At 32.3% G+C, this 123332-nt stretch overlaps 6 protein-coding genes across 10 annotated transcripts; 5 read left to right on the top strand and 1 right to left on the bottom strand.

Annotated features, from left to right (window-relative positions):
* The first annotated feature begins 16392 nt into the window (after positions 1-16392).
* LOC134725133 (serine-rich adhesin for platelets-like) lies at positions 16393-32385 on the top strand. The gene is made up of 5 exons (XM_063588686.1): positions 16393-20837; positions 27218-27304; positions 28227-28439; positions 29820-29912; positions 32127-32385. The coding sequence occupies exon 1, from the start codon at positions 17446-17448 to the stop codon at positions 20458-20460; it is 3015 nt and encodes a 1004-aa protein (XP_063444756.1). The 5' UTR covers positions 16393-17445; the 3' UTR covers positions 20461-20837; positions 27218-27304; positions 28227-28439; positions 29820-29912; positions 32127-32385.
* A 2836-nt stretch (positions 32386-35221) lies between these two features.
* On the bottom strand, positions 35222-60037 carry LOC134725132 (uncharacterized). Its single transcript, XM_063588685.1, has 9 exons — positions 59972-60037; positions 54917-57540; positions 47164-47376; positions 46681-46790; positions 46056-46158; positions 44910-44954; positions 42217-42267; positions 40071-40124; positions 35222-39359 (listed from the first exon to the last, which is right to left on the bottom strand). The coding sequence occupies exons 2-9, from the start codon at positions 57414-57416 to the stop codon at positions 35941-35943; spliced, it is 6495 nt and encodes a 2164-aa protein (XP_063444755.1). The 5' UTR covers positions 57417-57540; positions 59972-60037; the 3' UTR covers positions 35222-35940.
* Positions 49730-53756, top strand: LOC134725130 (angiopoietin-related protein 6-like). The gene is made up of 5 exons (XM_063588684.1): positions 49730-49831; positions 50779-50913; positions 51748-51833; positions 52326-52494; positions 52776-53756. Exons 2-5 carry the CDS (start codon positions 50799-50801, stop codon positions 53153-53155), a joined length of 750 nt encoding a protein of 249 aa, XP_063444754.1. The 5' UTR covers positions 49730-49831; positions 50779-50798; the 3' UTR covers positions 53156-53756.
* On the top strand, positions 58923-59537 carry LOC134726431 (uncharacterized). Its single transcript, XM_063590834.1, has one exon. The coding sequence runs from the start codon at positions 58923-58925 to the stop codon at positions 59535-59537; it is 615 nt and encodes a 204-aa protein (XP_063446904.1).
* Positions 60038-60077: 40 nt separating the features above from the next.
* Positions 60078-112405, top strand: LOC134725134 (uncharacterized). 5 transcript variants are annotated; one of them, XM_063588687.1, is made up of 20 exons: positions 60078-60175; positions 65320-65973; positions 66833-67038; positions 71668-71730; positions 73051-73163; positions 76555-76621; positions 77378-77490; positions 81429-81495; positions 82796-82973; positions 83718-84976; positions 85687-85762; positions 86530-86681; positions 88180-88233; positions 88793-88825; positions 90116-90163; positions 90720-90767; positions 92278-92310; positions 102619-102666; positions 104891-104938; positions 105843-112405. In XM_063588687.1, the coding sequence occupies exons 2-20, from the start codon at positions 65342-65344 to the stop codon at positions 111047-111049; spliced, it is 8445 nt and encodes a 2814-aa protein (XP_063444757.1). In that variant the 5' UTR covers positions 60078-60175; positions 65320-65341; the 3' UTR covers positions 111050-112405. The 5 variants fall into 5 exon arrangements, with proteins under 5 accessions (XP_063444757.1, XP_063444759.1, XP_063444762.1 ...); XM_063588689.1 differs by lacking the exon at positions 60078-60175 and having other exon boundaries at positions 65065-65973; positions 105843-106457; positions 106488-112405; XM_063588692.1 differs by lacking the exons at positions 60078-60175; positions 73051-73163; positions 76555-76621 and having other exon boundaries at positions 65065-65973.
* A 3876-nt stretch (positions 112406-116281) lies between these two features.
* LOC134725129 (kelch-like protein 24) lies at positions 116282-121582 on the top strand. The gene is made up of 2 exons (XM_063588683.1): positions 116282-116395; positions 119232-121582. The coding sequence occupies exon 2, from the start codon at positions 119232-119234 to the stop codon at positions 121260-121262; it is 2031 nt and encodes a 676-aa protein (XP_063444753.1). The 5' UTR covers positions 116282-116395; the 3' UTR covers positions 121263-121582.
* Positions 121583-123332: the final 1750 nt, after the last annotated feature.

The raw sequence follows: 123332 nt of genomic DNA, 5'->3' as shown, positions 1-123332 counted from the left end.
CTATGATTTTCTCTTATCGATGTAAGGCGTCAAAGAAAAAAATATAATAGCCTTTCAAGATGTCAGAATTATTTGGACTATTCCAATGAATTGCTTTTATAGTTCTTGATGAAACCTGTGTTTGTCATTCTAACAGTGTTCTCGTTATGGCAGGCAAACATGCCTTGATGGCACAATTGTATGAAACTGTGGTAGCTGAGTCTTGTTATCATCATAGTTAACCCTCAGCTATCGCAAAGATCTGTCTCTTGTGTGGGTACATTTGTCATTTCATATTTTCTTTTTTCTTTTGAGTGCACACAAAAAACAAAAACAAAATAGCCAAATGATGAAAAGAAAATATGAAATGACAAATGTACCCACACAAGAGACAGATTATTCGGTCTATTGCAAAGACCACAGGCACTTGTCTCAGAAAAAAATTTCCTATATACCTTATTATAACAAGGTGTTATAATAAGGTATATAGGAATTTTTTTTCTGAGACAAGTGCCTGTGGCAAAGACATAAAAAAAGATGAAAACTGGATACATAAGAGGTCATAAGACTTGACATGCAGTTTTTCATGAAATGTCAATTTAAAGGAGACATAATTGTGTCATCTAATAATGTTTATCTTACTAAAATGCTCATAAACTAGAGTGGTTTTTGTGTGTCTATATTATATTTTATTGGTCATTTCTTTGTTTTTAAAGGGAGGTAACCGTAAATTGGTATTTTGCAAAATAAAACAAAAATTTCACGTGTTATTTTTTAAGTGCAAATGCTAATGATGTTATATTATTCTGTCCGTTTCATAACAAGCTCTTTCTGTACAACAAATGCATGTTTATGGATGAAAATAAACGAGCACCTGTTCTTTAAGTTTTCAGCCGTCTTACCGTTGTCGATCATCGCCGGCCATGTTTACATAAATATCAATGCGCACCACACAATATGTGATGAATTAATTTTTTAAATACTGATTTTATTTCTTATTTCATTAAAATATGTTGAAAAGTGAAAAGAAAAGCTTTTTTTATCAAACAAACTTAATCTAAGTTAACAATTAATTCTTGCTACAACAAATGATTTTAAAAGGTCTAGCCAGAATGTGTCCCAACCGAACTGTTGAAAGTGAGACTAATTACCAAAACTACTTTGATGTTGAAGCGCACAACAACTTTATAGATGGCACCGTCAGCGGAAGGTTGCCTTTATATAGACATCATATTTTTTAATCATTCAGTTCTTATGTTTTTTTCTGAAAAAAATAATTCTTTCCTTGTTCCAATAGTTCAACTAATATTGAGTGTTCATGCTTCCGCTCAGATCTACTTCACCATTTAAAAAAAAGAGGGGGGTCTCAACCCAGGACAAAGGGGGTTCCAACTATATGTCCACATTCAAATGCATTGATCGGCCAAAAAAAGGGGGGTTCCAACCCCTGGACACCCCCTGGATCCGCCAACTTGACTGTCACCAACTCGCCCACTCTTGTTAACCAACTAGCCCACTTATCAAAATAAATTCTTCTAGCTAAATTTTAGTCTGTTAACTCATCCCGTTCACGAAAAAAAGTTCAACTGGGTTGTAGAGGCGGATTTAGGGGGGCAGGGGCCTGTCCCCCCCCCTTTTTGGGAAAAAAATTTGGTTGCTTATATAGGGGATCACTGAAGCGCAACTGGAGCGGGCCCCCTCTTAGGTCAGTCAGTGTGCACCCACTTATGAAAATTTCTGGATCCGCCACTGGGTTGGCCGTCTTGCCAACTCAAGTTGCCCCACTTCAAAATATGAAAAAGAGTAATTTGATAAGCCCATTGAATTTAAATTTAGGAGCTACGTATATAGTACGTACCATTAAAATTTTTAGGGAGGGGGGGGGCTATGATGAAATTTGAAAAAGGACAGGAGAGGAGTTTTTAGTAAAAAAGGACATGGTTACTTTGTCGAGGCTTTGACTAACGGATGGTAAAACCATTACTAACAATTACTGATAGACAAAGAGAATGTCAATAAGTGTATATATATAGTCACGTTTATGATAGTAAAATTAGTCAAAGAAGGTTTTGTTAAATAAGTTATTGGTAAGTATGGTTAATGGTTCGAAAGCAATCAAATTTAAGTATTGTAAAACACTGCAACTAGTCATGATCCAAACTCTTCCTTGTTTTAAGGTTTGATTGGGTAATTCCTTCGTTGCTCTCTGTGTCTTTTAGAAGAACATGGCTTTCACCATATGCATGTAGTTCTTGGCAAGTATGTGTTCAATTTATCATGATTATCCGTTTAGTAACTCTTTACATTCACGATCATACATTGTTTGCATGTTAAAATGCTGATATTTCTGTTTTAAATCAAAGTTCATACTATGTTGTGGTGTAATTAACCAAATGCAAGCATTACAGCGGATTCCATTGAGTGTGTAGCCAAAGGTAATATCTTTGGTTAGCTTGCTTGTTAGCTGAACTGTGAAGTCATTGTTAGGTTAGGTAAACTACCCTACTTTAAGAATAGACTAGCTCGACAGTAAAACCAATTGATCTGTCTGTTGGACTGTGCTACTTCTAAAGGAGGGTAGTATACCTGACCATCTATTGACTTCACGGTTCAGCTAACAAGCAAGCTAGCCAAAGATACTACCATTTGCTACACACTCAATGGAATCCATTGTAACACGTTTAAACCCGCTGCATTTGTTTGCATAATTATGTAAATAGTATTCAAATTATTTTTATAGATAAATCTTTTGATTTCTTTTTTTTTTAATGTATTATATTTGTAAATAGAATATTATTAATGTAGTCTAGATATAAAAGACACCCGCAAGAGTTATGTAAGGTCATTGGGATTTCCGGGTAAATGAGGCCCCTCATGGGGGGGGGGGGGGGTCCTAGTAATCACATAATCACCATTTTTTTGCCAATATAATCACATAATCATTAAATATTTGCTTATCTTTAGTAATCAAATAATCATAAACTAAAAATACAGTCCTAGGTAATCAAATAATCATGAAATATTTGGCTTAATAATCAAATAATCATTAAAAAAACGGCCAAGTAATCACATAATCAAAAACCCCATGAGGGCCCTCGTAAATAGCAATAAAAGTTGGACCTATAGGATCAGATATTAAAGTTCATTAAACAAATACTTAGACATATTTTACAGCATTGACAGTCTCGACAACCAGGACTGATATGTACAAAACCAGAAGTCCATTATAAGTCTAGTAATGGACTTCAGATGAAACCATTATTTCAACGTTATTAGTTATGAACCATACGGATAAACACGAACATTTGTATAGTGAATGAGGAACACGTACCATCATTACTTTTCCATGGAAATTCACTACAACTAAAAAAGATAATTTTTTGTGACTAATACAGTGAATGGCCAAGATGAAGGAAGAGTGGTGATACTCATCTTCGCTAGCCAAGGGTTCCGATCCACTCCCGCTCTCTTCTGAAGAGAGCGGGAGTGGATCGTAACCCTTGGCTAGCGAAGATGTGTGATACTAGGATGTGATGTATGACAAGCCAAAGTGGACAAAAAGAGCTATTTTCTAATATTAAAAAATCATTTTCTAATATAAGAAAATCATTTTCTAATATTAGAAAATCATTTTCTAATATTAGAAAATCATTTTCTAATATTAGAAAATCATTTTCTAATATTAGAAAATCATTTTTTAATATTAGAAAATCATTTTCTAATATTAAAAAATAAGGTACTTTTTAATATAAGAAAATGATTTTTTAATATTAAAAAATCATTTCTTAATATTAGAAAATCCTTTTTTAATATTAGAAAATCCTTTTTTAATATTAGAAAATCATTTTTTAATATTAGAAAACCATTTTTTAATATTAGAAAATCATTTTCTAATATTAAAAAGTACCTTATTTTTTAATATTAGAAAATGATTTTCTAATATTAAAAAATGATTTTCTAATATTAAAAAATGATTTTCTAATATTAAAAAAAGATTTTCTAATATTAGAAAATGATTTTCTAATATTAGAAAATGATTTTCTAATATTTGAAAATGATTTTTTAATATTAGAAAATGATTTATTAATATTAGAAAATGAATTTCTAATATAAGAAATTACTTTTGATTTTCTAATATTAGAAAATGAATTTCTAATATTAAAAAATGATTTTCTAATATTAGAAAATGATTTTCTAATATTAGAAAATGATTTTCTAATATTAAAAAATGAATTTCTAATATTAAAAAAACATTTATTAATATAAGAAAATGAATTTATAATATAAGGCCATGTGGTGCATCAACCAAGTAAACGTTTCAAAAAATTATTCGTAACATTTTCTAGAAAAAAAGAGGACCATTTAACAGCCGATCAATATGTAAACGAAGATCAACCCATAAAAATAAAAAATGTAAATGCAACTGAATGTGGTCAGTTTGAAACTGTCATCACTCCTGCATGTACACCTGAAACTGAAGTTTGTAGGCACAGTAGTTTATGTCCTGAGACAGTTTTTACTGAGTGCGAGAAAACTACTTTAAAAATCAAGGATCCCATGGATATTGAATGTGACAAATCAAATAATAAACATGATAAAGCTATGGTTGAATCAGAAGTTTGTCTTCCTGGAAGTAAAAATTCTAATATTAGAAAAGGATTTTCTAATATTAGAAAAGGATTTTCTAATATTAAAAAAGGATTTTCTAATATTAAGAAATGATTTTTTAATATTAAAAAAGCATTTTCTAATATTAAGAAATCATTTTCTTATATTAGAAAATCATTTTCTAATATTAATAAATAGACTTTTTCTTTTCTAATATTAAGAAATCATTTTCTTATATTAGAAAATCATTTTCTAATATTAATAAATAGACTTTTTCTTTTTTAATATTAGAAAATGATTTTTTAATATTAGAAAATGATTTTTTAATATTAGAAAATGATTTTCTAATATTAGAAAATGATATTCTAATATTAGAAAATAGCTCTTTTTGTCCACTTTGGCTTGCCATAGTGATGACATTATTACAGCTGATTGCATATAGCGTGAGGTAAATGTAATACCGGTTTATTTGGTTAGATTGCTTGCTAGCTGAACTGTGAAGTCTTTATTAGGTAAGGTAAACTACCTTCACGATGAAGGAAGCGTGATGATACTAGGACGTGATGACATTGTTACAGCCGATTGCATTGAGCGTGAAGTTAGTAAACATGGTATATCTTCGGTGTTGATGAATGGATGACCAGAATATAAATTGCAACCGCTTGCTTGCTAGCTGAACCGTGTTCAAGTCATTATTAGGTAAGATAAACTACCCTTCTTTAAAAGTAGACCAGTCCGACAGTTAACCAATCTATCTGTTTGATGTACTAGGCTACTTCAAATGAAGGGTAGTATATAATTATATACCTTACATAATTATGACTTTATGGTTCAGGTAGCAAGTAAGCTTTACTTACTTTATGCAATCGGCTGCAATTAATATTCTGGTCATACATTCATCAACACTGAAGATACACCATGTTTACTAAGTTTCAAGTTGATTTGACTTCAATACTGTTCAACTGTAAGATTAATCGTTGACTATTTATTCAGTCATTTGAATAACATCTTCATGCCTTATATATCATGTACTGTAGTACGCCGCTAGATTAAAACTGACGTGTAACACACGGCCAGCGAAAGCTCTATTATTGAAGAGCCCAGGTGATCGTGTGGTGTAGCGGGACGGCTGCAGTGCAGGCGATTTGGTGTCACCATATCACAGTAGCATGGGTTCGAATCCCGACGAGGGAAGAACCAAAAATTTGCGAAAGCAAATTTACAGATCTAACATTGTTGGGTTGATGTTTAGACGAGTTGTATATACATTATGTACACAGCCATGTATCATCATCATTGATGGCGATCCGATGGATACATCTGTTGTAGAGTTGTCACTGACTCAGACGTACTTATAAATATAATTATTTTCTGTGACTGTATATTACATTAATTTGTAGAATCCATTACTATAGATAATTTAGCTGATCTGTAACAATAACATCTTCCTTCCTTATATATCATGTACTGTAGTACGCCGCTAGATTAAAACTGACGAGGAAAGGTAACACACGGCCAGCGTAAGCTCTATTTTTTGTAGAGCCCAGGTGGTCGTGTGGTCTAGCGGGACGGCTGCAGTGCAGGCGATTTGGTGTCACCATATCACAGTAGCATGGGTTCGAATCCCGGCGAGGGAAGAACCAAAAGTTTGCGAAAGCAAATTTACAGATCTAACATTGTTGGGTTGATGTTTAGACGAGTTGTATACATTATGTACACAGCCATGTATCATCATCATTGATGGCGATCCGATGGATACATCTGTTGTAGAGTTGTCACTGACTCAGACGTACTTATAAATATAATTATTTTCTGTGACTGTATATTACATTAATTTGTAGAATCCATTACTATAGATAATTTAGCTGATCTGTAACAATAACATCTTCATGCCTTATATATCATGTACTGTAGTACGCCACTAGATTAAAACTGACGAGGAAAGGTAACACACGGCCAGCGTAAGCTCTATTTTTTTGTAGAGCCCAGGTGGTCGTGTGGTCTAGCGGGACGGCTGCAGTGCAGGCGATTTGGTGTCACCATATCACAGTAGCATGGGTTCGAATCCCGGCGAGGGAAGAACCAAAAATTTGCGAAAGCAAATTTACATATCTAACATTGTTGGGTTGATGTTTAGACGAGTTGCATGTACATTATGTACACAGCCATGTATCACCATCATTGATGGCGATCCGATGGATACATCTGTTGTAGAGTTGTCACTGACTCAGACGTACTTATAAATATAATTATTTTCTGTGACTGTATATTACATTAATTTGTAGAATCCATTACTATAGATAATTTAGCTGATCTGTAACAATAACATCTTCATGCCTTATATATCATGTACTGTAGTACGCCACTAGATTAAAACTGACGAGGAAAGGTAACACACGGCCAGCGTAAGCTCTATTTTTTTGTAGAGCCCAGGTGGTCGTGTGGTCTAGCGGGACGGCTGCAGTGCAGGCGATTTGGTGTCACCATATCACAGTAGCATGGGTTCGAATCCCGGCGAGGGAAGAACCAAAAATTTGCGAAAGCAAATTTACATATCTAACATTGTTGGGTTGATGTTTAGACGAGTTGCATGTACATTATGTACACAGCCATGTATCACCATCATTGATGGCGATCCGATGGATACATCTGTTGTAGAGTTGTCACTGACTCAGACGTACTTATAAATATAATTATTTTCTGTGACTGTATATTACATTAATTTGTAGAATCCTTTACTATAGATAATTTAGCTGATCTGTAACAATAACATCTTCATGCCTTATATATCATGTACTGTAGTACGCCGCTAGATTAAAACTGACGAGGAAAGGTAACACACGGCCAGCGTAAGCTCTATTTTTTGTAGAGCCCAGGTGGTCGTGTGGTCTAGCGGGACGGCTGCAGTGCAGGCGATTTGGTGTACCATATTACAGTAGCATGTGTTCGAATCCCGGCGAGGGAAGAACCAAAAATTTGCGAAAGCAAATTTACAGATCTAACATTGTTGGGTTGATGTTTAGACGAGTTGTATATATCTATATCTATAATACTAAAATTACGAGGTCCAATTTGTCAGCCGTCATCGGGTTAAAACGACAAATCAAAGAATTCAAATTTATATATAGTTAATATAGGACAATGGTGTTGATTAAAAATTACACCACTACAGACCCTTTTGTTTTCCACATAATTAAAACTGTCAATAATTAACAAGTTCCGGGTCGAATCCGATACCGATTCCGATAGTATACTCACCTGTTTCCTATTACCTTACCTGTACGTTCCGCATCTGATAGGCGCACCACCAAACGGTGAATTTAGGATTTTGCTATATATACACGGGTCATAATCACAGGGTTGACACTACTAAATTCAATCATTGTCACATTGTTCCCTATTGTAGTATTTTAATCAGTATGACTTTCTAAGATGACAATACGAATACAAAAAATCTGCACTTAAAATAAGGCGTATAGGTACAGTTTTCAATTTGTTAGCCGGCATTACGTAAACAACAAATCAATGAATTCAACTTTATTTATGACTAATAAAGAACATTGTTGTTGATTTAAAAATACTCCATTCCAGGCCCTTTTGTTTTCGAAATAATTAATATTACCAATAATTGGTAGGTCACGTTCCAGGTCGACGGGTTCAAACAGAAAGATTTTGAAAGCAGAAAAAACTGTTCATCTTATAATCGGACAATACCAATACTAAAATAAGGCATACGCATAGTTATATACTGTAATTCAGTCACGGACCCGCTATATCACGGGTGTGTTCTAGTATATATATATATATCCGAATCCCGGCGAAGGAAGAACCAAAACTTTGCGAATGCAAATGATGAGAAAGCAAAACAGATTAAACATTGTTAGGTTGATGTTTAGACGAGTTATATATATCAACCCAACAATGTTAGATCTGTAAATTTGACACGACCACCTTGGCTTCACAAAAAAATAAAGCTTTTGGTGGTCGGGTGTTACCTTTCCTCGTCAGATTAATCTAGCATCGTGATACAGTACATGATATATAAGACATGGAGCTGTTATTGTTACAGATTAGCTCAATAGTAAAGGATCCTACAAAATTAATGCAAGATACAATCACAGAAATTAATTATATTTATAAGTATGTACGTCTGAGTCACGGTGGCAACTCTACAACAAATTTATCTATCGGATCACCAGCAATGATGGTGATACATGGCTATGTACATTATGTCAATACAACTTGTCTAAACATCAACCCATCTGTTCTTCCCTCGCCGTGATTCGAACCCATGCTACTGAGATATCGTGACACCAAACTGCCTGCACTGTATCTGGTGCTCTAGACATAAACTCGGTTTTGAAATAAATCACTTATTTAATTACTTTAATGTAAAATTGTGGCCACTTCTCAGATTTACGACAAAAGTAGCCATTGAACAAATTATCATTAAATACATGTAAGTGATAAATTTGTCCTGGTAAAATATGTCTGAGCAGACAAATATATATATTTATCATATATTTAGTACAAAATACAGCTATTTTGTATATCTAATAAAGGTTCTTTTTTCCAGTCTGTATCACCTACCCTGTATCGCATACCCCGTATCGCATGGCTAAACCTGTATCGCATACCCCGTATCGCATGGTAAAACCCGTATCGCATACCTTTTTTTTTTTTTTTTTTTTTTTTAAACTTAAGTCAGTTTTTTTTAGGTTTTTTCTTGCTTTAGAATTTTTTTTCTATAAAAAAAAAAAAAAAAAATATAAAAAAAATTTAAAAAAAAAAAAGATTTTTTTTTCTCTAAAAATAGGTCAATTTTTTGAATGACGTCATTGTTTGGTATGTAACGTCACGAACATGAAGTTTTTACAACAATTTTTTTGGCACACTAAATGCAACTATAAAAAATACAAAACACTCAATAATACAATAATAAACAAAATATTTTCAAAACAACAGATTGTAAGGTAACCTAGGTGCTTCGTATAAATAATTGAGCAGTTATTTTAAAGCTTTGAAACAAGACAAAAGCAGAACTGAAGGTAACCCAGTGCTATGGATCAGAAAACAGTTCATATAATATAAAACTCTTCTGTTGAAATATATGATAAAGCGTATAATACATGGCAAAATCCGTATCACATGCCGTATCACCCTCGACCAATATCATCCCTCGGGCCTAAAGGCCCTCGGGCTGATATTGATGTCTCGGGATGATACGACATATGATACGGATTTTGCCATGTATTATTCTCTATATATTACTAGTATAAAAAGTCCATGGTTACAGAATTTACTTGTATATTTAGTCCGATGTTAGTAATATCAGAGACATATATGTCTCTGGTAATATATGTCCCCAAACTAATTTTCCTAGGTAATCGTGTCCTATAAAATCCCCTATAATAAATTCAATTACATTTAAACCATGGACATTTAAATGTTATGTTTTAGTCATGTTTAATTACGTAAAATTGTGGCCACTTCTCAGTAGCTATGAACAAATTATCATTAAATTTCCTTTTTTTCAATCCTTATTGGTGTGCTCCTCAATAACAGGAGGTAGTTACAGAAATTGAGAAAAGAAGAAGAAAAAAACGAAGACGGATAGCAGGTGCTTGTTTATCTCCCCCTCATACATGTGTGCCAGTAAAAAAATATTGCGTAACTCCTTCTACTGGACAGCTGTGGACTTCTACAAAACGTCTAAGAAAAAAAAACACATTTTAAGTATGTTTTATAAGCCAAAGTACTAATCACCAGTATTTTCAGTGAGCAGGTGAACATTTACACTAAAGACCTGAAACTGTGAAAGTGGACCTGAAAATATAGACTAAAATTATTCAAATTGCAATAACTTTTTTTTATTATTGGATGGAATTTTATAAATTGTAAATATCCCTATTTCATTAAAATTAAAATGTTTTAAATAAAAAACAAGTTTTTGATGCCAAAAATTAGACCTGAACGGAAAATCTATGGTCGGACTAATTCTAACTTCAATAACTTTTTTATACGACCGCAAAATTTGAAAAAATTTTCATCGAATATTGCTATCACGTTGGCGTCATCGTCTGCCTCATCGTCGTCGTCTGCCTCGTCGGCGTCCGAATACTTTTAGTTTTCGCACTCTAACTTAAGTAAAAGTGAATAGAAATCTATGAAATTTTAACACAAGGGTTATGACCACAAAAGGAAGGTTGATATTGATTTCGGGAGTTTTGGTCCCCAACATTTTAGGAATTAAGGGCCAAAAAGGGCCCAAATAAGCATTTTCTTGGTTTTCGCACTATAACTTTAGTTTAAGTACAAAATGTAAATAAAAATCTATGAAATTTTGACACAAGGTTAATGACCACAAAAGAAAGGTTGGGATTGATTTTGGGAGTTTTGGTTTCAACAGTTTAGGAATTAGGGGCCCAAAGGGTCCAAAATTAAACTTTGTTTGATTTCATCAAAATTAAATAATTGGGGTTCTTTGATATGCCGAATCTAACTGTGTATGTAGATTCTTAACTTTTGGTCCCGTTTTCAAATTGGTCTACATTAAGGTCCAAAGGGTCCAAAATTAAACTTAGTTTGATTTTGACAAAAAATGAATTGGTTGGGTTTTTTGATAAGCTGAATCTAATTTTTCTCATTTGAAATTTCATAAATAAAAAGAAAATTTCTTCAAACATTTTTTTGAGAGGATTAATATTCAACAGCATAGTGAATTGCTCTAAGAGAAAACAAAAAAAATAAGTTCATTAGAATACATTCATTCTGTGTCAGAAACCTATGCTGTGTCAACTATTTAATCACAATCCAAATTTAAAGCTGAATCCAGCTTGAATGTTGTGTCCATACTTGCCCCAACCGTTCAGGGTTCAACCTCTGCGGTCGTATAAAGATACGCCCTGCGGAGCATCTGGTTTAACATATAGTCGTCAGTGGATATCTTTCAACTTTTGATTTTGTGAAACAAAAAGTTCAATATAATGATGATATAAAAAATTATATCAAAAATGTTGTTGGGGTGTCAAAAACCTGAACGGAAAATTAAAAATCTGAAAGCCAAAAAATCTGCTAATATTTTTTTTAATAGAAAATAAATAACACATTGATAAACATAGAAGAAAAATATGGTTGTTAACTTTTCATATTCGATGTCATTTGGTCTCTTGTGGAGATCTGTCTCATTGGGATTACACCACATCTTCTTTCTAATTTTTATTGACGGATACCGAAGATGATAATCAAAACTGGCATGCCAAAACCAAGTTGCCTGTGTGACAGTCAGTGTGTTAACCTATTGAGTCAAAGAATCAATTATCTAGTTCAGTTGATTAAGACTGGCTTTATATGTTCTAGATATAGGAAGATGTGGTGTGAGTGCCAATGAGACAACTCTCCATCCAAATGAAAATTTAAAAAGTAAACCATTATAGGTTAAAGTACGGCCTTCAACACGGAGCCTTGGCTCACACCGAACAAATTAAGCTATAAAGGGCCCCAAAATTACTAGTGTAAAACCATTCAAACAGGAAAACCAACGATCTAATCTATATAAACAAAACGAGAAACGAGAAACACGTATATATTACATAAACAAACGACAACTACTGTACATCAAATTCCTGACTTAGGACAGGTGCAAACATTTGCAGCAGGATTAAACGTTTTAATGGATCCAAACCTACCTGTACTAAGGAGGGGTAGCAACCCTGCTATAAATAATTACCTGGGTGTGGAGAAGATCTGAAACCTTGACTTTCCAAACTTAGTTTATTTTGGTACCTTCTGGGTGAATGAAAAAAAAAGCACTTAAACAGTTAAGTTTTTATTTTTCTAAAACATTAAACATATTTGAAACTTATTTATCTAGGGCATGCTATGCCTTTAAACATTTCTAGATGCGCAGGTTTGTCTGCACTCAAAGTAAATTTTGAGGTGAAAATACGGCCATTTTAGCCAAAGGTCCACATGAACCACCACCACCAACAACAACACTTTATTTTAAGAGGGTAATAGTTAGCTATATAACTAATCTTCCCTGCTCAGGCCCTCTTTATGAAAAATCAAACAAAATGCAAACATATACATGATATAAACTGCATACATTAATATAAAAAGTCAAGTATGGTAAATAATACTACTACTAAATATATAATGTTCAATACAATTTGATAAAATGTGATGAAAAAATAAACATGATGATAATCTGTTTTTAATATTATTCATACAGCTAGGTTGATTTCAATAAACATGATAAATGATCTGTTATTTTGTATTTGAAAGAATTAATATTTGTAATATTTCTTAACAGTATTGGCAAATTATTCCACAAGAATGGTCCAGAATACATAAAAGATTTTTTGAACAATTCTGATACAAACACAAAACATTAAACAAAGCTTCATACACCATGTCATAGAAACACACATGAACAAAGCCATGCAACAACCAACATTTCATATATTTAAAAAAAAAAAAAAAATGCTTTTAAAAATGTAAAAAGAACTGTTTGACAAAAAATCTATGCCTGACAACAATTTCAGACATACAGCATGGCAGCATCTGCATAAATTGAAAAGTTTAAAAACATTAGATTCTAAGTTTTTCTAACATTTATGCTTAAAAATTTATCACTCACTCACTCATATGCAAATACAATTTGTTCTTATTTTTGTAATACTAATATAGAGTCACATTATTTTTCATTAATAAAAACCTCAAAATAATTTCTGAGGTTTAAAGTATTTGAAAATTAACTTATATTTTCTTAAAAAAATCCCATCTTTTTTTTATGGGGCCAGCTGAAACTTGAAGCAGGATTTTCTCACTATGGTGTTGACATATTGGTGGCCTTGAGCTGCTTTTTGGTCAGGTTGTTCTCTACTTGACAGATTCACTCTTTCCATTCTCAATTCTAAGTCAAACTGTGTGTGCAGATGCATTATGGGAAAGCTTTTTATACGACTGCAAAATTTGAATTTTTTTTCGTCGTATATTGCTATCACGTTGGCGTCGTCGTCGTCGTCCGAATACTTTTAGTTTTCGCACTCTAACTTTGGTAAAAGTGAATAAAAATCTATGAAATTTTTACACTTAAGGTTTATGACCACAAAAGGAAGGTTGGGATTGATTTTGGGAGTTTTGATCCCAACATTTTAGGAATTAGGGGCCAAAAAAGGGCCAAAATAAGCATTATTCTTGGTTTTTACACAATAACTTTAGTTTAAGTAAATAGAAATCTATGAAATTTAAACACAAGGTTTATGATCACAAAAGGAAGGTTGGGATTGATTTAAGGAGTTTTGGTTCTAACAGTTTAGGAATTAGGGGCCAAAAAAGGGCCAAAATAAGCATTATTCTTGGTTTTTGCACAATAACTTTAGTTTAAGTAAATAGAAATCTATGAAATTTAAACACAAGGTTTATGACCACAAAAGGAAGGTTGGTATTGATTTAGGGAGTTGAGATCCCAACAGTTTAGGAATTTGGGGCCAAAAAGGGGCCCAAATAAACTTTTTTCTTGGTTTTCACATTATAACTTTAGTAGAAGTGAATAGAAATCTATGAAATTTAAACACAAGGTTTATGACCATAAAAAGAATGTTGGTATTGATTTTGGGAGTTTTTGTCCCATCAGTTTGGGAATAAGGGACCCAAAGGCTCCAAAATTAAACTTTGTTTGATTTCATCAAAAATTGAATAATTGGGGTTCTTTGATATGCCGAATCTAACTGTGTATGTATATTCTTAATTTTTGGTCCCGTTTTCAAATTGGTTTACATTAAGGTCCAAAGGGTCCAATCGTAAACTTTGTTTTATTTTGACAAAAATTGAATCCTTTGGGTTTGTTGATATGCTGAATCTAAAAATGTATTTAGATTTTTAATTATTGGTCCAGTTTTCAAGTTGGTCCCAAATGGGGGTCCAAAATTAAAATTTGTTTGATTTCATCAAAAATTGAATAAATGGGGTTCTTTGATATTCCAAATCTAACTGTGTATGTAGATTCTTAATTTTTGGTCCAGTTTTCAAATTGGTCTACATAAAGGTCCAAAGGGTCCAAAATTAAACTAAGTTTGATTTTAACAAAAATTAAATTCTTGGGCTTCTTTGATATGCTGAATCTAAACATGTACTTTGATTTTTGATTATGGGCCCAGTTTTCAAGTTGGTCCAAATCAGGATTCAAAATTATCATATTAAGTATTGTGCAATAGCAAGAAATTTTCAATTGCACAGTATTGCACAATAGCAAGAAATATCTAATTGCACAATATTGTGAAATAGCAATTATTTTTTTCAATTGGAGTTATCTTTCTTTGTATAGAATAGTAGTTGAATCAACTATAATCATAGTTTTATACAATATACAATGTATTTTCATTTTTACTACCAACTGATAAATTAAAACAATCTTAACCATTCAGTGATAACAAGCACCTTTTATTACATTTTAATATTGTATGATGTATTTAAATGAGCAGTTATTGTTGCAAACTTCATTAGAAATTTGAATTGAAATCAGTACATTATAACTTTAGTATAAGTGAATAGAAATCTATGAAATTTAAACACAAGGTTTATGACCATAAAAGGAAGGTTGGTATTGATTTTGGGAGTTTTGGTCCCAACAGTTTGGGAATTTGGGGCCCAAAGGGTCCAAAATTAAACTTTGTTTGATTTCATCAAAAACTGAATAATTGGGGTTCTTTGATATGCCAAATCTAACTGTGTATGTAGATTCTTAATTTTTGGTCCTGTTTTCAAATTGGTTTACATTAAGGTCCAAAGGGTCCAAACTTAAACTTTATTTGATTTTGACAAAAAATGAATCCTTGGGGTTCTTTGATCTGCTGAATCTAAAAATGTACTTAGATTTTTAAATATTGGCCCAGTTTTTAAGTTGGTCCAAATCGGGGTCCAAAATTAAACTTTGTTTGATTTCATCAAAAATTGAATAAATGGGGTTCTTTGATATGCCAAATCTAACTGTGTATGTAGATTCTTAATTTTTGGTCCAGTTTTCAAATTGGTTTACATTAAGGTCCAAAGGGTCCAAATCATAATGTGTCAACTATTTAATCACAATCCACATTTAAAGCTGTATCAAACTTAAAAGTTGTGTCCATACTTGTCCCATCTGTTCAGGGTTCTACATCTGTGGTCGTATAATGCTGCGCCCTGCGAAGCAACTGGTTGTTCTTGTGATTAGCCTCATTGTGGTTTTAACCCTTATAAAGTCGATTGACCTTTGCCATTGATACATGCATGACTGGGAGCCAAAAATCTCAAATGGTCATTGTCTCAATGATGGATTTAACAGCAGCAATTTAACAGAAGAACTAAAAAAATGCATGCAATGGGGGATGGAGGGGGGAGGTTTTAGTGCAGACAGCTCTAAATTGAAAGGAATGAATGTTAATATAGTTTTTGTCAAAGTGGAAAGAAGTACATGTGCGAAGAGAGTCATGTTAAGTAAGCTGAGAAGCTTTAGGGGGACACAGATTTTTTTGTTTTTTGGAGCAGGATCTGCTTATCCTTCTGGAGCACCTGAGATCACCCTCAGTTTTTGGTGGGGTTCATGTTGCTTAGTCTTTAGTTTTCTATGTTGTGTCTTGTGTACTAATATTTGTCTGTTTGTCTTTTTCATTATTAGCCATGGTGTTGTCAGTTTATTTTCAATCTTTGAGTTTGACTGTCTCTCTGGTATCTTTTGCCCCTCTTTTTGTAGGGATATATATATATTAAAAGGGATCAACAATCTCAAAGTATTTTCTTTTCTCTAAAGTGGTTCTTTCAAAAAAGTTCCAAGACATTTTGATATTAAACAAAGGGGATTTGGTACAATTCCCAATGAGACAACCATCTTCTAGAGTTCAAATGATATAGATGAAAGACATAAAAGGTCACCATTCAGCCTTCAACAAGGAGAAAAAAAAACATAAACAGTTAGCTAAAAAAGGTCTGACTACTGCAAAATATATATTAAACTACCATATTAAAAAGAAGATGTGATATGATTGCCAATGAGACAACTATCCACAAAAGACCAAAATGAAACAAGACATTAACAACTATAGCTAGGTCACTGTAAGGCCTTCAACAATGAGCAAAGCCCATACTGCATAATCAGCTATAAAAGGCCCCGATGAGACAATGTAAAACAATTCAAACAAGAAAACTATCAGCCTTATTTATTCAAAAAAATTAACAGAAATCAAATATGTAACACATAAACAAACGACAACCACCAAATTACAGGCTCCTGACTTGGGACAGGCACATACATAAATAATGTGGCAGGGTTAAATATAACATGTCTTTACTTGTGTAAACCCTTTTTTAGTTATATATGTTTTATGTTTTGCAGGTTAAGTCCAAAGTTCAAAGAAAATTACAGTCTTGATGTTGCAAAGAGACTGGCTCATAAAATCTGGAGTATTAACGTCAAAAGTGTCACTTTCACCTGCTTCTAAAAGTTGTGAAACGAGGAAATTCACAAATATAAATCACAGTATTTAAAGAAAGTGCTGAATTTTGAATCAGTATCTAACAGAGGGAATCAGAATTTCTTAATTTAGAAAAAGTTATCAAAGTTTCCGAAACAGATGCTGTTATCCGTAGCTGCTCATTAATTAAGAATGAAGCAGCAACCAAACATACAAACACAGCATTAGGATCTGCAATAGTTTCATCTCAAATTGCTCAGAAAACTGCATCAACATCATTTCAAACCTTAGCATCAAGATGTTTTAACGAGTTTCCAGTGGAAAAGGTCAAAGTTCAACTTCTTCAACATATCAGTACTCAGCAGCAAACAAATCACTACTTCCTTTTATTACTAAAGATCAGAACATGACAGCGAATGTGACACTATCTTCATCCAATATAGCTCAGAATAACAGAGCTGCAGTAACACTAGATAAAGGACCTCAAGGCCAGGATAATAATGTCTTGTGTTTCCCTACTGTTACAACACCTACCACAACCAATGATGCAGCCAATAAACAGACACATCTACAGGAGTCACAGAATTTTCTGATTCAGAAAACAAATTTTGGAACAGTTTCATCACGTCTAACTCATGAAAAAGCACAAAAAAGTGTACAGTCAGCACAAAATAAAACTCAGCATACAGTTGAAATATTAAAGAAGTCCAAGACTAGTGCATCAGATTTTACTCCATATTCTTTAACCCGGACTCCACCTCCTCATCCTTTTACCTGGACTCCAACTCCAGAAAAAAAAAGAAAACGAAAATTTACAGTACCAGTATTACCTACAATGGGGCCATCTACCAAACTTCTAAATTTAGCTCCAAGTGTACGCAAAAGGCATTCACCTTTAATTCAGGCATCAGTTGCAAGTATCTGTAGTATCTGTACAGTGTATCCTCACACAATATCACAAAACTCAGCTTCAAAAGTATCTACAGCTAGTTTATCCACTGAAACACAGAGTTTAACTCATTCTGATGCTCAAAATTCAACTCAATCTGATGCTCAAAACTCAACTCAATCTGATGCTCAAAATTCAACTCAATCTGATGCCCAAAACCCAACTGAACTTGATGCTCAAAACTCAACTCAATATATTCTATTTCCATCTAAAGATCAGAATACAGCTCGAAAAATATGTACAGTAAAATCTCCTAGTAAAACAGAGAAGATTGAAAGAATATATACAGTGCTATCTCATGCTAGAGTGCAGAAATTGTGTTCAAAAGCAAAATATCAAATTACTGCTATCAAAACCAAGAAAGTTCCTAAAATATCTACAGTGGAATCTTGTGCCAAAGTCCAGAAATCAGATCCAATTATATGTACAGTGTATCCTCCTTCCAAATACACTAATGCAGCCTTCAGAGTCTCTAGAAATTGTTATTCTACAAAACCTATTATGTCTTGGAACACAGTACCAATTATTACACCAGTATCAGAAAAATTAGTTCAGGATACATCATCAACTAGCTCTGAGAGCTCAGTATCAACAAGATCTGAGAGCTCAGTACCTACAAGGAGTTCTGAAAGCATAACATCAACAAGATCTGAGAGCACATCATCAATAAAGTCTGAAACAGTTGCATCAACAAGATTTGAGAGCACATCATCAATAAAGTCTGAAAGCACAGCATCAACAAGATCTGAGAGCACAGAATCAACAAGGATAGAAAGCACAGCATCTACATCTTCTCCATTTCCATTGGCATTATTCCCTAATTTAGCTGCAGCACAGAACAGAAGAGATGGACACATTTCAAATAGGAGAACTAAATCTTTTAACACAGCATCAAACTTTGCCAGAATATCTACAGTGCAATATCGTGCCAGAGTGCAGGGTCCAAAAGGGAATCATCCAACTATTTCCAAGAAAATCAAGAAGTCACATAAAATATCTACAGTAAAACCATGTGCCAAAGTCAAGAAATCAGATCCAGTTATATATACAGTGTATCCTCATACTAATTACACAAGTTCAGGCCTCAAAGCCTCTAAAAATAGTTATATTACAAAACCTACTATGTCTTGGGACAAAGTACCAATTGTTACACCAGTATCAGTAGAATTAGTTCAGGATACATCATCAACTAGCTCTGAGAGCTCAGCATCAAAAACGTCTGAGAGCCCAGCATCAACAAGGTTTGAGAACTCAGCATCAACAAAGTGTACGAGCATAACATCAACAAGATCTGAGAGCACACCATCAATAAAATCTGAAAGCACAGCATCAACAAGAACAGATAGCTCAGAATCAATAAGGATAGAAAGCACAGAATCAACAAGGTCAGAAAGCACAGAATCAACAAGGTCTGACAGCACATTATCAACAAGGTCAGAGAGCAAAGCATCAACAAGTTCTGAGAGCACAACACCAACAAGGTCTGAGATCACAGAATCAACATGGATAAAAAGCACAGTAGCAACACGGAAAGAAAGCACAGCATCTTCATCTTCTCCATTTCCATTGGCAATATTCCCTAATGTAGCTACAGCACAGAACAAAAGAGATGGACCAATTTCAAATTTGAGAAATAAATCTTTGAACACTGCATCAAACTTTGCGCCATATCCTATCATTACTTCTCATAATTCAACTTCCAGTATTCCTACTGTTATTTCAACCCCAGGTCAGACAAAATGTAAAAATCCATCTTCAAAACAGAAAATCACTGGAAATATTACTGCAGCTGAAGAAAACCTATCAGATGATATTGGTGCACACTGTTTTGCAAGTGATGATAGTAAAATTAAAAGACTAAAACGAAAGATTATAGAGCATGATTGGAAGTTGAGTGAAATACTCCATACAAGGAATAAAAGAAGGAAAGAGGCATTAGAAAAATGTTTTAAAAAGTCTGGAGAAGAATTAAGTGACAATTCTATTCATTGTACTTCTAGTCTAGTAGATGCTGAAAATGTCTCTGTGTCTGCACAAAATCAGATGCAAACAGTGGTTTCTACTCAAAAACAATTAGAAACAGTGGTGTCTACTCAAAAACAATTAAAAACAGTGATGTCTACTCAAAAACAATTAAAAAAAGTGGTTTCAGCTCATCTTATTTCTGTTGGAGATTATTGTGTGAAAGCTTTAACAAACATTATAGAAAAAGAACATTCTGAATCTCACAATACTGAAGTTAAAGTTGAACTACTGGAGAAAGAATATCTCCAGGCTGAAACATGTCGGCCAGAGGTTGTAATTGAGAATGTTGAGGGCACTGATTATTGCCAGTTATATAATGATAATAATGGGAAGTCCATATCACATACTGAACCTTGTTCATTTAATGGGGAACATTTGTTAGTACAAAGCAAGATTAAAGAAGAATGTGTTTTCAGTGAAATTGGAAAATATTCAAAGGAAAAATAAAGACTCTGCAGAACCGTTAAATAACTGTTCAGGATTTAATTCGACTGGAACAGAATCTTGCCCATCAGATGATAATATTTGCCAATCGGATAATGATATTTGCCAATCAGTTCCAGATATCTGCCATTCAGACGTCATTACAAACACTGACAGTACGTTACCTGTGAAAAAATATTCATTTGGCAAAGGTTACCAAGAAAAAGGAAAAAGTAGTACTGTTGTTCTAAAAGAATCTTCAAAACAAAGCAGCAGTATGGTAAAGAAACCACAGTTAAATGATGTGAAAGTAGTGAACAATAAGCTGATTTTATATGGTAATAAAACAAGCACTCAGCTGTCAGATAACAAACAGAAGCAATCTATGCAGGATATTCATGGTAAGAAAAACAATATTTGCTATTTTACGAATTTTTCCTTTGAACTTATTACTGACTGATAATTTCTTTTCTTAGCTCAGTAGAGTGATATGTAAAATTATCACTTGAATCAGAATCTAAATGCGCAGGTGTCCTCATAGCTAAAGAAGTGATAAACAGGTCATCATTGGTTATCTCAAATCCATTGCTTTGTTCACTTTTGACATACTGGTTCAAGCAAGAAAATCATCTCGTTGAGATAACCAAAAATAATAAAAAAAACAAAAAAACCAAGTTTTTTTAAAAAATGACCTTGACTCTACCCATTTGGTCCTTGCATGGTTGGTAAGAAATAAAAATACTGTTTCTTCAGAAGTTTTTGTGTGCATTTATTATTTGAACTTGTAAATGAATATTTGACAAATGGGATATAAGTTACAGTACTGATGTTAATATTGATTACAAATAATGCTATCAAGACTTGTTCTATATCCTAGATCTTTTGTGTTTGAACAAAAAGCTAATTAACAAAGATAGAGAGAAATGGTTAACAGAAAAATTATCAGCAATATATATGATCAACGAAAAGTCAAAAAAGAAAGATTGTTGTCATGACTTATAATCAAGTCTCCAATGTTGTGTGACGTGATTACTTCCCTTTGAGCATTAGGTAGACAATTAGTCAGCTGTAGAGGTTGAGCTAAGGAATTAAGTTGGTTAACACACTTCCTTGTAAGGCATAGGTCCCAGGTTCAAGTCCTGATGGAGACAAAGATGATTTTGTAAGATGAATCATGCTCTCCCGAGTGACAGACTAATATTAAGAACTTCTAGTTTTAATTAATTTTTATTCTGTATAAAGAAATATGTTATGATATCCTGTCTCTTTAATGAGTTTTCCCCTCTCTTTATTAACAATAAGACTAACATTTTTTTATTGACAGTTTTTGCTTCCAGTTTTAAATTGTGATCATGCACAATTTTAAAAAGATTGAAATATATAATTCCACAATTAATTTGGACTTGAAAGAAGCTCCTATTGGTTGTCACTGTTTGTGTATTAAAAGTTTAAAGTACTGTTGAAAATGTTCTGTAATTTCACACAAAATTATGATTAGTATAAAAAAGAAGATGTGGTATGATTGCCAATGAGACAACTATCCACAAAAGACCAAAATGACACAAACATTAACTATTATAGGTCACTGTACAGCCTTCAACAATGAGCAAAGCCGACACTGCATATAGTCAGCTATAAAAGGCCCCGATAAGACAATGTAAAACAATTCAAGCGAGAAAACTAACAGCCTTATTTATGTAAAAAAAAGAACGAAAAAACAAATATGTAACACATAACCAAACGACAACCACCACTTTTAAATAATGTAACAATAAAAAACCATAATTTTTTCATAATAATAGTCAGATAGAGTTACTCCCCCTATCAGTCAGGGGTGCTACTTAAACAAGTGATTTCATTATCACCTATTTCAGTGATTTGATAAATTCAGTTATCACCTATTTAGGTGATTTTGGTGTTTCCTTTGATCTCAAATGCTAATTTCATTGATTTTCAATATTTTCACAAACTTTTCTATATTTTTCCTACATTAGATCAATTATCCCTTTTTCTATGGATATTTATATATATATAAACTTCACCAGTGCGCTTGAGCAGTAAGTTGCTTGAGCAATAAGTTAGTGCGCGAAAGCTTTTATTGCAGAGCCTATGATAGTTTTCCATAGATTCACCTGCAAGTTACCTGTCGATTTAAACTTTTGTGAGTTCTATTGTCCCATCTAACAAATACAACAGGTATTGTTCTCTGTGTAGTTTATTCACTGGGACCTTTAAATTTCATGCAAGAGAAATATATCACTCATTGATTAATTTACCTGACCAAAAAAATATCTTCTTTTTTTATTGAAATACTTCTATAAACTCACATAAACTGTATGCAATATTGTATTTATTCAATATATCATTAATATATTTTCAATCTGTTCAATATAAAATCTGGTTTAATAATAAAAAGTTTATTTCAGACACATATTTCAGTATTTTCCAATGAATTTGCATGTTTTTGTTGTTGTTCATTTATAGACTTATGTTTATGAAGACCTTAATTTAAAAATAATAATATTCAAAATTTTAAAACACACAAAGATATTGAATGTTTGATCAGAAATCAACTTTTAATTTTTGAATCAGTATTAATGTTGAACACATTAAAAACGAGTTATTGGTATTGAATAAATACAACACCACATGCAGTTTTGTGGGTCCTTACTTAGTATGTGTATAAATATTTTTTCATCATTGACAGTTCAAATTTTTGGTCAGGTAAATTAATCAATGAGTGATATATTTCTCTTGGAAGAAATTATAAGGTCCCATCAAATAAACTACACAGAGAACCAATACCTGTTGTATTTGTTAGATGGGACAATAGAACTTACAAAAGTTTAAATCGCCAGGTAACTTGCAGGTGAATCTATGGAAAACTATCATAGGCTTCGCAATAAAAGTACCCTTGGGAATTGTTCTGTAATCAAATATTCATTAACTGCTCTGACTATCAGACAAAGGTCAACACTATTAGGTAACCTGATTGTTTTTCATTAGAGTTAGAATGATATACTTCAATGTTATGTCCTGATCTACAAATTATTCCAGCAAATGCATATTTTAAATAAATTGTAAAAACTGACAGGCTAATCAAGCAAAAGAAAATTTCTAGATGTACATAGATGTTTTTTCAATGAAATTCTTGTCTTTTTACCAATAAAAAAATCAAGCTTGTAAGAAAAATATCAAGAAAAAGTTATAAACACTTATTTAAGTGATCTTCTCAAATTACTTGTTACAGTGATTTTAAAAATTCTGTGTCTATTTATAGAATTTTAAAAAAATATTTCACAGCCAAAATCACTTAAAGAAGTGATTCTGAAATCACTTGTTTAAGTAGCACCCCTGACTGCCTATGTTTGCCTATTTTGAAATTCTAGTGCTGAAAATGATATGTATTCATAAAAATATTTTTTAAGTACAAAATTAAGACACAATATAAAATGGAATGTAATCTAATAAAAAAATAAACCATATATGAGGGGGGGGGGGGGGCAAGGGGGGTCCCAATAACAGCAAAACAGCAAATTGATTTGGCTTATAACAAATAACAAGGAATTAAAATGGACAAAAACAGATAACAGTAAATGAAATATTAAAAAAGTCGGATACTTGACAAATCCAGTATTTTTTTATTAAGGGTATATATATTCCTTTGTTATGAATTCCATTTTCTATGAACATGTTTTTTTAAATTATGTATCAAGAATGTGTTTAATACTCAATATATTTGTATACGCTTGTTTACAGGACGTATTATGGAATACTGTTGTCTTTCTGTCGTCAACATGTCGAAAAGTAGCTCCAACACTCTTCAACCAATTTGCATAAAACTTTGGGAAATTGTTTATATCTATTGACGTGTGCTCCCCTTAGTTTTTTTTTTTTTTTTTTTTTTTTTTTATAAATTTCCTATTTTAAGTTTCTGAGTAATGGGTTTTTTTCAATAATTTTTTTTCTTCAGTTTTCTGATAATATCTCAAAAATCCTTTCACAAATTTGCAAGAATTTTGGTGAATTGTTTATATCTATTTACATGAGCTCCCTTTCAATTTTTATAAATTTTAGATTTTACATTTCAGAGTTTAATTAAATGAGGTGTGTGATTTTTTCTTAAAAGACTATGAGGCAAAGTGGTATATATATAGGGCAGAAAAATCAAAAAGACCCACTATAAGCATGGTATTTATTAAGTACCTCATACCAATTTAAACACTCCAACAGTAATTTATTCCACTATCTTCAAAGGCTCAATTTAAACTATTTTTTTTATCAGACTTTTGATTGCACCAAGTGTTCTAGTAATGAGAATACATAGTTTAGTAGGGGAACAATGGCCTGAAGAAGAAATAAATCTTTGTTTGTAATGAGCTATGTGCAGCTTCGAAACCCAGTACATGGTTGGAACTTTCATTGTACAATGTGTTTGGTTCTGCTTTGAAAAGAATCACAGAGCTGAGTCAATGTATCATATTATATAAAAGGTTAACTGGTTGTAAGCTAAGGAGCTAGTCCTTTATTGAGATTCTTGTCAGATATTCCTGCATGGCCATATATTTTCCTTTTTGTCATATTAAGAATTTTTCTGATTTAATATGTTGGTACGGGAAACAAGGAACATTATCCTCATACAAAAGAATGAGATAATTTTAAATACATGTTCCCAAAAAAAATGGATTTTATTACAAAGGATAATCATAAGATATACTGGAATTGTCCTGGACCTCACTTCTGTGATGGGTATATGCTGGGGGATATGTTCCTGGTATATGTTAATGCAATCAATCTCTGAATACAGGACCAACATATTAGTAGTGGTAGACCCCAATGTCCAATGATCTTCAATTTCTACCGAAAATTTGCAGTCAAAAAAATGCTAACATTCCAATTTCCAATAACAGTTAACAGCAAATACATAATCACAAATAACAGATAACAAAAAAAAACCAAAAAGCCCAATAACAGCTAACAAAGAATAAGACAATAACAGCTAACAGCAAATATATTTTCAGAATAATAGATAACAAAGAATTAAACTTTATAACAGCATAACAGTTAAACCCCTTGCCCCCCCCCCCCTCATATATACATGCAGAAATAAAACATTGTTATTATGAGGTAATATTTTCAACATATCTAATGAAATTAATCAAGTATTAGATAAATAAAAGTTATCTATGCTTAATTTTTTTATGTAAATATGACTTATTAGAAATAAACAGTGGAATTGCATCTTTTCCACTATAATATATATTAATGACTGGTCTCTCTATTAAAGTGCTATTAAATTCATAGAAGATGTTGAATGAAAACTCTTGCTATGGCCATCTATTATCTACACATTGAAGATTTCCTTCCTATTTTTTATGTAGTTCATGCATGACACTATAGTCTAAACCACAGTATAAAAAACAAAACAAGAGTTCAAAATAATACAGTTAGGATTCTACTTTGTTAAATATCTCCCCATTTTTATGCCAGTTCATTTTTACAATCGTAGAAATGGAAGCCATTGTAGGGATGACACTCTGCCAAGTTAGCTCTTGAAAATCAATAAATTTATCCACAAAGCACCATTACGATCTTTATATGTCAGTTGTATTTTAAAAGACAAATATACAAAAAATTGTATCAACCAGCATAAGTTAATGCTCTTGTCTGCATTAAAACTATTGTCTGATCGGTTGTCAGGTGGAATTTACTAAAGTTTATTAACATTTGAAAAAAATTGTAATTAGATATTTTGTGGAAGGGCAGACTAAAATTTTCAGTGGTTGAAGACTATAAACCCTAATTATCACACACCAAAAATTATGCTTTTTCGAAGATATGCTTTTTTACCATCCGACCTAAAAGACTGCCATCAACTACTTTTAGTAAAAAAATTAGCTATTCAAACACACCTACTCTGTTTTTGTAATTCATTAGAAAGGTATTTCACTTGACCCCATATATTTCATCTCTTAGTACAGGGAATTTTTATTAAGTCAACTTGAAGCTTTAATATATAAAAATGATAGAATCTGAAGCGAGATGGTGTATTAAATACTCTTGCTTAATATGTTTTCAAGACGGAATTTTCAACTCAAACACGCCCTTACATAAAAAGGTTCACTTGATTTTCCTTTTTTGATACAATTCAATTATTACCCCTTTTTTGGAAACTTTTCTTGAGTAATATAATAGAAGGGCAGACACAAAAATTACTGAACTAATAGATTGATATGTTCTCTGTCCGTGGTTATTTTTTTTAGAAAAATCGGAGATTATGCATTTTCAACATCCAACTTGATAAATAACCTTGTTGTCGACTTGATATCTAATTGTTCTGCTTAATTTGTAATAGATAAATTGAAAAGTTATGCAAATGATGTTTTTAAAATAAAATACTTCATATTTGAGCAGAAAATTTTCATTTATTTATTTGTTTCTATTAACTTTTACATTTTTTTGTTACTACAGTTATAGGAGACATGTATTTAAATGTCTCTGCTTCAGTAAACATTACAGTAAACATTTATGGCCTCCTCTAACAAAGAGCTTCAATTCCTTTATTTCGACCTGAATAGAAAGTAAAAAAAGGAAATCTTTTGGAATCTGTCCATAAGGCCGTAGATTTTAGTAATTATCAACAAAAGAAATTGTGATTTCTTCATCAATAGGACAGAAAGAGCAACGAAATGAAAAAACAGAGGAAATTTAATATTTGTGCTTTAATGACTTATTTATGTAAACAGAAAAGTCATAAGTGTATTTGTGTCTATTTTTTTAGTTATTCAAGAAAAAGAAGAAACTCCAATGGACATAGATGAAAATGTAAAACAGATGCCAGAGTGTGTAGATATAAACTTGTCACCAGGTTAGAAGATCCAGCTTTTATAAATGGAACATTATTTGTCACTTGAAAATTCATGAACAGCAACTCAAATGAAAAAAAGCAATTGTTTATTTGTTTTATAACAATACATAAATGGTTATAAACCTATTTTTAAGCACTGGAATTTTTTCAAAAATGGGCTTAAGAGTATCAAAGCATTTGATAAAAATCAAGATGAAAAGGTAACAGGCTGCAGGTTATGCTTAGTTTCAGTTTAAGAAGTTACATATCCATAGACAGCAGGGCTGGATCCAGCCATTTTAAAAAGGGGGGTTCCCAACCCAGGCCTAAAGGGGGTGGGTGGGGGTGTTCCAACTATATGTCCCCATTCAAATGCATTGATCAGCCAAAAAAAAGGGGGGGGGGGTTTCAACCCCGGGACACCCCCCTGGATCTGCCAATGAACAGCAAAACTACAAAATAAAAACTGAGGAAACCTACTGATGAACAAATAAAATATTTGTGCTCTCATGACTTATTTTCCTTTACAAGTTTCATATGTTTTTGTGTCTATTTTTAGTGGTTCAAATAAAAGAAGAAACTTCAATAGACACAGATAAACATGTACAACAGATGCCAGAGCCTTTGAAAATATTAACTTGTCATCAGGTGTGATTATTCACCTTTAAAAATCGTAACATTATTTGACACATGCAAATTCTAGTTTTAATAGATTTGTTTCACATGAACAGCGTCACATATGATAGACAGTGATTTCAATTTTGTGTTTGGCCGCTGAAGGTGGTACCTAACACCTTGACTAAAATTACTTCGGTTTGTTTAAATTTTATAAAATTTTGACAAATATTTACTTGGACCCTTTCACAAAAATGTCAAAACTAGAACCACACACTTTATTGGAAATGCTCAAAATAAATTGACTATCCCTTTCATCTTTTTTCAGACAAGTGTTTAACAGAGGAATGGATCTTTTAAAGCGTTATACAAGGTTGAATTCTCAAAGATGTTCATGCTACCACTGAAATTATTCAGGATAATGATAAACAATCTACTATAGGAGAATTCCAGGAATTTGAAAAAGGAAAAACATACATATGCAGACTTGGTTTCAGAACTGGGAAAAGTTAGTTGAAGAAACAAAACTTTGTTTATTGAGGTAAACTTTTATCAAATATGTCAATATAATTATACTAGACGTATATTTCATTATAATATGTTATTCTGATTGGCTAACTGCACATCACATGTTATTCTTTAATCATTACACAATGAAATATATTATTCATGAGAACACAAGGTCAGACAATAAAGTGCACATGTAAATTAAAGAAAAACCGTGTTAAAAATCATGTTTCCATGATCCTAGCTAGAAAATGTAACTACAATGTATAAGTATTGAATGCTTCTTTTTGCAATTCATAGGGTTGTAAAAGCATTTACCGTGCACCAATTTTAAGAATGAAGTGCTTCCACACTTCATACAAAATGTACTTCGGTCAACACTTTTACATCCGAACAAAATTACAAAAAGAAGCAATTAATCCTTAAATAGAAAAGAATATGTCACCATCGGATATGACTGCCATTCAGACAACACTCCACAAGAGACTTAATGAATCAATATTAACAGCTATAGGTCGCTGTACAGCATTTAACAATGAGCAAAGCCCATAAAGCATAGTCCGACAACTATCAACTAAGCATGGCAATAAACTTGAAATTGCTAAAATGTTGAGTATGAAAAATTCTTCAAAGGAGAGGAGAAATGCTTGGATGCTAGTTATATTGGAGTGAGGTGAAAGAAAAAAACCAAACAACATTAACATATTGGAGAGGAAAGGAAGATACCTATTTGGAGTTACTGTAAATTCAGAAATTAATGTGTGCATGTATTATTTATATTTGAAATAGATTTTTTGATTTAGTTGTGATTCTCTGCATCTGATAAAATTACATTTATAAAAGAAAAATACTGAAGAAGAAAAAATTGCTTCTGTCAAGAAAGTCTTCTTTAATATTCTTATACAGTTGATTCATTATTATTTGTTGGATATCAATGTTCATGGGTTTCATGGGTACAAATATACTTCAAATTTAAATTTTAAAAAATTAACAAATGTTCCACAGGCTTGTATGCTTTGGATTGGCAAACAATGAAAACAAATATCAACGAAAAATACAAGATTTTTCTAAATTCATAAAAAAGTGATACATTGTTTTTTTTGTACCTACAAAAATAAATGATTCCAAAGTATGCAAGCATTGTAAGATTCTAACCTGGAAATAGCTTCTTATTATAAGGGTGTACAGGACCTTTTTCGGGATGTCAGGATCAGGTGTTTTTAAGCTCAGGATTTCAGGATTTACCTTTTCTGGATCTTGGATGGTTTTTTTTCAATGTCAGGATTTAACATTTTTAAAATTCGGTACCTCAGGATTTCATGGTTTTAAGCTCTGGATTTCGGGATCAGGACCCCTCCAACTCCCCTCTTATAAGCCAATAAGTATTTATTTACGTTATATCTTAGATGTCTAGATGCTGGAACAGATGATGATTTTGATGATGAAGAATAAGAATCTTTGACCATGTTAACAGACATGGAAGATTGGAGACAAGCAAGTAAATTAGGTTAGTTAAACATGCTCTTACATTTCAACATGGAGTACATCAAACAATTGTAAAATTGTGTGTTTTTAAACATGTTAACATTAAAAGGTGAATAATCACACTCTACATTTGCTAGACCCATTGGTAGCTTTTGGCTGTTTTTCTGTTCTTTGATTTGGATGACTTTTCTTTGACATATTCCCCATTTTAACCTCAATTTTATTTAAAGTTATAGATCCCAGTTCATCGTAGTTGTTAAACTGTGCATTCAGGTAAAATAATGCTGATGAGTTTATCACACAATCTTTAAACTGCATGTTTTTACTCTTTAAGGTGGTACCCAACATCTCCACTAAAATTAATTTGGCTCGTTGAATTTTCATAAAATTTTGATAAAGTATTTACTTTGACCCTTTGACAAAAAGGTAAAAATTTCAAAGGATTTGAACCATTCTTTTTATCAGAAAATGATGATGTTGAGTTCATCAAACAATTGTTCCACTATATATGCTTAACACTAGTAAATTTGGGGCCCTTTATAGCTTGTTGTTCGGTGTGAGCCAAGGCTCCGTGTTGAAGGCCGTACTTTAACCTATAATGGTTTAATTTTTAAATTGTTATTTGGATGGAGAGTTGTCTCATTGGTACTCACACCACATCTTCCTATATCTATTAAGTACAAGTCAAATACATTTTCATTAAGGAATGACTGTAATATTTTTCCTTCTATAAAGAAATAACATTAAAAATTTGTTGCACACTGAATAACATGCGTAGCAGATTTTGGTCGAGCCTGCAACTTTTGTTGCAGAAAGCTCAACATAGGGACAGTGATCCGGTGGGGGCGGCTACGGCGGCTACGGCGGCGGCGTTAGCTAACTTCTTAAAAGCTTTATATTTTAGAAGATAGAAGACCTGGATGCTTCATACTTTGTATATAGATGCCTCATGTTACGAACTTTCTGTCAGTCATATGTCCAATGTCCTTGACCTCATTTTCATGGTTCAGTGACTACTTGAAAAAAAAGTTAAAATTTTTTGTAATGTTAAATTCTCTCTTATTATAAGTAATTGGATAACTATATTTGATATGTGCGTACCTTGCAAGGTCCTCATGCCTGTCAGACAGTTTTCACTTGACCTTGACCTCATTTCATGGATCAGTGAACAAGGTTAAGTTTTGGTGGTCAAGTCCATATTTGAGATACTATAAGCAATAGGTCTAGTATATTCGGTGTATGGAAGGACTGTAAGGTGTGCATGTCCAACTGGCAGGTGTCATCTGACCTTGACCTCATTTTCATGGTTCAGTGGTTATAGTTAAGTTTTTGTGTTTTGGTCTGTTTTTCTTATACTATATGCAATAGGTCTACTATATTTGGTGTATGGAATGATTGTATGGTGTACATGTCTTACTGACAGGTGTCATCTGACCTTGACCTCATTTTCAGGGTTTAGTAGTCAAAGTTAAGTTTTTGAGTTTTGGTCTATTTTTCTAATACTATATGCATTAGGTCAACTATATTTGGTGTATGAAAATATTTTATGATCTATATGTCTGTTACACAGGTATTATTTGACCTTGACCTCATTTTCACAGTCCATTGCTAAGTGTTTGTGTTTTGGTCTATTTTTTTACTTTATGCATTAGGTCATCTATATTTTTTGTATTGAAGAATTGTTAGCTGTACATGTTTGCCTGGCATGGTTTATCTGACCTTGACCTCATTTTCATGGTTCATTGATCAAAGATTCGTTTTCTTGGTTAATGTTGAGTTTATGTGACAGTTGTAGTTAAGCTTTATATTTAGGTCTTTCAACATAATATCATTGATTAGTAAAGGAGGAGAGACATTTCAGCGTGTGCACTCTTGTTTAACAGTGTGCACCACATTTTTTATGTTATATTGAATAGAAAGAAAAAATATTACAGTCATTTCTTATAATTTAATTCTAAATTCCATTTTAAGTCGTAGAAAAACATGAAAAAACGTTGATGACGTCACAGTCACATGACTAAATTATGTCTTTGGGCTCATAACAAAATAACCTAAGCCAATCAGAAGACGTGTTACATCCAAAATAAAATTATTATTGATTGTGATTCAAGGTAGAGCATCTGAAAAAAAATTGTAGTTTTTGAGATTGCATGTACAATTTATAAATTTTCTTGTTGAAAGTATGTAGTGGAAACATTCAAATTTCTTCAAAAGTAATTTTTCTTTTCTTTTTCAGACATCGATCTTACATATTCAATCTACTTCTTCAGGGAAATGCGGACTTCAAAGTTAAGAACATTTTTGCCACACATTCACACGTCTGACAAAAAAACAATGTATCTTTTGTAAATCTATGGAAGTTGAAACTAATTTCAGATACCTGCAGTGTGTTCTTCAAATCAATGCTACAAATGTGATGTGTCATTTTGTTCTAAAAATAGATCTCAGTTTGTTCTTTCCCATTCTCAGTTGCTGATCCACGGAGTAAATTCAAAACTCCAACACTTACATGACTCATACATTAACATTATAAAGATCCAAGTTTTTGAAATACTGCTCGTCATTTTGTAAAGGATTAATATAGAAAACTTATCAGTTATATCTGTTAACTTTGATCCAGATACTCTTTTACTTGTACTTAAAGTTGACAAAAGGGAAACCTTAAAGCATCAGCAGAGAATGATATAGAATAACAATTTCATTCTCAATAATCCATCTTCACACAGATAATATCTAAGTGATGAACTTTAAAGAAGTGATAAAGCAACTGAAATGACGATGAGTGGAGAGTAGTTTTTAAAGCTATTTCATGTTGAATAAAGTAAAAGATTACTGTTTCTTTTTACATTTTTCTTTTGTTTGTTTTTTCAGGGAAATCTATGGACCTGACTCAACTTTTATGTGTTTTGACAAAAAAAGAAGATGGGGTGTGATCGCCAATGAGAAGATAACCCTTCACAACAGACCAAATCACACATAAATTAATAATTATAGGTTACTGTATGGCCTTTAACAATGAGCAAAGCCCATACTGCATAGTTGTCATTAAAAGGCCAGAAAATGACAAATGTAAAACAATACAATCCAGAAAACACACAGCCTAATTTATATACCAACAAAAATGTGTCCCCAGTACATGGATGCCCCACTCGCACTTTAATTTTCTATGTCCAGTGGACCTTGAAATTGTGATAAAACCTCTAATTTGGCATTAAAATTAGAAAGATCATATCACAGGGAACATGTGTACTAAGTTTCATGTTGATTGGACTTGAATTTCATCAAAAACTACCTTAACCAAAAACCTTAACCTGAAGCAGGACAGACGGAAGAACTGACAGACAAACAGAGATGCACAGACCAGAAAACATAATACCCTCTTCTATCGTAAGTGGGGCATAAAAAAGCAACAAACAACAACCATTAAATTACAGGATCCTGACTTTCAACAGGCACGTAGATACATAATGTATGTGTTTAAATGTGTTTGTTATTTTCACCATTCCATTTGATTTATAGCTATCACTTAGCATTATTAAACATTACAATTGTCAAAGATCTCTGAAACTACCCAGAACAAATTTTAACTAAACTTTGTGTGATTGATCCTTATTTTTTCCAGTATAAGTGTGTTTTTTTATTCTGGACAATCAACATACAAAAAAATCACAAACATAACAACCATGGCTAAAAGTAGAAAAAAGGGAAACAAAGCAGATTTTAGCTAAAATTTCAAAATCTTAATCCATCAGAGCAAAGATGAATAAAATGCTTCACAGATTGTAATGTGCACATGTATGTCTGGCTGGTTTCATCTTCAAGGGGTGCCATATCTGGAGCAGGATCTGCTTTGCCTTCCAGAGCACCTGAGATCACACCAAGTTTTTGGTGGGGTTCGTGTTGATTAGTCTTTAGTTTTCTTTGTTGTGTCTTCTGTACATTTTACTATTATTTGTGTTTGTCTTTTTATTTTTAGCAATGGCGTTGCCAGTTTGTTTTCAATCTACGAGTTTGACTGTCCATCTGGTTTCTTTCGTCCCTCTTTTACCTTGACCTCATTTTCATGGTTCATTGGTCAATGTTAATTTTCTGTGTTTTTGGTCTGATTTTCAAAAACTATAAGCAGATCAACCATATTATAAGTGTAGATAATTATTGTAAAGTGTCAATGTCTAACTGGCAAGGTTCATCAGAATCATAACCTCATGTTCATAGTTCATCGGCCAATGTTAAGTTTTTTGTGTTGTGGTCTGTTTTTCAATAACCATTAAGGGATATATCAAGGATGTTTGGTATATTGAATCATAATTGTAAGTTGTACATGTCTGTCTGAAAGGATTATCTGACTTTGATTTCATTGCCATGGATATTTAAAATCATTGTATTTGTAAAATTTGTAGAAAAACATTTATCTTGCAAACTTTTAACATGAAATCAGTGCTCAGTAAAATACGAGACATTTTAGCAAGTGCACTACCATTTGGGGATTAGGAAATACATTTTATACATTGATCTGTGATCAAGGATCAAGTTATGTGATAAGGTTTGTTTTTCAGATACTATGAACAGTAGGTCAACTATTTGTTGTTTGTGGAATGATTTTAAGGTGTACATGTCTGCCTGGCAAGTATCTCCATGACCTTGACCTCACTTTCATGGCTAATTGATCAATGTTAAGTTTGCGTCTGTGTCTCAGATGCTATGAGCAGTACGTCAACTATACTTGGTGTATTGGAATGATACATAAAAAGTGAGCATGAATGAAAAAAATATTGCTAAAAGTATACAAAGAATACTAAGGTATAATAATTCTCTTTATTCTACATATTTTCACTATCCTTTCATCAAATTTGTATATGACCAACAAATAAATGCACATCTAAACATCAAATTATATAAGTGATCATTTATGTGAACATATTATGACACATTACTTTCTTCAATCCATTTGTATCAATTTTCAAAACCAAAGTCAGAAACATGGTTATCAAACTTGATTTAATTACTGATAATCACTTTTAACACCTTACATCTTGGAAACATAATTAACATTTGAATCAAAATTAAATATTTCCCATCACATCAAAAAACCTTTGAAAGTGAAAATAAGGGTAATGTACATTACTGAAAAGTAATATTTCATTGAGGGGAGATAATTTACATAAAGTAGTATTTCATTGAGGGGAGATAATTTACATAAAGAAATATTTCATTGAGGGGAGATTATTAAACTGTACATCACTGCAAATAAATCAGAATAACTTTGACTTAATTTTCTTAAGGTGCGTAATTCATCTGCTTTTAAAATATAATTCATTTGTATTTAATCTCAATGAAATATTGAACACTTAAAATTAAATGTCTCATTTCTAGAAAATGATTACAAAAACTTTTAATTTCTTATACAGTTTTCAATGTATATAATAAATATTTTTTTAAACAATATTAAGAAAATCTTATACACATTTTAGTGATACCATCAAGTATATACCTTAAGGTGGTACCCAACACCTTGACTATTATTAATTTGGCCAAAATGTTTACTTTGTCCCTTTGACAAAAATATAAAATTTCAAATTTTTTTAAACCAACCACTTTATTAGATAAATTTCATTGGTTATAAAGCAGTTTGACAAACACTAATTTGATCATTGTAAAGCTTGATTAAAATGTTTAGCTAATTTTTACAGAGTTATCTCCCTGTAGTGTGAGGTACCACCTTCAAAATACTGTTGACACACAGATTTGTCTCACCTTTATGAAATTTTGATAGTGTAATGCTTATGTCGAAATTAAAATGGCAATACATTAAAATAAACTATGCCAAAAATTTTAAGATGTACAACATACCACCAAATATAAATTTTAATTACCAATAGTTGCTCCCCTTAAACGAACCAAATCGCAAACTTTAACACATTGTTGATGGCTACTACAGAAACAGCACATCAAAGTCCTGCCCTCCACTACTTCAAAGCAGCAAGACATAAACAAATTGACATCCTATCAAAAGCACAAAAATCAATAATATTATTTTTTTTCTCAATGAATTAATGATTGTGCTGCATATGTTTTACAAGCGATGATTTCATATAGCATCTGTAATTGCAGTATTGACAAACAATTGGATTAAATTTCTCATGTATTTGTTTCATATGGTCTTTCAGTAAGAAACTGTAAAAATATTTCTTGCCGCAAATTTGACACTGGAATTTCTTGTGCGAGTGTTTCAATTTCTCATGAATGTACAAAGACTTTTTGTTGGCTAAAATTTTTCCACAAATATTGCATTGTTGTGGGGGTCCTTTCTTTTTAACCTTTTTTTCTTTATTTTCGGAATGTTTTAATTTTCTGTGTTCATTTAGTTTGCCTCGATGATAAAACATTTTGCCACAAATCTCACACATTTCTTCTTTCTCCATATGCCGTTCACGAAAATGGGCGTTGAAATTCTTTTTCTTGACAATTTGACCACATTTATAACAAACTATCTTTCCTGTCATTGTGGTTGAAGTGCTACCACTATTGGCAGCTTCATGATATTTCCTTAAATGGGCATTTAGATTCCTTTTAAGTAATGATTTACCACATATATAACAGACAACTTCTTTTTTTTCTCCTTTTTTGGCGAAAATTTCGTCTGTATTTGGTGTACCTTCCCCTTTATAATGTTCTTCCATATGTTTTTTCATCCTTTCATAACTTCCATCTTTCATATCACAAACATCGCAATGATATTTGGTACCCTGAATACCATGTACTTCGAATTCATGCTGTTTCTTTTTCACAAAGTAAGTGAACCTCTTTTCGCAAATTGCGCACTTATGTCGATCTTTTCTTTTTTTTTTATACCTCTTTATATTATAATCATTTAGATAATCTCTTCTAAACTCTTTCTTTCTATTCGTCCATAGTTCTATAACTCCTTCCTGATGTTCTGTGTATTCGTGATATGATCTATGTGCGAAAGAATGAAAAACTTGCCCACAGATGTGGCAAGTGTCACCATGACATTCTCCAACTTTGTGGCAAGCAATACAACCTAACTGATTACAAGACAAGACATCAGTGTTTTCTGTACAAAAGTTAATTATATATTCACACTTTAAACATTTCTGTTTCTTGAACCTTTTTTTAAAATGCATTTTGTAATTTGATCCTCTTTTAGGTATATTTTCCGCGTTTTCAGCATTTTTTTCTCTTTTCCCACAATAATGATTGTCTCCTATATATGCTAGTCGACAAAAGAGACAACATTTTGTGTCTGTCTGATGTTGACTGTAAAAATGTGAGTACAACATTTCCAAAGAATCGAATGGACATTTGCATATAGTACAAAAAATTGATTTAAAGTTGAGTTTACAATTTCTGCATGTATATATCACTTGATTTTGTAGTTTAGTGTTCTCATTAAAGTCATCAACACCAAGATCTTCTTCACATTCAGGACACTTCAAATAATTAGTTGTGCTCTGATTTTGCATGTCTTTTGGATTTTGTACTTCATCTTTTTGTCTATCGTAACATATTTCATACAAACCAGTCACATTATTCTTCTTTTTCAATTGTTCCGTAATTTCCGTACATAAGTGATTTTCAGCACAGTTTTCAGATGCAAAGATTGTCTTACATAAAATACACACATGTTTATCAGTGTGCTCATTTAAAATGTGTACATTCAATTTGGGCAGAGAAAGGAATCCCACTTTACAGATTTTACATTGACAAAATAACTGCCCCAATAACTGTCTAACTTTTTTCTCCTTCGACGATGTACCCTGTATTTTGATTAAATGCGTCTTTTTGGTCTGTCTTCTGATTGCCTTCATTTTATTTATCCTTGTGATATATTTTGGTTCTTTTTCATTGCAGCAGACATGAACATTTCCTACATACATTTCTTCACAGAATCTACAACATTTGTTATTAGTACAATGGACAAGGTAAAAATGGGAAGATAACTTTTCACATGACGTGAAAGTTTTACAAATTTTACAACCCATAGAGATACTTTCACTATTTACTTTTCCTTCATCAACTTTCCCTTCGTTTTTCACATTTGCATCTTTTTTCTGATCTTCTTTCTGATTAAGCATATTTTGTACATGACCCTGTTCAAAAATACAAAATATTTCATCAAAGGTATAATTAGTATTTGATTTCAGTATTGTTTTTAACATATCGTCTAATTGGAATTTGGTATCTACATGAGTCACAGATTGTTTGGACAGTGTGTTTAATTCCTTATGACCCAGACTTCTTGTATTCATCGGTACATCAGATTGAATGTCTTGTCCAAAATTTACATCTTGAGATTTGTCCTTGTGCTCAAAAAAGATGTGAGCATTTAATAGAGACTCTGAAAGAAAACCAATTTTGCATACAGAACAAAATCTTAGTACTTGATTTTTCAACTGTATGTTTTCACAGTTAGTATGTTCATCAAAATCATCTAGATAAACCTCCACAAGACATTTAGGACACCTCATCTTGATAATATCTTGTTCAAACTTTAAGTTAAAAGCTTCTCTAAACTTCTCCACGACTGCTGTAATATCATCACTAATATCTGACACACATGATTCTTTGTTACTATTGTTCACTAAATTTACACTACTGTCAACTACATCCATTTTTTTAATAACATTTTTACTGGCACCTATCAGTTCTTTGGTGACAATTGGTGGTTTTCTAGTAATATTACTTTGAGTTTCAATTCCACTGTTAATTTGAGTCTCAATTAGACTGTTACTTTGAGTCTCAACTTGACTGTTACTTTGAGTTTCAATTCGACTGTTATTTTGAGTCTCAATTTGACTGTTATTTTGAGTCTCAATTTGACTGTTATTTTGAGTTTTAGTTCCACTAGAACTAGTACTTTCAACATAAACCAATCCATTTTCCAATAAAAAACTATCCAGGTCTAGATAAGGAGTGGATGGTTTGTCATCTGACGTGGATGGTAGACTTATGCTCACTTGTGGATAGATATATAGCACTGAGAATTGATGACTACATGGATGTTTTTGCAGTTGAGTTGTCAAGTTATTTCCTGTAAAACTCTGGTTGCATGTTCGACAATACCAAATATCAGTAGTATAAACCGTATTTAGCAGTTGGTCATTACTGCAATTAATCTTCGTCAGGATAACATCAATATCTTTCATAACATTATTATCCAATGAATTTGTTTCGTTTTCAACGCATGTATGCATTTTAGGGATAATCTTTTTTTTGTCCTGATGTTCGAGAGCCATTTCTTTTGTTAACGTATTCATCTCTTCAATCCTACGCTCAAAATGATGGACAAGATTTTCTTCTTTCCTAATATACATCTGACCTCCCTTTTCAAGATGTGAAAAAGTTAGGTGCTTCTGTAAATTTCTGGCCAACCAAAATTCTTCACCACAAAATTTGCATAGTATCTTCCCAGTAGTTAACATTGGCACCATTTGACTGCGGATTAAACCTGAATTGAAAAAACAAACAAACAACGCATAACTAGATCTGAAGCAAAAAACACAAGAAATCATACATGCAAAGGCTTTCTGAGACAAAGACCTTTCTAAATTGTCATATAAACCTGATGTTGATTTTTTGTCCAGGTTAAGAATGTATGGACCCACAATTCCCTTTCATATAGAAGTACAGGTTTAACACTGGAGTCAAAAAGTTTAAAGAGCAAAGGTGTATTATTATGTGTACACTGAAATTTCTTTAATCATTAAAATTACTTTAAGAGCTTTCTTCTTACAGAGATCTTCAACTGCAGTACTGAAAGAACCTGATGATCTCATTACAATACCTAGGTATTTATACTCCTGAACAATTTTGATAAGATTTTGACCAGACTTTAAATAATTCACCTGATTAACTAAGCACTATTATTTGAGTTTTGTGTATGTTCAGTGATTATTTTTACAATTCAATAGTTTTGTAGCCCTTCTTTGGTTTGAGACATTAAAATTATGTAAATTGCATACATTTAACAATTTAAGGTTGTATTCCTACAGGATCACATTTCTCATATAACTAAGGTATCCCTGGCAGAGAGTCATTCATAGATTAATTGAAAAGATAGGAACTCAGTTTTCTAAAGCTTATTGATTTTTACATAGTATGTTGTTCTCAGTTATAAATAAATATAATCTTTTGGATAAGATCTTTACAAACAACTTACTTAGACAACTAGGGACTGCTGCACCTCTGTAGTTGTTTGGGTTGCTCACGCTTCCTGTTTTAAAAAAAAGGTTTGATTATACTTTCTGTCCAACTTCTAGGAAACAAAGTTAATTTTAAAATGATATTGAAAAGTTTGCAAACACAATTCAACATATTCACCACACTAGAAGATTTATGTTATATATTTAATTTTTTCTTGCTGTCAGTCAAACAGGAAAATTGGTACTGTGGATTCATTATTATTTGTTGGATATCAATTTCGTTGTTTTCATGGGTACAGGTAAACCATGAATTTAAATATTCAAAGAAGTACAAATTTTCTATCAGGTCGTATACAGACTTTGGCAAAAGCACAAAATCACACATCCACAAAAAGGCAGCAAATTTTTCGCTATCCACTAGAAAGGCAAATTTTCTGCAATCCAAGAAAATTGGTACCCAAGAAAATAAACTATTCAACAGTATTCAACAAACAATAATAAATACATCAATATTTGTTCTACAAGGATCACCAATTATTCACCTTTCATCTGATTCCTTTAATAACTACTAAAAGATGTTTTACATATAGTTTTTATTTTACACCTCTGCATAGAAACTGGTTTTTAATCTGTACTACTTTCAATTTTCATCAAAACGGCTTGATTTGATGGTAATACAACTTACAAAAATCCATCCAAAAATATATTTGCTAAGAAATTAACTGTCAAACAGTGCTACAGGTCATCTTGGGATTTGCAGTGAGGTGTGAGTTTCTCCATGTTGAAGGCTGCATTGTGACTTAGGGATGAAGAGCAGCAATAAAGCACTGTTCCTTTGCATTGTGTGTTTTTTGCTGTGCATATACTGATTGACGGATTGATGGTTATCTCATTTACTTTTTTTTATAGCAGATTAAGATGGTACATAACACTAAAGGGAGATAACTCTGTAAAATCAGCTGAACATTTCAAACACATATATATCCAATGAAATTTTTCTGGCTAGTTGTTTGGTTCAAGTTTTTTTAAATTTTTATATTTTTGTCGAATAACCAAAGCAAATACTTTTCAAAATTTTTATAAAAATTAAACGAGCCAAATTAATTTTAGTTAAGGTTTTTGGTACCAACTTAACTTCCACTAAATATATGAAGTCTTAAGAACTGATATTATACTAAAATTAGGTATAAGAATTTCAAATATTTTGGCCAAAGCATCATTGGTTTTGATTCATTTCATGGTCTCTAATACTGTGTAATACATGTATTTTTGAGATGCTTAATATTTTCGTAACAATAGATTTGATTAAAAAGTTCAACTGATTTTTACAGAGTTATCTCCCTGTTCAACATACCACCTTAAGTAGAAAACTTAAAAATTGCTGATGCAGACAAAAAAACAACACCTATGTCTTGCTTTCTGCTTCTTATGGGGACTTCACAGTCCAGAGGGCTAAATGGAAACTAACTCGGTAAAACATTAATCATTACCATAAAATCAAAAATTGATTATGGCAACTATTAAAATGCTATTATTCTTCTTCTAATGCAATACTTTCAATTTGGTCAAAATTTTAAATTTCGATTATCCCATCAATGTAAACTACAATTGTGCAACATTTTTGTCAATGACTCTGACCATCAAGTGTCCATATGATAATAGATTTCCTCAAATCAAAATAGGAATTACAATTTTAATTTGACCAAAAGATAGCTGAATACAAAAGACAACTTTTGAGTTTAATGCAATTCTGACAAAAACTTTGGTTTTAATGAACATCATTAGTGTGTTTAGGGGCATCTTCACTTCCATTCCAATGTTAAGCGATAAAAGTATGATGCTGTAATGCACGAATTATTCAGCAAATTGAATTCTCATAATTAACAATCAGTACTGCTGACATTGGGGAATTGTGATTAAGTACCTACAGAAGAAACATTATTTCTAGTTTATCCTGCACAAGTATGATCACCATGACGCTTGATGATATTAACAGTGTAGGGATACAGCCGAACCCCTCTATCTGGTAAATGATGTCAAAAAGGTGCGCATAATTGAGTTTTTTCCGGAGAAGGAAAACTTGAAAGTGGTCTAGAAGGTACTGTTCACCCCCCAAAAAAAGGGTATAACTAAAATAGGACTTTACATATGCATTGTAATTACCTTTTATATTTGTATCTGGATCATCAAATTTCCCCTGGTATCTCTTTTCTCCTGAATTATATATAGAAATTAATGAAAAAAAAATTAGTTTTAGAATTCACAACTTTGATGATTTTAAGTATTTGCTTTCATTTAAATACAGTGAAACCTGGGTAAACCGAACCCTGATAAAACCGAATTTCAGGTTAAACCGAACAATTTTCAAAGTCACACAAAATTTCCCTATCATTTAACGTTAATTTAACCTGAAAAAACCGAACCCTGTCAACACCGAATACCGAACGCTTTTTGAAGGCTCGTCAGTTAATTTGTATCTAAAAATTACCTGTCAAAATTGATCAATAGCAATCAAAACAATAAAATATTATTAATGATTTGCATGATTTAATTAAACAAACACAGGATGGCAGAGTATCCCCGAGGATATTTGAGGTTTAATAAACTTGTGAGTTGTTATTACAAACTAATTAGCATGTCTGTGTCCATGTATAATGAGATTTTTAGTCAGGAAACATTAAACTGGTCAGCTACCCCCATCGCAGATAATGACAAGAAAGGAGCTTTCCCTCAGACTCAAATAATTACGGCCACAAAATCATAACTGCTATTCTGTAGCTAAACTGTTGAATTAAATAATAGTTTTTAAGCCTTTCACTGGATTAAAAAGTCGTGCAACACAACAAATTCAATGGATTTCGATTGCTGGATTCCCTTTAGAGGCCCTATATATTTGATTCGAATGCACCCGAAGACTTCCGTTAGCTATTTAGCAACAATAAAGTCCGAGAATAAACTGGACCCCTGCGGTAGTTTCACTGTTATCGTGTGCCGAAGTATCAATCAGCGGGTGACCAGTTTAGTCCGAGAACTCGTTTGTACAATGACGTTCCCGATTCAACAACGGAATCGTCATTTGACAGTGACTGTTAATCTGAATTGGTCAGTGAATTAACGGATGAGAAAATAATTATGAAAAGCAAAATCTCTCCACGTCGGACATCCCCCAACGACTAGCGTGATTGACAGAGTGGCGTTTGATTTATAAACAAAAATGTAGCATAACGTTTATCTTCATCTTATTTTATTTTTACATTTACATCGAAATCAGCACAAAAATAAACTGTCGTCTGTTCTATTACCTATTATCCCTTATCAGTAAATGCCAGTAAAATTATTTTGGAGTCGACTTCCGTTAACCTCTACAATCCGAACACCTGTGAAAACCGAACAAAACGCAAAGTCCCGCGGGTGTTCGGTTTGGACAGGTTTCACTGTATTCATAAAAATCAATCTATGGGAAAAGATAAGTTAGGGTTGTTAAAAGCTCATTTTGATTTATTTCTATAACTTTTTCATATTTGTAATTTCAAAAGTAAAACAAAACCAATCGGTAACATTTCACCATCATCATAAATACAATCTCATACAGTTGAATGTAGTGAATAAGAGTGAAATTATTTTCTCATGTCTTTTCATGATGTATAGGTGTCATACCTATCTTGTGGTCAGTTTCCTGCCCAAAACAGTGGTGTCGGTCATTAAACACAACAGCTGATAAGATTGATAGGACTAGAAGGTTGTTTTTCTTTTAATTATTATGTTTTGTGAAGTACATCTATATAATTATAGATTATCATTGATTATCTAAACGAGATTGATTTTCTCGCTTGAGCTGGTACAGCGAAAGTGAGAAAAGCAATCGAGTTTAGATGACCAATGATAATCTGTTTATCGCTATTTTACCTATGACAACGTTGTCAATTTCAATGTCAATTTTGTTAGCAACGCCACATGGCCTCCTTAGTTTCTAGCGATAATTTTTCCATCTCAAGCGAGAAGCATGATATGAAAATTATCACTAAAAGATCAAAGGAAAAATGCACAAAATAGCGATAATTGCATTTAATATACTTCACACAACATAATACCAAAAAGTTGTGTATAATATATATACAAAAGTGTTTTTTTTTTAAAGCTCATGTGTAACATATTTTTAAAATAAACAAAGCAGCGGTGTTGTCATGTAAATTTGCACTTACATTATTGTTTGTGTATTCTTTATACTTTAACAGTATTGTTTTAAAATGTTTTTTCAAAGGCATACATTATCATTGGGTGATGTACATGAAACTAGTATTATGTAGAGAAGTTAAAAATAGAATGATGGTTTTTGCAAGAGAATCATTAAAATAATCCTTATTTGCAATTATTTTTAATATATTCTCCTCTTATTCATATTCCATATAATAGTCACATATTAAGGTGGTACCCAACACATTCCCTAAAATTAATTTGGCTAGTTTAATTTTCATAAACTTTTGACAGATCAATTACTTTGACCATTTCACAAAAGTGTAAAATATTCAAAGAAATTGAACCAACCGTTTTATTAGAAAATTTACACTGGTTATATAGCATTTTGACAAACACTAATTTTGATCATTGAAAAGCTTAATATTCCCTTAACGACACAACGTTATTAAAACGTTTAACTGATTTTAAAGAGTTGTCTCCCTGTAGTGTTAGGTACCACCTTAAATGTGGGGAATAATTCAGCAAGATAGTTATTTATGTACTTCTTCATAATCAAAATGTCCTAATTCTAAAGTTAATGAAGTATAAATTTGAAGAAAGGGCCTATGCCTTGTCCCACACATTTGTTTATAAAGACGATATAAAGATAAGTTACAAACCTGCTGTCATTGCATCCATCTTTTTCTTTTTGAACACATCATTGGCTGAAAATAACAAAACTATAAGTGTAACAACACCATTGATTTCCCCCTATTAGTCTTTGTTAAATTTGCACTTTTCATAAAAACTGTGCAGAATTTATCTTTTGTTTCAATAAAAGAAATACATGACATGAGTAAAATTTAATCCTGTCCAGTACTTTTGAACAAATTTCACATGTTGTGGATTAATTTATTTTCATGGGTTCTAATTTTCGTGGATTAAGGAAAACTAACATGTTCTTGTTTATTTGATTTCATGGTTTTTCCAAATTCTGTGTATGAGCATTTGTAAAACATGACAATCTTTAAGCATTTAATTTTGTGATTCACTTGTACCCAGGAAATCCAAGAAGATTGATTTTTAACAAATAATTATGAATTCATAGTAATGTTTCATTGCGTATGAATAAATAACCATCACTGGAGTTAATCAATTAAATTTTCACCCTTTTTCTCTCCGTGTACAAGCTTCAGTAACCATGTAATCTTTAGTTTCCAAAATATTCTATAAAAACATCAATTAAAAAAATAATGGTGCTTTGAAACACCAAAGATATATAACTGATAACCCTCCTCCCCTCAGCTGTGGCATGTACATTAAATATGGATTACTGATAATTTCAGTAATTTTACATTTCTTTTAAAGTTCACTTTGCTGATATTCTATTATGCTTAAATTTGTATCTATCTTTGCTGGGTTTTTTTTTTAATAGAAGGAAAGTCTATAAAGAAGTAGAAAAATATCAATTCATGGGCAATAATTGGATCCTATCATTTTGATTTTGTTGTCAATCTTTTATTGGTGATAAAAATAGATACAAATGTTATTCAAGGACCATAACTCCTAACAGGTTTAACAAATATTTGCAGTTTATGTCACCCTTCAACAAACAGTGGATTCGTTTATTTTTTGTTGGTACCAACTTTTCTTGGATTAAGGAAAACTTGCATTTTTTGTGGTTATTTGATATCGTGGTTTCCGAATAGTCTGCATTTAATCATACATCAAATTTGCAATTCTTGGTTTCCTTGTACCTACGAAATCCACAAAAATTGGTATCCATCAAATAATAATGAATCCACAGTCATCTTCTACATAATTACCTGAAATATCTTCTTTATTGCTTGTAACAGGTTCAACAATAACCCTTTTACCAATATGAACATCTGCACCAGTTTTGTTGATTTTAGGCAACGAAGAATTGGTCTGGTAAATAAAAAATAAATGAGATTACTAGATGATCAAATTCTTTTATTTATGATATGGCTGGTAAAGAAACCTTTTCCAAATGTTGTTTATCAATTGATTATAATCATGCAAATTTTAATAATTGTAATAATTCATCATGATATAAATCTTTCTTGTATAATGTTTCCAGGTAAAGTGGACTGGAACTGAACATGTTACAGCCAATTGCGTTGAGTGTGTAGGTAACAGTAATATCTTTGGTTAGCTTGCTTGCTCGCTGAACCATTAGCGTCAATTGGTTTAAATTTTATCTAGATTCTCCAAAATATCTGTGATTCTCAGACGTTTCAAATTATAATTTGTTACCATTGTTTTTGGAAATTTTTTAAAGGCAAAATGAGTTAATTTTTTTTATTGAAATTGTATTGTCATGCACCAAAAAATACAATTAACATCATTTGGCAAGATTTTTTACCGTTATTTTGCTTTTCTTTCTACATTTCTGAAATAGAAAAGTAGCATGTATAATAGAGAACTAACCTCTGTTTTGGGTTTTTCCACAATTTCCAAACATTTTCGTTTTCTAGATCTCTTTTGGTCAGTAGTCTGCATGTCAGTATTTAAAGATTTTTTTTTATAAATTATGGTAACTGAAGAAAAAAATAATATAATACATGTATATTGTGTAAAATAAAAGTCTCAGCTTAAAGCTTTCAAAGTAACAAATTTTGCTTTATTCACTGATCTTAGAATTATACTAAAGATACTGTAAGGAAAAATCATACAATGATGCCACTTGCAAAGTCCATGATTTTGTGTTTCGAAATTGAACAAAAAGAATTCATAGAATAAGTAAAACCCTTACTATAGTCAGCTATTTAAATCAGTTTAATACAATAAAACTTACAGCCTGATTTAATAAGTGAAAAATAATGGACGAAACAATCCCTCAAATACAGGCTCCTGACTTTGGACATAAATAATTCCAAGTTGAAATAATAGCCTGTTTATATGTATAATTACCCTTCTTGTTTTTAAGATTATTTGATATCTGTGCTGTCTGCGTTTCTGTTTGTAAATTAGATGATTCAGCAACATCTTGATCTATATCATCATTTTCCGTTCCTAAATCCCATGGTCTGTCCAATGTGACTTCCATTTGATCTCTACCTTTTGCCTCTGAAGATAATCTGCCAACTTCCTTTGGTCTACATTCTTGTTTCTTGGTCTTTTTCACTAAAATAGATGAATATAAGTTCAAATATGCAGTTAAAATTTCAGGTTAAAATGACAAAATTTCTGTGAGAGACTGTTTTTTTTTTGTCAAAACACATTGTTCCATAATAGACAAGAGTACATCTGATCACAAATGTCATGATAACAATCTGTACAGGATCAATCTGGTATATTTGTATAGAAAAACATAACAAACAAGAATGTGTCCATAGTACACGGATGCCCCAATTGCACTATCATTTTCTATGATCTGTGGACCATGAAATTGGGGTCAGGTTTCTAATTTGGCATTATAATTAGAAAGATTATATCATAAGGAACATGCATACTAAGTTTCAAGTTGATTGGACTTCAAATTCATCAAAAACTACCTCAACCAAAAAATTTAACCTGATGCGAGACAGACGGAGAACAAAGGGATGAAAGAATAGACGCACAGACCAAAAAACATAATGCCCATAAATGGGGCCTTAAACCAGAATGTGTCCCAAGTACACATATGTCTCATTTGGCTATCACTTTCTATGTTTAGTTGACCATGAAATTGGGGTCAAAACTTTAATTTGGCATTAAAATTACAAAGAACATATCATTGGGAACATGTGTACTAAGTTTCAAGTTGATTGGACGTTATGATCTTCATCAGAAACTTCTTTAACCTGAAGTGGGACAGACAAATGAAAGGTACAACCAATGGACACAGTCCAAAAAAGATAATATCCCTAAGTGAGGTTTGAAAATTACAACAATTAAATAAGCAATCAATTGCAATACTTTCTAAACAGGATATTGATATTTAATATCTTTAATTGTTTTATTTTTTTATTTTCATTTTTGTCTATCTCCAAGTGACTCTCAATCCTGGATTCCTCAATTGACTCTTCAAACATATTTGAGCTATAAAACAATTTATTCTTCCTCACTCTTAATGCCTAATATTTGTAAAATATATTCTAATTGCTTCATTGTTTGAATATGGTTTTAAAATTTTGAATAAACTATAAATGAGATCAAGTGTGAATCTAAAGACAAAGTAAATGTCATATATATCCTATTATATCTGTTATTTGCTTCTACCAATAGCATTGAATTAGGAAAAATATGCTTACATCTTTTTAAAGAAAGAAACTTGAACTGATATAAAGGTATGCATGTATATGAACGAGCACCCCCCTTTCTTTGGAGGGTATCTCCCACTGTACATGAATGGAATCTAACCTCAACCTGTTAGTCATCATATAACTATACCAAAGTACAACTTCAAATGACACAGCATATCTTCGAAGAAAAATATATTTAAAAAAAGAGCTTAAAGGGCTCACAGTATAAAGCTCATTTTTATTTTAAATATTTCCTTATAATTCTTTTTAAAATATTAATTTCAGTCTTTAAAATTTGATAAAATTTATGCACTCCTTGACAAATACAATATTTTTCTATTTTTTTTAACCTTGAAATTTTTGTGAAGATTCGGGATATCACATCTATCTATCAATTATTTAAAAGAAATTTTAGTCTAGACAAGGATCAAATATGGTTGCATGCTTGCACAGTGACCTGTCTTCTTGCATTTTTTTTTTAATTAACAAGGCCAAATTAAATATATTTTGGTTTTCCCAAAGGTAGAGACAGTGGGTAGGTAGGTTAAGGTAGGTAGGTTAAGGTAGGTAGGCAATTTCTTTTCTTTTTTGGTGCAGAAAAATAGATTTTTCCAATCTATTTTAGTCTTTATGCCTTTCTGAATAAAATAATATATTTTCACATCAAAACTGAAAAAAGATTTTGAGGAGGCAACTATTTTCTGGGTAGGTAGGGTTAAAGAAAAGAAACATGTTCTTTTTTATGGCCCAAAATACTGTTCTTCAAATTAATATAATATAATATAATATAGAGCCCTGCCCCTACCCCCCCCCCCCCCCCCCCCCCAAACTCACTCAAAAAACAACAAAACACTATCAAACCAAAAAGAAATTAAACTTGCATATAAACCCTCATTTAGCATCAGGAAACAACATATTAAAATGTGTTGCATGTTAATGAATGGACATAAAATTTATATAGCACTTTACATAAATTTGTAATTTTCTAATAAGCACAAGGCCCTCTGTACATGTCCAAATTAATAACCCATTTTCCTTTGAAAATCAGGTTGAAAACTTAGTCTTAATACAAATTTGTTAAATAAAAATAAAAATATCCAACTTAATATGACCTTATCATGATAACTAGGTCATTCACCTTAACTAAGATAACTCTAGATCTTCACCTGTACATTTGAACAGATTCTAATCAATAGAGTGTATCTATAAGAACGGACATTAAAAAATGCATATAACTTGACTTGGGACATGTGACTTTGAGTGTCACTTTGTATATTCACTTATTTCACAATTTCCTTCAATCATTTTCACTTCCTGGATTGGAGAGAGACTATCCTGTTACCGGTAATATAATTGTAAGCATGCAATAATATTTTCACAGTTATTTGAATCTTTGATATAATTTACACGTAAAGCCATTGTGAGTATGTATTTAACATTATTTCATTAATTTTATGCATATCATAAGAGTAACTAAAATCAATTTACAATGAATAATATAATTATTAAAGTTTTACAATGAATAATATAATTTTTACTTAATATTCGGAGTATCTTAAATTCAGTTTAAAAATACATTTTTTCAGTGTTAGTTCATTTGTGTGTACTTTCATTTCAATAAAATTTATCTGATTTAAGAATTTATAAATAAAATGTTACACCTTTGGTATAGACTAGCACTAATGACTTAAGGTACTTAAATATGCACCTGACAATGTGCATAAAGCATGTAACATATATGTCATACATATGCATACCGCATGGATGATGCACATGTAGCATGGACCAGAATATGCACATTTAGCATGCATACATTATTCCCTGGGGATTGTTACCTTGTGACTTAGCAAGTTAAAATAATCTGACTCAGCATTTCAGATCTGTCAAGTACATTTATCAAGCTTTATAAAAAACATATTCTCAGCCTGGTTTAATATTATACCCATCAGACATTTACTTAGCATCACTCATCATTATCTGATATGATGTGTTGGTATTTAATTCTTTTTCTCACCAGTTTAAAATCATAATGGATTAAAATCTTAAAACTATATATTATGATGAGAAAAGGTCATGAGTGCACACTGTCTCAATCCACACAAGAGATTGTGAGGAAAATCTCAGCCCTTTGAAAAATAACAAGTGAGAATATTAAAATGCATATGATATTTATATTTAATCTTTTACATTTTTCTTTTAAAATTGACTTAATTAATTGTATTTGTACTATGGAAAAGTATAATAAAAGTAATTTTTTTTTTATGTTTATTAAAATATGACTTTATATTTTATATTTAAACAGGTAGCTTAATTAGAATTAAAATGAGTATAGGTATGAAGAAGACATTGATACTGGCAGTTGTATTTGTTTGTTTATCATTTGTTAGTGGTCTGGATGAAGAGGCAGTTAATGAAAATGATATTAAACAATACCAAGGTAATATTTAATTTCATCTAAAATATAACTTCATATTAAGGTACTTGTGTGGAAATATTTTTAGTTTTAAATATGCTCCCTAGGCCTTTGTAATAAATTTATACAGTCTTTCAGATGAAAACAATTACGAAGTTCATGTTTTGCAAGGGAAAACCAAAATTATCATTCTGATTTATAAATCTTATAAGGTGTAAATTGATATTATGTTTTAAAGATTTATAAAAAATTCAATGAAATTCAAGCAATGCATGGTTGAAGAGACATTCAAAGGAGTATGTCCAGTAAGACTCCTTGTTTGTCCAAAAATATAGCAGTTTTACAAAATTGTTAAAATGTATATATATATAAACTTTTAGTTATTCGAATTCATTGAAAAATGAAGTGTTTCTCAATCTGCTACATAAATATGTGTTGTTTTGACAATACAATGCATATATATTGGGTACTAGCATCATTAAGTCATACTAAATTACTGAAATCTTCACAATTTTAGCAATTTAGTTAAATTTTAGCTGTTTCCATCTTCCATGAAAGTGGCTGCATTTGTGTTCATTCTTAATATTGAAATGTAAGTTGTAATTTATCATAATATGTAACATGTATAAAGGTTGAGGATGCTTTCTTATGTGACCCCCTTCCCAGAAAAAGAGGAAGAACTTCAAATTATAAAACAAAATAAGTGATGCTTCAATGAATGTTACGGTACACTTTTTTCAAATGGCTACAAAGAGAAGATTACAAAAAAATTATAACTTGTACACTAATTTATAGCTTAAATAAAATATTGGTAAACTTAAAAACTGCTTTCAATATTTACCACATCTTTTCATTTAGATTGTGGAGCAGCCAGAAAACTTGGAGGTTACCAAAAGAGTGGTGTATACAAATTATGGATGAATACAACAAAGACCTACTTCAAGGTATAATCATTTCTTAAGGGCATATCATACCATCTTGAAATTTGGCAGAATCATCTAAAACTCTACATGACTTGACCAATTTTCTTGCCAGTGTTCATCTTCTAATTTATTTCATCAGAAGATGTTAAACTACAGAAAAGTTGCTGAAATAAGCTTTTAAATCAGTTGCACAACTCAGTGAACAACAGCTGTTAATTAAAAATAGAAATGCCACATCAAATTGTTTTGATTAAAAAAAAAATACTACCACCCTCCCCTCATTGGTGTTGTTACCGTGATTAAGTGATAAAATAGTTACTAGTCTTTAAATTTTACTATAAATGTTACATTTGTATATCTTTGAAAGAATCAGAGAAAAACATAAAGGCAAAGCCAACTCTTTTTTTGTAATAGAGATATAAAAACTAGATAACAATAATGTTGTTTTCAACCTTATTCTGTTTGACTCTAAAAATTTAGTTTTATTCACATTGAAGTTTTGTTTTATTTCAGATAATCTGTGAGCATACACCAAACAACTCCTTCAATGTGATTCAACGCAGGATTGATGGTAGAGAAAACTTCAACAGATTGTGGCATGATTACGTAGCTGGTTTTGGTTCTTCTCAGGCAGATTATTGGGCTGGTCTTAACTCAATATATTACTTGACAAATCATCAAGGTAAGACCATGACTAAATTTGAGTGTGTTTAGGGAGAGGGTGGGGTTAAGTTTTTTTCCAAAAAAATTATTCTGATCCCCAATTTGATGGAAAGAAAAATAATGAATAAATTGGAAAAAAACAGTTTAATTCATACAAAATATTTCAAAATGCGAGTTTAAAATATTGAGTGTTCATGTACACGTTAACTATGTTGCATTTTTTTGCAAGAATAATAAAAGCCTCGAAATAATTCCTGAATTTATCGTATATATATAGATATTCTGTTTGATTAATTTCAGGTAACAGCATTCTTACAGTAAACTTACAAGATTGGGCAGGAATAAACAAAAATGCTCGCTACAACTACTTCAAACTGATGGATTCTACACACTTCAGGCTATCCATCGGTGGCTACAGCGGGGATACAGGAGACTCAATGTCACAAAATAACAACATGGTGTTCGCCACACCAGACAAATTAGACACCCACAGATGTGCCGCAGGCTATCAGGGAGGATGGTGGTTCAATTACTGTACCTACGCATTTTTGAATGGAAAGTATTATTATGGCGGACCCTACCAACCAAGTGGACAGTTCTATGACGGTATCTACTGGTACAGTTGGGGAGGATATGGATATTCTATGAAGTTCGCACAAATGATGCTGTCAAGTTCATAAACTGTGCAAATGATTTCTTTTACAATATATTCACAATTGCAAACAAATAAACAAAATCAAAATTCAACATGATAGAAATTAAACAGCTACCATTTTGCTCTTTTAAGCCTTTCATTACAATGCAAATTAACAAATTAACAATTTACTTCCTTTACTAAGATGCATTTTTTTTTTACAGAATCTCCAATTGTACAGGTAATGTTCCTGTAAGAGGTCAGAATCATTGTAAAATAATCCAAATGCAGCATTTTAAGTTTTTAATTTTTACGTTTATTCAATTTGACTTGTCTTTATTATGTTTATCTGTAATGCTGATTAACTCATATCTTAAGTTTACCATATTTCATGAAATATTTACAAGGGAGATAATTCAATATCTAAAACTGCTAAAAGCAAATCATTGAAAATAAGTCTTCAAACTTGTGTGTGCCAACTAACATAGTCATAGGCTTACTGTTCATGTTGTTATTCATGTAACTAAACATAAATAACAGTAATAGATGCATTTAGTGAATTTTTCATATTTTGTTTTCTATCATTGTCTAGTAGTCGTATTATTTTTTTTTCACTTTCAAAATCAATAAACTTTTATACACTTCTAGTTGTTTTTCTGCATGTACAAATACTACTTTGTAATTTGCCCAATTCCCAAGTCAAACCTCATAATTATGCTTACATACAATTCAAGCAACTGAACCAGTGGCGGATCCAGGGGGAGGGTTCAGGGGGTTGGAACCCCTTTCTTTGGACGATCAGTGCATTTGAATGGGGACATAAAGTTGGACCCCCCCCCCTCTTTGTCCTGGGTTGGGAACCCCCCCCCCTTTTTTAAGTGGCTGGATCCACTCCTGTGAACTGCTAAACCCTTCATTGATGTGCTCAGAACATTGACAGAAGTATCTATTTTGAACAATATCACAGTCTTCTTTGAAGATGTAAATAACCATCATACATACAATCAATTCATTTAATTGTATTTTCGTTTCAACTCATCAACTTTATTTTCAAACTAATCTGAAAGAAATAAGGACAAATTACCTGAAATATTAGGTATAACCAGATGCTCCGCAGGGCGCAGCTTTATACGACCGCAGAGGTTGAACCCTGAATGGTTGGGGCAAGTATGGACACAACATTCAAGCTGGATTCAGCTCTAAATTTGGATTGTGATTAAATAGTTGACACAGCATAGGTTTCTGACACAGAATGAATGTGGTCTAATGAACTTAAAATTTTTGTTTTGCCTTTGAGCAATTCACTATGCTGATGAATATCAATTCTCTAAAAAAAATGTTTGAAGAAATTTTCTTTTTATTTATAAATTTCAAATGAGAAAAATTGAACCCCCCCCCCCTTTTTTTTCACATCCCCCTTTCCTTTATTCCAAAACCGATCTCAATTCAAATTTCTAATGGAGTTTGCAACAATAATTACATCATAACATATTAAAATGTAAAAAAAAGTGCTTGTTATATATCACTGAATGGTAATTATCAGTTGGTATTGTTTAAGTTGATTCAACTACTGTTCTGGACAAAGAAAGATAACTCCAATTGAAATTTCTTGTAATTGCACAATATCATTATAAGAAATAAGAAATCTCTAACACAGAGCCTTGACTTACACTGAACAGAAAGCATTTAAAGACCCCTAAATGAGTAGTGTAAAACAGTTCAAACCGGAATCTTTTCAATACACATGTATACTTGTTTTTACTTTACCAAAAAATATCTATGGTTTGCAATTTTCTACCTTACTTACCTTGTGACTTTTGTTCTTTGTTCATGACCAATGGCTGACCTTGAGGCTCAGTTTGTACAAACTGAAATACAGGTTGTCTCAATAAATGAGTACGAAACTCTGGTTCTTTCAATAGTTTAGCTTGAATTTGTTGTTGATCAAATAGTTTAACTCTACCATTTATCTTCACAGATACTTTAGCTTGAAGAGGATTTGGCACCAACAGCTGACTCTGAGGCTGTGTTTGCATTGATGGCTTGCCCTTAGAACGTTTTCGTACTGATGGCTGACCCTGAGACCGAGACCCTGTTTGCTCTGATTGTTGACTTACAGATTGTGCTTGCACTGATAGTTGACCCTCAGGTTGATTTTGCAATGATAGGCAGTGTTGAGGCTGTGTTTGCACTGAAAGTTGACCTTCAGGGGGTGTTTGCACAAAAGGTTGACCTTCAGGTTGAATTTGCACTAATATCTGACTTTGAGGCTGTGTTTGTACTGATAGTTGACCTTGTCTTGTTATGCTTGCTGGCAATGCATTCTTTTTTCTACTCAAAATGTTTTGTAATGGTACACAATGTTCAACTCTTTTGATGTTAAACATATTTACATTTTTACTTCCAGGAAGACAAACTTCTGATTCAACCATAGCTTTATCATGTTTATTATTTGATTTGTCACATTCAATATCCATGGGATCCTCAATGTTTAAAGTAGTTTTCCCGCACTCAGTAAAAACTGTCTGAGAACATAAACTACTGTGCCTACAAACTTCAGTTTCAGGTATACATGCAGGAGTGATGACAGTTTCAAACTGACCACATTCAGTTGCATTTACATTTTTTATTTTTATGGGTTGATCTTCGTTTACATATTGATCAGCTGTTAAAGGAGCATCTTTTTTTCTAGAGGATTCCAATGTTACGAATATTTTTTTGAAACGTTTACTTGGTTGAACCACCACATGGCCTGCACTCTGAGGCTTCAGTGGCAACTTACAACCAGTATCCTGATTTTCAATCACATTGCTACTTTCTGTAGTACTATGAGGTTTTGTACGTTTGACTGTTATATATTTAGTACCGGTAGGTTTCCCAGTTAACGGTAACACTTTGGAAGAAAGGTTCTGTGTTATATTACCTTGAACTAATTTGTTAGATAAATTCTGAGATAAAGTGGCGGGTGAGACATTCTGAGATGATGCGGAGGATGAGACATTCTGAGATGTAGTGGCGGGTGAGACATTCTGAGATAATGTTATGAATGATTCTTTTATACGTTTACTTGGTTGATCCACCACATGGCCTGCACTCTGAGGCTCCAGTGTCAACTTACAACCAGTATCCTGATTTTCAATCACATTGCTACTTTCTGTGGTACTATGAGTTTTTTTACGTTTGACTATTATATATTTAGTACCAGTAGGTTTCCCTTTTAACGGTAACAATTTGGAAGAAAGGTCCTGTGTTATATTGCCTTGAACTAATTTATTAAATAAATTCTGAGGTATAGTGGCGGATGAGACATTCTGAGATGTAGCGGTGGGTGAGACATTCTGAGATGATGCGGAGGATGAGACATTCTGAGATGTAGCGGAGGGTGAGACAAAGCTTGGTAAGATCTTTGACAATGTTACATCCTTAGACACTGAAGCTGCATTATGTTGTGTTGTGGGTGGATCAAGTGTAGATCTTGCAGTTGATTTTCTAGCATTAATCTTAGCTAATAATAGCTGTTTTGTTGTTGCAGTTGAAGAAGGCATACTAAAAGGTAAAGTATTTGGAAATTTGGCATAGGGAACCAGTGTTGTTCTTTGGCCAGACAATGATACTCCAGTAAATCCTGGTGTGGAGATGTGTTTCTCATTCTCAGGAAAATGTGAAACCTTTTCTACAATATTATGTGGTTTGGTTGAAGGATCACAGTTCATGCTTGAACTCAGTATTTGTACTAAAGGAACATCAATCAGTTTGGATAAGATTGTTTCCTGGGGCCTCTTATTGAAGTTGACTGAAGGAACTGGAATTACTTCTATACATGAACTGGCAACTCTTTGTATTGGTTTTGGTACAGAATGAATCAATTGACCTTGTTCACAGGTACCTGAACTGGCAACTCTTTGTATTGGTTTTGGTATAGATTGAATCAATTGCCCTTGTTCACAGGTTCCTGAACTGGCAACTCTTTGTATTGGTTTTGCTACAGACTGAATCAGTTGACCTTGTTCATATTTTGCTACTACAGGAGTTGCTGTTGAGTTCGATTCCTGAAGAGAATCTTTCTCTGTAGAGCTTTCATGCTGATGTGCATCTTTATTGCCCACTAAAGTTCCATCAGAGTACTCAAACAATACCTCCATCTTTCCATATTCTGTCTTAAATGTGTGTGTTGATCCTGTTGCTGCACGGTCTTCACCATGCCCTGATTGTGCCTTTACAGCTTCATCTTGTGGTGCAAGTTTTGTTTCAACTTTAATATGGGTATCAACATCTGGTCCTGTCTTGTTATTAATATCAGTATTCATTGCAATGATTTTCCCGTCATATCATTTTATTTTTGCTTGTGTTGTCTACCAACATGACCAATTATATTATTCTAATACATCTTTTTTTAACTTCTGTCAAAGTTATTTTTCTTAAACAACATCTCTGAAAAAAGTAAAAGAATTGTAAATAAAAGATGAGAAATTAACATGATCAATAGGATTGTGAAGTACATTCTCTGACATTAAGAGCTTAATAAACATTGTAAAAACAAGAATGTGTCCCTAGTACCATATAGTACAAGGATTCCCCACCATTGCTATCATTTTTTTGTTCAATGGACCATGAAATTTGGATAAAAACTCTAATTTAGATACAAAAATTAGAAAGATCATATCATAGGGAACAATGTGTACTAAATATCAAAATCATTGGACCTTAAATTCATAAACATAATAAATAGGGAAAGATCTGTTTGCGCCAAAAATGCTTCCTTTTGCGCCACAACATTTTACCCCAATGTATCATTTGCGCAAAAAAATAAAACATAATATTACGCCAATTAGATGAACAAAATGACTTCCCTACTCCTTTATTCAGACTTGGAACCGACAGTTTACAAGGCAAATGTTTCCTTTTCTGAAACATATCTTCTTCTTAATACTGCTGCTGCATGGATACTTCCCAATTTAATGTATGTAATAGCTTGTAACTTCACTTTATTGTCCAAAAACACAAACACTGAATGCATAAAACAGTTCATAATAGTTACATATAATAATACAGCCCATACAAACTCACCATGCAGAGATTAACTACAATAAAGTGACGCAAATTAGTCAACATTCACTTAGAACTTGCCAATGACAGGGAAACGAAACAATTGAAAGGCCAAATCAGCTTGTTGGTAATTCCTACTAACCCTTGCTGGCTTCTTTGTACCATAACACTATCATTGTACATTTCCTATTTGTAAATATTTAAATCAAGTTTTGGAACAGATCAAACACATGAACAAAATTTTCCAAGAAAAATTAACAAATAATGGTCCCATGAGTGTATTGTATGGGCAAAAAATCATGTGACGGTCCTGCTCTGAAGTTGGTGATGTACGATAATATTTGGACTAAGTGAACATGTGAAAGGGGGCGAACGAAATTGCAGGGGCCTGAACGTGATTGGCACAAACAGACCCGGAAAAACTAAGTCATCTTCCAGCAAATTCATGTATAGCATTTACTGATGGGTCCTGTCTTGGTAGTCCTGGCCCTGTAGGAGCAGGTGCTGTCATTTTCCCATCAAATAATCAACCACAAATTGAAATTAGTAAAGCTGTATCCAAGAAAGGATCAATACTACTCGGAGAACTGATCGCCATTAAACTTGTTGTGGACCACTTTTTAATATCAGAAAACAGACAAAACACAGACTCAATTACACTTTTTTCAGATAGTCAGACCTCAATTGGAATTTTAACTTTAAACTGGAAATCAGAAAATTACATCAAAGTCATAAGAGAAATTAAGAAAAACATGAAAGTATTAAAGATGAATGGAATTCCATTAAATTTTGAATGGACACCTGGTCATGCTGATATCCAAGGAAATGACATTGCTGATTCACTGGCCAAAAAAGGAGCTAAAGAAGCTGAAAAAATAGAAGAACCATCAGAAGTAACCAGGCAGGATATGAAACATGCAGCAAGAGAAAGTGTTTCAAGAAAATGGCAGAACCAGTGGGAATCAAGTCAACGTGGCAGAAATTATTATAACTATCATCAAAAAGTTTGTCAAAAAATACAAAAAGATTTACCATCCAAATGGTCCTTTTCAATTATTACCAGTTTGAGAACAGGTTATTGTGATCTAAATGATTATAAATCCAAAATCATACCATCATCAGACAAAAACTGTTCCTGTGGAGAGCCAGAAACTGTAGAACACTACCTTTTACTTTGTTCTAACTATGAGGAGGCTAGAGAGAGAATGAGAACATCTATTTACTTTATAACAGGAAATATACGCATGGATTTAGACACCATACTAGGAATTGATGAAGAAGACATTAATAGAGACAATCGAAATGAGATATTGTGCCATCTGGAAATTTTTTTAACGGAGTCTGGTAGATTCAAAAACACTATACAGCAAAAAACACTATAAATCTAAATCAAAATTAAGTAAAAATTTAAGCAGCAGCCACCATTTCAATTAAGTACATGAGTGAACATTACATATATGTGAAGAAACTACAAAAGAGAAAACTTACACAAGTGTTTACAGTGTCATTTGGGACACTTACTAAAGACTAAAGACTAAAGAATTCCTTTAAGACCCTCATATATCTGGACCCACCATAGATTTGAGCCCTACATACAAATTTATAGATCAGAACCAGAGAACAAAGATGATTTTGCATCTATAATCATGCTCTCCTGTTATATTTTCATAAAGGGGCGAGTTGGTAAACAAAAGTTGGGCGAGTTGGTGATACATCAACTGATTGAGATCGGATTAAGCAATACATTATTAACTGTTTTTGTTACATGCATAACAATTATCATGTATTATATATATTATTTTTACAATGCACTGACCTATTTTTTGTTTCGTTCTTGCTTGGAAAGGGGAAAGTATCGGAGAGAAGCTTGTTTATTATGTCATCTACGGAAATTACTCAGTCCTCATCCGTGAAGCACCCAGATTTTACAATGAAAAAATGGAAAATGGCAGATTTCACTTGATTTTTTTAATTGTTTTTCTTGCCTGCAATAATAAATAGCCCGTTGCGTAGCATGTTTGTAAGTATAAATGTTGAAGACAAAAGTATCCACAACGTTCTAACACAAGGCATAAAATTGTAGGCTTCCTGTTGAGTTTTCTACAGCTTACGTAAATTTTACTCTTTCTCCATATAATTTTGTACAAAATTCAGTGGGAAACTAGATATATAGACGTTTCCCACTTCAGCCAAGTAATAAAGATTAATAGATATTTTATTGACTTGTATATATACTTTCACTGATTATGCTGATAGAGTATGGTCCTATGAAATAAGGTATGCATCAAACAAACAACAACATGATGGAAGAGCAGAAAATAGACAAAGGCTACCAGTGCAGTACCAGTAGGTCAGTTTCAGGATATGGTTTTCAGACGAATCTGTCATGTGCTTCCATCAGCATATGCTTAAAATGTAAACATCAACGCCAAAATTTCCCTATGTATGGTACAGGTAAATGTACGCCTTCTATCTGGTAAATGACGACATAAAGGCGTGCCAAATTAATGATTTTTCTGTTTATAAGAGTCAGACATGATTACAGAAATGACATACAGGCCAGTTCCAGGATATGGTTTTCAGACAAAACTGTCCTGTGACTTGTCACTTCCATCTGATACAATGTACCATGTGACAAAAATGTATGCATTGCCATTTCCAAGACATGTTAAGCAAAAGTTTTCTTTTATACTGCACAAAATATTTGGGAAATTAAAATTTAATAAGATGATTACCCTCCTGCAGTCGTACTGGAATCAAGGTTACGTACTTACAGAACATAAATTATGTCAGTGTCTGTACTACCCTACAGACTGACAATTATGAAAATGCTGGAAACTTATAATAGAGCAGAGATACAGGCTCATCTTCTATATGGTGAATGATGTCTTAAAGGGTGAAATTGTCGATCTTTTCCAGTGTAAGACATGATTTTAGAAATGATGAATGGGTCTTCAAAACAGCAGAGAGATTCCGCATTACAAATTCAGAGACACAGTTTGATGTACAATGCAAGCATACAGTCTAGATACATTGTACATGTATATATTTTGATGTATTTTTAATCTACTTTTCAACATATTGGACAATCTACTAATAAAGATAAAAAATTTCTAACCTTTATCTGACCCTGACGATTGTTATATTTTCTTACTCTTAGTCTAATAAATTATTCATAGAAATATTTACTTAGATATAGGAAGATGTGGTGTGAGTGCCAATGAGACAACTCTCCATCCAAAAAACAATTTAAAAGGAAACCATTATAGGTTAAAGTACGGCCTTCAACACAGAGCCTTGGCTCACACCGGACAACAAGCTATAAAGGGCCCAAAATTACTAGTGTTAAACCATTCAAACGGGAAAACCAACAGTCTAATCTATATAAACAAAACGAGAAACGAGAAACAGGCATACCTGCCAACTTTCACGATTTAGGCGTGTACTACACGATTTTGACCCTTTGTCACGATTGCACGATTGTGTTTTTGAAAAACCCTCTAAAACACGATTTGGTGAAAATCTAAACGAAAAATTTGATTGTTCCCGATTTTGAACTGTGTTCAATGGAAGAAATCGTGTTCAGCCAATCAAATTGTATGTTTCTTATAATCAAAGTTATCAGCCAATCAAAAACGTTATATATGTTAAAGGAAATATCTTCACAGTTAACATCCCAAACCACCTTATTTGAAAAAATAAATTATCTTTTATTATTTTAAATTGCACAATTTTACTATTATAAGGTCTATATAAATGTAAGATTCACCAAATCCATTAGGTATTTTACATTAGTATGAAATTGCTACTTAATATATTACAACGGATTTAACCAGTTTTTAGCGCATTTGATCATATTTTACTTAATTTTATCACTTAACAATAAATGGTTTACTTTTATTCTAGACTTATATAAAGCAATAACAACAGATTTTTAACATAAACATGAGATAAGATAGTTTTAAAAACACCCAAGTCCCTGTATATATGCCATGTAAAAAAAAAAACTTTCTTTCTTTTTAAATGCATGTGCTGTACATATTTTTAATGTGTTTACAAATTTTAATAAGACATTAAGGGTATATACTCCATTAGGAGGTGCTCCTACTTAAAGGAGGCTAATACACAGAAGAAGCTAGATATTGAACTTGTGTTGTATTCCTCTGTTTGTTGGTCAGAATCATAAAATCGTGAACATGGCAAATGATTTTTCACCTGCAAGGAGGTTCTTACACAGAATAAGAATAAAAGCATGGCTGATTGGCAAACTTCAATGATGCAGTTCTACCATAAAGATAATAAATAGTAGTTTATTCACTAATTTATTGACAAAACACTTGCTGTAACATAATTTTATTTATGTATTCAATTAAATTACCAAAGCATTGAAAGTATAATGTACTATTCTTTATTTTTCACAGAGACAAAACACCCTCCCCACATCATCATGAGGAATCCCTTAAATGAGGGACTACCCTTAGTCAAGGGGTCATTTTACTCTTGTAAAAAATAAAATAGAAAAATGTAGATTTATTAACTTAGAAATGGGAAATTCTCACATTATATCTGGAGCAGCTTTTCTAAATGAAGGGTCCAATTATTTTTAATAATAAAGAAGATATAAGGCCAAGAACATATAAAAATTCTTGGACATGTGTTGACCATATATAATACCAGATAGATCATAAGATGTATAGTTCGTTGGGAAAAGCTTCAAATAATATGAATATGTGCTCACTTGTACTCGAACTGTGGTTTTTAATGTCATAACATTGAGGGGGTATCCCTAGGTGTTGTTCCCAACCTGATAAAAGTCCTTCTTTGTGCATAATTTTAAATTAGAAAAGTCAACAACTATTGAGTATCCTTACACTTGAAAATAATTCCTGGTCTTGCAGCTACATGTTCATCTTTTCTGCTTATATAATAACAAGCATCATGCAAATAAACTTGAGAAAAAGGCATGTAAGCTCATCTTACAAATATGACTCTTTTTCGAGACCACAAAACAGCACGCGCAAAATAGTTGTCGCAAAAAGAATTGTAACCTTTAAAATTGTTGTTGCGCACTAAAACCCCCATGGGCACTTTCAAAAGTTGACAGGTATGGACAGGTATATATATTACATAAACAAAGGACAACTACTGTACATCAGATTCCTGACTTGGGACAGGTGCAAACATTTGCAGAGGGATTACTTTTTATTTTTTAATCAAAATATTGATAGGCAGGTATAAATTAAAAAAAAATAAAAAAATGGACTGAAATATGACCAACATGACCAAGGCCAAAGTGTTGAGTGGCTGAAACAACATTCAGCCGAATGGGTTTATTGCTGAAACGTCTCAAAAGCTTGAAGTCATATACCTAGTCCAAATAATTATGACTTCTTCAAAGGCTATTTTAATTTTTTGAGATCCGCCTTCCCACAAACATGTTAAACGCATCAGGCTATTGAAATTTTTTCTGTGACACATCTATGAACATGATGAAAGGCTTTTATATGGGAGTCCATTTTCAGTGATATGCATCATGTGTTATATCAGTAATTTACTATCAGGATACTATTTTATTATGATCAATCATATCAAGATTATATTAAACAATTAACATTATTTATGGTTCAAATTGTAAATGATGTCAACAAGAAATCATCTAACCATATTACTTACTTCATTGTGAACTTTACTTAGATAACCAAGTCGATGAATAAATACAGGAGAAAATTAGCAAGCAAATTTGCAAGAAAAGGCTTAAAATTGTCTTTTTGTTTGTTAAGGAACTATTTGACATCTTTTATATATCTAATACTGTGTCTTCATTGATCTTCATTACTTATTTTTAGTGTTGTCAAATCGAACCCTTTTGCCTAACCGGTTACTGGTATAATCATTCGATGGATTAACCGGATAACCAGTACTTTGAGTTAATGTTTGAAGGCCTTATCAATAGTTAGTTATAGTAACCTACACATCGATATACATGTATTTAGAAGATGTGGTACATGTATGAGTGTCAATGTGTCTACATTCCATCCAAGTCATACATTTATGTTTTTATAATACGACGAATTAAAGTTTGGCCTTTGGTTTAATAAGGCTTGTCTGTGAAGATTCCTGTCGAAGTTTGACTTTTAATAATCGAACTATGGCGTTTGTACTAACTTCAAATTTGAAAAAATAAAAAAAAAACGTCTTGATCTCGTAGAATTGAATATGTCTGAAACCGATGATTCTTCCATTTTGTCTTGTTGTCTCTGAAAATAATGTGAGGTGTTTCAATTAAAATTGATTAATCCTGATATTCATACCATCAAGTATACCTTGATTACCATGATTACATTCACGGTTGTTTGCTTTTTACAGTTTTTGAGTTAGAATTTTGTTTAAAGTATGACACAGACTTGAACAACGGAGATTGCACATTCAGATGTAGGTCTACGCAATATAAGATCAAAAATGAAATAATGAAGTAAATCGAAAAATTTAACCGTAATTACTGATTAAAAATTACTGTTAAAAAAACATGAAACTAATTATGTTTCCTTAAGAACTTGCCCCTAGCTGAGCGACAAGTTCTAATTAATTTTATATTTTTGGATCAACAATACCAATCAATGTACAAGACAATTGATCTGTCAAGTTAATTACCAGGACAACAATTTTTAAAGAAAACACAACTAATTAATGATTTCAATATAAACTTATATCAAATCTATTCAAATTGAAAAAAGGTCCGGTTAATCTGTTAGCTTTTTTTAAGTATTCGGTTGTTCGAACGGTTAACCAGTTAACTGTCGACAACACTTCTTATTTTAAATGTAGTAATTAATTAAGCAAGGGATCTTCTTACTAAACATCTGACTCAATGTCATATTTTTTCTGTTGTAGGTATGATACATGTATATATACTAATTACATGGCATTTTAACACTGACATCAAGACATGGAAAATGAATTGTTTTCTGAAAGATCTAATAACCTGCTGAATTTTATTGTGCAGCCTAAAAAAGAAAAAAACAAATATGGAACAAAACATGTAATGTAAAGCTTCTACATATATTACATATGCAGTAGAGAAAATTGAAATAAATGCAGTTGTACAGGATAAAAACTAATTAGATAATACAAACATTTGATAGCGACTATTTTATTTATCTTCAGACGGGTTACAAACAAATAAAAAATGGATGAGTCTGCAAGAATTGTGATGTGTATTGGCGATATTTTAATTAAAAGGGAACCAGATGAAGAAGAAGAAGATAAAAAATCTGAGGCAATACAACAAAGTGAAAGTGAAAGTAGAAAAGCAGATGTTGATGATTCTAACTCAACATTTGGGACAGGGAATTCTAGTAATTCTGTAATTAAAACGGAGACAACTGATGAGAAAGATCATGGAAAACAGATGAATACATGTACATCAGGAAATGTTCGCCCTGGCACATGTACAACAGGGAATTTCCCCCCTGGTATATATCCAGCAAAAAATTTTCCATCTGGTACATGTATACATCAAGCAAAAAAAATTCCTGGTCAGCTTAACAAACAAAATACCATCAAACATCAGAACTATAATGTAATGCGGCAATTGTTAGCATGGGGGTCAAATAATAGGATGAGAGGTAAATACAAACCTGATGACATTAATGATATGTTACATGATTCCAGCAATCGAACTGATAAACAATCACTGATCGTGACAACTTTGGCTGATGTTGTAAATGTGAAACCTTTAATAGTAATAGACCCAGGAAAAGATTATGATTATAACTGTATAGAATGTGGCAAGATATTGAATCCTCCTTTTCATCAATGGTAAGTACTGTATCATTTAAATACATTGAAATCTCATAAACATGTTTAAACTTTAACCCTGCCACATTTTTGCCCCTGTCCCAAGTCAAGATCCTCTGGCCTTTGTTAGTCTTGTATTATTTTTAATTTTAGTTTCTTTTGTACAATTTGGAGTTAAGTATGGTATTCATTATCACTGAACTAGTATATATATTTGTTTAGGGGCCAACTGAAGGACGCCTCCCGGTGTGGGAATTTCTCGCTGCATTGAAGACCTGTTGGTGACCTTCTGCTGTTGTCATCACTATGGTTGGGTTGTTGTCTCTTTGACACATTTCCTATTTCCATTCTCAATTTTATTTGTACAAATGTATGTTAGGTTATAGGCTATTACATTAAGACTGAATATAGTACACTTATTTGATTAAATAATTTTATCCGGCTTCCTCCACCAATAAAAACAGGCTAGCACAAAATACCTTTAAATGTCCATAATGAACTTTCAACTTTTGTCAATGTTTGAAAAACATCATGAACATAGATGTTATTAAGAACTTATTAAAAACATGTACATGTATATATATATCAGATTTTAATTTCCTTATAGACTTAGACATTAATGTTTAAAGCTGTTTTAAAATCCATTCATTTTGGTCCCCCCAGGGAATGCATTGCAGGGGACATACATGTAGTAGTAGCAGGTGTCTGTCTGGTCTTGTAAGCAATTTATAACTATGTGCAATGTTGGGCATTGGCAATTTGTTGTATTGTATCATTGTACATGTAACTGCTCGTGACATGTCAGATTTATTTTTTTTACATTAATTTAATCTACATGTACATGCATGTATTTACAAATCAGTGTTTTTTTGTTTTTCAGTTTATGGCAGTGTAAAAAATGCTCTTTTACCAGTGTATGTATGATTTCATTCAAAGCCCACTATAACAGACGTCATAATGGTACTTTGGGACCATTGAACAAAGTCAACCAACCATGTATTCAGGACATGTCTGTGGATAATAATTTGCTTTTGTGTACATGTGGAAAATGCAAATCTTTTCATTCTTGTAATCCAAAAGAAATGTGTATGTATATTTATTCATACGTTGTCATTTATATGCAAATATGGCAGCAGTGATTAAAGATTTATTAATCCCATCTCAGCTGGTATCAAGTGCCCATAATTATTCTTGCTAAGGAAAAGAAAAAAAGCCTCAGACAGTACTCAAATGACCTTGGTAATCAATGGTAATGTTATTTAGTTTTAGTAATGTGTTCTTCATTTAGGCTAGATCTTATAACAAATTAGGAATAAATGAGCAACAATTGGTCCGTGTGAACCACAAATTATTCAACTTTACATTATGGTCAATGACAAAGCTATTCTCTACTATCCCATTGAACAATTTTCATCCTATTACACAGAAATTACAAATGAGGGAATACTTAAATGGGCACTCAGGCTTTCTCCACCATTCCAATAAAAACTTGGCGCCAGGAAATGAAATAGCTTGAATGCTGTGCTTAAAAGTGGTGTTTAAACACCAAAAATCAATTCAAATCAAATCAAATCAAGGAAGGCAACTGTTTTAGAAAATTTTCTACCCATTCCCCCAACTCAGCTTATTGTCACGACTCCGGAGTGCATTTGTTAGAAAGGACATAGAAATTTTAGGCGTCCGTCCATCCATCCAGTCTTGTGAGCACTCTCACATGTACAATTCTTCACATATTTTTATGAAACTTATGTCATAAGTTTAAATCAGGAATATTTCAGAAAAAAAATAAAAAATCAGTGCCTAGCAATTATTTGTATAAGAGTTATGCCCCTTGGAAACATTAATTTTATGGGAAATTGCATTATTAGTGCTGTAATATGGACCATAATTTGGTATTCGGCCTTTGGTTTTCTTTTTGTATCCTTTTTTATAAGTTCTAAAATTTTAACTTTTATTTTGTGGGTTGTGTTGGTGTTTGAATAGTATGAATGGAACATTTGAGTTTTTCGAGAAAAAATTAATACATTTTGATTCACCGTTTACGTGACAGGAAACCAAACAGGAAACCAATCTTTATTTTCTTTATTTTGCACAATATAATTCAAAAGGCATAAATAAACACCATTACTAGTGTTACTTGCTTCATGTTAATATTTAAAATCTATTTTCATTGTTATATTAAAGTTTTTTTTAAACGTGACAGGAAACCATAAGAAACCGAAAGCATTTTTTTAGTTTTATTTTATTGCAAAATCTGCTTTAAATAATCTGAACAGTATACTTTTTCTTTAAATCCATCTTAAATGTAACAGTATTATAAAACTCCTAAATATGTGCTTGTTTTGAAAACAATTAGTACAATTTATTCAGAATTTTCCATATTTTCTTCATTGATACAGGATACCATAATCGTTGTATCTTGATGTTTTGGCCAAAAAAATATATTTATATTTGGTTTTGAAATTCCAGTTATATAAAATTTATTCCAAATCATTGGCAATGTAAAATTCTTTAAATCCAGTAAAGAAAAAAACATGGAATTAGAATCTTTAAAATAGGCACCATGTGATATTTGTGACCTGTGACCTGTACACCATCTACATGGTTTCCACATTTTAATCTACTTTAGTGGGCTAAAATCAATAAAGTACTTCCTTTCAAGTCATGCCTGGTAAAAGTTTACTTTTCCTTTGACAAGTTTATTGCGTTTTTGAAAAGTGTTTGCAGAACATATGAATAAAAAAAATTAATTAAAGATGGTGACAAAGTTACCAACTTTGTACATTCCAAGTGTAACGGTATATTAACATGCATTTTTCATTTAATTATCTTTATCCACCTAAAATATCCAGTAATATTTACTGCTGAAGCAAAATCAATCCAACGAACATCGGCACCATGATAAGAGACGTAATTTCAATTGAATTTTCCAAGGACCCTTTACATCGTTATTGGGAAATGTAGTGTGTTTAAAAGTCTGTCAAATTTGAAATCGATTTTGTCAAGTCATTGGGCATTTATTTTCACAGAAGATCGTATGTAACATTATACACGTAGGAAAAATAATAGACCCCCGGCGCAATCTCTTTGAAAATTGTATTTTCCTTTTTTAAACAAAACAAGTCAAAACAAGTCTACAGATTATGTTTGCTAACATCCCGTTGGAAACAAAAAAAATGTTTAGAACTAGTATATCGTATGTCCGGCTGTAAGGGCGTGATCACATGTAAGTCACATGTTTCACGTATGACCGGAAATGATTAGAACTTAAGGACAAAAACAATTTTAATAAATAACTGGACTTCTGTTTCGTGTGAAATGTAACGCATAACGATAACGTCATTTTCTTACTTAATTATTACGAAGATCAAAACAAGAATGTAAATCATCTCTGATTTACCTGTTTGAACATCTCGCTAGAGTTTATATTTGCATATTGTTTTCAAGAATTCTATTACAACAAAGCAGATTACATCATCTAAAATTTGCGTTACGAAATCGGGCACAAAAGTCACGCCACTGTTCTTACATCTGCTACATAAATACTTATAGTTCTCGGCATTTTCTTCTGACTATTCTTATTGGTCGATGTTCTTTGTTATTTGAAAGCAAAAGTTATGAATTTGCCGGTGATGATTATCTATAAATCAGTCAACGTTATGCTCTTCGGAAGCAAAAAGTAACGCGAGAAACAACACAAAAATACGGTTGTAGAATCTTTGAAATTTGTATATTTCAATTTTTTTCTAGGGAAGAGTAGCATACACTTGTATGTTGATAAAAATAATGGCATCTTTAGATGTAGTTACAACTTTTCTTACAGTAATTCACAATTTTATCACTTTTCTATAGTTATAGGAAACGAGTCCAATAGCAAAACTGCAAATTATGGTCCATATGTAAAACCATTCAAATGTGAATACCAATGGTCTTATCTATACAAAAAACAAGAAACACTTATCTTTTTATACCCCCGATTTAAGAAAAGGGGGGTTATACTGTTTTACCTCTGTCTGTCCGTCAGTCAGTCCGTCCGTCCCATGAATATTTTTCGTCGCATTTTTCTCAGGAACTACAATACAAGGATTTCTGAAATTTGGTTTCAGGGTTTATCTAAGTCAGCTTAACCGTGTGATGCGTTTTCAGATTGATCACTTGAAAACTTCCTGTTTACTGAACACTTGTATGATTTTACACATGATAGCCAAGTTGAAAATTTTCGTCACACTTTTCTCAGGAACTACAATACAAGGATTTCTGAAATTTGGTTTCAGGATTTATATAAGTCAGCTATACCGTGTGATGCGTTTTCACATTCATCACTCGACAACTTCCTGTTTACCGAACACTTGTATATTTTTACACTATTTATTTTTTCGTCACATTTTTCTCAGGAACTACAATACAAGGATTTCTGAAATTTGGTTTCAGGGTTTATCTAAGTCAGCTATACTGTGTGATGTGTTTTCAGATTGATTACTTGACAACTTCCTGTTTACCGAACACTTGTATGATTTTACATATGATAGCCAAGTTGAAAATTTTCGTCACACTTTTCTCAGGAACTACAATGCAAGGATTTCTGAAATTTAGTTTCAGGATTTATTTAAGTCAGCTATACCGTGTGATGCGTTTTTAGAATCATCACTCGACAACTTTCTGTTTACCGAACACTTGCATATTTTTACACTTTTTATATTATCCACTTGCGGAGGGGGTATCATCAGTGAGCAGTAGCTCACAGTTTCACTTGTTTCTTATGACCAACATGAACAAACGACAACTACTGAACATCAGATTCCTGACTTAGGGACCGGTCAAAATTTCTTGATGCATGATTCGGTAGTCTGACATGTTTGGATCTTGTAGAGATTTGTAAGTTTTCAATTTCCCTTTCACTCTTAGAACTACTCACTGGAACTACTGTCATTAATAGAAACATATCTTTTGTCAAGAAAGACAACTCTGGTAAATGGGAGACAACTCTGCTTTATGGGAGGACAGAATTATATTTGTCAATAATGCTTTTTTGTACAGAATCACTATCCATGTCATGATGAATTCGTTTTTTTACATTTGCTAAACAGTTATTCATGTAAAATATCTATTCAAATTTTTACATCTTTTTTTATCAAAGTATTTTTTCATGTTTATTCTGTTCCAAAGGTTTTTTTTGTTGCCTTCACTAGTACTGTTCTTTAAATCTTGAAAATGAATTTGCTATTTTGTAACTGTTTTATTCACATTGTTAAATGTTCATGGTATTATTTTAGTTTGTTATAGATTTATCAAAAAAAAAATTCATATACATGTACATACATTTTTTCAAAAAGTTCATGTCCCATGCTTGCCAATAATGAAAAAAATATTGAGTCCCATTCCTGAAAACACTGCAAAAAGTGCTTGTCCCATTACAGTTTTCACCAGTCCCATGCATCAAGAAATTTTGACCGATCCCTTAGGACAGATGCAAGCAACTGCAGCAGGATTAAACATTTAAATGGTACCAAACCTTCACCCTTATCTGAAACAATAGTGTTACATCTCAACATAGAAAGACAAACCATAAACTATCAATTGGAATGGCTTCACTCAACATGATAATAAAACACATAGTAGATGTATGTTGTTTTTTACAATGATCATGATTATTGATTTAAATAGATTTTTGGGGAAAAAAATTAAATAATCCTTTATATGAAATTATTTTTACAGGTGATCATTTGAATGAATGTGCTATGAAAGGAAACAAGAGCTGTTTTACTGTATCAGTTTTTGGTAAGTCAAATATACCTACTGGTACTAACATCTTCATTAAAATCTTGAAATTACCTACAAGAGACAAATATATCTCATGTCAACCTTTCATTATATAAAAATAAGGAGGTGTGGTATGATTTCCAATGAGGGAATTATCAAGACAAAAGTTCAAATGAATTGGATTGAGCCTTCTTTTTACCTTTTGTCTTCAATTGATTATGGTAAATCTTAAACCGACTCAAAATAAAAGTTTAATATTGCCATGTGGGATTAACCTACTCCAGGTCTGAAATATCATCAGTGTTAACTGTTTGTCTTTGTTCAGAAGAAAACAAAAATTAGGTCCTTCAACACATCTAGTTTTCACCTCACATTCAGAGTAGTATCTGTTGACTGTATTATTAATTTGCCAAAAGACTTATTACTATTGAGGGCTTTACCCTTTGATGTTTTATGTGTACACTCTTCTATTATATTATATTTTAGAATGAATGAAGGAGAACAAACAAACAAACGAATGAATACTGTACATTCAGAAATAATGGCGTGCATTTATTATTGCGTTGTTGTCATTTTAGACTTAAATGCGATTCTAATTTTTACGAATTTGAGAAAAATTCTGTTAAATTCATATTAAATATTTCAAAATGTGAGTTTAAATTATTTCGTTTACAACTCAGTCCCATTCTACGCAAAAATAAAAACCTTACACTAATTTCTGAATTTACAGTAAACAAAAACATAAATGAAAAATCAAGGGAAAAAACACAGAAGTTACAAGATATATACATCACAAACAAATGGTACATGGCTAATGAGAGATTTTAAATTGTCTCATCCTCATAATTATAACAAGGTTAATGTTTTTCATCAGATTTCTCTATAATCAAAATTTAAAAAAAGTCATTTAAAAAATCTTTAGGCTCTGATGAAATATAACGAAAAAAAGCCTTCACTAAATATTTGGTCAAGGCACCAATGATGGGTTTTGAGGTGTATACTTCGTGTTGTATTCGATAAGGCTAAGCCGCTTGACTCTCAATGAAATACAAGTGTATGGTCCAATATTTATTCAAACATAAGCATAGAATCATAGTTACAATATACATAGGATCGTGACATCACATCGTTAGTGGCCAAGGCACATAAAGGAACACATAATGTTTCTGCAATCCTCGACAAAACTGCTGATCTGTTACTGTGTTCTAGATTGTGTTAGTGAAGCGTTTGTTGGTGTTTTTTTTTACTATTTCACTTGTTTTCAATGCAATTTTTATTTGTAGAAATATTATTTAATTAAATAACCTATATTTGACACAATTATAACCATGATTACAGATAAAACTGACAGTACTCATAGTGCTGCCACCACACAAATTGCACCTCCAAATCCTGTATCAGACCCAGTAACTCCTTTACAGAATGTTGATAGTCAGGAGAGTCCATTACAGGTATTAAGGCCTCCATTTTTTATACAACTGCAAAAAATGTTTTGGGATCGTATAATGGTATGATGTTGTCGTTGTCGTCTGCGTAGTCCAAAGAAACATTGGTTTCCAGACAATAACTTTAGTTTAAGTGAATAGATCTTTATGAAATTTTTCCAGAAGGTTGAATACCACAAAAGGTAGGGTGGGGTTGATTTTGGGGATGATGGTTCAAACTGTTTAGGAATTAGGGGTCCAAAGGGGCCCAAAACAATATTTTTTCTAGTTTCAGGATAATAACTTGTGTATAAGTATTTTAATTGCTCTGAAATTGTACCACAATGTTTAAAACCACAGTTAAAAGGTTGGGATTTTTTTAGGAGTTAAGGGGCCAACAGTTCAGGAATAAAAGGGCAAAAAGGGGCCAAAAACAAGCATTTTTCTTATTCCAGACAATCATGTGTGTAATTGTATGAAGCTCTCTGAAATTGTACCTCAATGTTCCATATACCAAAGGGGAGGCTAGGATTAAGCTTTGGGTTAATTGGCCCACACAATAGGAATTAGGGGCCTAAAAATGGCCAAAAAGAAGCATGATTCTAGTTAGTCAATAACTTGTGTTTAAGTGTATGGATCTCTCTGAAATTGTACAAGGTTCCAAATTACAAAGGAAAGGCTGGGATTGAATTTTGGGGTTATTGCTCCAAGGGGGGTCTCAATAAGTTGGGGGAATTTTTTTGTTTATAATTTTTTTAAGGGATTTACAATTTTTTCTTCTTCAAAACTTTGTACATTTCGATTTTTGAAAAGTTTGAAAAAGATATCTTCAATTGCACAGTATTGTGCAATAGATCTGTAAGATCTTTGACCACATTATTTTGTGTCAAAAACTTATATTAATTCAAAATTTTTATCACAATCCAAATTCAGACAGTATCAAGCTTGAATATTGTGACCAAATTTGCCCGAACTGTTCAGGGTTTGAACATTGCAGTTGTATCAGGCTGCGCTCAGCGAAGTATTTTATTAGTTCTAATATAAAAAAGAATATGTGGTATGATTGCCCAAACAGAACAAAACAGAAATTAACAACTATAGGTCACTGTAGGGCCTTCAGCAATGAGCCAGTCCATATCACATACTGTGGATTCAATATTTTTCGTTGGATACCAATTTTCGTGGATTTCGTGGGAACAGTCGAACCACGAAATCAAATGTTCAACAAATAACAAATTTCTTATGGCTTGTATGCAGACTTCGGCAAAACCAAGAAATCAAATATCCATAAACATTTAAGTTTTTCACAATCCACGAAAATTGGTACCCACGAAAATAAATGAATCCACAGTAGTATGTTATAGAAGGCCCTGAAATGACCAATGTAAAACAGTTCAAAATAGAACTTGCCGTAATATTTATGTAGATAGTAGCCTGTATGGTTTTAAGGATGTATTCTTCTGACTTTTAAGTCTCATTCATTCTCGTTGAAATCTCGTTCTTGAATTACCTCCAAAACATTTGATACAAGTGGAAAATATCAATGAATTTTTAAAATATTATAATCAAACATAAATCTGTGAAAAAATTGCGTATTTACAATGAAAAGTCTTTGAGTAATCCAGTTTTAAAATTTTATGACGAATCAAGTCAGTATTTTTAGCCAAAATTCTGAGAAAATGGGTGAGGGATACAAAAAATGATTTTACAAGAAACATGTACATCCCATATCATTTTGGTCTTTTCAAATTTCTTAGATATGTATATTTTCAATCATTTATAACAAAAAAGTTGAAACAATATGCATTTTGTTCTTAAAACTGAGGAAAATGACAAAAATACAAAATTGACAGCATGGTAAATTTTACACAAAAAAGCATCAAAATATGATAAAACTTTCTTATATCAACACCTACCTATAGTTTTTGTAAGTAAAATTTATTCAGATTGGTCCACTTCATCTTTATAGAAAGTATGAACAAAAAGTTTAATTGTAGAACTGTGATTTTTTTCACGATAATAACCCAAAAATAGGTAAAAATCGATGAAAAATGGGAAAATCATCAAAATTGGGCATTTTCAAAGGGCCATAGCAAAAAAAGAAGTGCACCACCATATGATTTTTTCTTCACCAATTATTTTGTTACAGTCTTATTAACCCAAAAAACAGGTTAAGAAAAAAAGTTTAATTCTAGAAATTTTTGGCTCCTCAGAGGTGTACATCCTTAAGGAGGCTCGAGGGTATAAGATTTTCAGAAAAATATCAAACATTTATTTTTCATTACAAATTTCATTAATTGCCTTTAGTAGTTGTTACTTAATCATATGGTTAAAAAATTATTCCAAAAAATCAATTCGTTTTGGCCCCAGGTGACTTTTAAAATGTATATATCATTGAAAAAGCTCCAAATTATCTCCCTTTGGTGCAAAAATGCCATTTTTTTGCTTTAAAATTGAAATATCTTTTTTAACTCATCGGTGACCTATATTTTTTAATATAATTTCCATATAAGCTGTACTTAAACTAAATTATTTTAAAATTTGAGTGATTTCTGTAATAAATTTCATTTTTTATTTCGATATTACCTTTCATTTCTCCTATCACTTCAACAGAAAATCCCCACCTTTACAAAAATGTATGCTTCTTCCGAAGGCAGATTGTGAGCGCAATCGAACGGTGACCCCACTTTTTTATTTCATTTTTCTATTAACTATAAGATAAAGTTCATTTACAGAAAAATATAGAGAAATCCTATATAAATGATTTAGAACCGCGAACCCCCTTAAGTGCAGAATGTCAGATTGATTCTGACTGTCAAATATAACACACATGTTTTCATTCCCCACCTACGATAGTAGAGGGGCATTATGTTTTCTAGTCTGTGTGTTCGTTTGTTTGTCTTGCGTCCTTCCATCCATTCACCCGTCTCCCGCTTCAGGTTAAAGTTTTAAGTCAAGGTAGTTTTTGATAAAGTTGAAGTCCAATCAACTTAAAACTAGATATGCATGTTCCCTATGATATGATCTTTCTAATTTTACTGCCAAATTTCAGTTTTCCACCAATTTCAGGGTCCACTGAACATAGAATATGATAGTGCGAGTTGGGCATCAGTGTACTCGGGACACATTCTTGTTAATTTCTAAGCGTTTACAGCTTTCCAGAACAGCACTTAGTTGAGAATTTGAAATTTTAATTACAGTACTATGATTTCGGAAGAAAAAATAAAGCTATTTTGGAGACCATACTTCATTTATAACTTGTAGAATGAAGTATTTCACACCCACTCAAACTGGCTAACTGAAATAACCTTGCTTGGTTTTTAATGAACTTTAAGTAAAATAATACCTCTTTATACCAACTGCATTAGCATTGGTTCATTCAACATTTTTCTTCATGTGCACCTTTTGTTTATAACAGGCTAGTAATTCAACTCTCAATGGTATGTTAAATGATGGATATAGTGCATCTAAGATACTACAGAAAAGTAAGTGAACTATTTATTTAAAACACTTTGGAAATCACACAAAAAGAAAAAGTACAAGTTCATGTCTTGCTATCAAATAAAGTTGACATTTTGATGCACCTTGATCTGTTTTGATATTCCTTCTAAGGCCAGAAAAAAAATATATGTCTGTTTTGTGCTGCCAAGGCAAGTAAATCAGGGTTGGTAGGTCAGGATTTTTTTTTATTTTTTTTTTAATTTTTGCACTCCCTGTCAGATTTGCAGTCGGTTAATTGTCATGTTTGGTTAGGGTCTTGTACCCCAAAATGATTTAATCTCTTTAAAGAAGCTTGAATTGAATAATTCTCGCAGTGCTGGCATTTTTTAGACCTTAGGTGTAGCACATTTGTGCTGGGAGCAGCCATTTTGATTGTTTGGACATAGTAAGACACGAATCAGGATCGGACCTGAAACGATTTTTTCCCTGAATTGAATAAAAAGATCTAGGGTTGGGGGTTTGAGTCAGGGTCAGTTGGGAAACAGGAAACAGACATATATCTTTTTTTGGCGTAAGGTAAAAAGTAAAATCACAAAAATTCTGAACTCAGCTAGGAAAATCTAATAGGAAAGTCCATAATCACATGGCAAAATCAAATGACAAAACATATCAATAACGTGTTAGTGAATCGTTTTTTTTTGTTTTTTTTTACTATTTCACTTGTTTTCAATGCAATTATTTGTAGAAATATTATTTAATTAAATAACCTATATTTGACACAATTATTACCATGATTACAGATAAAACTGACAGTACTCATAGTGCTGCCACCACACAAATTGTACCTCCAAATCTTGTATCAGACCCAGTAACTCCTTTACACAATGCTGATAGTCAGGAGAGTCCATTACAGGTAAGGCCATCATTTTTTATACAACTGCAAAAAATGTTTTGGGATCGTATAATGGTATGATGTTGTTGTTGTCATCTGCATTGTCCGAAGAAAAATTGGTTCCCAGACAATAACTTTAGTTTAAGTGAATAGATCTTAATGAAATTTTTTCAGATGTTTCAATAACACAAAAGGTAGGGTGGGATTGATTTTGGGGATGATGGTTACTCTGTTTAGGAATTAGGGGTCCAAAAGGGGCCAAAAACAATCATTTTTCTAATTCCAGACAATAACGTGTGTAATTGTATGGAGCTCTCTGAAATGTACCACAATGTTCCATATACCAAAGGGAGGCTGGGATTGAGTTTTGGGTTAATTGCCCCAAACATATAGAAATTAGGGGCCTAAAAAAGGCCAAAAAGAAGCATGTTTCTAGTTACAGTCAATTACTTGTGTTTAAGTATATGGATCTCTCTGAAATTGTACAAGGTTCCATACTTCAAAGGAAAGGCTGGAATTGAATGTTAGGGTTATTGTTCCAAGGGGGGTTTCAATAAAATGGGGGTATTTTTTGTTTATAATTTTTTTAAGGGATTCAATTTTTTTTTCAAAATTTTGTACATTTTGATTTTTAAAAAGTTTGAAAAAGATATCTTCAATTGCACAGTATTGTGCAATAGATCTGTAAGATCTTTGACCACATTATTTTGTGTCAAAAACTTATATTAATTCAAATTTTTTATCGCAATCCAAATTCAGACAGTATCAAGCTTGAATATTGTGACCAAATTTGCCCGAACTGTTCAGGGTTTGAACATTGCAGTTGTATCAGGCTGCGCTCAGCGAAGTATTTTATTAGTTCTAATATAAAAAAGAATATGTGGTATGATTGCCCAAACAGAACAAAACAGAAATTAACAAGTATAGGTCACTGTAGGGCGTCCAGCAATGAGCCAGTCCATATCACATAGTATGTTACAGTAGGCCCTGAAATGACCATGTAAAACAGTTCAAAATAGAACTTGCCGTAGTATTTATGTAGATAGTGGCATGTATGGCTTTAAGTGCAGAATGTCAGATTGATTCTGACTGTCAAATATAAAACACATGTTTTCATGCCCTACCTTAGATAGTAGAGGGGCATTATGTTTTTTACTCTGTGTGTCCATTTATTTGTCTTGCCTCCCTCCATTCGTTCCTGCCTCTCCCACTTCAGGTTAAAGTTTTTGGTCAAGGTAGTTTTTGATAAAGTTGAAGTCCAATTAACTTAAAACTACGTACCCATGATCCCTATGATATGATCTTTCTAATTTTGCTGCTAAATTAGATTTTTTTTCACCAATTTCACGGTCCACTGAACATAGAATATGATAGTGCGAGTTGGGCATCCTTGTACTCTGGACACATTCTTGTTAATGTCAAAGTGTTTACTGCTTTCCAGAACAGCACTTAGCATGCTTAGTTAGTGTTGTTCTGATGATGGGAATAAGTCGGAAATCAGTTTGTTGGGCCTGGCAATGTCGATAATCGATTGGGATTTTGTTCAATCGATTGTTGTTAAAGTTTCCGGACTTTGAGCTTATCAACTTCCGGTCCGTTTGCATTTCATATGCGCAGTCAAACAATATTAACAAAAAATAACAATCGATGACAGTAACAAAAACAAACATCCTATAATTAAAGAAATAACTAATTTCCTTCTTTATAAACGTGACAAAAAGCATTTGCAGATTGATGGAATGGTATTTAAGATTAATAACTTATGAAATACTTTCTTTCAATACCGGTACTTGTTACTTGAGAGCGTACAAATAATTCTGATTTTATACATAATAATTTTGTTGCTTCATTAGAACGTGTTGCGAGTTGCCTTTTATCAATGTGTTATCAATTTGTAGCATCAAAAACATCATATTCCTTTCCAAATTGCTTGCCAAACATCGTTTACTTTTGTAAATTTTCCATTTGTCCGCCATTTATTTAAATATAAGAATCACGAGTCGGATACGGTTCAACTATGTAAAAATTCTGCATTCTTGCAATTATAAGTTCAGACGCACGAATGACACAATTGAAAGAAAATAATGATTACAAAAGTAATAAAAGCGTTCTACATGAATTAACAGACATTGGCTTAATACCCATGTTTACTGTAAAATGCAAATGCATTGTTTTGTTATTTTTTCTGTTAATTTTAAATTTCGAAAAGTTAAAAAACTTTATATATCTTTTCTTATTCAAAGCATTCAAATGTTCATACAGCTATGTTATTGAATTTTTTTTTGTGAGTTACACCATTGAAATTTAGAAATGTTAGTGTCACTGTTGGTAATAAATGTTGTAATTATGAGATAAAATATGTTCGATATGAATCTTGATTCTTATTAATTCATTGTTTTAACTGCTAAGGCCAGGATTTTTTAATTTGTTGGTTTACGGATCCGCCGACCCGATTTTGACGATTTCCAAAATAAAAATAAAATCGAATTTTCAGGCTTTTTTTTTTTATTCTCGCCGACTCTAACAAAAGCATTATCCCTGAAAAAAATTAAAATATCCTTTTTTATAAAATGAAATGCATTAATCACTAACAGAAGTGATGACACTTTCTGTTGTGAAAAATGAAACTTTCAAATTACGTTTCTAAAAATAGACAAATCAATTATTAATGACCTTGAAATGTCGTTTGCGCAAATAATTTTGCGGAACGAAACCTGTGTATAAAACCAATTAAACAATAAGTTCGTTTCCCTTATTTGTCACCAGTCCGTAAGATGCATGTTCTCATATAAATAGACTTGTCCAAATGTGGACAGGTTGTAGTTCAAGACATCAAGTTAAAATACTGAATTTTAACAAATCATTTGATATTTTCTTGTTTTAAAGATAATAAAAAAATATCGTTCATTTGGATAAAAAACGGGAATGCATGACAACAGATTATTTAACCTGATATTCTCGTTTTTCCAGTGGACGAGTCTATTACGTTTTTGACACGTGTGTTGAAACTTATTTTCGTACGACGTTTTTACTTTTTTTTTCTTTATCAGTTTTCACCAAGTTTTGATTAAAAGCTAAGTCAAATAACTGACGTGAATCTGTTTTTCTTGTTTTTGAAATGACGATTTAATTTCATCTTTGTCAGTGTACCCCCCCTTTTTTTACGGGAAATTATTAGACATGCGATGTTTACAGCTGAGCAATTATATTTCATCAAACTAAAATTTAAAAACGATGAAAAAATAGTATGACAAACAAATTAGAAAGGTGAAATATATTTTTATTTTGCATATCAGTTTTCTGTCTTGAAAGATCTTTTGTTTTCTTTTTTTTTTCCGACCGACTGACCCGACTTTTTTATGGAGAAAATCCGTAAACCAACAAATTAAAAAAACGTGGCCTAATTAGATAATTATCAAAGGTAACAGAAGATAATTTAGTAGTAAATACGCCAGAATATGAAAAGGAAACAACAGATCAAATATGAATATATAAACTCTTCAATGATATGGATATACACATTAGACAAGTACAATGAGACTAAATGCATGATTTCCTTTAAAAAAGAGGGCAAGGTATTATGATCTGATTATAACCGATAGTCGGTTGGTTGCTCTCAACCGATTGTAATAGATAATCGGTTGGTAATTTCAACCGATTATCCAACACTATGCTTAGTTATACTTGATCTTTTTTGAGAATTTGATATTTTAATTTAATATCTTAGACCAGTCAATATGATTTCTGAAGAAAAAATAAAAAGCTATTTTGGGGACCAAACTTCATTTATAAAGTGTAGAATGAAGTATTTCATGTATTTCACACCCACTCAAACTGGCTAACTAAAATAACCATGCTTGGTTTTTAATGAACTTAAGGTAAAATGATATCTCATACCAACTACATTAGCATTGGTTTATTCAACATTATTCTTCATGTGCACCTTTCGTTTATAACAGGCTAGTAATTCTACTCTCAATGGTATGTTAGATGATGAATATAGTGCATCTAAGATACTGCAGAAAAGTAAGTGAACTATTTATCTAAAACACTTTGGAAATCACACAAAAAGAAAAAGTACAAGTTCATGTCTTGCTATCAAATTAAGTTGACATTTTGATGCACCTTGATCTGTTTTTGATATTCCTTCTTAGGTAAAAAGTCAAATCACAAAAAATTCTGAACTCAGTGCAAAATCTAATCGGAAAGTCCATAATCACATGGCAAAATCAAAGGACAAAACATATCAATAAATAATGGACAAGAACTGTCATATTCCTAACTTGGTACAGGCATTTTCAAATGTAGAAAAAGGTGGATTAAACCTGGTTTTAAAGCGCTAAACCTCTCACTTAGTTGATAGTCTCATCAAATTCTATTATATTTACAATGATGCATGAACTAAATATAAACAGACATAATAAATAAAATAGTCAAATTATGGGTACAGCAGTCATCATCGTGTAACAATTTTAAAAGGAACAATTTGACAGAACACAAAACATCTATCTACAAACACATTCATTGATTTGAGTGTCTGACGTCAAAAAATTATACATCACATATTTTTGTCATTTAATGTTTATACAGCATTGTGTTCTTCAAGTATTATCAGTTAGGAAGCTTTATGAATACTATTTCTATCACTCAACATTCCTACATAAAAATGCCATGGTCACCAATAAAAAAAGAACTTTAAAATATAACGCAAAACATAAATAAATAAATTACTATAGATTATACTGACAAGAGGAGGTGTTTTTTATGAAATTTTTATAATAGAACTTAGTTATATATGCAGTCTCTTATAAGTTGAATGGAAGTTCATATTATTGCCACACTCACATAGTCACATTATGTATCTTAATAAAAACCTTGCAGTACCTGTAATACATTGTATCTGAATTTACAGTACTTGTTTATTAATTTTTTTCAAAGGCTAAAAGGTAACTTTATGATGCCATTTGCTTACATCCTAATATAAAAGTGAAATATTGAAAGAAATTACCATTTACAATGCAATATTTACAGCCTATTTCAAGAAGTATGTAGCTAAAGATAATATCTTTGGTTAGCTTGCTTGCTAGCTGAACTGTGAAGCCAAATTGTTATATTAGGTAAACTACCCTCTTTTAAGAGTAGACTAGTCCAACAGATAACCAATCTATCTGTCTGTAGGACTAGGCTACTTCGAAGGGAGGGCAGTATACTTTACCTAACAATGACTTCACGGTTCAGCTAGCAAGCAAACTAACCAAAGATATTACCTTTAGCTTCATACTCATTGAAATCAGCTGTAAACATTATTTGAATTCTATATTGGCAGTTCTTGTAGAAGCAAAGCATGCAGAGTCAAAGAATTCATCAACAGCACAAGAAAAAATACCATCAGCTCTTCAGAACATTAATTCAATAGAAAATCTGGCTTTTCTCAAGTCCAAATTTCACGGTCTGTCTGATACACCACATCAAGATGTATCAAGAGATGGACAAGATTCAGTGAGGTATGGAATAATCCATCATTTAAAAAAAGAAGTTAAGAAATGAATGATAACAAAAATATGAAAGCTAGAACTAGATATACTTTTATTAATCATTATATCTTATGAGGATGTACTTAAGTGTAAATGAAAAAGATCTAGAATTTAGAATGGATGCTGTAAGTCAGATTTTTTTTTATCTTATATGTATGTACTTAAAGTGAAATTTAAAAAAAAAAATAGAATTTAGAATTGATGCTTTAAGTCAGAAGAGCTATAGGTTACAGAATTCATTTTCTAGATATGAGATTTGCTACAAATAGTGGGCAGGCTGAATAGGATATAATCCTTTATATTTGTATGTAGTATTTTGGTCTCAAATCAATATAATAGAAATTTATAATCTGCTTAATTTTGTAAATGATCTTATATGAGCTATTGAAGTCTTATATGAAAAGAAAAATGGGTGATATATATGGGTGATATATATGGGGTTAATATTTTACCCTATTTGTAGGGAAAAAAACAAGAAGTCCAAACATCTGACACTAATTCCTAAACATGACCTAAGTATATATTTAAATGTTTCTATAGTTTCTCCATAGCCCTCTGCTTTTAAATCATCAAATTACATGTCATTAAAGTACATCCATGTAAAATATTACTTTGAAAACAATTTAATTCTTATATTAAATTTGCAGAGGTTATTTTGTAGAATTAAGCAAATACTGTAATAATGTTTTAACAAAATTTCAATTCGATATTTAGGACAACAGAACCAAGAGAAAAACTGACTTCCATTGACTCTAATCTGAATACAGCTGAAATATTTACGAATGTTGTCAATGTTATGCATCAAGAACCTGGCATCCAGTCTCAAAAAGGGCCAGGTGTTTCAAACAAACCTACAGCGCCAAGATTATTGCTGGCTAACAATGATGGCAGGACTGCACTATCACCAAGAGATGAACTTACATCTGAACATTTGCATCATCATTCTGAATCAGATAATTCAGTTCCAACAGAATTTAAACCCTCCATCACACCTGGAAATTCTGATGTTTTAAACCAAAATTTTGTTCCTCATTTCAATATTGAGAATTCAGTTCCAACAGAATTTAAACCCTCCATCACACCTGGAAATTCTGATGTTTTAAACCAAAATTTTGTTCCTCATTTCAATATTGAGAATTCAGTTCCAACAGAATTTAAACCCTCCATCACACCTGGAAATTCTGATGTTTTAAACCAAAATTTTGTTCCTCATTTCAATATTGAGAAGTCAGTTCCAACAGAATTTAAACCCTCTGTCACATCTGGAAATGTTGATGATTTAAACCATCTTCCTCAGAATCCAACTCAGAGTATGGCCCCAGGATATGCCCTGAATAATGCTCCCAATACTGTTCAACATGTTCCAGGACTTTCAGTAGAACCTTCTATAGTAATGCTAAATGGAGTACCACATATGTTATATGCATATAACCCACAAGGTGTAAATCAGAATACATCACCAATGTCAATGGTTTATTCCACTGTGTCACACTTGAATGCATCAAATACATTTTCACAGGTACAGTCCTTTGGACTGCCAGACACGCATTTTACTTCCTTGTCAGATAATAACTCTCTGAATTCATCTATGCCTCAACATCTAAATACTAGTAGAGCGAATCCAGTTGCGGAAAACATTGCCACTTCCAGTTTTGCACAAGTGAAAGTTGAGAGCACAGATGCATCTGAAAATGTCCATTTTTCTGTGGGACCAGTTAAAACTGAGAGTATACCGGTACCTGTAGATGAAAATGTCCAATTGGAAAAAGGTGGCTCGAGGGGTGAAAATAACGTTGGATTTCAATTTAGGCATATATCAAACGGATTAGTTACACCAGCTGGTACTGCTAACTACCAAAATATCAACAACCAGCCAGTTAGTATAGTCAAATTTGTGCAACAACAGAATACGTTGCAGATGCAAGGAATAATGTCGCAGACAAACATCAACAATTCACAGCAACTTTTACAAGGTTTTTATAATATGATTTTTTATGTGAGGTTCACTAAATACAGAATTATGAGTTATTTTAACAGAAAACAGGCTCAATGAACTTTTTTTTTTTTTTTTTAAATAACAACGTACACACATGTTGGCATACGTCAGAGTGGACGTGTCGCCATAAAATTGACAACATTGAAAATAAAAGTAATACTTTAACCAATCAGAAGACGGTAAAAGCACCAAATTTTTTTATTAGAGAAAGATGTCCAAAATTTGTAAAGAATACAGAATTCAATGACCTCCCATTCAGATTCTCTAGTGTTTTGTTTTAAATCTGAATAAGGTGTTATACATCATGAAAAATATATAATAATTCAATTGAGAAAAAACAAACTGCTTTATTTATAACAAAACAATTTACGAAAAATAAGAATGACAGTCATGACAGACACGAAACATCGACAACCATCGTAGTATTCCTGAAGATGAGTCATATCTAGTTATTCTTAGCAATAATAACTCTGCTATGGTGGATTATTTTGAATCTTTTATTTGTTTCAAAGGTAAAAAATTGAATAAGTTTAAACAAAATATTATTATTTACAAATGTTCAGGCATACTAAACAAAATGAAAATGGCAATTACAATTACAATTACAACTACAATGTATCTCATGCAATTATTTATTTTAGTTTAAGTAATGGCTTAATTTAAGATTTTAACAACTGTTTTTTTAAGGTGCAGCCCTTAGTCACATGATAGAACCAGTATTGGAACTGAAAGATGGTAAAGTGCAGTTAAAACTCCGCCTGAGGTACATATCATTATGATTAGACCAAACAAAACAGTATGTGTGTTTACTGTACCCCTACCTACCCTATTTTTTATCCCCTACCCTAAAGGATTTTTTTCTGCCATTTTTGATTAAGCACTGTTGAAGTCACACTGTTGCTCTGATAGACTCAATGTAAAGAAAAAAATCCTTACCTACCTACCCAATTATTTTCAGCATGTGACAGTTAACACACATACATATGGAAAAAGAGACAATAAAAGTAACTTGCACAGTGATGTAAAAGAAAGGTACTGCAATCAGTTTTGAAAATTGATTTACAATTATTATTCATAACAACAGAAAAATAGATTTTACAAAACAATTGCCATGCAAGCAATAAGGGATCGACGATTTATTATTATTAGTATGCTCCAAGCATGCTCAGAGGGTTCCTCGTAAGAATAAATCTATGATCACTTATTTGTTCAAAACAATATAACAAATTGTTATCAAAATTATAATGTCCCAACTCAGTAGGAAAAAGAGAAAAGAGGAGGGGTGATACAGATTTATTTCTAGCCATACATACAACCAATTTCTATTTAAAGCTTTCATAGAAACTACAAAATAGCTTCCTGAATGTTGGTAGCATTCTTCATATGAGTCTGATTTATATCTGCAATATCAAATATTTTCATCTGGCAAAACAAGCTCTGAGGAGAAATTTCTTCTCTGCAAATACAAGTAAACAAAAAGAAATATTTAAACCTAACAAGTGTTGAAGAATAAACCTCTCTTTATTACAGACAACCAAATCAGATTGCTGGAGGACTGATCCAAAGTCCACCCAATAATTTTGTATCATTGCCTTTAAACTCAGTTAATGAAAGGGATCAAAACCAGACTATGCAAAACACAACTCAGACAAGCAACTCAGCGGAAGCCACAGTATTGCCAGGTATGATCTTTATTTACATTCTTGCAGACGGTATTTTGTTGAGAGGCCCCTCATGAGGTGACCAAGTAATCATATAACCATAAATGTTTGCCAATCAATAATTATTTTTTTCAAACAAGATAATCAAATAATCAATAATACAGTCCTTGGTGACCAAATAATCAAATAATCATGAAAACTACCAAGTAATCACCTAATTATCAACACATAATCAAAACCCCCTGTGAGGAGGCTCTGTGATCTACACACAAATATTCTGACATTGTTTTTGTGCAGAAATAACAAAAGGTATTTTTTCTGAATTACCCCCATGAGGAGTACTAATGGTAAATTTTTCAGTTTCAAGAGTGGTAGAAACTTTTTGCACTTGATAACTTTGCCTCTTAAGAGATAATTTACTACTGCATGTAGAGCAAAACTTTGGATAGCTTGCTTGCTTTGTATATTGTATAATTGTTATTGAGATAAGGTCCAAACAAATTTGAATATAATATAATATATACAGGTTAAACTGTCACAATATGTATTGTTCAAAGATGTCAATCTTTATAACAAAGCTTGAGTAACCATTTTTACAAACAGGGCAAACATGCCTACCAAAGTTTTACTCTACAGGCATCAGGAAATTAGCTGTAATAAAAAAAAAGAATACCTGAGTTTGTTCATTTGTTTGTTTTTATATTGTAGGATTAAAGAGATTACAATTAGTGGATTTGAATACTATTGTCAAAATTTGTGCTTTTGTTTTTCCTGCAGCCATTTTTGTTAGCAATTTTAATCTATTAGATGTAATTGCATAACCACTAGGCTTTCTTAATTATTAGTCAAAGGGTTCTGAGAACAGTTTTAAAGCCTATCGGTATATCTGACTAAAGATCCCTAATTACTTGTTCAAGTAGAAAGACACACCTGACAGGAGAACAATTGATCAAGATAGTAGATTGATTTTATTTTGTTATGTTTCAGAAAATATAATGCTTGAGGTGGTACCTAACACTACAGGGAGATAACTCTGTGAAGTCAGCTAAACTTTTTAATTACGTTATGTTGTAAAGGGAATATTAAGCTTCTCAGAGATCAAAATTGGTGTTTGTCAAACTGCTATATATCCAGTGTAATTTTTCTGATAAAATGGTTGGTTAAATTTTTTGAAATTTTTATATAACTTTGTTATAAGGGTCAAAGTAAATACTTTTTAAAAAAATTTATGAAAATTAAACGAGCCAAATCAATTTCAGTGAAAGTGTTGGGTACCACCTTAAAATTAGATTAGATACATAAATTTTAAATCCAGTTATCAAGAAAAAGTTATAATAGGTAAAACATGTGCTGTTATATAGTCTTAAGCAATTGGCATCCCCCCTTTTAAACGAGTACAAAGTAAGAAGTAAAAAAAAAACATAATTCCCTTACAAAAGTATATACAATATGTAAAATTACAAATTGCCAAGAAATTAACTCACTATAATAATCTTCTTATTTGCTTTTTTTTAATCAGATATGCCAAATCATAAGAAAAGAAAAAGAAAAGGTACACATTCAGAAACTGAAGGTAAATATAATCATAGAAAAGCGAAGATACTGTTAACAGTGCTGACACATTTAAAACATAAAACCTGTATTACTGCTCTGATCCTGCACTTCAGAAAGATATTATTTATACCTTGCTCAGTTCATAGAAGATGACATTGGATTTATGAAAAAGTATATGGTCAATATATTTCATAACATACTGTATATTTAGAAATTATTGACAGGTTTTATTAATTCAGATAATGCATCATAGTACATGTAATATATATATAAGAACATGGCATTCTGATATCTGAAACAAGTATCTATTAGAAAAAAATATAGGAATAGGCAGAGAAATTTATGCCAGTATAATTTTAGTGTTTCTGTAGGTAATGCAAACAAAGTGAAAATGTAACATACTTAAATATCCTGATGTACAGTATGTGTTTTCAGCTGTGTATCACCTGCACTGATGATCCAATAGATATATCTGTAGTAGAATTGTCATTTGTTTAGACATACATATACATAATAAATATATTGACCAGAAATTGATGTATTGGTTGTCATATTTTTTCTTCTTTTTTTTCACATAGAACTTAGTCTGAAGAAAAGACCAGTAATAACAGGTAAATATAATTATAAAGATATTATTATCCTTCTATAACCAAAGCTGACACATTTTGATTTTTTTTTGTAATATACTTTTTTTCTGGAAAAACAAATTCTGCACTGTTCTGTTTTTGTTCTTAAAGTCATAAGAAACGAGTGAACGGTGAAAAATAATGTCCTTCCAATTCTTGAACTAATGCATACAAACATAATAGATTTAATCTTCTGTGCATGTATTTAACATTTTTTTCGTGTAAATTTCGTATAATCATCAATTTTTTTATCAATCAGTCAGTGTTTTTGTGAAAATGTGGCAGGTAATTAAAGTTCGTGTTTTGAAGCTGAAGTTTAACAATGTTCACCTGTTTGTCAACAATCGACAAAAGATAAACAAAAAAAAGCATGGAAAGAGAGCACGTGTTTAATATGTAAATTCAGATAATAGTTTATTTTAAGGACATCCATGTGTATTGTGATCACCGGATTTTTACGAGATGCGTCACACTGAGGTCACTTTGCATACAGAAAATATGTCGGATGAATTGCTTGGGGCAATTAAAATAAAGTAAACTTTTTATGAATAAATTAAAGAATTTTCTTCAGAAAAAAGTATATGTACATAAGTTTTATAATGAAAACAGTCCAATGAGTTATAAAAAACATATGCATTATTTTTTTTTATGTGAGGTTTCTTGTGACTTTAACAAAAACCATTGTTGAAGAATTAATTATGTTTCTCCCATACTGTTCTACTACTGTTTTTCCACAACAACAAAAATTATTAGTGTAGGAATTTAATATTTTGTTCCCCACACTTTTATATTTCTATTCATCACAAAAACAATTGTGGAAGTATTAATAATGTTTGTGCCATACTGTTTTACACCTGTTCTTCCTAAAAACCATTGTGTAGGAATCAATTTTTTTTTTTGGCCATACTGTTCTGTTCCTATTTTTCACAGAAACAATTGTGGAAGAATTAATAGATCCTTCATAATACAAGTTCATAGTATAAGAAATATTCTGTAATTTTTTCCACATTGAACAAATATTACAGTATTTATTTCTTATAGAATAAAGGGTATAGAATATTGGTTCCAACAGCAACATATATTATGACATTGTTTATAACAAAGTTTCCAGGGGAACAAATATATGTTGACATTGCAAGCAAACACATTTAGAGGTCAACATACAGAGTTAAACAGTAAACAAAGCTCTATACAATGCATACATTTCAAGCTCTGTATTGACCAGAAATCATCATTTTGTTGTCTTATCTTTTCTCTTACATCTTTTTTCCATAGTAAAAAATCTTATACAGAAACGAAGAGAAGTTGTACCAGAAACTGAAGGTAAATATAAATATAAAAAAATAAAATTGAGAATGGAAATGGGGAAGTATCAAAGAGACAACAACCTGACAAAAGAACAGTTTACAGCCAAAGCCATATAATGTATGGTTATAATAACAGACCCCACACATTTAAAAACATACACATTTTGGTGTGAGATGATCTTTTCATGCTCTTCAGAAAAAACTTTGTAGAAAAATTGATTATTTTCCATTACACATCGAACATCCTTTAAAATGATATATGACTATGTATTAGATGTCAAAATTCAATTATGACATAAAATGTTCTTGCATTCCTCTGAATTTTCTATTGTGATGTCATGAAAAAAGGTGACCATGCATGACTGATAACATCATAATGAAGGAACAAATCTTTCTATAGATAATTCTAATAGAAGGATTGAAATTGTCTATATATATTGTCATTTGAGAAACAGATTTCACCACCAAATATCACATCACATGATGTAGTCGTACAATCTATCTTATACAAAGATGCAAGATATGATTTATACAACCATCATGCTTACACTTTCTTTTACTCTTTTTCCTAGTAACAAATCTTATACAGAAAACAGCAGAAATTTTACCAGAAACTAAAGGTAACTATGTCTATAAAAAACTATTTCATGGTTATAATACAGGGGTGGATCCATCCATTTTAAAAAGGGGGGTTTCCAACCCAGAGTAAAAGGGGGGATGGGAAGGGGGTGTTCCAACTATATGTTCCCATTCAAATGCATTGATTAGCAAAAAAAAGGGGGGTTGATATATTAGGCCTGAAGATGAAATTTATTGCAGATATGCTAAATCGCTGTCTAAATCCTTTCCTCCATTGATTTCTTTTTTCCATACTTTCCCCCAAGGGTGACTGGGGTATAGAAATATGGTCACTTGGTCTTCTCCCGACCGGCAGTAAAACGCTTGCCGAAGTGGGGCGTCCGTTTGGCTGTGCGGGATGTATCAAGTTCGCAGTCACGTCCGGTCAGAAGGGGGACGTTAAATCCGATGCCTCGTGTTAAGAGAGTGCCACGCTCTTTGCACGTTAAGAACCCTTGCGACAACTCTTTGAGGGGTCCGTAGGTGGCCTGTTGCAAGGCAAAATTTCTGTCCTTATCCAATATACCCTCATTTTCCAGTGGCAGTCCAAATTCCCCCGACCCTCATCCTTGATGGCCTCTATTACAACAACCTACCTATTGTAATTATTGTTAACTTGTTCTCGTCCTGAATATGCATGAAATATTTGCCACTGGACGTTAAGCAACCAACAATCAATCAATCAATCAATTTTTCCATACTTGATTGGCATAGGATTTTTTCAATAAAAAAAAAATTGTCAGGTTTAAAGTAATAATGCATAGTGAAAACTAATATTTCATCAATGAAATTCCAGTCAGATATTCGTATGAATATCCTTTTCACATTAGATACAAATTATATTAAGTCGGAGAAAGATTTTATTAAGTCAACTGCAGACACTTTGTAGTCAAAGTGTTTCAACTGAGGCACTACACAGGCATCAAAAGGCGTCATTATGAAGGAAAGTGTTAACCCTTTCCTCCATAATGACGCTTTTTGACGCCACCCCCCTTACTCCATAATGACGCCTTTTGACGCCTGTGTAGTACCTCAGTTGAAACACTTTGACTACAAAGTGTCTGCAGTTGACTTAATAAAATTGGTATCCAATATGAAAAGGAATATCATAGGAATATCTGACTTAAATTTATTTGATGAAATAGTTGTTTTTTGCAATGCCTTAATACTTTAAAGTATATGTTTAGCATTTTATTAAAAAAATCCTATGCGAATCAAGTATGCAAAAAAATAAATTCAATGGAGGAAAGGGTTAAAGGACAACTCTACGATAGATCCATCCTTTGTTTAACAAATTTGCAGATTTAACATTGTTGTGCTGATATCAGGAGTAGTTATGAATTAGAATATAGTATGAGTTTACAGCTGTGTATCACCTTCACTGGTGAATCAATGGATGGGTTTGTTGTAGAGTTGTCACTTGTTAAGACTTACATATATAAAGTATATATATTGACCAGAAATTATCATAATTGTTTTCATATCTTGTCTACTATTTTTTTTTTCATATAGAATTTGGTCTGACGAAAAATCAAGCAATAGCAGGTGAATATAATTATAAAGATATAATTGTTTTATTTGCCGAGCTAAACACATTTTTTGTGGGGGAGAGATCCATTTGCGCCACAACTTTTTTTCTCCAATGCTATGTTTGCTTTAAAATTACATGGTATCATTTGCGCCAAAAAATAAAACATAACAGTGTGCCAATTAGAAGAAAAATGACTTCCATCCTCCTTTTTTCGAACTTGAAACCGGCAGTTTACACGGCAAATGTTTCCTTTTCTGAAACATACGATCTTCTTACTGCCCCTGCATGGGTACTTCCCAATTTAATGTATGTAGTAGCTTGTAACAACTTCACTTTATTGTCCAAAAAGACAAACATTAAAGGATGAAATGCATAAAACAGTTCATAATAATTCCTGTGGAATGCTTCTTTTCCATTACTGATAGATAGAGTTTCAGCCCATACAGATGCTGATGGTGGGACAACAGCACTGTGTCATCAACATATGTGGCTAAAACATAATCAGCAAAAGCTTCTTCTCTTTTGACATATCTTGTATTAAATATTCAGCAAAGCAATAAGTTTTCTTCTCTCTCTATACATGGACTGTCTAATGCATTTTAAGTCATTTCTCTCCAGATGCTCATCTTCATGTTGAAATATCTCCGAACATATGATACTTTTTAGGCCAAACATAAGAATAAATAGTAAATCATAAATAATTATGATAGATATGTGTACAGGTAAATTGGCGCAAATGAGTTCCGAATATTGGTGTAATTGATACATTTAAAAAACAAAATTCGGCGCAAATGATACCCCTTAAAACAGTTATTGGGGCAAAAGGACTACTGCCTTTTGGGGACACTTGTAGAATTGAAAAGGCTGATAATTGTTACATAAACAAATAGGTGTTCTAATCTGAATAGTTACTTATTAATTAGTCAATTTAGTGATGTACATTATTTTAAAGTAATCTTTCCTATATGTAATTGCTAACATGGTTAGGTCTTACAGCTAATTTCCTAAAGCATGTAGAGCAAGACTTTATTAAGCTTGCTTGCTTTTTTTTTATATTGTACAATCATTAGGATAACACCCAATTAAATTCAAATATTATATATACAGGTTAAACTACGCCTACATATATTGTTTCAAGATGTCAATCATTTTTACAAAGCTTGTATAAACAATTATACAAACAAAGCAAGCAAGCCAACCAAAGTTTTGCTTTACATGCATTAGGAAATCAGCTGTAATACACAATGTATTAGTTATATATATATTTGATAAAAAAAAATGAATTCTTTTGCTAAAAATATTTTAAAAGTTCAACCAATCTAGACAAATCAAAGTATGTTGATAATCCTTTAAGTGTATGTCTTAAGTTGGTACCGTACACTACAGGAAGATAACTCTGTTAAGTCAGCTAAACGTTTTGATTACATTGTATTGTAAAAGGAATATTAAGCTTCTCGATGATCAAAATTGGTGTTTGTGAAACTGCTTTATAACCAGTGTAATTTTTCTGACAAAACGGTTGTTTCAAAATTTTTGAAATTTTATATTTTTGTTAAAGGGTCAAATTAATTACATTAACAAAATTTTATGAAAATTAAACGAGCCAAATTAGTTTTAGTGAAAGTGTTGGGTACCACCTTAAATGTATTGCATTTGTGTTTGAACACTGATTTTCTCTTAAATTGATGCGAATATTTTATATTGCCTAGTATTGCTCAGTATTACCTAGTAAAACCCAGGTATTCCCAGTATTTCCCACTGGGTTGAGCAATACTTATAAAACCCAGGTTTTTGCCAACCCTGTTAACTATGTGCATATTCTGGTAAAAGACAAATTAAAAATAGATACAATAGTAGTTGACACCTTCCATTTAAAAGTGCATCAGTGTCCGGCAAATATTTAAATGGGCTGGAATAAACTTATTACAATTCCAATAAACGTTCCCAGAGTGTTTGGGAATTTGTGTGTGACATATTGAACAATAATAACTTTAAAAAGAATTTGAGTAATTATTTACAATTTATTAGATAAAATTATGTTGAATTCGCAACAACTTTGACGGAATTGCGCTACGTAATTTATGAGGTCGTATTTGAGGTCAACAACTGTCTGTAACCTATTAAAATTACGACTATTCGTGGTTACAGTATATTTCTTCACATGTCAACCAATCAATAACGGTACTTTTTAATCACTGGATGATCATAAATAGGTCAATTTTTTTATTAGATCTTTTCAAAACAACTGTTCTGTCAGCAGTTTTGACGTAAGCAATCTTTTTAAAACACACATGAAAAGTTCGCTTTTTATAAATAACTATTCTTGCTGATTCCTGTTACAAAAACGACCACAAAGACTATAAATACGCTTCAGTCGAACTATATATTTTTGTTGGCAGTATATTTATCAACATAAATAATTTTGCGATCGTCTTTTCTGTCGAAGTTAAGGACTGACTTTAGCTATGTTCAACTTTGACTTTCGGTGTCATTCAGTGCAATAATTAAACAATTGCAACTTTGGGCGATTCATAAATACATCACACAATGAAATTCATGGATGGTGATTGTCAACATCAACAGGTACATTTGTAAGCAGAAAACTTTTTATTTTTCATCTGTCTGTCAATATTTTTTTACGTTGGCAAATAATGACGATTGAAACATGTAATTAAAAATATCATTTGTAACAGTTCCTGTTACCAATAATTTTTGTCGAGCCTTCGACTTTAGTCGAAAAAGCGAGACTAAGCTATCCTACATTCTGTCATCGTCGGCGTCGGCGTCCACAAATATTCACTCTGTGGTATAAGTTTTTGAAAATTCTTAAACTATTCTGAATTTCTACCAAACTTGGACAGAAGCTTGTTTATGATCATAAGATAGTATCCAGAAGTAAATTTTGTAAAAATAAAATTCCATTTTTTCTGTTTTTGTCGAGCCTGCAACTTTTGTTGCAGAAAGCTCGACATAGGGATAGTGATCCAGCGGCGGCGGCGGCAGTGTTAGCTCACTTCTTAAAAGCTTTATATTTTAGCAGGTAGAAGACCTGGATGCTTCATACTTTTATATATAGATGCCTCATGTTACAAACTTTCCGTCAGTCACATGTCCAATGTCCTTGACCTCATTTTCATGGTTCAGTGACTACTTGAAAAAAAAGTTAAGATTTTTTGTAATGTTAAATTCTCTCTTATTTTAAGTAATTGGATAACTATATTTGGTATGTGCGTACCTTGCACTTGACCTCGACCTCATTTCATGGATCAGTGAACAAGGTTAAATTTTGGTGGTCAAGTCCATATCTCAGATACTATAAGCAATAGGTCTAGTATATTTGGTGTATGGAAGGACTGAAAGGTGTACATGTCCAACTGGCAGGTGATATCTGACCTTGACCTCATTTTTATGGTTCAGTGGTTATAGTTAAGTTTTTTGTGTTTTGGTCTATTTTTCTTATACTATATGCAATAGGTCTACTATAATTGGTGTATGGAATGATTGTAAGGTGTACATGTCTAGCTGACAGGTGTCATCTGACCTTGACCTCATTTTCATGGTTCAGTGGTCAAAGTTAGTTTTTTAGTTTTGGTCTATTTTTCTAATACTGTATGCATTAGGTCAACTATATTTGGTGTATGGAAATATTTTATGATCTATATGTTGGTTACGCAGGTTTTATTTGACCTTGACCTCATTTTCACGGTCCATTGCTAAGTTTTAAGTGATTGTGTTTTGGCCTCTTTTTCTTTATTTATAAGCAATAAGTCAACTATATTTGTTGTATTGAAGAATTGTCAGCTGTACATGTCTGCCTGGCATGGTTCATCTGACCTTGACCTCATTTTCATGGTTCATTGATCAATGTTTCATTTTCTTGGTTAATGTTGAGTTGATATAACAGTTGTAATAAAGCTTTATATTTAGGTCTATCAAGATAGTATCAAGGATTAGTAAAGAAGGCGAGAAATTTCAGTGTGTGCACTCTTGTTTACTTATAAATGGACTTAGTTTTTCAGCGGGGAAACATTACATTCACTCTGTGGTTGTTTTTAGAATTTGAATATCTTTCTTAATCTATACTGGATTTCTACCAAACTTGGACAGAAGCTTGTTTATGATCATAAGATAGTATCCAGAAGTAAAGTTTGTTTTTTACTTATAAATGGACTTAGTTTTTCTGCGGGGAAACATTAAATTCACTCTGTGGACCAGAAGTAAAGTTTGCAAAAATAAAATTCCATTTTTAGCTCACCTGGCCCAAAGGGCCAAGTGAGCTTTTCCCATCACTTGGCGTCCGGAGTCCGGCGTCATCGTCCGTTGTCGTCGTCGTTAACTTTTACAAAAATCTTCTCCTCTGAAACTACTGGGCCAAATTAAACCAAACTTGGCCACAATCATCATTGGGGTATCTAGTTTAAAAATTGTGTCCGGTGACCTGGCCAACCAACCAAGATGGCCGCCATGGCTAAAAATAGAACATAGGGGTAAAATGCAGTTTTTGGCTTATAACTCAAAAGCCAAAGCATTTAGAGCAAATCTGACATGTGGTAAAATTGTTAATCAGGTCAACATCTATCTGCTCTGAAATTTTCAGATGAATCTGACAACCCGTTGTTGGGTTGCTGCCCCTGAATTGGTAATTTTAAGGAAATTTTGCTGTTTTGGGTAATTATCTTGAATATTATTATAGATAGAGATAAACTGTAAACAGCAATAATGTTCAGCAAAGTCAGATTTACAAATAAGTTAACATGACCAAAATGGTCAGTTGACCCCTATAGGAGTTATTGCCCTTTATAGTCAATTTTTAACCGATTTTCGTAAATCTTAGTAATCTTTTACAAAAATCTTCTTCTCTAAAACTACTGGGCCAAATTAAACCAAACTTGGCCACAATCATCTTTGGGGTATCTTCTTTAATAAATGTGTCCGGTGACCCAGCCATCCAACCAAGATGGCTGCCATGGCTAAAAATAGAACATAGGGGTAAAATGCAGTTTTTGGCTTATAACTCAAAAACCAAAGCATTTTGAGCAAATTTTACGTGAGGAATAATTGTTTATCAGGTCAAGATCTCTCTGCCCTGAATTTTTCAGACAAATCAGACAACCTTTTGTTGGGTTGCTGCCCCCGAATCGGTTATTTTAAGGAAATTTTGCAGATTTTGGTTAATATCTTGTATATTATTATAGATAGAGATAAACTGTAAACAGCAATAATGTTCAGCAAAGTAAGATCTACAAATAAGTCAGCAAGAACAAAATAGTCAGTTGATCCTTTAAGGAGTTATTGGTCTTTATAGTCAATTTTTTACAATTTTCATAAATTTTTAGAAAATATTTTCCACTGTCATTATTCAGCCAAGTTCATTATAGATAGAGATAATTGTAGCAACAAGAATGTTCAGCAAATAAAGATCTAAAAACAGATCACCATCACCAAAACAATTTTGTCATGAATTTATCTGTGTCCATTGTTTGATATGCACATAGACCAAGGTGAGCGACACAGGCTCTTTAGAGCCTCTAGTTTCTGTTTTTTACTTATAAATGGACCTAGTTTTTCTGCGGGGAAACATAACATTCACTCTGTGGTTAAAGTTTTTAAAATTTTATTAACTTTCTTTTACTATCCTGGGTTTGTACCAAACTTGGACAGAAGCTTGTTTATGATCATAAGATAGTATCCAAAAGTGAATTTTGTTAAAAAATAAATCCATTTTTTCCGTATTACACTTTTAAATTGACTTAGGTTTTCTGCCAGAAAACAACACATTCACTCTGGTTAATTTTTTTTTAAATTTAATAACTTTCTTATACTATTTTAAATTTGTACCAAACTTGGACAGAAGGTTGTTTTTCAATCTCATTAAAATCCGATGTTCTGATACGCTACCCTCCAGTGGGGTAGCGTATCAGAACATCGGATTTTAATGAGATTGGTTGTTTTTGATCAAAAGTTAGTATCTAGAATGGAAATTTTGTTAATATTTGGTACCTGTGAATCTGTATTTTACTTATAAATGGACTTAATTTTTCTTCGAGTTAACATTACATACAGTCTGCAGTTAAAGTTTTAAAAACATGTATTCGATTCATAAACTATCCTGAAATTTTTACCAAACTTGGACAGAAGCTTCTTACAATAAAAAGATAGTATCAAGAGGAATATTTTTATTGATTGTTTTCCTCATTTTTGTTGAGCCTTGGAGTTACAGCAAAAGTAGGCGAGACACTGGGTTCCCCGGAACCCTTACAAATTTTACACACACCATCCTGTAAAATTTTTAAGAAATAAACGTGCTCAAATCGCCTTGGAGGCACATATGGAATGATTTGTGATTGCGATCGTCAAATTTTGACAGATTTTAATTTTGCGATCATCAAATTTTGACAGATCTTTATTTTGCAATAAAATTTTGACAGATCTTTTTGGCCATTGTCATATTTTGACAGACACTACTCGTTCATTCGTCAGAATTTGACAGAAATTCTTTTGCTATCGTTTTAATATGACAGACGGTCATTTTTCTAACAGTCTAACAGAAATGAATGGTCCAAACGATATTCTCTTTTGACAAATTTGATTGAACCTCAGGCAATCTGATGGTAAATTGAATGTGTTCAATAATTAATAATAATTTAAATACCCTGCACAGTTGGATACCACTCTACGGAAACTTGGGGAGGGGAACCAGAATTAAATATGATAAAAAAAATGTATAGAGCCTCAGTGGTGGATCCAGTGGGAGTTGAACCCCCTTTGTTTGATGATCAATTCATTTGAATGGGGACATACATGTGGTTTGAATCCCCCCTTTTGTCCTGGGTTAGAACCCTACTTTTTAAAATGACTGGATCTGCCCCTGAGTCTTCAAGGCAATTAAGGATACTTAAGTAAAATGTTGGGTTCCATAATGCCTAAAATAAAATAAAGTTTTATTTGATTGATTAATGAGATGAAACACCACATTCTTCTCATATACAAAAGTAAGATGTGGTATGATTGCCAATGAGACAACTCTAGAGCAGATACCAACAATTGCAACATTCTACACCTGTATATGTATTTTTTAGGTAGTTCTTTAATTGACATGGGGGATCATGTGAAAGTTAAAAGAAAATCTGCGCACTATAGACTAAAACTGAAAGAAGAAAATCCTCTAAAATATTTAAATTATCTTGAAAAACAACGTGAAAGAGAAAAAAAAAATTAGAGACAATCTAAAAAAAGAATTGAAGAAAATAAACCCATCTGATGGAGCAAAAAAACAAAAACATTGACAATTAGAACAACAAAGACAAAGGCAAATTAATTACATTGAAAGAAAGAAATCAGAGAATATAAACTGGAAACCAAAGTATAAAAAGAGAAAGTTTCAGAAACGCAATCCAGAAATGCAATAAAAAGTCGACAGCAATACAATTATGATAAAAAAGATCAGCAAAAAATATTCCGTCAATGTTAGCATCTTTTTATCCCTCAAATGCTGACATTAGCAATGCATTTGTCAGTCAAAAAATGACATTACCAATATACAAAAATCAATCTTTTTCTCTTGTAACAAAATCTCTATTTATGATGGATTGTTTTATAGCTTATGGTGTTGTTTATTCTTTAGTTTTTCTATGTTGTGTCATATGTACTATTGTTTTTCTGTTTGTCTTTTTCATTTTTATACGACCGCAAAATTTGAAAAAATTTTCGTCGTATATTGCTATCACGTTGGCGTCGTCGTCGTCCGAATACTTTTAGTTTTCGCACTCTTAACTTTAGTAAAAGTGAATAGAAATCTATGAAATTTTAACACAAGGTTAATGACCACAAAAGGAAGGTTGGTATTGAATTTGGGAGTTTTGGTCCCAACATTTTAGGAATTAGGGGCCAAAAAGGGCCCAAATAAGCATTTTCTTGGTTTTCGCACTATAACTTAAGTTTAAGTTAATAGAAATCTATGAAATTTTGACACAAGGTTTATGACCACAAAAGAAAGGTTGGGATTGATATTGGGAGTTTTGGTTTCAACAGTTTAGGAATTAGGGGCCAAAAAAGGGCCCAATTAAGCATTATTCTTGGTTTTCGCACAATAACTTTAGTTTAAGTAAATAGAAATCAATGAAATTTGAACACAATGTTTATTACCACAAAAGGAAGATTGGTATAGATTTTGGGAGTTTAGGTCCCAACAGTTTAGGAATTTGGGGCCAAAAAGGGACCCAAAGTAAATAGAAATCTATGAAATTTAAACACAAGGTTTATGACCATAAAAGGAAGGTTGGTATTGATTTTGGGAGTTTTGGTCCCAACAGTTTAGGAATAAGGGGCCCAAAGGGTCCAAAATTAAACTTAGTTTGATTTTGACAAAAAATGAATCGGTTGGGTTCTTTGATATGCTGAATCTCAAAATGTACTTAGATTCTTGATTATTGGCCCAGTTTTCAAGTTGGTCCAAATCGGGGTCCAAAGTTAAACTTTGTTTGATTTCATCAAAAATTGAATAAATGGGGTTCTTTGATATGCCAAATCTAACTGTGTATGTAGATTCTTCATTTTTGGTCCTGTTTTCAAATTGGTCTACATTAAAGTCCAAAGGGTCCAAAATTAAACTTAGTTTGATTTTAACAAAAATTGAAATCTTGGGGTTCTTTGATATGCTGAATCCAAACATGTACTTAGATTTTTTATTATGGGCCCAGTTTTCAAGTTGGTCCAAATCATGATCTAAAATTATTATATTAAGTATTATGCAATAGCAAGACTTTTCAATTGCACAGTATTGCGCAATGGCAAGAAATATCTAATTGCACAATATTGTGAAATAGCAAAAAAAAATTTAATTAGAGTTATCTTTCTTTGTCCAGAATAGTAAGCAAGAAATATCTAATTGCACAATATTGTGCAATTGCAAGAATTTTTTTTAATTGGAGTTATCTTTCTTTGTCCAGAATCAACTTAAATCTTTGTTATATACAATATACAATGTATATTCACTTTTTACTACCAACTGATAAATTAAAATAATCTTTACCATTCAGTGATAACAAGCAGTTTTTTTTACATCTTAATATTTTATGATGTATTTAAATGAGTACTTATTGTTGCAAACTTCATTAGAATTTTTAATTGAGATTAGTTTTGGAATAAGGGAAAGGGGATGTGATTAAAAAAATTGGGTTCAATTTTCTCATTTGATATTTCATTAAAAAAAAAAGAAAATTTCTTCAAACACTTTTTTGAGAGGATTAATATTCAACAGCATAGTGAATTGCTTTAAGAGAAAACAAAAATTTTAAGTTCATTAGACCACATTCATTCTGTGTCAGAAACCTATGCTGTGTCAACTATTTAATCACAATCCAAATTTAGAGCTGAATCCAGCTTGAATGTTGTGTCCATACTTGCCCCAACCATTCAGGGTTCAACCTCTGCGGTCGTATAAAGCTACGCCCTGCAGAGCATCTGTTTAGCAATGGCGTTGTCAGTTTGTTTTAGATTTACAAGTTTGACTGTCCCTTTGGTATCTTTCGTCCCTCTTTTATCCAATGTTATCTATAGCAGTAAAATCAACTTTACTCAACTTTAAGCAAAACTATCAGAGTTTAATGGCATTAATTTTGTCAAAATGTCTGCCAAAAATGACATAAAGGAACATTTTTTTTAATTTGTTAAATAAAAGATTACTATTAGGGGAATAAATTTTCTTTTTGCATATTTTGATTGTGTACCTTATTTTCTACTAATTTGCCAAAAAAAGAGTAAAATAGAACAAAAAAAAATATTTTCAAGGTAGTTGTTTGTGCACTTTTACATGGAAGATGTCAGGTTCTGTTGTCAGGAATTAATGGATCCTCCATAATACAATTTCTGAGTAAAAGACATATTTTGAAATATTTTTTCCAATTGCACAAATATTACAATATTTGCTCCTTATGTAATAACACAAAACAGATATTATGACATTGTTTATAATAAAATAAATTTTCCAGGGGAAATACTTTTTGACACTGCAAGCAAAGTCATTTAGATGTCAAAATTCAGTTCAACAATAGACAAAACTCTATACAATGCATACCTGTAGCCAGGGGGGGTTCGTGGGTTTCGGACGAACCCCCCCCCCCCCCCCCCCCCCTTGAAAACAAATAAGCACTGTTAAAGTCAATGTTCTGTTCGAATTGTGTTTGTTAAAGTCAAGTTCATGAGTTCAAATCCCCCCCTGGAAATTCCTGGCTATTGGCCTGTAATGCATACATTTCAAGCTCTGTATTGACCAGAAGTCATTATATTTGTTGTCTTATGGTTTCTTTAACTTTTTTTCATAGTAACAAGTCAAATAAAGAACACAGAAGAAAATTTATCAAAAACTGGAGGTAAATAATATTTTAAAAAACTACTATGAGATCTCACACATTTCACACATTTAAAAGCATATAATTTTTGGTGATGTTCTTTTCATTGTTCTCAAAACAAAACAAAATGTAGAAAATTGATTATTTTCCTTCAAACATTGAAGATCCTTCAAAATGATATATATATTTATGTATTAGATGTAAAATTCAATTATGACATCAAATTTTCTTGCATTCTTTTGAAATTTTTATTGTTAAGTTATGAAAATAGGTGACCATGTATGATGATGACATACTGAAGGAACACAATTTTCTGTAGATCATTATAATAGAAAGATAAAAATTGTCTATATATTGTCTTAAATCATTAGAGAAACAGATTCAACAACCAAATATTGTATCACATTTGATGCAAAGAGAGCACTTCTAAATGTAAATGTATTTAAAAAGCAAAACATTTTGTGCAATTCCAATACCATAATTCATGCACATGATCAAAAAAATGATACCGAACTATTTTGATAATTTTTGTCGAGCCTGCAACTTTTGTTGCAGAAAGCGCAACATAGGGATAGTGATCGGGGGGCGGTGGCGGCTACGGCTGCGGCGGCGGTGTTAGCTCACTTCTTAAAAGCTTTATATTTTAGAAGGTTGGAGGCCTGGATGCTTCATACTTTGTATATGGATGCCTCATGTTACGAAGTTTCTGTCAGTCACATGTCCAATGTCCTTGACCTCATTTTTATGGTTCAGTGACTACTTGAAAAAAAAGTTAAGATTTTTTGTAATGTTAAATTCTCTCTTATTATAAGTAATAGGATAACTATATTTGGTATGTGCGTACCTTGCAAGGTCCTCTTGCTCGTCAGACAGTTTTCACTTGACCTCGACCTCATTTCATGGATCAGTGAAGGGTTAAGTTTTGGAGGTCAAGTCCATATCTGAGATACTATAAGCAATAGGTCTAGTATATTCGGTGTATGGAAGCACTGTAAGGTGAACATGTCCAACTGGCAGATGTCATCTGACCTTGACCTCATTTTCATGGTTCAGTGGTTATAGTTAAGTTTTTGTGTTTTGGTCTGTTTTTCTTATACAGTATGCAATAGGTCTTCTATATTTTGTGTATGGAATGGTTGTAAGGTGTACAGGTCCAACTGGCAGGTGTCATCTGACCTTGACCTCATTTTCATGGTTCAGTGGTTATAGTTAAGTTTTTGTGTTTTGGTCTGATTTTCTTATACTGTATGCAATAGGTCTTCTATATTTTGTGTATGGAATGGTTGTAAGGTGTACAGGTCTACCTAGCAGGTGTCATATGACCTTGACCTCATTTTCATGGTTCAGTGGTCAAAGTTAAGTTTTTGAGTTTTGGCCTTTTTTTTTAATACTTTATGCAATAGATCAACTATATTTGGTGTAAGGAAATATTTCATGATCTACATGATAGTCGCGCAGGTTTTATTTGACCTTGACCTCATTTTTTATGGTTCATTGCTCAGTGTTAAGCTTTTTTGTTTTGGTCTGTTTTAACTTTGTATTTATTTGGCTTTTTAACTATTTTGATATGAGCGTCACTGATGAGTCTTATGTAGACGAAACGCGCGTCTGGCGTATAAAATTGTAATCCTGGTACTTTTGATAACTATTTCTTAAACTATAAGCAATAAGTTAATTTTATTTGTTGTATGGAAGAATTGTTAGCTGTACATGCCTACCTGGCATGGTTCATCTGACCTTGACCTCATTTTCATGGTTCAAAGGTCAATGTTAAGTTTTATTGGTTTATGCTAAGTTATGTGACAGTTGTAATAAAGTTTTATTATTAGAACTATCAACATAACATCAATGATTAGTAAAGAAGGCGAGACATTTCAGTGTGTGCACTCTTGTTAGTTGAGGTTTATTGTGAAATCATTGAACAATTCTATAGTGTGTATCAACGCTATTTTATAACAAACTCCCTACTATAAAGTATTGTACAAGTTATATGAAAAGTTTAGTCAAATTGATCATGATTAAAAAGTGCTTAACTTGTACACAACATATAAAGTGATGCTCATTAAATATAAAAAAGGACATATGGTATGATTGCCAATCGGCTAATAAATAGAAGGACCTCAGTTTCTGATGAATAAGAAACACTGTGAAATGAAATATTATCAGAGCTATGCAAGAAATTATTTCCTGTTGTTTTTATATGGTAGGACAAAATAAATTATTTCATGTTGTTTTTATATTGTAGGACAAAAGAAATTCGATAAATTTAGTGATGTTCAATTCATCATAAGAAGTAAGTTCCTTATAAATACAACAACAAAAATTAACTTTAAGGATGTACTTAGGTCAGGTTTAGGAATTTGTGTCAGATGTTCTGATGCCCCCGCCTGGGATTAAGTTTTTCCCTTTTCCATCTGTATGTATGTCCCAAAATTGGTTTCCATTCTCTAACTTTAGTTTGCCTCAACCAAATGTTATGAAAATTATACACAATGCCTATTACCACAAAACACACATCGAGTTGGAATTGTGGTAGCTTCAGTATAACAGTTTAAGAGTAATGCTTCTGTATAAATTGAAAAATTGCTAAAAATTTAGCTTCCGTTCTCTCACTCAAGTTTGCCTCAACCAAATGTTATGAAACTTATACACAATTGCCTATTACAACAAAACACAGATTAAATTTGAATTTTACTTGGGTCACTGTAACCATTATTGAGTTATGACCCTTTATGAATAAAAAAAAAATGGAAAATGTTAAATTTCTGTTCTCTTACAAGTTGCCTCAACCAAATGTTATGAAACTTGTATGCAATGCTTATAACCTTATAAACTTGAGTTTGCCTCAACTAAACATAATGAAACTTATACACATTACTTATAACCACAAAACTCAGATCAAGTGCATTATGGGTAGCATGACTTATTGTCCTGAGTAATGTCCCTTTATGATGTTGTATGCAAGAGGGGATTTTTTTTGTCTTCTGGTCAACCTTTCTCAACAAGTGGGAATCTGACAATGAGGTATTAATTTGGCGTGGCCTAATGTATCTTTCAATAAATTATGATTTACATTAAAAACAATTTGAGAAAATATAAAAAAAATTATCTTAATGTTTAAATATATACAAATAACATTAAATAAATAAAAATGACAAAATTTAAGTATCTAATTTGTTTCATTTATTTTTCATTAGGTCCTACCATTGCTGATTCCATTCCTGTTTTGGCCTCAGGGATGCTTGCTTGTAGGATATGTCCAAAACAATTTTGGCATCTTGATAGTCTGCTACAACATCATGATATGCAACTTCCGGAAAAGAGGACAGACTGTGGCCATGTTATGTTTCATATTATTTGTGATGTGTGCCTAATTAGGAGGGATAATTGGATAAGAGCAACCGACAGTATCATATGTTTTTGTGAAACTTGTGATAAGACCTATACATCTCTCCTTCAATTTAATCATCATGTGATCTTACTACACGGAGAGAAAAAACAATGTACTTTTTGTAAAAAAGACTTTTTGCTTAAAAGAGAATTCAGAGACCATGTTTGCGAAAGATTGAAAAAATTAAATCATAGCTATAAGATGGAAAAGTTTGTAATTTGTTATAAGATGACTGTACCTTTAATACAAAGACAATCAAAGCGACAAAAGCTAAATGTTCAAAAAGTGAAAGGAAGTACAAATACTAACAATGGTATAATTTGTAATAATTATGAGGCAGAAGGTGACAACTGTACACGTAAAGCAGAAAATGACATCAATACAACAGATGGTGGCAATGGTACACATTATTTAGCAGAAGGTAGCAATGGTACACATTATCTTGCAGAAGGTGGCAATGGTGCACATTATTTAGCAGGAAAGAAAAAGACAGTAAGCACAAAAGACAGTGCATCCAAGATTGTGAAAACTCCAAGTGAATTATTCATAAGAAGTTGCACTTTAACAGATAGCAAAAGTGAAAAAGAAACATATATTGTCAGAAGAATTAACACTAAAACAGAGGCTGTCACTAGAAGTAACACTAAAGCAGAGATGGTCGCTAACAGTAACACTGAAGCAGAAATGGTCACTTATAGTAACACTGATCCAGAAATGGTCTCTAACAGTAACACTGATCCAGAAATGGTCGCTAATAGTAACACTGAAGCAGTGATAGTCAATAACAGTAACACTGAAGCAGAAATGGTCACTTATAGTAACACTGATCCAGAAATGGTCTCTAACAGTAACACTGATCCAGAAATGGTCGCTAATAGTAACACTGAAGCAGTGATAGTCAATAACAGTAACACTGAAGCAAAGATGGTCACTAATAGTAACACTGAAGCAGAGATGGTCACTAATAGTAACACTGAAGCAGAAATGGTCACTAATAGTAACACTGAAGCAGAGATGGTCACTAATAGTAACACTGAAGCAGAAATGGTCGCTAATAGTAACACTGAAGCAGAGATGGTGACTAATAGTAACACAGAAGCAAAGATGGTCACTAATAGTAACACTGAAGCAGAAATGGTCACTAATAGTAACACTGAAGCAGAGATGGTGACTAATAGTAACACAGAAGTAGAAATGGTCACTTTTAGTAACACTGAAGCAGATATGGTCGCTAATAGTAACACTGAAGCAGAAATGGTCGCTAATAGTAACACTGAAGCAGAAATGGTTGCTTATAGTAACACTGAAGCAGTGATGGGCGCTTATAGTAACACTGAAGCAGAAATGGTCGCTAATAGTAACACTGAAGCAGAAATGGTCACTAATAGTAACACTGAAGCAGAGATGGTCACTAATAGTAACACTGAAGCAGAAATAGTCACTAGAATTAAATCTGAAGTAGAGATAGTCACTAATAGTTACACTGAAGCAGAAATGGTCCCTTATAGTAACACTGAAGCAGATTTGGTCACTATAATTAAATCTGAAGTAGCGATGGTCACTAATAGTAACACTGAAGCAGTGATGGTCGCTAATAGTAACACTGAAGCAGAAATGATCGCTAATAGTAACGCTGAAGCAGAAATGGTCACTAATAGTAACAATGAAGCAGAGATGGTCACTTATAGTGTCACTGAAGCAGAAATGGTCACTACAATTAAATCTGAAGCAGAGATGGTCACTAATAGTAACACTGAAGCAGAGATGGTTGCTAACAGTAACACTGAAGCAGTGATGGTCACTAATAGTAACACTGAAGCAGAAATGGTCACTAAAATTAAATCTGAAGCAGAGATGGTCACTAAAATTAAATCTGAAGCAGAGATGGTCACTAATAGTAACACTGAAGCAGTGATGGTTGCTAATAGTAACACTGAAGCAGAAATTGTCACTAGAATTAAATCTGAAGCAGAGATGGTCACTAAAAGTAACACTGAAGCAGAGATGGTCGCTAATAGTAACACTGAAGCAGAGATGGTCGCCAATAGTAACACTGAAGTAGAAATAGTCACTAATAGTAACACTGAAGCAGAGATGGTCACTAATAGTAACACTGAAGCAAAGATGGTTGCTAATAGTAACACTAAAGCAGTGATTGTCGCTAATAGTAACACTGAAGCAGAAATGGTCGCTAATAGTAACACTGAAGCAGAGATGGTCGCTAATAGTAACACTGAAGCAGAGATGGTCGCTAATAGTAACACTGAAGCAGAGATGGTCGCTTATAGTAACACTGAAGCAGAGATGGTCGCTAATAGTAACACTGAAGCAGAGATGGTCGCTTATAGTAACACTGAAGCAGAAATGGTCACTAGAATTCATTCTGAAGCAGAGATGGTCGCTTATAGTAACACTGAAGCAGAAATGGTCACTAGAATTCATTCTGAAGCAGAGATGGTCGCTTATAGTAACACTGAAGCAGAAATGGTCACTAGAATTCATTCTGAAGCAGAGATGGTCGCTCATAGTAACACTGAAGCAGAAATGGTCACTAGAATTCATTCTGAAGCAGAAATGGTCGCTAATAATAACACTGAAACAGACATTGTCACATATAGTTACACTGAAGCAGAGATTGTTTTTGGAAGTAACACTGTTCCTGGAAATTTTAAAAATCATACCCAAATTAATGAGATTCAACTTCAAGATTCATTTATAGTTAAAGAGCAGATAAAAACAACACAGGTCAATTGTTTCTGCAGCCCATGCAAATTATTTTTTAGTTCTCTCAAGATGTTAAATGCACATGCTTGGAGTGTACACAGACAGATACAATGTGTGATTTGTGATACATATTTTACAAATCATTTAGGTATGTGTAATCATGAATGTGCTAGAGTGATTGTACAAATGAAAATAAATCCTTTGACTCAAATAGTTGTACATTTTGGGTCAGAAGATAAAATATTAGAAAGGAGAGTCAGAGGGCAATACAATCAATGGTATGTTTTTGTTAAAGATAATCCCAAGACATTAGAAGAGACTAAAACTAAAGATATACGTTTACCATGCTATTGCAGAACATGCAAAATAGGGTTAATTTCTCTTTCTCAATTAAATGATCACATCTATAATGTGCATACAACAAGAGCAGAGTGCATATATTGTAAGATGGATTTTGATTCAACTGAAGAAATGGGTGATCATTTTTGTGAAAAATTGAATACAAAGTTGAAGGAGGACATTTTGACTGAAATTACTGCATGTCCTTCTTTGGATCATTTTGACAAAAGAAAAAGAAGAGGAATTGAAGTGATGCCATGGCTAAGAATGTCAGCAAAGACACTACGGCAGCTTGCACAGGAGAAGTTAGATAAGATCATGTTTAAAAAAAAAACATATGTAAAAAAGACTGATGAACAAAAAAAAGAGATATTTGTAAAAAAGACTGATGAACAAAAAAAAGAGATATTAAACCAAATTTTGAACAAAGAAATGAAAAAAACATTTTATTGTTTTAATTCCAAAAGGAAACAATTTGTCAAAAAATCCTGTCCAGTTTGCTCTAGGATTTTTTTTGGGACATCTGATCAAAGTCTTTATGAGCATTTCTATAAAAAGCACCAAAAAGACACAAAGTACTGTCGTTTTTGCCAACAGGCATTTTTTGCTGACAATCATGAATGCAAGAAAGAAAAAGAAGAAAGTTATATGAATAGGAAAGGAAATAAAAACAAAATAAAAGAAGAACTAGTTGGAGAAGAAAGCATCAATTTACAAAAATGTCCGCAATGTTCATATATAAAAAACTTCTGTAAAGAAAACATTCATAATCAAACTTGTACTAGAAAAGTTTGTATTTCTTGTGAAAACTGCAGGGAATGCGAAGGTAAAAACTGTTTTTACTGTGGAAAAATTTTTCATTTTGAAAGTTTGACCTGGAAACATGTGGAAAAAAAGCATAGGTCAACAAAAAGCGGTATTTTTCACTGTTATTTATGTAACATCACAATCAACACTTTAGAACAGTTACAACTTCATGTAAAGACTGTTCACCCTCTCGTGGATGCCTTGAGCATTTACCGTAAAAAAACAAAATATAGACAATGTCGACGTAAAAAAAAGAGCATTGAACAAAAATTGGCAGATGCTAAAAAGCAAAGGAAGAAATATCAGGAAAAACACAAAGATAGGTACAAGTGTGAGATTTGTCAAGAAAAGTTCACTTACTATATTATGCTGAGGAAGCATATTGCAAATGAACATGAAAGGGAAACTTTTGACTGCAATATATGTAACATCCAGTTTAAGCATAAAAAAACATTAGAAAGACACCAAATGAAGGGACATTTGAACGTATGTGAAAAAGAGAAACCTAAACATACCTGTTTTGTTTGTGACAAGAAGTATTTGACCTCAAAAAGTTTGAGAAGACACAAGTTCAAGGAACATTTAATTGAGGACAAACATATTTCCAAGTTGAGGGAAAATATTGCTTGTGAGCAATGTGGTAAAATTGTGATGAGAAAGTGTATGAGGTTACATTTACTGGTTCATCAAGAAAAAGAGTTTATGTGTGAAGTTTGTGGAGAGAAGTTTCGTAGACCTGATGATTTGAAAAGGCATAGGCAAAAACATATAAGGAAAAAATATGTGCTCAAGTCCGAAACATCAGGGTATAAATGCTTAATATGTGGGTTGATTTTATCTACCAATGGTGCAATAAAAAGACATTTTAGTTTGAAACATTCAAGTGAAAAGATTGCTATACCATGCAAAATCTGTGGCAGATTATATGCAAGTAAACCTGTGTTAGATATACACATGAAACTGAAACATTCTGACAAATCTTTCCAATGTGAAATATGTAGTAAGACATTCTATTACAATTACCTGCTTAAAAATCATGTAAAGATCGTTCATGAAAATTATAAGCCTTTTCAGTGTGACATTTGTAATTTCAGGTGTTATATGAAATCTGCACTTGTATCACATATGAAATACAATCATTAATTCAGCTTTATACTATAGCTGGGTGTTGTTTATGTGCATTTGTGATCCAGGAAGTTGTTCAGGGGATGGAAAAAAAACTTTTGTTTAATGAAGAAAAAAAATATGTGAATGTTTCATGGTGTTCCAGGGTTGGAATATCCCCACTTTTAGATTACTGCATTGGTGTACCAAACTATATTTATTTTAATGTTTGTGAAATTGAACCATTATTATGATAACATTAGTCATAGAAAAGTGCAATTGATGTTACTTTTTGCAAGAAAACATTTTTCTTTTTAGAAAACATTTTTATTTTTTTTATTTTATTAAAATAAATTAAAGATCTATCTTTTCCTATTTTATTTCAAAATTTAAATTCTGTCTCAAAGATGTCTTTGTATGCACAAAAATGTGTTTTTTCATGAACAATCAAAGCAAATTTTGGAAATTTTGAACAAATCAACTACCTTGAAAAATAGCACAGTGACCCATAATTTAATTTTTTTTTTTAAAAAGCAACATCAAATCTTCATTTTGGCAAAGAATAAAAAAAAATTGTAATTTTTTTTTTCGGATACCCCTGCTTTACTTTAACTTTTAGAAATATCTTCTTCTCTGAATTAACTAGGCCAAATTTAAGCAGGAAAACATATACTGACATATTGTTCCCAGATTTAACTAATTTACGTAATCATTAGGGTATCTTGTTCAAAGGATGCGTCTAATGACCCATCTTTCCTAGCCAAGGTTTATGGTTAAGTCTTCTCTACTTAACCACAATAGATAGATAAAATCTGATGTGGGCAAATATGTATAGATTATTGAGCTCCACCCTTTTGTCCATTTTTAAGTCAAAACTATTACATGACTTCTTATTGGAGTTACTGCCCTTAATTGACAATTTTACACCTTTTCTCATTTTTTGGCTTATTTTTTAGACAACTATTATAGATAATGATATATTCATAATTATAAGAATGATCCACACGACAAAATCCACAAAAAAGTCATTAGTCTGAAGTTATAAGTCACCATCTTATAGAGTTATTGCCCTTTTCAGACGATTTTTACTAAAAATAAATTAGATTAATAGAAATTTAAAAGTAAAAATAACAAGACAAAAGTGTGTTGACTCATGATAGGAGCGATTACCCTTGAATGATGACTTTTTTTACCCTCTTCTATTTTGGGCAAAAACTAAAGAGGATGAAGAGAAATTGTTAACTAAAATAATATCAGATCAACTGAAAGGTTTTTTTGTCATGAAATCTATTCCAGCCTACTGTTGAAGATACACATAAGATCTATGTGAGCAACACTGGCTTTTTAGTGTCTCTAATTAAGTTTATCTATAGCAGAATTTATAAGAAGGATATATTTTTTTTCAATGAACCGTTCATATATCTGTATTTACATTAGGTGTTGAAATCATCATGAAAGATTTTATAGTTTGAGACACAGGCACTTGTCTCAAAAAAAAAAATCCTATATACCTTAATATAATATTAAGGTATAAAGGAATTTTTTTCTGAGACAAGTGCCTGTTGTTTGAGATTAGGGAACTACCATTTTATTTTAGGGAGGGGTAAAAATAAAAGGCAGAATGACAATTTATGTTTAGGAGCTAATAGAGTGAAAAATAAAAATGCAACACAGAAATTACAACTTAAAAAAAATGCAGGGCAAAATTTTCCCTCCTAGCTCCCTTACTGACAATATGATGACATATAGTTTTATATTTAATTCTTGGTTTTCATTTGATTGTAGACCTTTTTTACCTTGATGTCTAAAAAGACAAATGATTTTACATATAAGTTTTTGTATCATATGTTACCATTTTTTCTCTGTTGTGTTTCAATGTTATTTTGGTTTTCATTTGATTGTAGACATTTTTTACTTTGATGTCTAAAAAGATAAATAATTTTACATATAAGTTTTTTGTATCATATGCTACCATTTTTTCTCTGTTGTTTTTCAATGTCATTTTATCATATCAAAGTTGATTTTACACAGTAAAATATGAATATGTGACCTTGAATGAGTTGTCAAGGGAATTCCTTCCTTCCTGTCAAACTGTGTATACTTGTTTTAATTTAACATTGTATAAGTTGACTGCTATTTTGTATTTTATGTATGTAAGAATGTATTTGAAAAAAAACCCAGAGATTGATGAACTTAATGTTGTGTTAAAACATAAAGAATAGAGGATAAATTAATAGGCATAAATATAAAAAATACAGAAACATTTCCTATATATTTGGAGTATGCAAAAATGAAGGACCCCTATCATAACTATAGTATTATCATAAAAAAAATCAAACTTTTCAAACTGAAAGTTGACACCATGAAGACAAACAATAAATGCAAAGTTTAAAATGAAAGTTAGAACAACAGATCGTAGATATAGGAAGATGTGGCATGAGTGCCAATGAGACAACTCTCCATCCAAGTAACAATTTATAAAAATAAACCTTTATAGGTCAAGGTACGGCCTTCAACATGGAGCATTGGCTCACATCGAAAAGCAAGCTATAAAGGGCCCCCAAAAATTACTAGTGTTAAACTATTCAAACGGGAAAACCAACTGTCTAATCTATATAAAAATATTTGATTGATTGATTGGTTGGCTGCATAACGTCCAGTTGCAAATATTTCATGCATGTTTAGGGCGAAGATCATACAGAAAAGCAGGGAAAGTTGGGAAGTTCTCGAGTAAAATGTATAATGAAACTGAGGCTAAGATTCAAAGTTTTTTTGCACAGTTTTAAATTTCTTGAAGAAAACAAAAGTATGTTTCTGCAGAATTAGTAGGAAAAATTGGTATTACTGTTATAGTTGACTAAAACTTGTCTCCTGTTTATCTTAAAAAGTAATTCCAGTAAAGGACAGAATTGAACAAACACATTATCTTACTAAAAAACAAAAAGTCCGAGGAAAAAAATTATAATATGTCATATTAAGCACGAAAAAAGTAACCCATGAGATGAAAAAGTTGAGGTCCTCATGAATTTTTGCAAGGGAAAATTCTTGATAGCATTGAAACGATTTAGCTGTTACAAACATAATAAACATGGATTTTTATAACATAAAAACATCAATTGTTTGACTTTTAGGGTCAATGTCATTTTCCATGGTACCAACACCCAAAAAGCGAAATAAAATATAGCTAGTACAAAATAGTATGAAAAGCAGCACCGGAATAAATACTACTAAAACGTAAACTCCCTGTCAATGTTGGACATAGTTCGCCGAATGGGAGACATACTTAAAGCACCATTGAGTTTTGTGTCCGTCACCTAAAACAATTTGGGTTTCTACTTAAATAAATGTTTCAATGTGCAAAGAAAATTAATGCCCAATTGTCTGCACAAAGATCTGATTTTCGTGCTCCAATCTCATTTGATGGGTGGGCTTTCGGTAGGATATCATTATTTTGGAGCCAACCAATTTGAAATGATATGGTCTGTGCGATAAAAACGGAGGCATGACACTTGAGGGACAATCAAACGTCTAGGAAAACGGACTTTAAAATACTACAAAGTAAACTATCCACAGTACATCACAAACACCACCGAAATCCGAGTGTGAGAATGGTAATCATACCCTGCTGCACATATGGCACCCTTTCATATGGAAAGTACATATTCGGTCTAAAGATATGCACTGTAAATTAAAAGGCCCACATATTTAAACTTGAATAATCTAGCTCTTAACTCTTAAAAAGTAAAATCACAAAAATACTGAACTCAGAGGAAAATCAATTTGGAAAGTCCATAATCGCATGGCAAAACCAAAAAACAAAACGCATCAAAAACGAATGGACAAGAACTGTCATATTCCTGACTTGGTACAGGCATTTTCAAATGTAGAAAATGGTGGATTAAACCTGGTTCTATAGCGCTAACCGTCTCACTTTAATAACAGTCTCATCAAATTCCGTTACATTTACATGATGCGTTAAATAAACAGTCACAATCAATAAAATAGTCAAAATATGGGAACATCAGTCATCATCGTATTACAATTAAACAGGACACAACAACATCTACTATCTACGAATTCTGTTAATTTAACGTTAGTCTTGCCTTTGTTAGACTTGTATGATTTTTGTCTTTCCTTGAAGGAGCCAAAAAGCGAGACATAGGTATGCTGTTTCCGGCGTCGGCTGCGGCGTCAACATTGTATTAGTATGTTATTAGGTCTAGTTTATGGGGAACTACAGGTGGTAGGTCAATGATGTTTGGTATTTCTAAGTTCTACAGGCTTATTATTCTTTGCTCTGTATGAAAAAAATGTTACAAACAAAATAAACCATAAGGTGATTTTTTTTACTTTTACAAAATTACCAAAACAAATGCATGTAAGGATCAGCGAAAACATGACAATAATAAAGAGCTGCGCCGTAAGCGCATGATACGCTCGTCGTATATATCAAAGAATAAATTCCAATTAGTAAATAAATCCTCAATGTCATAGCAGAAATTTAAAAATAAATTAAAGGGAGGCTATTTTGAAAAATATTGCAAATGCCGATATTAAACTCGACAAGCCTCTAAATAAACACTTTTTGTAGGGTCGAATACAACTCGATATTGGTATGACTGTGTAACAACAAGATGATTCATTCTGATCTTGACATTTGAAAATGGTTGATGGAGGCATTTTAAGATTGGGTTGGGTCTGAAACAGTGGTCTCTTTACAGATCTTTACAGTGCACACTTTGGAAAATGGTTGACTATTATGATGACCCCTATATCAATGCCGCTTAGGAGAGATACAGGAAATTCGAACTATCTTTGACAGATGTTTGAACCCATGACCTCCCACAACTGATGCGAACAGGCATTGCTTAGGATCTGGATACAGGGTAAACAAAGTTAAGATGTTAGATGTAGCTAGGTGGAAAATGGTATTCGGGGAAATGAGCCCGCCCCATCTGCCGTATATCACCTGAATATGACCTCATTTCAGGATCCAGTGATTAGTCGGGTTAGTTTCTGAATCCGAGACTGCTTTGACACAGTTTATACATCTTCGCTATCCAAGGGATTTAGGCCCGTGAACTAAAAATAGATATAATGCATATTGTTTTTATGTTATGAATATGGTTTGTTTTTTGTACTGTTTAACACGCCAGGATTTCTTTTTTTGCAATACAGTTTTGCCTTATATTTCAATGGACCACAAAATATAAATAAAATTTAAGATGCTGATCGATTCCATAAAAACCGATTCATATTTCGCGCCACGAATTGAATTGCATTATTTCCCTTTCATCCTCACAACAGCGTAAACAAAAAGATCTTTTATGTTGTGAAGGTGTTAAAACTTGCTTCACAAAGACGAAAATCTTTTCTAATTTAAAGGTAAGTATTACTTTCTGGAGAAGTGGAAATGAAGTTTAATTTGCTTACGAAATATATTGTACATCATATACAATGTAATACTTAAAATACGGTTGCATAACATGAAATTAATACATAGGTAGGTTATTTCCCTTTAAACATTAACTCGACTAAAAAAATAATTGTAAACAACTGAATTTGCAAATATCAAGCGCTCTTGCTTATCATAATTTGCACCAGCATTGATATGCAGGAATTATTTGCTACTGATCGCTACTGAACTTAAAGCAAAAAGGCATAATTGTACTATATATATATATGTTCCGGACCATATGAGTATTTGGACCATACGCGTATGGTCATGACCATATGCGTATACTCATATGGTCCGACCATACGCGTATGGTCCGACCGTACGCGTATGGTCGGACCATATGAGTATATACTCGTTTGGTTATAAACGGGCCGGACCATATGAGTATTTGGACCATATAGGTATATTTTTTTTTAAATATGCGTGAGAAAACTGTATAAAATAACAATGATTGCTACATGCAATTGTATTATTTACAATTCAAATAACATTGAATATTGGTGGTAAAGCTAGTTTTCTCGCATTATTATGCGTAGGGTGACACTAACGTCAACATGGTATAGCTTTTATTGGTCCCGGGTCATTCCGGTATCCAATATCGCTCCAATATCTTAAAATGACTGAAGTACATCATATCACTAGACAACAGCTTTTTAAAATAATAAACTAGTGTCCTTGCCGGTGACGTCATTCATTTTTTTAAAAACAAAACACGTGTAAGTATATAACATTATGAATATTGCACTGCTAATGCTAGTTATATTAGGTTTCAAAAGTAAGCAATTTATTGGACTCTCCATCCTGTTGACTTTTACGTCAGGTTATAGTAAAACAGCTCATTAATATATTTTTGGAAGTTAACTTCCCAGGTCGACATTTTCCCATTCACTCGTAATAACATATCGGTAATGAAAAAAAATATGTTTTACTATAATTTTGACTAGTGATGAAATTTACTTTGTGAAACTGCTTATTTTATTTTGTTATTTTTGTTATTACTAATTTTTAATGAAAAAATTACCTTTGGTAGTGTCTTTTTAATGACGTAACAACTAAAACGGTTTTATAAAAGAGGTAAGAATTTATGTACATGTTAATTACCCCGACCATACGCGTATGGTCCAACCATACGCGTATGGTCCGACCATACGCGTATGGTCGGACCATATGAGTATATACCCATATGGTCATGACCATACGCGTATGGTCCAAATACTCATATGGTCCGGAACATATATATATTTATATGGTATTTATTGTCGAGTCTGCAACTGTTGCAGAAAGCTTGACATAGGGATAGTGATCCGGCGGCGGCGGTGTTAGCTCTCACTTCTTAAAAGCTTTATATTTTAGAAGGTGGAAGACCTGGATGCTTCATACTTTGTATATAGATGCCTCATGTTACGAACTTTCCGACAGTCACATGTCCAATGTCCTTGACCTCATTTTCATGGTTCAGTGACCACTTGAAAAAAAAGTTCAGATTTTTTGTAATGTTGAATTCTCTCTAATTATAAGTGATAGGATAACTATATTTGATATGTGCGTACCTTGCAAGGTCCTCATGTCTGTCAGACAATTTTCACTTGACCTCGACCTCATTTCATGGATCAGTGAACAAGGTTAAGTTTTGGTGGTCAAGTCCATATCGCAGATACCATAAGCAATAGGGCTAGTATATTCGGTGTATGGAAGGACTGTAAGGTGTACATGTCCAACTGGCAGGTGTCATCTGACCTTGTCCTCATTTTCATGGTTCAGTGGTTATAGTTAAGTTTTTGTGTTTTGGTGTGTTTTTCTCATACTAAATGCCAGGTCTACTATATATGTTGTATGGAATGATTGTAAGGGATACATGTCTAGCGGGCAGATGTCATGTGACCTTGACCTCATTTTCATTGTTTAGTGGTCAATGTTAAGTTTTTGAGTTTTTGGTCTTTTTATCTAATACTATATGCCATAGGTCAACTAAATTTGGTGTTTGGAAATATTTTATGATCTTTATGTCAGTCACGCATGTTTTATTTGACCATGACCTCATTTTCACGGTTCATTGCACAGTGTTAAGTTTTTATGTTTTGGTCTATTTTTCTTCAATTATAAGTAATATGTCAACTATATGTGTTGTATAGAAGCATTGTTAGCTGTACATGTCTGCCTGGCATGGTTCATCTGACCTTGACCTCATTTTCAAGGTTCATTAGTCTTTGTTTAGTTATCTTAATTTATGTTAAGTTTATGTGACAGTTGTAATAAAGCGTTATACGTATGACTATCAACATAATATCAATGATAAGTACAGAAGGCGAGACATTTCAGCGTGTGCACTCTTGTTATACTACTAACTAAAAAAACTACTAGTTTTTGAAATAAGTTTTTTTTTCCTACATTGAACTTTTGATGTCATTCCTTTAATATATGTCTTTAATTTATGAAAATCTGGCTTGGTCGATTATATCAAAATTCTTATTTTAGGTCTGGAACCATGCAAGTATCTTTTATCCAAAGCTACGTACAGAGGGTGTTTTGGGGGGCAAAAACACCAATTAGACAAAAAGCTCATTTCATCAAAAAAAAAGGAAGATAAGATGTTGGCTGTTCTGATTTTGCAGAAAATCTATAATCATTCTAAATTGTTAACGTGATAAATATATCTGGTATACCGGTATTTGAATTTGCCTTTTACATATCTTTTCAATTCATACCTCACCCGATTAAAATACTCGTCATCCTGTGATTTTACTTTCACGCTTTATTTTTCAGATGGTATCTGAAGCGCATGTTTTAAGTATTCTTCGGAACTTGGAAAAATACTGGACTTTAGAGCAATATCTTGATTTTACTATAAATGCCAAAGATGGAAGTATCCAGTGTCATCAAATCCTTTTTTCCAGTTTATGTAAACTTTCTCAAAAACCAGGAACAACAGCAACATCCTTCAAAAATTCTTTGAATAAAGAAACATGTCTCAATAATGTAGCGTATTTTCTATCAATGCTCTATAAACCTACAATAAAACCTCAGGATTTTAATGAAACTTTTATCTCAGCAGCAAAAATGTTTGGGTTGCCAATACCTCATCTTTCAAAAGGCTCAAGAAAACAAAGTTGTTTACACGAAGAATTTGTTAAACAGAGAAATTTGACCTTTGGTAACACTTTAGCAAATTCCAGAATAAACGAGAGTTTATCTGATATATTTCTGCTCGTGCAAAAACAAAGATTTTGCTGTCATAAGGTTATTTTAGCGACTTTCTCTGCATATTTTGACGCCATGTTTTCTTCGGAGCTTAGCGAGTTACATCAGGAGGAAGTCACAATTCATGATGTAGATAAAAAGACGTTCAGTAAGATTCTCGACTTTATGTATACTGGTGAAATTGCTGTTACAATACAGAATGTCCAGGATTTGATGTCTACCTCATCTTACTTACAGATTCCTTTACTTCAGGCTCAATGTGAGCGTTTTATGGTACGCCATATTGAAATTGACAATTGCATTGACGTGGTTCAACTCGGCGACACAGTCGGGTCTGATTATCTAGTTTGTAAAGGGATAAGCTTTGTGTGTCGCCATTTTAGTTCTGTATCAAAAAACAAAGAATTCCTAACACTAACGAAAAGTATGATAAATAGAATTTTGCAAAATGACCAGATAAATGCAGAGAATGAATATGCGATCTTAAAATTTGTACTTTTATGGATTAAACAGCAGAAAGATAAAGTCGAAATTACTGATCTTATGAAAAATGTTAGACTTTCATTAGTTTTAGAAAGTGCATTAGAAGAAACTTTGGAAAACCCTATAGTCAAGAAAGACAAAAACTGTATTCAGTATATCAATGATGTAATACAAAACAAGATAAGTAAAGAAGAACGTACCAGAACATTTGAAACAGAAGATGTCATGGTTGTTATGTGGTCCTCTAGTTATATACCAGGACTTCACTTAGCATGCTTTAGTTTTGTAAACAACTATTGGTACCAGTTGCCGGGGTTACCAACTCATTCGGCCGGAGGTTCGTATGGCGCATGTTCCAACGACAGTGACATTTATATATGCGGAGGTAGTGGAAATCCAACAGCTTTCCATCGATTCAATTTTACTTCAAATAAATGGCAGAAATTAGGTCCAATTGAGTTTAAATATGGACGCGCAGATCATGCCATGGTCATTAAGAATGATGATCTGTATATGCTGGGCGGAAGTCAGGATAGAATCGTGGTATGGCCATATGTAGACAAATACAATATAACGGATAAGTCATGGAATCGAATTGGTTCGCTCAGCATTGCTGTATCCAATCCTTCATGTGCAATATTTAATGAAAGCATTATAGTATTTGGAGGTAATAAGTCTTTTGGTGAATTTGTCTCTGCTATTCAGATGTACGATTTAACAACCAACTCGTGCACCTCGTTTTCAAAGTTACCAATAATGTGCAGTTTTAGTGGACTAGTAATGAATGAAGATGTAGCATATATTGTTGGTCCAAAAGGAGATGTGGTTTTATATGAACATGGTAAAGATCCGGTTGTTTTAGGTTCAGTGCACAAACAAACTATGTTTGGATTTGGTACAGCATTTTATAATGGTAAAGTGTTTGTAATAGGTGGAAGCTCGGATCGCATGGAGTCAACTGAAGCAAGGGCGTTTGATGTCGTGTCTAAAACTTCTTCTATGACTAATAGGAACATGAAAGTACCTGCTAAAAAGGAATCAAACCAGTATTTCATGATAAGCCACAACATTCGCAAATCTTTACTTATACCGGAAAATTTGTACAAAGATTGACATGACGGGCCGAAGAACAATGAAGGCAAATTACTTTCTTTTACATGTGGAGCAGGACTTATTAGCACCTGATATCATCCCGTTTGTTTTGTTTAATGTGTGTTGTTCATTCTTTGAGAGTTAAATTTTGTATTTCGTAAACTCTGTGTCCTTTGCACTGTTTTACCATGACGTTTGGCAGAGTGTTTTTGACTTGTACGCGTTTGGATGTTCATTTGGTATCCCCCTTCGTTACTTTAAACCGGAATAATACATATATAGATGCGAAGAATCGTTTTTTACGTAACTTAGCTCACAAATTGTGAAAGTACGAATTATAGTTTAAAAAAAAAAAAAAGTGTATGACTTCGTGCAACAGTCGAAATAAAGCGAAGAAATGCATCTGTTCTTTCAAACCGCCGAACCACAATTTAGAATTGTACTCCAGGGCAATGTACACGAACTAGTTTATAGGCAAATATAAAGATTGTTGAAAGGGATTTCCGAGCGTTTATTTATTTTGAATCTACTTCTTATCCTTTCACTAAAGTTTGCTGTAAAAGGTCCTTGGTTTTAATTCTTATCGCTGATGACTTGCAATATTGCATGTTCCCAAGAACATAGAATTCCATATGCACAGGATGATAGAAGCTTTTGATATTTCTGGCTCTATAGAAATTGAGAAAAGTTCTAATTGAACGCTGACTATAGCTAATACGAAACACTTTATATATGCTATAACAATAGAGTAAAAAAAAATCGTTATTTATATTGTACTCAATTATTTATGTTATACTGTTATTTCTATGCATTAATACAATTTAAACACATTGTGATGAATATATGAACTTTTCATCTGTATTTTTATAAGATTTCTCTGTGCTCAAATACAATTTAAACACATTGTTATAAATTTGACGTTTTCATTTGTATTTTTATAAGATTTTATTTTTTACAGGAGTAATAAAACGTATAATCAAATACACAATTTGGTATAAACAACACAAGACTGTGTATACATACATTAAGGTTACGTGAGGCTAAGGTTAAATCAATAATCATGGAAGACTGGTTTCTTCTCCAAAAAGTTGACACCAATGGCGTGTATAAGGTGGTATTCCCTTTATATTCCCGTAACTACAATAGGGTAATAATGATAACAGAGAAATACCACGTTTGGTCATCAGATCAAGACATCACTAGACAAACACAATGCAAAGACAATACTGAACACCCGTATTTCAAGGAAGACTACGTCACAGTAATCATAAAACTTATGTACATATACTTTTTTCTCAAGAGAATTTTATAATTTGTCTAAATATAGATATGTAATCTTTATTCTCAAACTATAAGATATAACGATATATACACGGAGATATAACACCAAAAGAAATTGTCAATCGAAGATGAAGAACTTCCATCATTGTATTGGAAATTAACCTTAACTACACAAGTGTCCCTACTAACAACGATATATATATTACTAGGTCTTCCAATTACTCCTCAAAACCTCTTTCTTATTTATTAACATCAATTTTATCAGTAATCAAGGTCGGGCTTTACAGTTATTGTGAAACTGCCTATTCTATAGGTGGCTTGAATCAAATGTGGATACTTAAAAAATCCGAATATCATTTAGAGTACATATGCAATCTAAAACTCTTTTATCTTGCAATATTATTAAAATATTTAACTTTTCTACCCTTTACACAAGTATACTCAATTCCAAACTAAAAGACAAATTGAACGCATCGATCTATCCCATCGAAATAGAGATTAAGGATACAACAGATAGTAAAGTCTGTCTCATATCTTGACTTACATCTAAAAAATGACATTGAGGATCGGTTGAACATAAAACTTTACGACAAAAGAGATGATTTCAGTTTCCCAATTGTGAACTTCCAATTTCTATGTAGCAACATTCCAACAGCCACCTATAGATAGGCTGGTTCCCAATAACTTGGAAGCCCGGCTTTGCTTACTGATAAAATTGATACAATATTCACGGGCTTGTATTTTAAATCATGATTCCTACTCACAAGAAAACTATTAAACCAAGAGTTCCAAAAGGTGAAGTTGAAATCA

Source organism: Mytilus trossulus, chromosome 7, assembly GCF_036588685.1.
Source record: "Mytilus trossulus isolate FHL-02 chromosome 7, PNRI_Mtr1.1.1.hap1, whole genome shotgun sequence".
In the NCBI taxonomy this organism is placed as follows: domain Eukaryota; kingdom Metazoa; phylum Mollusca; class Bivalvia; order Mytilida; family Mytilidae; genus Mytilus; species Mytilus trossulus.
The sequence above is the reverse complement of the archived record's forward strand: the minus strand, read 5'-3'. Positions and strand labels throughout refer to the sequence as shown.

Coding starts and splice junctions, on each gene's coding strand:
- LOC134725133 (XM_063588686.1), top strand. CDS start 17,446: ATGACAGCGAATGTGACACTATCTTCATCCAATATAGCTCAGAATAAC.
- LOC134725130 (XM_063588684.1), top strand. CDS start 50,799: ATGAGTATAGGTATGAAGAAGACATTGATACTGGCAGTTGTATTTGTT. Junction 50,914..51,747: donor TGATATTAAACAATACCAAG/GTAATATTTAAT, acceptor CTTTTCATTTAG/ATTGTGGAGCAGCCAGAAAA. Junction 52,495..52,775: donor TTACTTGACAAATCATCAAG/GTAAGACCATGA, acceptor GATTAATTTCAG/GTAACAGCATTCTTACAGTA.
- LOC134725132 (XM_063588685.1), bottom strand. CDS start 57,416: ATGAATACTGATATTAATAACAAGACAGGACCAGATGTTGATACCCAT. Junction 47,377..54,916: donor CAAAGAACAAAAGTCACAAG/GTAAGTAAGGTA, acceptor CATCTATTTTAG/TGAAAAAGACCAAGAAACAA. Junction 42,268..44,909: donor GATGGATGCAATGACAGCAG/GTTTGTAACTTA, acceptor TATATAATTCAG/GAGAAAAGAGATACCAGGGG.
- LOC134726431 (XM_063590834.1), top strand. CDS start 58,923: ATGAATGGAATTCCATTAAATTTTGAATGGACACCTGGTCATGCTGAT.
- LOC134725134 (XM_063588687.1), top strand. CDS start 65,342: ATGGATGAGTCTGCAAGAATTGTGATGTGTATTGGCGATATTTTAATT. Junction 85,763..86,529: donor CAGTTAAAACTCCGCCTGAG/GTACATATCATT, acceptor TCTTTATTACAG/ACAACCAAATCAGATTGCTG. Junction 88,826..90,115: donor GAAAAGACCAGTAATAACAG/GTAAATATAATT, acceptor TTTTTTCCATAG/TAAAAAATCTTATACAGAAA.
- LOC134725129 (XM_063588683.1), top strand. CDS start 119,232: ATGGTATCTGAAGCGCATGTTTTAAGTATTCTTCGGAACTTGGAAAAA.